General features: G+C 43.1%; 4 protein-coding genes across 8 annotated transcripts; 2 read left to right on the forward strand and 2 right to left on the reverse strand.

Annotated features, from left to right (window-relative positions):
* Window positions 1–4,367: 4,367 nt before the first annotated feature.
* On the reverse strand, window positions 4,368–70,034 carry LOC310986537 (calmodulin-binding transcription activator 1-like). 4 transcript variants are annotated; one of them, XM_083972478.1, is made up of 22 exons: window positions 69,759–70,034; window positions 67,069–67,164; window positions 61,735–61,838; window positions 36,994–37,061; window positions 32,881–33,016; window positions 29,672–29,743; window positions 27,198–27,351; window positions 22,046–24,105; window positions 19,772–19,898; window positions 17,999–18,133; window positions 13,546–13,697; window positions 12,390–12,574; window positions 12,215–12,293; window positions 11,827–12,094; window positions 10,012–10,568; window positions 8,227–8,375; window positions 7,867–8,113; window positions 7,617–7,685; window positions 6,263–6,408; window positions 6,099–6,167; window positions 5,140–5,170; window positions 4,415–4,580 (listed from the first exon to the last, which is right to left on the reverse strand). In XM_083972478.1, the coding sequence occupies exons 1-22, from the start codon at window positions 69,781–69,783 to the stop codon at window positions 4,548–4,550; spliced, it is 4,962 nt and encodes a 1,653-aa protein (XP_083828604.1). In that variant the 5' UTR covers window positions 69,784–70,034; the 3' UTR covers window positions 4,415–4,547. The 4 variants fall into 4 exon arrangements, with proteins under 4 accessions (XP_083828602.1, XP_083828601.1, XP_083828604.1 ...); XM_083972477.1 differs by having other exon boundaries at window positions 6,099–6,170; XM_083972476.1 differs by lacking the exon at window positions 5,140–5,170 and having other exon boundaries at window positions 4,368–4,580.
* A 3,893-nt stretch (window positions 70,035–73,927) lies between these two features.
* On the forward strand, window positions 73,928–81,880 carry LOC310986544 (dnaJ homolog subfamily C member 11-like; the record flags this gene model as incomplete). Its single annotated transcript, XM_083972491.1, has 16 exons — window positions 73,928–74,053; window positions 74,689–74,818; window positions 74,905–74,978; window positions 75,083–75,184; window positions 75,406–75,534; window positions 75,643–75,765; window positions 75,918–75,991; window positions 76,123–76,312; window positions 77,108–77,193; window positions 78,094–78,210; window positions 78,349–78,504; window positions 79,477–79,546; window positions 79,805–79,862; window positions 80,532–80,674; window positions 81,402–81,531; window positions 81,666–81,880. The coding sequence occupies 16 exons, from the start codon at window positions 73,928–73,930 to the stop codon at window positions 81,689–81,691; spliced, it is 1,734 nt and encodes a 577-aa protein (XP_083828617.1). The 3' UTR covers window positions 81,692–81,880.
* Window positions 81,881–93,076: 11,196 nt separating this feature from the next.
* On the reverse strand, window positions 93,077–102,732 carry phf13 (PHD finger protein 13). 2 transcript variants are annotated; one of them, XM_083972498.1, is made up of 5 exons: window positions 102,233–102,732; window positions 100,485–100,578; window positions 98,030–98,209; window positions 96,740–97,166; window positions 93,077–95,634 (listed from the first exon to the last, which is right to left on the reverse strand). In XM_083972498.1, the coding sequence occupies exons 1-5, from the start codon at window positions 102,247–102,249 to the stop codon at window positions 95,402–95,404; spliced, it is 951 nt and encodes a 316-aa protein (XP_083828624.1). In that variant the 5' UTR covers window positions 102,250–102,732; the 3' UTR covers window positions 93,077–95,401. The 2 variants fall into 2 exon arrangements, with proteins under 2 accessions (XP_083828624.1, XP_083828623.1); XM_083972497.1 differs by having other exon boundaries at window positions 100,485–100,586.
* A 5,655-nt stretch (window positions 102,733–108,387) lies between these two features.
* Window positions 108,388–116,730, forward strand: LOC310986552 (heme transporter hrg1-A-like). Its single transcript, XM_083972501.1, has 3 exons — window positions 108,388–108,879; window positions 112,427–112,594; window positions 115,426–116,730. Exons 1-3 carry the CDS (start codon window positions 108,750–108,752, stop codon window positions 115,560–115,562), a joined length of 435 nt encoding a protein of 144 aa, XP_083828627.1. The 5' UTR covers window positions 108,388–108,749; the 3' UTR covers window positions 115,563–116,730.
* The last annotated feature ends 10,699 nt before the right edge of the window (window positions 116,731–127,429 follow it).

Genomic DNA, 127,429 nt, shown 5'->3' on the forward strand with positions numbered 1-127,429 from the left:
GGGCGAAAGAAGAGGAAGGCAAGGAGAGGAGAGGTCTAGCCATAGATTATCTATAAGGATCTACCATTCTAGCATGCAATGTGGTGTTTGGCCACGCCCTCTCAAAACAAGGCCTGAAAGGTTATACCATTCATTTCTAGGCGGACTTATGAGAACAGAGGCCATCTCTGCGCATGTTTACCAGCTGTCTACTATGGCAATATTTCTTTATTATTATTATTGTTGTAATTATTTTGTTTTATTTTATTGTATTTTTTTTCTTTTTTACTTTTTTTTTTTTTAAACACTACATACTCTTTTTACAGTCACCATCCTCTCCAAAACATGAACATATTAATGGATTTTCTGCAATCTGTGTGTTCAGTTTCATGTGTATGTGTAAGTGTTTGTATTCTGTGTGTTGATAGGCGCAAGCATTTGGAATTGGTGTGCATGTATGTGTATGCGTGTATATGTATATATATGTGTGTGTGTGTGTGTGTGTGTGTGTGTGCAGTGTCTTGTAGTTGTGCTGATGTGAGAGGAGGGGCAGTTTAAGAGAAGGTCCGAGTGATACTGCAGCATGAATGCTCCTGACAGCGCTGTCCGAACCATGGCTGTCTCTCAGTGTGATGAAGAGTCAGAAAACATGTGAGACACACATAATAGAGATCTTCCAATTGTAAATCTTTCAATTTACTATCTCTTACAACTTCTTTTCTAAATTTAAATAAAATTTAAGAGCTGATAACGTGGCCATTACCTAGTATTTTTGCATTATTTGTTTGTATTAAGAATCTTGTGCGTTTATGACAAGTCGTTTAAGTGTAGAAATAGAAACATCACTTGTTACTTTTTCTTTGAATTTAGTTTATATCCAAGCAAAATCCTATAAAATGAGAGGAATCGGGAGATTTTCTTTCCTTTTTTTCCTTGTAGAAAAAGTGATGCAAGATACAGCAAGGATGAAGCAAACAGCTCACATTCGCCGCTTCAAAAATGGGACTGATATTATCTGTTGGAGTTTGTCAATCGAGAGCATGATTGGAAAAAATTGTGGATACTAAATAGTGAATGAACAACTGGAGTATCCCTAAAATACACAATGTTATACGCATACATATGCATACACAAATGCACACACTCACCAGTGGTACAACTCTGTGTCAGCAGTCATTTTACACTCCACATACCATCTCCCTGTTCTTCAACCCTGAGTAAAATCTAAGGGAGAGATTTAATTGTTCCCAAAGACATAAGCACAGAGAGAAAGCGTGTGGCTTTTTTTTTCTTCTTTTTTTTTGTGGGCCTGAATGTGTTCATTTGTGTTTGATTGTATGTGTGATTGAGTGTTTGTGTGTTTTTGCTTGTGAGACAGTGGGTGAAAGAGAAAGACAAAGAAAGAAAGTGTGTATGACAGTTGTTTTGTTCTGGAAAACTGCTGGGTTATGCTTTCACTTATTATAAATGCTGCAAGGACTTTTGTTTTTTTTTGTTTTTTTCCGAAGAAAGACAGACAAAAGTGAGTCCATGCAAGAAAACACAACTTCTTCCTCCCAACAGCGACACCGGGACGTTAAATCGACTTGTGACAAGTGCCTTTCATACACAGAGGCTGAATTCTATGGTTTTCTCCTTCTAATAATACTGCAAAAATGCACACATAAGTGGGGAGTAAAAGTGATACTGTAATTACCGGCTTGTTTCATAAAGCAACACATAGCATCAGTCAGGCCATGAGCATCCATTCATACCACTGACAGATTAGAGCGTCTAACTTAGACTCGGATCAAGGTTTTTTTTTTTCTTTAAACACACAATTTAGGAAAATAAATAAGGTGACTGGCAACCTTTTGGAGGACATACAATAGATATTTCCTGATATTAGCTTGCACTTTTCTGTTATTGAGCAGGCACTTTCTAAACAGAGCTTTCCAGAAGTCCAAAGTACATGTCGTATAGAGTAATGGCAGTGACGATGAGGAGAAAAGAAAAAGAGATTAAAATAAATAAATAATAATAATAATTTAAAAAAAGAAGATCAAATGATATGTAATAATAATAATTAAAAAAGTGGGGAGGAGACATTCTCTTTTTGAGGATGGAAAGCTTTTGACTGGAGGCCAGGCTGGATCCGCTGTAGGTGTGGTTAATGGTCTGAATAAAAGCTAGTGTGTTGCTGAAGCACAACCACATTGTCAAGAATGTAGCGCCCTCTTCCCTTTTTTGTTTTTTTTGTTTTTGGGTCATCAGTCATTGCATTCACATTAAAACGATCATCATCATCATCATCATTAGTATCATCTTCACACTTGCATCATCACCATCATCATCGTCATCTATACGTAAAGTCTGCCTCAGACAAACTTCAGAACTTGTAGGAGGTCTACCGTTGAGCTAGTACTAGATCTCTTCTACTGTTTGTTGTTGCTGTTGTTGTAGTTGCTGTTGTTGCTGTGTGTGTGTGTGTTTTGCCTCTGTGGGTCTTACTGATATCTTTTGGGTGTTGGGTTTTTCCCCAACGTAACATATTGTTAGGCAAAATAGCATTCATAATAATTGGCACTACTGGCAAAAAGGGTTTAATTTTTGCTAGCCAAGAAAAACAAAAGCACAAAGTGTAAATGTTTTTGTCTGAAAGATCATCGTTTCAGCTAACTTTGTTTTCCCACTTATAATTCTAACATTAGATTTTTCAGTTGCATGCTTTAACAAAATGTTCTTTTCGGTAACACTTATACTGGATACTCTTAAAGTGAAGCAGTTAAAATCCTCTCACAGTCCATAGCCACTAACGTGTTCTTTTTGCTGTTTCTTTGTCTTAAATCTCATGCACATTACTCCGTTTTTGTAATATCTACATTATATACAAGCAATACAGCCATCCTGTGTACCCAAGTCTCTGTCTTAAGTTCTCATTATGGGAGTAAAATAATTTATAATCTTAAATACAGTCCTCTTATGAAAAAGTTTTCAGGGTCCTCATATCCCCTTACCTCGTCAGTTTATATACAGGAATATGCAATAGTCCAAAATATGGATTTGATTGCCCATATGGGCTAATATGGGGACCAATGCCCTGTATAGGGGCAGGTATAGGACCCATGTCCTGTACAGAGCAAGCATAGAGACCTCTCAGAGTCAAGAAGAAGTCAAGGCAATGGTATGTGACTCTCTCCTCAAAACCACAGTTAGGATTTAGAGGTTCACGCAAAGAACAAACTAACAGAGACATTTAACCATTGGAACATGTCATATTTTACCACACAAGGGGAGAAAACCAGTCTCAAGCTAAACCACTCTTGAGCCAATTAAATTAATAATTAGACCCTTTAAATAAATAAAGTTTTAAAAAAAAAGAGCACCCAAAATAAGTCATTTGTCCTTACACAGTTCACATTACACAGGGCAAGGATAAGTTGATGAGGACGTAAGTGAGACACAACTACACATAGAAATACAAAAGAAACAACACTAAAGCAGTTTGGCAAGCATGCAGGAGCTTGTAGCTCAAACACATGCATTGAATTGAACAAACACGGACACACCACGTCAGGCGAGCAAAGTGCTGCCTCTGAGAACGACTCCATACAAAGTCCATGTAACAAATTAAGACATCGTTATTCTGACCCCAACCCTTTATCTAACAATGCCCCTCTTACATTCAAGTGCAGTTCCTCCCCTTTGGATCGGGTGACTGATTAATAGGTTTGTTGAGCCTGTGAGTCAGAGTGGTTGGTGATATTGTGATATACTGAATCAGCAGAATGATTTTTGCCACTACAGCTCTTTAGGATGATGGAGAGGAGGAATAAGCGAAAAAACCTTGCATGCAAATGCAACATAGAAATGAGTTTTTTGGTTTATGTTTTTCTTATTCTTTCATGGATCACTGTTTGGATAACAAAACCCAACAGGTTTTGTATATTTTCTGCATGTCAAAGTAGCCTCTTGAGCAAGCTGTTCGTCACCGGTGCCTTTCAAACGCATCCAGTCGCTGCCGTGAACGGCCAGATGTCGTCGTTAACGTCGTAGTCGTCGTCGTTGTCGTCAGATGCTCCCGCTTCCTCGTGTTCTCTTGTTTGACTTGTTGACTTTTTCTTGCAAAGAAACATACCCATGAAGAGTGCAAAGAATGCCATGAGGTTAATGTGATGGCCTCCCAGTGAAACTGTGGAGGAGGATCAGTGCTGTGGGCAGAGCCAGGTCTCTCTGGGCTCTACCCAGCAGTCTGTCTGTCTGAGCTGCCATGATGGACACCTATCCTGTCCTCAGTCTGTCTGGGAAGAGTTTTTTTTTTCTTTTGTTTCCCCACTCTTGAGAGAAGAGGGGAGAGAGAAGGTGAGAGTGAAGGAGGGAGAGAAGGGAAAGAAGAGGAGGAGAGGAGAAGATGGGAGGGGGAGGGGGTTAGAGGATTCTGTAGAGGGAGGAAGGAGGGAGAGAGAGAGAAAGAGAGTTCGGGAAGGATGGAGGAGAGAAGAAAGAAAAAGGACAAGATGGAGGGCAGGGAAGTTGTATAGATTGCTCACAGGCTGAGGGGGCTGTGTGTGGGGCCTGGTGGTGGGCTCTCAGGACCCCTGGCCTTTCTCTGCTCTCTGGCCCTGAGGAGAAACCAAACACTCATTAGTGTGTGTGTGTTTCTGTGCATGCAAGTGCAACATTTTCTTTGGTGAAATACAGTTTCCCCAGTTTTATTTTCTATTTTTTACATATACCCAAAAGCCATTTTCAACAAACTGCTTGCAACTCCTGCTCCAGTCACTCGCCGCACTCACTCAGTCCTTTTATCCTCTTCCACCCACCAAGGCACAAATAAAAGAGACCGGCAGGCCAAGCAAGACACTTAACGTCCCCCTAATGATGTCAGTCAGAACATGCCCCCAGGAAGACCATATGCAAGAACCGCTCCTCTATCTATCTATCTGTCAGTCATGCACAAGTACCGACATCATTCAGCAGTCCTCAGAGAGAGAGAGAGACAGAGAGAAAGACAGAGAAAGAGAGAGACAGGGAGATAGGGAGGGAAGAAGAGAGAGAGAGTGAGAGGGAAGGATGATAATCCAGGACCTCCTCTCCCCCTCCCTCCGCTGACATGCAAACAGGCATCAGCCACCGGGAGAGAGGGAGAGAGAGAAGAGAAGAGAGGGAGAGAGGACTCACCCGTTTGAGAGGCCTATGGTCCATCAAGGGGCTTCACAGGAACAGTAAAACAACACCAACTATTAGCACCAATGGAGGGAGCGTACGAACGTGTCGTGGCAGTGGGCTGCAAGTGTGTGTGTGTGTGTGTGTAATATGCAGTGGTGTAGTGGGGATTTTTTTACTGGGTGGACGGGACGCCATTAAAATACCAAATCTGTGACGTCATTGAAATACAATCCACTGCCACACAGTTTAGTGCCACTGAACTGTAATGTTTAATTGTTATCTGGCCTAATGCCACTGTCACAATCATTCACTCCAAAGTGTTGAAAGTCCGAACCAAAGTGTTATGATCTCTAGACAAACAACTTTGAGACCAGACATAAAACACGATGCATGAAACTGACACAGAATTGAAACGAATCCGCATCCAGTGGAAATTTCCCGTTACTCTGGGTGACCCGTCCGGCCGCTTTTCTGCTGTTTCTGCTGGCCATGTGCATTTGTTTACAACGAAGCCGGCAAAAAAATCAATACATGGAACAGTGGATAACATACACGATGTTACGACGACGTGTATATTTGTGTAGTCATAAACTAAAGAATGCCGGTTACGGAGAGCGTTTGTGTTGCGGTGCTGCAGAGACGAGAGCTGGGACACGGCGGCGGCGACCGAGTAGCTACTACACTGATGTTACAAGGTTGGTTTTCAGCCGTGAGACGCAGGTGGAAGGCAAAGAGCCTCCGTTCTCACTGGTAACAAGTTACAGGTCATGTAGTTAACCATCACAATTACTCCAGAGCTTTTTAATTAAAATGTAGCATAGCCACAGGGAAATCCTGCTTAGTTCCTCTTTGCATCCAACGACCACTACACCACTGGTAATATGTAGTATGAGTCCGTGGATATGTGTTGTTTTGAGAGTATGTGTGTGTGTGTGTGTGTGTGTGTGTGTGTGCAGAGCTTCGTGTCTCACCTGTGGCGGCATCGGAGCAGGAACCTCAGGATCTTGCGAGCAGCCTGGTTCTGTTTTTTAGTTAGGAGGCTGCTGCAGGCGAAGACGAGAAGACAAGGGGGCGTGAGAAATATTTTACAACTTAATTAACGAGTGTCTGCTGCGAGCGTGTTTGTGTGAAGTACCTGAGGGAGTGTCTGTAGGAGCGGTAGTATTGCTGGATGAGGACCGCTGCTCTACGACTCTGTTGGAACTTCCTCTGCTCATGGAAACTCCGGAAACGACTCTGGATCAGGATGGCTGCCAGGGTCATTCTCTTATAAAGTGCATACTGAGATTGAGGAGAGAGGAGAGAGCAAAGTAGCGTTAAGCCGCCTGTCAGCACTTTGTCATGTTGAATACTAATTCTGAAGTAAGTATTAATTGTAAATTACTGTTAAAGATAAAAGAAAATTCATTAAAATATATGAATATTTTAGGTTTGCTCCGAGGAATCTTACAGACGTACGCAACAGAAGTGAACGGCTTAACTTCTTGGCCAATCAAAACTGAATTGAATGATGCATAATGAATTGTTATATATTTATTTATGTATTTATTTTCAGCATTATGAATATTTTAACTATTAGGATTCGAAGAACAGAGGAATTACGTTGTTTTTTTGTTTTTGTTTTTCACTCTTTAATGTTTTCTTTGGACTTGTGCGTTTCCTTGTAGTCCTCATGAGCCCCAGGGACCAAGATGGTCCTCATGTTTGATAATGTTTTTCTTCTCATATTATCTTTTTCTTTTACATGTTCAAAATAAAAAAACTACTGACTAAAGAAGTAACTACTAAAAGCACAAGTGAGTAAGATAAACTCAAATATGGTTAATGCTAAACTACTCGGAGTCAATCCCCATAGACTTCAATGTCATAATGACAACATTTACAGCAGAAACCAAGAAAAACTATTGTGGGGTCTCTATAGCTTATTGCCTAATGTTTTTATGGTGGGTCAAATTTTTGTATAACTCTCTCATATTAAAAGTTAGAGTTCTGCATAACTGAGGATGGGGGCTGTGAGTGACGACTGACACCAAAGTCTAGGCTCCTTTTGCAATGTTTGTATTAACCAGGAGTTTAGTGGAGTCAGACACTGACCAGATGGAGACAGAACAGATGAGCTTCAAAACCACTCTTCAGAAACCTGTTTGACGCCACAGAGGCTGAGTCTTTATCTACAGTCTGCAGGTAAAATAAAGTTGACTAAAAACTCGCTGCTTGTGACAGTTTGGTAGAAATTCAGTCTGTGGTTTTGATTAATCGAGGCAGAGATGGTGAATGACATGATTAAATCAGGCCATATTGCTAATTCTCAAAATGCTTTTAGCTAAATTAAACTGAGAATTTTAATGGTACATTTCTGAATAGATTATATCCGTTCATAATACGATTATGTCTGCACATAATGATTCAGCACTGCAGATGTACTTGATACTGTTTGAAAGGAGCTGGCAGAATAATTAGGAATAATTATATAAAGTCACAAGTCTTACCTGCTTGTATCTCTTATAGCAGCGCTGAATCACTGCTGCAATCTCTTTGCGTTGTTCCTGAATGGGACCCTGAGGGGAGTGACATTAGTATAAACATCTTACATATTAAATGGTTTGCAACCTATCAAAGCAAGAAAGAAAGAAATGGAGGAAGCTTATTTCAACTCTGACAAAATGCATCAGATCTCTGGGGCAAAGTTTCTGGGACGAGCGTTTCTCTAAAATAAGCGGAGGACATGTGTAGGCCTACCTTGTGTTTTCTGAGGGAGTGCAGGGCGTGCCTGATGGATTCATACAGCTCTGCCTGCTCTGTTTCAGTCATGGCTAGACAGGAGGAGTCAGCTTTCAACCTCTCCTCTTTCATAGCTGCACAGAGGAAGGAGCTCCAGTCGAAGGGGGAGGACGGGGCTTGCTTAGCCTGAGGACTCTGCTGATCCTCAGGCCCTGAGAGAGAGTTTGGTTTGGGGCAAGGAGTCTGGGGCTTGGAGTTCAGAAACCTGAAGAGAAACAAAGCGAAGCGACAATTTTGTAGTTATAAAAAAGGGGGAATTACACCATTTCATGAGTTTAATTAACTAAATATGGTGAATTTTGTCATACTTTTACTCACCTCTCCACCTCACCGAGGTAACCAGACAGTAACCTGACGTCACTGCTGATCCCCACCTTCCCAGAGTCTGTGTGAGTCTCCATAGCCTCGTGTTTAAGCCTACCAGCTGAAGCCTCCATGATGTGATCAGCTAGCATTGTGATGTCCATCTGCAATGCAACACATGCAAGGACAGGTGTTATCTATAGATTCATAACACCTGCTTCTCTTAAAATGAAAAACAACCTTTAATTTTGTCCTTTATTTTAACGCCTACGCTGACGACACATGTCTCTTTGTGCTTTATGTAGCTATTCATAATTATATTCAAAGGTAGGAACTCATTCTCCTGCCTGATTGTCATCATTATGGAGGTTAGATTCTGTATGCTCACCTTAAATGTGCTTATCTTATAATATATACAACCTCAACCTTCATCCATTATCAGTTTATCCAAATCAGCAAAGTTTGCATACAACATCTATCTATCTTCCCTTCATGTTTCCTCCTACTCTGATGGACCTGCACTGCACTTTTATCAGACTTTATCAGATTTAATTGAATAAAAAAAACAGAGTTACATCTGTCCTAATGAAAAATACTGCAGTCACTTTATTTGAAACTTTCTCTTTCTAGCTGTGGGTAATTAGACTACACTGCTCCACACTGCTGCAAGTGGATATCTTGCTTTAATGTTAAGTATTACCAGTTAGTATTAGGTTTCTACCTGTAAGCTACCATTTAGTATTTGTTCCCCTTCTGCTTTTGCTTGCTAGCGTATGTCTGCTTGTGTAGGACTGAGTTAATCTAGTGAGGAAACCACTGATACTAACTATCATTAACATGTAGAAAAATCTTCACCCATTATCAGTTTATCCTGTTTATGCTCCAGTTATTGCTGTCACCTTTCAGTCTTACCACTCTTTTTAAAGGGAAAGTTCAACATTTTTGGCAAATAGTTTTAGGAGTAGGTTCGTTACCTTTAATTGTTGGTGCAAGCTATTTTTAGAGCAGCAGAACAGAGCCGCGAGCTGCTCAGAGCTACGCTACGGAGGCTAATGGGATTTCTTGGTTTCCCTCATCAAACTCATCAAATACACAATCCAACAACTCCAAAACGCTCTGGTGGACAAGTTGTGACCTGCACATTCACCACGCTATGAGATAATAACGTAACGTTACAAGACGGAGTTGTTTTAGAAGCAAATGCAGAGACTGCTTGCTGAAAAACTGCCCCCGACGGGAATGTGCATCAGCGGTTTTGCATGAATTTACCTCTAAAACAACTCTGTCTCGTAACGTTCTGTTATTATCTCATAGCGTGGTGAATGTGCAGGTCACAACTTGTCCAGCAGAGCGTTTTGGAGTTGTTGGATTGTGTATTTGATGAGTTTGATGAGGGAAACCAAGAAATCCTATCAGCCTCCGTAGCGTAGCTCTGAGCAGCTCACGGCTCTGCTCCGCCGTTCTAAAAATAGCTTGCACCGACAATTAAAGGTAACGAACCTACTGCTATGACTACAGGGATTATGGCAATGGACACATTTGCCAAAATGTTGAGCTATCCCTTTAACTTAGCGAGCTTTTCATAGACATTTTTCCTTTGTTCACATTGAGGGCCAAAGGTTGGAGAGAGAGAGCTTTTTAATTGTTTTTTTTGTTTTTTTTTCACGTATTTCATCACAAACATACATGTAAACGAAGATGTACACATTAACCATCACATACAGTATAAAGAGTTCAGTCTTGTTTAAGGAATGAGATCCAAACCACCCCCCCCCTCCCCTAACAGTCTGCTCCCCCTACCTGTAAGTCCTCAGTGTTATCCTGATAGGTCAGCAGCTCTGTCTCCTCTCCCCTGTCAGACAGCACTCTTTGGCGCAGGTGAATGGCCAGCCGCTCTTTTCCCAGAATCCTCCTGGCCAGGCTACATTGCCCCAGAGTCTGTCTCAGACTCCACCTGTTGCCCCCTCCGGACCCCCCTATCCTGGCCTGCAGGAGGGAGAATGGGGTGCTGGGGAGCTGAGGCTGGCTGGGGCTGGAGCTGGCAGCTGGAGGAGGAGGAGGTGGAGGTGCGTTCTGACAGCTGAGGTTGGAGGGTTGAGTTTGTGGGGCGTTTGTGGGGAGGGGGTTAGGGTTAGGGTTAGGACTAGGGGAGGTGTTGAGGAGGAGGTTGGGGGGGGTGCTGGGGGTTGAGTTAGCTAGCTGTTGCTGTTGCTGTGTGTCTGGGCTGGGTTTGAGTCTCTTGGCTGGGGGCGGGCCTCCCTGTTCTCCCTGGGTTCCCTGCGGAGCTCGGTGTCCTGTTTGGCTCCAGCTCTGGTTCTGGTTGTCTGGCTGGCTCTCGGTCCTGGCTCTCCTCAGCTCTAGAGGGAAGAATGGGAGGGAGGGAGGGGGGGACAAAGATGGTTAAAATTAATGACAACATGCATTTCTAATAAAGTGGACATGCCAACTTATTAAAGGCTCAGTTAAATGCCTGGAGGTTGGACTGGACGGCTCTGCCAAATTGCAGCAAATACAAGTCGCAAAAATCTTCCCTTCTGGGGCCTGAGCATTCAATAATGGCCAGATGTATTCATGGCATGCAAAGTATTATCTTCTTCTTCTTCAACCGTCAAATTCATCTTTTGTAAGAAGATGAATTTGTCATATTCACAGCATGAATTCTTCACTTTATGCCAAAAACACCAAATTTGAGAATTTCAGGACATTACTGAGATGTTGTAAGCAGTAGCAGTGCATGTACATATAACGGTTGCAAATGGATAGATAGATAAGCTTTATTTCGGTGTCACTCCACAACACACAATAAAAATCCAGAGACAATATAAAAATACAGTATTGATTACAAAATGACCCGTTCCCCCTTGACAAAATTAAAAGTGTTGGGGACCACTCAAAAAGAGAGTTGTGAGACACCAACTACTAAAAACATGAATAGAAATGCACATTATGGTACCATACAAACAAAAAAAAAAAAAAAAAAAATGGATGCCAACTGTCTTCGTAACAAAAAGACACACCAAAAAACATTCAAATACCTCCATGCTGCTCGTATGTAATGTCCGTCTTGTCTTGAAGCCCCGAAATGCGAAATTGTCCCCCCCCCCCCAAAAAAAAGTCTATATTTCAAGCTTGTTTGTAGCGGAAGCTCCTCTTCCCAGTTCGTCTAAATTTGACGAACCGGGAAGAGGAGCTTCGAGAAGCTTCCGCTACAAAACAAGCTTGAAATATAGACTTTTTATTTATTTTTTTTCGGGACAATTTCGCATTTCGGGGCTTCAATACAAGACGGAAATTACATACGAGCAGCATGGAGGTATTTGGATGTTTTTTGGTGTGTCTTTTTGTTACGAAGACAGTTGGTATCCATTTGCAACCTTTATATGGACATGCAGTGCTACGCCGAGCCCCCCTGTAACTCAGAGAAGCCACGGAGGACTCTGAAACTTCTCCCAGCCCTTAGTCGACATGAGGGAGAGTAGATAATGAGTGAAATTTCAATTTTGGGTGAACTATCCCTTTAAAAAAAAAAATCATATCTTCCACACATGTGCCCAGGAAAAGCTGACCAGTTCCTATTTTTCTGACCCTCCAACATGAGACATTTGTCTTTCCCACCTGAGTTGGTGTTTGAAGTGGGGTTGTTGCTTATTCCGCTGGTCTGTGACTCTCCTCTCCACCTTTCCATCCAGGTGTCAGCCGGCTGGCCCTGAGCTTGAGGAGTCTGTTGTAGGTGCTCTAGCAGCTCGGCCAGTCGAGTGTGGCCCCTGGATCGAGCGATGTTGAGCGGCAAGCGTCCCAGCGAATCGGGGATAGCCAGAGCTCTCGGGTCCCATTGGTAAAGCACCAGCGCTGCTTCGGTGTGGCCCAGAGCACACGCCCACATCTGGAGAGTCCCGAAGAAAGAAAAAAAACACAAGTCACACATCAACCGCATAGAGAGAGAGAGAGAGAGAGAGACACCTACACTTAATTAAAATGTCATTCAGATAAATCAATCACTCACCAGCGGAGTGCAGGAGAAGTGGTCTACGTTGAGAGGATCCACCTCCAGTTCGAGGTCAATACTGTCGGCATGCTTCGTGCTGCAGAGACAGGACAACGAAAAGTGACGTTAATTGGCACAGTCCCCTGCGTTCAACACGGTGTGTCATGTATTTGTGTGTGTGTGTGTTACTCACCGCCAGCGAATGAGTGTCTGGATGAGCCCCGCGTAGCCCTGAGCTGCAGCCAGATGCAGTAAGGTCATTCCTCTGGAGTTCTTACTGTGGACGAGCTGGTTAGAAGAAGCCCAGCATGGCTGAGACATCATCTTCTCACAGACCACCACCACGCGACCCTCGAACGAACCCTGGTCCGGAGAAATCTGGAGGATCACAGAGTAAAGAGGGGCCACAGTGAGAGGAGAATTTAAATCTTTGGTGACTTTTTAATTGCATCCTCTTGTTTTTTTTTCCAACATGCATTTATTTCTGAGGTGTTACAACACTGTTTTCCAAAATATAAATAAAAAGTTGGTTGTTTTTTGCCTATAAAAGGTCCAAACAAAGTGAAATGATCTAAATTTGAGTGCCAGCCATGATCAGAGCTGGTGAAATTCTATAAATGCTGAGAGAAGGAGCTTCAGACTGGACCTTCCTTCACAAAATCAAAGAAGATGCTTTCTTACAATTTCTTGTGGCAACATCCATGTAAAAGTTGAAACGACACAGCAACTATTTTCTGCTTGTAACACGATCCAAATCTTATTGAAAGTTGAAGCAGCATATTGACTGTACAGACTTCAACATTACTATTTTTACTGTTTATCTTTTTTCTTTTTTTTAAGTATATTTTTTGGCTTTTTTGCCTTTATTTGATAGTACATAGTGATATAGACAGGAAAGGGGGGGAGGCAGAGAGAGGGGGAATGACATGCTGGAAAGGTCTGCCCGACGCGGGATTTGAACTGGGGACGCCTGCGTTGAGGACTGTAGCCTCTACATGGGGCGGCCGATCTAACCACTGGGCCACGCACCACCCCAATTTTTACTGTTTATCTTGTCAGTTTTTTTAGACCTTTGTCACAAAATACGGCAAATTAGTTTGCGTGAATCTGACATTGGTTATGCTTTTTGCTTTTGCACTTGAATGCATTGACAGCAGCACTACAGTCTTATTATTTTGTTATAAAACTAATATTAACTACGGTAGCTGTAATTTTACATGTTTGAATTAGTAGGTTATTATAAAGATTTCAAATGTTATCCCAATGAATGAAACAAAGATTTACTTCTTATAGTAAAAACAATTCCTATTTAGTTTCATGCACTCCTCACTAAATCACTCCTTCCTTACTTGAGACTGCTGCTCGGTGGCTCCTCCTCCTCCCTCCACTCCTCCGCCCTTGGTTGCCATGGTTTCCGAGCCGGGGTTCTGATTGGTTATCTCAGCCATCCTCTGCTCCATCTGCTCCAGACGCTCCAAGATAGACATCCTGAACTGGGTATCTACAAAAAATGAAGGTGGGGGGGGGAAACGTACACACACACACACACAAACACACACACAGAGCAGTAAGCATCGGTTGTTTGCTGTTGTTGTTGTGGTTGTTGCGTTTAAGCAAATCAATATTATGTTTTAGTAAATCCTACTTAGAGAAGCTTAGAGGAGAGAAGCTCTTCTCTGAGGAGCTCAATACTGGAGAATAAATCAGGGCTGGAATCCAATAAATCCTCCTTACAAACAAGAGCGACTAGGGAACCAAGTAAATTGCATGTTTGTGAGTGTGTGTGTGAAGAAGTATATACATCTTACAACAAATGTGAGTTTTGCACGTGTGTGTCATGGTTGTATATGTGAATGTGACCCTTTGTTTCAGTGCTGCTGCAGTTTTGCTGCAGTGCACATTATGTCATCCCACCTGCTGCTCTCTCACTCTCTCAATCTCTCTATTTTTCCCTCCTCTCATTTCACTCCTATTTTTCTTTCTGTTGTCTGCAGCGGACAAAAAAATGAGCTAAAAAAAAGGGGGTGGAGCCACCGCTATGACACAAAAGCTCAGGCCCCTCCACCTTTCCCCCTGCTCCGCCAATCAGAAGGAGAGCGGAGTTGTTGCCGTTAATACAAAGCGCTCATCTGAATACAAAGCAAAACACTCCACTGTTTTAGCTGCCACATACATGAGAAAACATCTGTTTTCACTCGTTACAGCTGCAAACAAAGACACACACAAGTACATTAGATTTCTAGTCACATAAAACGGAACAATTACAGAAAAATGAAGATTGAGAGGACTGTGATTGATTACAATAACTTCATTAACTGACACAATATTAAGTTGACAAATACTAATTGAAATCCGGAATGACAAAGGGATGAAGAAGCAGTCGTTTAATTAGCCTCCCAAATTGAAAAGTTAATTGCTGAATATGAAATATTCCTTTAAAGTGTCTTTCAAATAGTTTTTTTTAATGATTTGTTCAATCATTAATTTATCTGTCTTACATGTGACTTCAGTGTAAATGCCGCTCGTGTTTTAAAGGATGTGGAGCACAAAGGAAACTCCTAAAAAGTCATTAAAACAAATTAATTAACCTATTAACATGTCAATAGAAGGCAATTCTATTTATCAATGACTTAATTTAAATGCCAATATAAATAAATTACCACTACATTATAAATTGTATTGATTAAGTAAATAGCTTTTGATTGACCAGTGAAAGCTGCATAATTATTGTGGTTAAAGGCAGAGCCATCACTTGTTGTCCTGCTCCAGAGTGCAGAATCAGCTGCTTTATAAAGTTTGCTTCATGATCACTCTCAGCTTGGACACGTGTGCAGTAGGTACTGACAACAAGTATTTGGAAACTTTTTTTTGTTGTATTGCAGGGTTATTTACTTTCAGTAATAGTCTGCCTGCATGGATTTTCTTCCAATAAATAAACCTTGGCACAGGCTCAGAACAGTTTTAAGTGATTAAGTTACACAACATTTACTTTAAGCCAGGATTTAGGTTCTTGATTGTTTTTGTAACAATAAAGTCTACAAAACTTTCAGCTGTTTTGTTACATGCACATGAAATCATAAAGATATTCAAATTCAAACCAACTTGTGCTTTTTAATCAAGATTAATTGTTAAAAAATGAAAATAAAACATCAGATAAACATACTTTTGGTGCACAGAAACTTTCAGTAAATGCTACTAAACATCTAATAGAAATATGTCAGCCTCTATAAGCAGAGAGTACATCTGCATCCAAGCTGTGGGTGATCATCAGCAACATGCCCACATGTGTGTGTCTGCAGGCCTGTTGTCATATGGGCCCCTACAGAGCCACATTAGCCTCCCTGCTGCTGCTGCTGCTGCTGCTGCTGCTGTTGTTGTTGTGGACTTGAGTGGCGCTTTCCACTCGTGCTGGTGCTGAAACTGCACAGGGTCAACCAGAGACGCACCACCACAACAACACCACCACCAGCACCATATCCACAGGTTTGCAACAAAAAAAGATCGAGCAGGCTATGGCGTCCCTCTTAGTCCAAACATGTAGCGTGCAAACCGCGTGAGGACTTGTGGCTTTTTTTTTTCCTTCTTCCCTATAACATCTCTTTGTCTGAGCTCGACAGCAGCATCAGCAACAGCTACATGTGCTACAAAAACAATTTGGACTGAATCCTGCAACAGGGAAAAAAAGAAAAAAAGAAAAGAAAAGCAGCGCAGCGCTTTGAACGCACCATTTAGACACAACAGGCACATTTATGTAAGTCTGCAGCAGCATGACAAAGAAAACTTCACTCCACAGACACAAACACAAGCACAGACCTGGACGCTGAAATAATAATAAAAAAAAAAGAAGAGCGTGTTTTGGAGTTATCATCAGTTTTTTTTCTATATAAAAGGAAACAAAACAATGGAGGAAAAAAAGAAAGAAAAGAAAATCAAACAAGCTACGAACCCAAACAGCGAGTCTCTATCTGCTGCTGCTCTTTGTTCCCGCTTCTGCTCACTCAACCCCGTTAGTTTGAAGAAGTGTGCGACTCACACATTGCAACCCCGAGCGAGCAAAACACAACTAAGTGCAGCGAAAGAGAGAGAGAGAGAGAGAGAGAGAGAGAGAGAGAACAGTCTCTCTCTCTCTCTCCACGTTGTGTCTGTCTGGGAGAGGAGGAGAGGAGGAGAGCAGCAGCAGCAGCAGCAGCCTGCGCTTCAAATCCGCCCGCCAGACTCGGAGCTGCAGGGGGCTCGGTCGTCATCGGCACAACAATAGACCTCACATCAACTAAAACTGGAGCAGAGCAAGCATGTGCATGTGTGTGTGTGCATGTGTGCTGACGCATATTTGCTCAGAATATTATGGATCTCTTCTTGTCTATTTTCTCCACGCACTGAGCCCATGGCTGCACTGTGCATTTGAGGCCAAACAAAGGAGGAGGAGGCGAGCGAAAATAGGCAGAGCGCCCGTCCGAGCCTCGCTATCCTCGGCTACAAAGTCAAAGCCACACAGTCCTCCTAACCTCCCTATATATAGAGTGTGTATATGTGTCTGTGTGAGGCTGCACGCACAACACAACACACACAAAAGCAGCAAGCACACACTGCCGGCGGTGGCCAGCAGCGGGGTTGACTCTCTCTCAAATGGACCCGGCCGGCGACTGTGATATGATGTCCTTGCCCTTCACTCCAGTAAACAGCCAGCCTGCTGTGACTGGAGAGCCGCATTGCCGCATTGCGCAACGCGGAGACGGGGGCGAACAGAGTAACCCAGGACATGCCTCGCCGAGGAGGAGAGAGACCCGCGTGTGTGTGTGTTTCCCTTTCCGAGCTGCAGCTGCATCAGGAGATAGTATATTATGTATATACATATTTGCACAGAGAAGCCAAAGAAACCAACCAAGCACCCGCCTGTATGAGCTTGTGCAGACATTTGCAAAAAAAAAAAAAAACTTCCCAAATCCTCCACACTGCTGACTCCAAGGACGTTTTTTTTTAAATGTATTTGCAAGTTATTATTTGATTCATTTAGTGTTATTGAACAATCATCATCAGCTGCTGCAGTTCAAACAAATTAATACCTGAGTTCTCTCTCCCACACATCCAATCCATCAACTACAGACTCTAATAAATGACTGTGCCCCTAAGACAAATCCGAAAGCCTTTATAAATCTTGGCTAAACCACCGGCACTTCAAGAACAGGTGTCAAAAACAGCACACACACATACACAACCGCTATGCTGGGATTCCTTATTGAAACAAACCTACACACACAGACAGACAGAGCAGCAGCAGCAGAAGAAGATGAACAAAACAAAATAGAAATTCTTCCAGGCACAGATTCAACACAGTTCAACCAAGCAGCAGCAGCAGCAGCAGCAGCAGCAATGTCACCATAGTGGTCAGCAGCAGCGCATCAGTGGCTGTAGACACAACATCTCACAGCATGACAGTCAGAGCACTCAATGAAAAAGAGCAACACAACCACACACACACCAACAGGTTTTATCATAGTTTTAGCTTTTAAAAAAAAACACCAGCGCTTTATGTAAAAGTCATACAAAACTAAAAACAAAACAAAACAGAATAGACAGAATAAAACACTGATACATGCAACACAAGCAGTTACACACACACACACACACAAGTCTCCCTCTGTTTATGGTTGATGCTCTTTATTGAATAAATAACACCAGGCGGTGAGAGTGGTAACTGTGCTGCTGCTTTACACCACCACCACCACCACCACCATCCCTCCTCCTCCTCCTCCTCCTCCTCCTCCTCCTCCTCCCTATAAATACACAAACAAATGCTCTCACCATCCAGGGACAGCCAGTCGTGTTGAGACGACGGCAGGGCAGGGAGGTCACGCGCCTTGTATTCGAACACCACGGAGGAGGAGATGACCTCACCGCCCATAGCTACCTGTAGCATCACCAGTCCTGTGTCATGGGCTGGAAACAGACATGAGGTAAGGCGTAAGTAAGTAAGTATGGATGGATGACTATATGAGGAGACAGAGCAGAGATAGAGATAGAGCTGCTCCTCTCAAATATAATTTTAGTGTGACAGTATGGTGACTGTTATTAGACCGTGACTGTCTAGTGTTACTTTTTGACCATGTGTGGCTGCTACAGGAGACAGGATGCTGCAGGATAAAACTTAACTATAAACCATCATCACCATGTTTCTTATTGTGTTGCTCCTGTCTTTTTATATCAATGGGAACACGTCTCCCAATAAGATTTAGCTGCCAGACATCATCAGACACTAGATCTTTGTGGGCTGAGATAAAAAAAACTTTAAAAACTTAGTAAGGTAAAGGTTTAGATTTAGAAATAAAGAGCAGTGTTTTCTGTGTATTAGACTGTAATAACAACAGTAACGGCAACAATAACAACTTATCTTGTAAACCCCGACTGTGTGAGATAAAGGTGAGCATTTTTTTGTAAAATGTTCTTTGTCTCTTGGCTGCAAAAATTAAAGTTTCTTACACTTGTTTTTTTTTTTTTTTAAATAGATATGTGAATAGAATAAATGAATGAATTTATATTTATATTTATTTAGGAGGAGGACACATTAATGACCATAATAAAATGTAAAGGTGCCAGTGTTAGCCAACGGCTAGTTTCAGACTGTAGTCCTCCTGGCAAGGTGTTACAAGAATGAATAAATGAGTTGTGTAATACAACTCAGTAAGGTAAAGGTTTAGATTTAGAAATAAAGAGCAGTGTTTTCTGTGTATTAGACAGTAATAACAACAGTAACAGCAACAATAACAACTTATTTTGTAAACCCTGACTATGTGAGAGTGTGGGTGCTTGATAAAGGTGAGCATTTTTGGGTTTGTCTTATTGTAAAATGTATTATTTGTCACATGTGTTATTTATTATTTGTGTCTTAGCAGCTCTCAAAAAACTGCAAGAATTAAAGTTTCTTACACTTGTTTTTTTCTTTTTAAATAGATATGTGAATAAAATACATGAATGAATGAATAAATGAGTTGTGTTACGATGAGTAATACAACTCAGTAAGGTAAAGGTTTAGATTTAGAAATAAAGAGCAGTGTTTTCTGTGTATTAGACTGTAATAACAACAGTAACAGCAACAATAACAACTTATTTTGTAAACCCCGACTGTGTGAGAGTGTGGGTGCTTGATGAAGCTGAGCATTTTTGGGTTTGTCTTACTGTAAAATGTATTATTTGTCACCTCACGTGTTATTTATTCTTTGTGTCTTGGCCCATCTCAAAAAACTGCAAGAATTAAAGTTTCTTACACTTTTTTTTTAAATAGATATGTGAATAAAATAAATGAATGAATTAATAAATGAGTTGTGTTATGATGAGTGACACAACTCAGTAATAAAGGTTTAGATTTAGAAATAAAGAGCAGTGTTTTGGGTTTGTCTTACTGTAAAATGTATTATTTGTCACATGTATGTTATTTATTCTTTGTGTCTTGGCCCCTCTCAAAAAAACTGCAAGAATGAATGTTTCTTACACTTGTTTTGTTTTTTTAATATGAATGAATGAATAAATGAGTTGTGTTACGATGAGTGTACAGTACAGTATAGACTGGTGTGTTGTTACCTGGGCAGTAGCATCGCAGCACCCCAGGTTGGATGAGAGCAGCCGGGACGCTGATGTGGTCGAAGAGGCAGCTGTACTCGCTGCTCGACTCCAACCACGGCCCCGTGATCAGCACCTTCACGCCACCCTGCGGCAAACAGGAAAACACGGGCCTCAGTGTCACATCACGACAGGAAAAACAAATGCAAATGAGGTGTTTTTACTTTAAAATATACAGCAGTTAGTTAACGAAAGAGATGGTGGAAGAGTCTGTATGAGAATGAGACACACACACACACACACACACATAGACACAAACACATTTGGTTCTCCTGATCTAAATTTACCTGCTGCTCCTGTTTACACAAAAGGTGTTTCTATGAAAATATCCTGACTCCATCTGTCAGTTAAACACACCTCAGAGACACAGTGGCCTAAATATGGAACCTTTTTGTTTTTCCCCGTCTATTATATAAATCTAAAAACCCAGAGATAGTATAACCTGCCTCGTTTACAGAGTAATTACTATTTTGTTAATGACGACGAGGCTGCGAGACTTAAAAAGGCCTGGCAGCAGCCCCCTTGAGGCCGCGCGGCTTCTTACATCCAAGTGGAACAAAGTTGTACGAGCCATCTGAACAGCACTGCCATCATGTGTAGCTAAAAATAAAACATAATAACAACAACACATAATGCTGAATGAGACGTGAAGTTAGATAACACACACACAACAATGAGGAAGACTCGGTTTATCAGCGTTCGTTTTCAAAATCAGAATCAGAATTTCATTGCACAACAGCACAATGAGATTAAAAGCTAAACCTTAAAGGGATAGTTAAACATTTTGGCAAATTGGCCCATTGCCATAATCCCTATAGTTTTAGGAGTAGGTTCGTTACCTTTAATTGTTGGTGCAAGATATTTTTAGAACGGCGGAGCAGAGCCGTGAGCTGCTCAGAGCTACGCTACGGAGGCTCATGGGATTTCTTGGTTTCCCTCATCAAACTCATCGAATACACAATCCAACAACTCCAAAACGCTCTGGTGGACAAGTTGTGACCTGCACATTCACCACGCTATGAGATAATAACAGAACGTTACGAGACAGAGATGTTTTAGAGGTAAATGCAGAGACTGCTTGCTGAGAAACTGCCCCCAGATGGGAATGCGCATCAGTGGTTTTGCATGAATTTACCTCTAAAACAACTCTGTCTCGTAACGTTCTGTTATTATCTCATAGCGTGGTGAAAAAAAAGAGCTCTAAATAGTACTAAAAATAGCTTGCACCGACAATTAAAGATAACAAACCTACCCCTAAGATTATAGGGATTATGGCTATGGGCCTATTTGCCAAAATGTTGAACTATCCCTTTAAAGTGCAACCACACATAGAAACAAGACAGACAAATAACAGTTGTTCAACAATCAACAATATGAGTATGCGTATGGATAAAGTGATAAGTGCCAAGTGCATTGTGCTAGCAGGGTAAAATATGAGAGTATATGTATAAAAATATAAAAAGTAAAGTAAATAAATAAGATATATTATATAGCCATAGGCTGTCAGTTCATGTTTGCATTCAGTATTGTGATTGCTTTGGGTTAGTCTGTTTGTCTTGGTCTTGATAACACCTTTTCAGCTCATTGTAAAAATGATAAGTTCAACCTTAGTTTGAACTGTGTTGTTTTCTTTTTTTTCTTTTTAAAGAAACCGTGGGATTACCAGGATGATGTAACACTGATGATCCTGGAAGAAAGCTGAGGAAAAACATATGAGTTGAATTTGTGAACACGTTGGAGACACGGTCAAGTTGTTCAAATTCTTTCAGACAATTTTTTTTTTTTTTTCCCCACTAATTGACCCAACTGTGTAACGTTATTGTTTTTTTTGTGTGTGTGTGTGTTAGAAACTAATGATGCTAAGATGTTATGTTTCCACGAGTTTCATCACATTTCAATGACAGAACTGGTGTGTGAGTTATTATAAGTGGTACATGGGTACATTAATGAAGCCACCCAGGGGAAGCAGTGTAATATTGAAATTTCATCAAAATCCAATCAGCTGAGTCTGAGATTTTCCGACTCCTTAATGACCACGGCCACAGCCCGGCTGGCGGTCTTCGCACAAATTGTGCTGAACATGATTTCGGTGTTTAACATCAGCGCGAGCCACCGTCAATCATGTGGCGGCAGCGTTGGCGGCGGTGGCAGTGGTGGTGGTGGAGGGACGGATTTTTACTGTTGGAGGAACCATGAATAAATAATGAATGATAATCATGTTGGGTTTTTACTAACCTCTGGATAAGACCACTCTGGGGAGTAGTCCGTCACGCCAAACAGCCTCCCGGTCTCCTGGAGGAGTCCTAGCGCTCCCTGCTCCACCTCCGAGCCCTGCAAGTGACCCGCCGCCACCGCCGCCGCCGCCGCCACGTGCTCGTCCCCCGCCGCCGCCTCCTGGGGCATCAGCACCCCGGTGACGGCGGCTCCCACGCCACCTGCGGACCCCTCGACCGAGATGAAATCGTTGATGAGATCAGAGAACTGGCTCCCGAACGAAGCCTCGAAACCTTCCAGGCTGATGGCGGCGGCCCCGACTGCTGCTGTCACGGCCGACACGCCGCCGACGCCGCCGACACCGCCGGGCTGAGGGAGCGGGGAGCTGTAGAGCGACCCCTCCATGGTGGCGCCGGCAGCTATCGACTGAGGGCTCGCCACCACGGAGCTGCTGGCGCCCGGCAAGGTCACACCGTTACACAGAATCTCAGTTTCCCCTCCTGCACCACCGCCGCCTCCTCCTTCCTCGCCGCCGCCGCCGTTGTCGTCAGTAGGTTGCAGGTAGTGATCGGCGTCCACGCTCCCGTACGCCTCGGGTTTTAGTAGTAACTCTCCTCCTCCGTTCTCCGAAGCCTTGTCGAGGCCCGACGCCTCTCGATGCCCCCGGCCGCCGCCGCCGCCGCCGCCCGACTGGTCGACGGTCGTGTCCTGCGTCGTCAGGGGAAACGAGCCCTGTCCGTTCCTCACGCACAGGGCCTGCTGCTGCTGCTGCTGCTGCTGGTCGGTGGCTTGGTGGAGGCGCGCTGCTGCTGCTGCTGCTGCTGCTGCGTGCTGCTGCTGCGGGTCTCCGTTGGCGACCGGAGAGTCTATTGTTGTTGTTGGCACCGTGGGCAGACCGATGTAGGCCTGAGCCTCGCCCGAGTCCTCGCTGCCGCCGCCGCCGCCGCCGTTGGTCTGCAGCTGGCTGGTCTGCGGGGAGGCCTGGAGGAAGAGGCTCGGGGACGGGTGGTGTGACGTCGCCTGACTCAGGCTCGGGGGGACGCAGGCTGACGACATCACGGCGCTGAAGTCCATCTGCTCCAGCGTGGTGCTGGGGCTGAGGCCGGTCCCCTCGCCGACGTAGCTGCTGCTCTGCGTGGCGGCGAGCGGCGGCGGCGGCTCCAGCGGGGTCGTCGTCTCCGTCTTGATGTTGTTGACGAGCGCCGGGTTGTAGACGAAGCCGTTGGAGGAACAGTGGAGCGCTCCGCCGCCGCCGCCGCCTCCGTCATCACCGCCGCCGTTGTTGTTGCTGCTGCACCCCTCCGTCTTCCCGCCGCCGTACGTCTGGCCCTGCTTGGGGTTGTTGAGGAAGCAGTCGGGGTCAAAGGTCATGGTGGTTTCGGGGAGGCTGACCCCTCCGCTGGCGTCCAGAGAGCTGGACAGCACCAGCTCGCCCGCCTCCCCTAAGCCCACTCCTCCGGGAAACGACGCAAACCGCTGGTTATCGGGGGCGACGGCCAGCAGGATCCCGGCGGTGGCGGCGGCGGCGCTCTCGTGGGCGGACGCGGACAGCAGGTGGGTGTGGCCGGCGGAGTAAACCGAGTCCCCCCCGGTCAGCGTGGTGACCTCGGACATGAACACGGCCGTGCTCTGCGACAGGCCGGCCCCGATGGCGAGGGCGGGGCTGTCGGCCATGTCGCTGGCGATGGACAGCGGCGAGCTCTGCGTGGTGTCGGGGACCTCGACCTGGTTGGTGGAGGTGGAGGACGACACCTCCATGCTGCTCTGAGGGAGCAACGAGGGTTTGGGCAACCGGCCGTTCCTCCTCTCCCCTGCTCTGCTCCTACCGCCGCCGCCGCCGCCGCCGCCGCCGCCGCCGCCGCCGCCGCCAGGACTGGGCGCCGTCTGGCCCTCCGACACGTCACTGTTCTGGACTTCGGTGCCATCTGCTTCCTCGGCTCTCTGGCCCGCCGCTACGCCGCTACCCACCGCGGCGCCTCCTCCGCCTCCTCCTCCTCCCGCCGCCGCCCCGGTCTCCTGCTTGGATGAGATGATGCGCTGCTTGACGCTGGAACATTTCTGATGCAGGCTGCTGCCGGCGCCTGAGTGAAGAGGAGGAGGAGACATCGAAGAAAAAATGAAAAACTATTCAATGACACTTTTCCTTTCTTTTAAAAGAAATTTAAAGGGATAGTTCAACATTTTGACAAATTGGCCCATTGCCATAATCGCTATAGTCTTAGCAGTAGGTTTGTTACCTTTTATTGTCGGTGCAAGCTGTTTTTAGAACGGCGGAGCAGAGCCGTGAGCTGCTCAGAGCTACACTACAGAGGCTAATGGGATTTCTTGGTTTCATTCATCAAACTCATCAAATACGCAATCCAAAAACTCCAAAATGCTCTCATGGACAAGTTGTGAGCTGCACATTCACCACGCTATGAGATAATAACAGAACGTTACCAGACTGAGTTGTTTTAGAGGTAAATGCAGAGACTGCTTGCTGAAAAACTGTCCCTGAAGGGTTAGCGCATCAGCGGTTTTGCATGAATTTACCTCTAAAACAACTCTGTCTCGTAACGTTCTGTTATTATCTCATAGCGTGGTGAATGTGCAGGTCACAGCTTGTCCACCAGAGCGTTTTGGAGTTGTTGGATTGTGTATTTGATGAGTTTGAATCCCATTAGCCTCCGTAGTGTAGCTCTGAGCAGCTCACGGTTCTGCTCCACCGTTCTAAAAATAGCTTGCACCGACAATTAAAGGTAACAAACCTACTGCTATGACTATAGGGATTATGGCAATGGGCCAATTTGCCAAAATGTTGAACTATCCCTTTAAAACTATGGTTGAGAGATGGTCAAATATGTGACCATCTGCTCTGAAACTGTGATGTATTTGTATTTTATTGTATGCACTGTAAGTAGGCATAGTACTGTTTTTTTTTTTCTTGTTTCTTTTTTAATGCATTTTAATTATTGTAGTGCTCAAGTCACCTGCCCCAGAGACTACGGTTGAAAATTTGCCAACTTGGCTAAACCGGCATTTTTACAGAAATGTTTATTAATGTGCATTGTCTCTGTATATTTAAACCAATAAACTAAACTAAACTCAACAATGGATGCTGTTGTCATTTTGTGTCTTTCAGATGCTCAGGTCAATGTTTTAACCCTCCTGTTGTTCTTCTGGGTCAAATTGACCCAATCTGTTCCCTTCCTCCATCTTTCCTTCTATCCACAATCCTTTTTCCCCTTTGTTCTTTCCTTTCTTCCTTCCCTCCCTCCCTTCCTTCCTTCCCTTCATCCTTACTTCTTCTTCCTTCCTCGTTTGATCCAATTAACCTGATCTGTTCCCTCCCTCTCTCCATCTTTCTTTCCTTCCTTTTTCCCGTCCTTCTTTCCACAGTCTTTTTTCCCTTCCTTCCTTCTTCTTCCTTGCTTGAACGAATCTGTTCCCTCCCTCAATCTTTCTTTCCTTCCCTTTTCCCTCCCTTCCTTCCTTCATCCTAACTTCTTCTACCTTCCTCTTTTGATCCAATTGACCTGATCTGTTTAGTCCTTCCATCTTTCTTTCCTTCCTTTTCCCTCCTTTTCCCCTTCCTTCTTTCCACAATCCTTTTCTCCTTCCTTCCTTCCTTCCTTACTTGAACTGTTCCCTCCCTCTATCTTTCTTTCCTTTCATCCTTACTTCTTCCTTCCTTTTTGACCCAATTGACCGAATCTGTTCCCTCTGTCCTTCTATCTTTCCTTCCTTTTTCCCTTCCTTCTTTCCTTCCTTCTTTCCCTTCGGCCTTCCTTCCTTGACCCAGGAGGACAACAGGAGGGTTAAGTAAAGTGTAGTGTGTAATGGCGCCCTCCAGTGGTCACAGTCAACACTGAAAACATAAACTACCACAGATGCACCAGTGTTAAAACATTTTGAATACATTTATGCATAAATGACGATTCGTTTCCCTCTACAAGACATGAAATTTCACACATTTGAAGTTTCAAAATGAGACGTCTTCAGTCAGTGATCAACAGAGAAAAGCAAGGAAAGGAAGAAAAAAAAACAGAAAGCTGTTTTGTGTGAGCAAATTAGGGCAGGTAGAAAGAGCAAGAACACAAACATGGTTCAGTCAGCATAGTGAGAACTGAGGATGTACTTAAATCAACGAGCTCCTCCGTTTTGGAGAGCTGTCCTTATTTGACCTTCGAAAAACCAGATCAAAAGACAGGTGAGATTAGATTAAGTGTGCATGTGTTATGTGTGTTAGTGTGTGTGGGTGTGTGTGTACTGGAGTTATCTTCTCCCTGATGCTCATTTATGAATAATACATGCTGGATATTTTGGGCACCTCTGTCTTCCTTCCCTCTATCCCTCCCCTCTTGGATGTGAAATGTGCCCACCTCTAGGTGGCAGCATGGCGCTGACTGCTGGAAACATCAAAGAGCCAAAAAAAAAAAAAAAAAAAAAAAAATCTCCAAATCTGTATGAAGCCTGGCTGACTGCTATGTATGAACTGGCTGTCTCTTCAAGAGGGAGGCTTTTGAAAGGACAATGTTCAATGTTATGTTAATATTTATCACTACTTTGTAAAGTGCTGTTATTAATTCATGTTGACAGCAAGGACATGGTGCTCCAAATACACTGCTTAATCAATATTTGAATAAGAATAAGGCAACTGTTAAAGTCTGAAAACAGCCATTGGAGAATCCATCTGTTGCTTTTTGCCCTGTTGACTAATCTTTACCTTGAGCTACAATAAAATGTATCGGAAAAAAATTATTAACACCGAGGAGATTAGATGTTTTTCTTTCATGCAAGAGAGAAATTTTCATATCATCTCCCCTGAATTGTTGTAAGCACCTGTTGTCTCATCTAATAAGTGATGGCACAGCTCCAGACTGTTCCTCATTCTGCTGCCAAGTTGTTTATAAAAGCCTAAAAAACATTATCAAATTATCTGTGTTTTAGATTTATGACGCCGGTCTCGTACAGATTAATTTTGAAGCCCGGGTAGAGTACGCCATCATCTTTCTCATCACTACTGTACCATGACAAGTGGCGGTGTTGTTATTGACCCAAGGTGACTCATATCCTCAGGTTCAGGACGAGTGTATATACGCCGGGGCTGAAACAAGAGAGCTTGAGAGAGCAGGGGAGGGAGGGAGGGAGGGAGAGAGGCTGAGTGCTGAAATGAAAGTGAAGCTAAACTCACACATGGGTTTGAGTTGTCCAATGAGCTCCTCCTTGCTCCACTTGGCCCACTCCTTCCTGTCTGTGTTGATGGAGCAGAGGACAGGACCACATGGCTTCCCGCTGTCGTCCACCGCCGGTACATTCAGGTAGTGCACCAGCACAATGTCCGGGTTCTGCAGCACAAACACAACCACACACACAGAGAGAGAGACATCATGTATCCTATCTATGTAGCTGGTGTTAGCTCAACACGCCCCCGCTGCCCTCCCCTGCTTTTATTCATTAATTCATCGTCATGTTCCCTTACATATATAACATATATACGGGGGGAGAGAATACACTGGTAGAGTCTATTTACAGAGGGGCTGGATGGAGGGGAAATGCAGAAGGAGAGCGGGAGAGCAAGTGGAGGTCAGGGGGAGGAGGTCTCGGACATAGCGTGTCAGATAAGATTCTCTCACCTGCCCATAAAAGATTTAACAGCTCAAGCCCACTCATCACTCTCTGTTACCCTGCAGAGGCTGCGCAGAGGTCTACATGTGTGTTTGTGTGTAGGTGAGCGAGTGAGTGTGTGCATTGTAATATATATATATATATATATATATATATATGTAGAGGGAGAGAAAGCATGATATAAACAAAGGAAGAGAGAAGTTACCACCATACAGTAAGCCTCCAGCAAACCTATGGAATTTCTCTCTTTCTACCCCCATGAATGATTCAACAGGTGCGTTCATATTCATGCGTGTGTGTGTGTGTGTGTGTCTGTGTGTGTGTGTGTGTGTGTGTGTGTGTGTGTGTGTGTGTGTGTGTGTGTGTGTGTGTGTGTGTGTGTGTGTGTGCGTGATAGAGAGAGAAGGAGGGAGAGAAAAGAGACGGAGAAGCTCCTCTTGATGAAAGATTCAGTAGACAGACTCAGGTGAGGGGGAGGACCTGCTGAGGTGGAACACTTTTCTCTCCAAAAGACGATGGCACAGTGGGCTGCTACAGCACCACACTGAGCGACGCAACAGAACTCACAGACTGATTTATGATCACAATCACTGATGTGTTTTGATATCTGTGCAAAGAGCAGAAAATGGCACATTATAGATAAAGCAATGACAATTTCCCTTTATAATTTCAGACTGCGGGGATCTAACTAGTTTGTGGAATGTGTTGGGGGAAAGAAAAATACATATACATAATATGCGTATATATTTCGATGTATGTATATTGAGTAAGGGCATATTCAATTTACAGCCAGTGGCTGGAATGTCCCTGTAAATTTCTTGTGACAAATTATGCAGAAAATTCTGGTGAAGAATACATAAATATACTTGTAAATTTCCATATCTTAAATGAACGTTGTTTGGTATTCAATATTTTCTTTGAAATGAACAGAGAGAGAGAAAGAGAGAGAGATGAAAAGAGAGAGAAAAAAAGACAGAGAGGCAGAATGTGAATGTATGCGGACATGTTTAAGATTCATCATGTAACCTGTCGCCTGCAGATGATGAGGTCCTGGTGACCACCACCGCTTGCATGACCAATAGAGGGAGAGAGAGAGAGAGATGTGCATGTGTGTGTGTGTGTGTGGGTGTGTGTGTGCATGCATGTGTGTGTGTGCATGTGCGTGTGTGTGCGTGTGCTGCTGCTCTGTGTTGTCTCTCACATGGGCGGTAGAGTGAGTCCAACATCTCTATGAAAAACAACATGCCTTTATACACAGGGGGACACCTCACCTGTGTGTGTGTGTGCACTCGTGTGTGTGTGTGCACTCGTGTGTTCATGTGTGTGTGTGTGTGAACATATTGTGTGTGTGCTCTTTGTAGCTCCGGGGGAGTGTTTTCTCGGAGAGGACCACATAGAGAGTCGGGCCTCGGTCCTTGATGCTCCACCATCAGTATTGAGAGTCAGAGTTGAGATAACATAACACACTGTGCACTACTCAGGCAGGAAGTTACAGTACAGTCAACTTCAGACACAGAAAAAAGCCTTTGTATTTGTATGTTAGCGGAGAACATGAGTGCATATTGTAGGTGTATTCTGGTCGTCTAGTCATCTGAGCGTAGGACACACACCACTCAGCCAAACAACATCAAGTTTTATTATGAGCCCAGCTTTGTGATAGTATTTTCAGTGTAGTCTGCCTCATTAATTCAGAGGAGGAGGATGTTTATTGCTGGTTTATGGTTTAGCTTAGTGTTGTTTTGAAAATATAATGGACAGTTTAACAGATGGAGGTTTGTGTAAAAAGTGTAATAATACACTATATATTTTCTGGTTGTCCAGTTTTGTGTTAAATGGTGAATAAAGATGGAATAAATGTTTAACAGTGGCCATAATGTCAGAGGAAAGGAAAAAAAAGAAAAGGCCTGCTATAAATGACAGCAACTAACAAATTATCACCACACAACAAAATCCCGCAAAAATAAAATAAAATCCTGTTTTGTATGTTTATAAAAGTGTGTGAGAAAAGGTCAGGTTGGGGGGTAAGGGGGGTGGGCTTACCTGCAGCAGCCAATAGCATCTACGATGGAAGGTGGGGATGATGGAGGAGTGGACGTAGCAGCCATACAGACACTAGAGAGAGGAGAGGAGAGGAGAGGAGGGGAGAGGAGAGGAGGATTGCAGGAGGGATAAAGCGAGGAGGAAGCAAGACAAAAAGTGAAAAAAGGAGAAGAGGAGGAGAGAACAGCGAAGGAGAGAACAGAAGAGGAGAACTCAGGTTATACCCACTTAGGTTGTATTGATTGCGGTGCTAAAACTAAATTGCAAAACATGCTGTATGTGGTTTATTTTTTCCTCTCCTCTCCTCCCCTCCCATCTGCTTCTAAAATACCATAAATCTGACGTTGACAATTACAACACAGGAGATATTTGTGAAATTTACTGCCTCAGCAAGACTTTAGACATAAAACCCACTTGGAATTCACAAAAAGAAAAAAAGGCACCACCAATGTTTTTAGCTCACAGACGCCGCGAGACAGAGAGAGAGAGATCAGTAACAAGTGAAGAAGAGGAGGAGGCGGAGGAGGAGTAGGAGAAAGTGAGGAGGAAAGCGTAGGGTGAGAGTGTGGAGAGTCACGGTAGAAGACGAGTTGGTGGAGAGGAACGACTCAGCATCAGCAGAGGATGATTACGTACTGTAAATATATAAAACAATGTATACAATGTGTGTAGGTGTGGAAAAACAATGTAATATGTGACTTGCAGAGGTTGAGACAAGGCGCAGTACAACTTGAGAGAGCGTCTGTGATGAAACGTTTCAATACTTGTGCCGGTATGTGTTTTTATTTTCTCAATACTAAAGCTTGAAGAATAATTTCAAAAAGTTATTCTAAAGAACCTCTTGTGTTTTAACAAATTAAAGGGATAGTTCAACATTTTGGCAAATTGGCCCATTGCCATAATCCCTATAGTCATAGTAGTAGGTTCGTTACCTTTATTTGTTGGTGCAAACTATTTTTAGAACGGCGGAGCAGAGCCGCAAGCTGCTCAGAGCTACGCTACGGAGGCTCATGGGATTTCTTGGTTTCCCACATAAAACTCATCAAATACACAATCCAACAACTTCAAAACGCTCTGGTGGACAAGTTGTGACCTGCACATTCACCACGCTATGAGATAATAATGTAACGTTACGAGACGGAGTTGTTTTCAAGGGAAATTCATGTAAAACCGCTGATGCGTGTTGCCTTCAGTGACAGTTTTTCAGGAAGCAGTCTCTGTATTCACCTTGAAAACAACTCTGTCTCATAACGTTCTGTTATTATCTCATAGCGTGGTGAATGTGGAGGTCACAACTTGTCCACGAGAGCGTTTTGGAGTTGTTGGATTGTGTATTTAATGAGGGAAACCAAGAAATCCCATGAGCCTCCGTAGCGTAGCTCTGAGCAGCTAGCGGCTCTGCTCTGCCGTTCTAAAAACAGCTTGCACCGACAAATAAAGGTAACGAACCTACTGCTATGACTATAGCGATTATGGCAATGATCCAATTTGCCAAAATGTTGAACTATCCCTTTAACAACTTTCTCAAATCAAGGGGTCTGATTATCTTAAATTAGCAAAAAAGAAACAGCGTGTAAATCGTTAAATATCTGACTGAGGAGTGAGTCGACTGTTTCTTAAAAAGTGTTTGATATTCTGCGCTTTGGAAACATCTTGATCAATAGTGTTAAAAAAAAAAAAAAAAAAAAGTGTTGTGGTTCGATACCCAGCGCTACGCTAATGAAGATTGTGTTGGAGGGATTAAAAGATTTTGTTTTTACATACAAGAACTGCACACACACACACATCTCCCACCGACACACACACACACACACATATACAAGATGTTTTTAAAGCAACAAACGCACACACACACACAAACACACAAACACCAGAAGCTCAGCAATCAGGTTTCTCTATAATCAACACTTAAAAACTTGTCCTGTTTTCTTTTTTCTCACACACACTCTTATATTTTCTCGCCATTTTGCCTCTTCTCAGAAGTAGCCCGCCCTCTATCTAAAGTGTGTTTTGCCAAAGGCAGAGTGCATTTCCATATATTTCCATTCGATATGAGGAGGCTCTCCATCCAGGGTTATGTTTTTCTCTCCAGCTTCCTGCCTCTCCCCATCCTCCTCCTCCTCTCCCTCTCCCTCTGCTCATCTCCTCACTGCTCTGCTCATTCCCTCTTTCCCATCTCCTGCTCTACACGCTGCTTGCTTGCTAGCTTGGGGGAGAGGGTAGTGGTGGTGGGGGTCCTGGGAAGAGGTGACACAAACAATTACTGAGCAACTACCAGGGAGAGAGAAAGAAACACTTGCCTTTGTATGTGTGTGTTGAGTGTTCATGCACGGTTGCAGAAAAATGCAAGTGCACTGAATGTCAATGTGAGCGCGGGGTCATAACTAATAGAGGTGCAGATGGGAATATTTGATCTCAATTATTCCCCTTACCTCTGTTGTTGCTGTTGTTGTGTGTCTTTGTGTCTTCACTGTCTCACCTTCAACACACATGCACACACACCCCCTCCTCCCCTCCTTCCCCCTCCCATGTGCCCCCTCCCCAACTATCTCTCCTTCACTCTCCTTTGCCTTCTACCTCATTCTTTCTGTTTCTGACACATGCATGCTCACTCCTCTCACCTCTTGGTATATTCCTGCTGAATAATCAATTTCTGAGCTGGCTGATGTGACTCACACACACACACACACACACATACATATATATACACACACACACGTTCACGTACACATATATACACACACACAGGCGCGCACACACTCACTCACACACAGACGCTGCCTTGAGACTGGATCGATACCCCTCTCTGTTCTGCTGAAGGAGGCATTGACATCATTCCTGGCCTCGGGCCAAACACACTCTTATCTTTCAGAAAGAGAGGGAGAGAGAGAGGAAGGGAGACAGAGTGAGAGTGAGAGAGAGAGAGAGAGGGAGAGAGGGAGAGAGAGAGAGAGGGACACCACTCGCTCTCAGGTAACATATCGGCCTGTGTGTGTTCGTGCGTACATTTGTGTTACAGTACATGTATGTGTCTCCGTGAAGGAGGAAGAGTGAGTAAGTTAAGGACAAAGATTGGCAGTGAAACCGAACTCAAGTCAGCGCCAAACAATCATCGACTTGTTTTTCCGCACGCCGCCGCCGCCTCCTTCTCCTCCACCACCGCCGCCGCCGTTAAAGCTGCTGCTGCTGCTGCTGCTGCAGTCTCTCACCTCGACTCCCTGCACTTTGAGCTTCATGTGATCCTCTCGGGTGGTCTTCCCGTCTTTCCTTTTCTTCCAGCAGTAGCCATCTTTCCTGTACTTCACCTTCTTACGGTTGTAGAGGATCATAGAGCCATTTTGAGGCCTGGTGGAAAGGAAGGAGGGGGGGGAGATGGAGGGAGGGAGGGAGGGGGGGTAAGAGGACACACACACACAGAGACACACACACACACACACACACACACACACACAGTGCTCCATTATGTTGATTAGACAGAATAAATGTGGTAATTTCATTGAAACTGACAGCAGTTTTCAGACTCCTCGTTTACATGGTGACGTCAATGTTGCTCTCCGACAGTCGAGTTCCCCCCCCCCCCTCCCCCTTCTCCCCCCTCACCCCCAACCCCTCCTCCTCTTCCTCCCTTCCTCCCCCCACCCCCCTCATACATGGACTCCCACTACTATGTGTTAATATTTTAGTAGGGTGATTTATCAGCACAGCAGGAACATTGGCCTCTAAGCTCTCATTCCATACACACACCTGGTGGGATGAACATGCACGCACACACACATGCACGTGCACACCACACACACACACATGCACGCACACACACAGAGGGAGCCATGCATGTAGCAACACACACACACAGATACAACATGTGAGATCAGAGATGGCAGGACCTGCAGCCGCTGTGTGTTCTTTAGGTTCAATGTCAAACCTGCCGCTCGGCGATCAATCATTACACTTCTAAAACGTTAAGGACAGGCGTGTGTGTGTGTGTGTGTGTGTGTCTGTGTGTTTCTGTGTGTGTGTGTGTGTGTGTGTGTGTGTGTGTGTGTGTGTGTGTGTGTGTGTGTGTGTGTGTGTATGTGTGTGTGTGTGTGTGTGCGTGCGTGTGTGTGTGTAGGTGGAGGAAAAATGCTTCTCTGCCTTATCTCATGACAACAGAAAGAGAACAGACCCGTTAACAATCAATAAACTAACACATACTCACAAGTGCCCTCTCCTTCTAACTCACACACACACACGCACACACACACACACACACACACACACACACACACACACACACACACACCGCACCTCCTCTTCTCCATCAACCTCCAGTCTTTATCCCCCTTATCACACTATCTCTTCATTTTCTCTCCTCTCTTCTTTCTCTCTCAGTCTCTCCTTTCTCCACTCCACTTTCTTTTCAACTTATTCTCATCTTCTCATTTCATCTGTTCCTTCGACTCCTCCTCTACTAACCTCTTGGTTTTGCTCTTTTTATTGTCTGTCTCCTCTCCTCTTCCTACATCCTCCTCTCCTCTCCACCTCTCCTCTGTCCTCTCCTCTTCCTGCATCCTCCTCTCCTCCTCTTCTTTTCGCCTCTCCTCTTCCTGCATCCTCCTCTCCTCTCCTCTTCCTGCATCCTCCTCTCCTCTCTCCTCTCCTCTTCCTGCATCCTCCTCTCCTCCTCTTCTTTTCTCCTCTCCTCTTCTTTCTTCTCATTTCCTTTCCTCTCCTCTTCTCCTCTCATTTCCTCTCCTCTTCTCTTCTCTCCTCTCCTCTTTCTGCATCCTCCTCTCCTCTTCTCTCTCCTCCTCTCCTCTTCTTTTCTTCTCTCCTCTCCTCTCTCCTCTCCTCCCTTCTCCTCTCCTCTTTCTGCATCCTCCCCTCCTCTCCCCTCTCCTCCCCTCTCTTCTCTCTCCTCCCCTCCTCTTCTCTTCTCCTCTTCCTGCATCCTCCTCTCCTCTCCTCTCCTCTCCTCTCCTCTCCTCTCCTCTCCTCTCCTCTCCTCTCCTCTCCTCTCTTCTCCTCTCCTCTCTCCTCCTCTGTCCTCTCCTCTCCTCTCTTCTCATCCGCCTCTCCTCTCATCTCCTCTTCTCCTCTCTCTTCTCTCCTCCTCTCCTCTCCTCCCCTCTCTTAAAATCTGATGTAGACACATCTATATGGACTGAGATGATTGCAATTTACCCAGAACAGTGTGTGTGTGTGTGTGTGAGTGTGTGTGTAGTGTGTGTGTAGTGAAATTGAATTTACTTTGAGCTGATTTTCTTTGACACCTTAAATCTGTTCTGTTTTGGGGTGAGCCTGCCAGTTTCTTAGCGGAGTGGAGACCCCCACCCTCCCATCAAAGCCGAGTTTATTCTCTGTCTCGAGCTGTGTGAGTCATCTCAGAGCTGCTGATTCTAATTATGTTATGGAGAAGATGGATGAGATCAGATGTGTGTGTGTGTGAGTGTGTGTGTGTGTGTGTGTGTGTGTGGGTGGGAAATACGTGCACATTGTGTGTCTGTGTGTGTGTGTGTGTGTGGAGGTACGTGCATGCGGACCGACGGTGCCCATGTTCGCAAACCCCTCCGATTCAAGCAGACATAAATGCTATTGATTGTAACTGGGCTGTGATGTGTGGGATATAAAAAGCTTTTCCACCGTTCCACAGTGTAGCAGAGCGAAAACAGAGAAGGAGAAGGGGAGGAGAGAGAGAAAGGGAAAGGGAAGGAGAGGAAGAGGAGGAAGAATAAAAAAAAAAGACGGCAAGGTAAAGAGACAGAGTGGGCGAGCGGGCGGGCAAGTGAGTGAGTGAGTGTGAGTGAGTGAGTGAGTGAAGGAGGAGTAGATGAGAAAAGTGTTAAGAGAGGAGGAGAGGAGGTAACAGTCATTTACTGTTGAACTGATGAGGTATTTCAGCGAGGAGGAGAAATGAAGGTCATTGATTGTTAGTTACCTTAATGTTGCCCCCTCCTCCCCCTCCCCCTTTACACACACACACATGTGCAAATGCATGCGCACATATGGCTACACACACACACACACACACACATCCACGCATGCACATAAAATGTCACTAGCTGCGTTCGCTGAGCTCCTTTCCATCTGATGGGATTAGGTGTAATCTGTTCTAATCGTGCCTCGTGTCATGTGTAAATGGGATTATATCTAACTGCTGCTCAATAACACCAATATGACGACTGCTGCTGCCGCCGCTGCTGCTGCTGCTGCTGCTGCTGCTGCCACCGCTGCTGCTGCTGCTGCTGCTGGGGGGGCCGAGGTCTATACGGCAGCCGAGGCAGCACAACCAATCAATGAGAAATCCATCCACAACATAAACTGTGCTGCTGGCCTCAGGCTGCTCCTGAGAAGAGTCCTTCAAGCTCGCACAATGGGAGCACGGAGGCTTCACCTCGGGCTTTCAGCGGTGTCAGTAATCAGAAATGGAGGTGGAGGGATGGTGGGTGGGGGGGGGTTGAGGTGACCGCTTCTCTTGCTTCACCTGACTTTACTTTTTATTTCCCTTTTTTTTCACCCCTTTTTCCTTCCTCTTTCTTCTTTTAAATCACACCTACATCTGTATTAACTAAAGCCAAAGTCAATGAGGTGATTTATCAATAATTCAAATTGCCTGTCTTTCATTCTTCTTCCTTCATTCTTCTTCCTGGCAATAACCTCTTTCCAATCTGGATCACAGCTACCTATGGTTCTTCTTTCGGATCGATGAATATTCAGTTCTGGCATGTGGATTCCTGTTCTCACCCCCATTATATATATAATATATAATATATATATATATATATATACATATACATGTGCTCCCCCTCCTTTTAAACCCCCCTTCACCCTCCTATGTCTGAATTATACATCACTTATCCTAATACATTTACATTCATTAACAGTCCATTTTCAGCTGACTAGGTGCTTTACAGTCCAGCCATGTTCTGGTGCGTTCTTTACATGTAGAGCGGCAGCGGCCGTCGTCACCACCACGAGCCTCTGGAGACGAGTTGAGTGACGTACACCTCACTGATGTTTTAATCAAACATGGGGCACTCGGTCTTTGGGATTAAACTAATCATGTCAGTCTTTTATTGCACGGCTATTATTTTACCCATGTTATATGCCTTTTAGATGATTTTATCTGTTTTTATATGTGTAATTTTATGTTTTATGTAAGATGTTGTGTCTTTTTTTCTGGTACTTTTATTTATTATCCTGTACACCACTTTGGTCCTCTGTGGATGTTTTAAAGTGCTCAACAAATAAAGTTCGATTGGATTGGATTGGTGATTGATGATTGAGCGACTCTTGTGTGTGTTTGCATATGTGTGTGTGTTGGCGTTGAGTCCTCTCCTCACCTGGTTTTCGGCGATGTCGTCAGCCACTCATCGTGTTTCTCAAAAGTGATGAGATATGCAGCAATCTCCTGGAGAGACAAAGACAAGACGGAAAGGTTATATCGGTGTGTGTATGTGTGTGTATATGTGTGTGTGTGTGTGTGTGTGTGTGTGTGTGTGTGTCACAGGGAGAGATAAAACATAACAGGTATTTCCAGATGACCTGCCGATGCCCACAGAGAGTATGTCACTATCTGATTGCCACGGTGCCGAGTCTGGGCGCCTGATTGGTCACAGAGCAGCCAGTCAGGAGACAGATATAGAGGACAGACCCTCAGGGCCAACAACCAATCACCACTCACCGACACACTGATGTCTCCCTCCACTGGGGAGGAAAAGCTATCTCCTAAATACACACACATGCCACATAAACACACACATACAAACACACACTCAGACCCGTACATTGGCTGAGAGAGAGAGAGAGAGAGAGAGAGAGAGTGCACTGATAGGAAAAAGTTTTCTTGTACTTTGCAGTTTCACAGTTTCCCGTCAGATAAAGCTTACTCCTAACTTGATTCTTAATTCCTCCGGCTCTCTTTTCATCTCCTCAGCTCAGCTCTCCTTCTCCTCTTCTCTTCTCTCCTCTCTCTATTTCTATTCTTCTTTCTTCCTTCTTTTTCTTCTTCCACACTCATACGAGTCCAAATCGTACAGGTGCACTCTAGCGAAAGTAAGCAAAAACAAAACGTCCGTACGACAGAGACACACAGAGAAGCAGCCAAAAGGAAACTGTTGTTTATGCCTCCCTTTTTTTATTTTTTCTCCAGTCACTCATGCAACGCTGCTTTCTCCCTTTGCTCGGTGAACTCTCTCACCCCTGGCTTCCTCCTTCAAACATCTTTTTCTCTCCCCAACCCCTCCCTCCCGTCCCGTATCTCTGACTCCCATCTCACCCACTTGTTGTGAAAGACTATGAAATGTAAATTGTCCTCTTAAGGCAATCAGTGTTTGAAATGTGGCACAAAGCAATAGTGAAGAAGACATCAACACTCAAGCACTCCTTCATCTACCCCCTCAGATCAACAGTCTCCTCTCCAGACCTCATCTCCCTCTCTTCCTCTCTCCATGTGTGTGTGTGTGTGTGTTTTTAGGTATTTGTCCCAGTTTGGCATGAGAGCACTCCAGCTCCACACCGATCAGAGGAGATGGAGGGACACAGAGAGAGAGAGGGAGAGGGAGAGGAGAAGAAAGGCAGGCAGAGACAAAAAAGAGCGAGCAGCTGGAGGGTGCTGGCACTTAACCGAATTGTTTTTTTTTTTTAGTATCCTCCGTTCAATCGTCACGTCCCAACCCCCCACTAACTCATCCAGCATTTATATGTGTTCATATATAATCACAGCTCTGGAAAAAATAAAGAGACCACTCCAAAATGATCAGTTCCTCTGGTTTTACTATTCATAGCTATGTGTTTGAGTAAAATTAACACTTTTGTTTCATTCTATAACCTATTGACAAAATTACTCCCAAATTGGAAATAAAAATATTGTCATTTAGAGTCATTTATTTGCAGAAAATGGTAACAGGTCAAAATAACAAAAGAATTCTGGTGTTTTCAGACCTTGTATAATGCAAAGACAACAAGTCCATATTCATTTTAAAACAACACAACACTACTTTTTAAATTTAGAAAGAGTTTAGAATTGGTGGAATAATTCCAATTTTTAATTGCAGCAGTGTTTTTTTAACGTTTATTTATAATCTTTCTTCCTCATTAAATATGATTTGGTTCAGGTGGTCAGCTAAGTAGACTGAGCTGTGCTTGTGTTGGAGTCCAACAGACACTGGAATCAATAGACACTTTTTTAGTATCCTCCATTCAATCGTCACGTCCCAACCCCCGACTAACTCATCCAGCATTTATATGTGTTCATATATCTATATGCATGTGGGTGGATGTGTGTGTATATTATATAGATACACACACACACACATATAAATATACACGCGCATGTGTCATCACACCTTTAATAATTATCACTATCAAGCTGGCCGCTGTTAATGTCTGTCTGGCTCATAAAACAGCTCAGAGCCGAGTTTAGCTTGGACACAGACACACACACACAGGCACATTTTTAGCCATGGCTAGGCACAACAACACACACACACACACTCTCTCACACACACACACACAGACACACACAGAGGAGTGCCTCATTCATTTATGCATCTATTCATTAGCTGTGACAGGCAGCCACCTCTCCTCCTCCCAAACCACTCCGCAGCGAGTCAATATCCTATACGGCCTCCACATGCAGGCTGCACTCGGGCTCCCCTAGTGACTGTCAGCCAGTGGGAGGGTGGGAGGAGGAGTGAGGAGGAGAAGAAGAGGAGAGGAAGAGAAGAGGAGAGGAGAGGAGGGGCTGGGAGAGGGAGAGAGAGAGAGACAGAAGGATGGGAGGATTAAGAAGGAGGGAGAGAGACTTGCAATTAAAGGCCTGCCCCATAAGAGCCATTAAAAAGCCAGAAACAGAAGAGTCAGCTGAAACGGCAGCCTGACACACACTACTAAAACACACCCACACTAGTGCAGACACACACACTGACACACACACACACAGCTTCTCACTCCCTCAACCAGCACTCACACACACTCACACACACACACACACACACACCCATGTGAAGAGTGACAGAAGTGAGATGCTGAAGGTCGATCCTCAGGAAGTCACAGTTATTGTCCCAGTGGAAACCAGTGATGGAGCGCTTTGAGCATGCCTGGCGACACACTGACCCTTCAGGAATACTCTGAGTGTGTGTGTGTGTGTACGTGTCCGTGTGTGTGTGTGCATGTGTCCGTGTGTGTGTGTGTGTGTTGGCTGTGCCAGACACAGGGACAGGGACAGGGACAAGCATCTTCCTCCAGAGATCTACTCTAGAAACCCAGACGTTCTGCATGTCTGTGTGAGTCTATGTAATAATACATTACGACAGGCCACGCTGCACGACTGCACACACAAGCACAGACACACACAGACACACACACACCTATTCCTGTCTGTGTGTGTGTCTGTGTGAGAGACAGAGTCAGAGACAGAGCGAGAGAGAGAGAGAGTTACTTAAGAAATATCTAACAAAGCAGAGAGCATGAGTGGGAAGTTAGATTGGAGCGAGCGATGCAGTTGGGGAAATCAGCCTCCCACTCACGCATCACTGAGACCATCTCCCTCCGAGAAACTGGTGGCATGTACAGAAAAGCACAGACAGACACACACACACGCACGCGCATGCACATTCACGTGCACACTCTCACTGGCCTCAGGGAGATTTCCAGAGGAGGTAGGGAAGAGAGGGAGAGGAGGGGAGGAGAGGAGGGGAGGAGAGGAGGGTCGCCTACACTGCAACAGACTTATCCAGGAGCTTTCCCCAGGGAGACTCCGTTATAGGGCCTGTGTGTGTGTGTCTGTGTGTGTCTGTGTGTGTCTGTGTGTGTGCACGTACATGCACGTTTGAAGTCTAATGATGAGCATCACCCCGACAGAGATCTGGAGAAAACAGAGTTGTCTGTAAACTGGAACTGTCACATCCATTCGAAGTGCCGGGGATGAAGGCTGCTGCTGCTGCTGCTGCTGCTGCTGCTGCTGCTGCTGCTGCTGCTTCTTCTCACCACAGTCAGTCAGACAGCGTTTTGGCATTCAACACTTTTATTTTGGCGGCACAAGGAGGTAGCAGGCAGACAGAAAGTGTCCTTCTCGACTTAACACAATCGGTTTCCTCCCCTTCATCTTCTTCCCCTTCTTCTTCTTCCTTGAGCGTCTTGTATACATATATGGGGGGGTAACTGCATTAGCATTACCAGGGGAGGTCTGCTGATGCTGTAATTTGTTCCAGAGCACCTCCACCGCTTCTCTCCTTCCCAGAACAACCCCGTCAGTCTCTGACATTGATAGACACTCGATCCAAAATTGCCTCCTGTTTCTTTTTTTTATTAATATTATTTCTTTTTATTATTATTTTATATTTTCTGCAGACTATAACCTTCTCTCTGTTTTTTTATTTTGGATCCGGAGCACACTCTCTGGCCGTATTGTATCGTATTGATCCAGCCCGTCACGGAAATTTAAGTATAACAATGACAATTTCATGCTAAACCTATATTTGTCATACAATTTCATTTCTTAAACTGCTAATAATCAATAATCCATTAAGGACTGAGAGAGAAAACGCCAGCGGGCATGTCATTATCCACAGCTGTTGACAGGAGTTGTGACACGGCCGATCTCCTTCAGCATCAGTGTATCTGTGTATGTGTGTATCCGTGTGCGTGTGTGTGTGTAATATTGAAACAATCCTGGGTGACCTCTAAAAAAAACCTCCAATGTCACCGGAGCAGTATAGCTGCTGCTGCTGCTGCTGCTGCTCGTTTTTGAAGCCTCCAAACTTAAGATAACGCCGCAGAGGGAGGGAGAGAGGGAGCGAGGGAGAGAGAAAGAGCGTTGAACACAGGCTCATTTGTGTTATACGCTTTACAGCTGACGCAAATGATGTGAAGTCTATTGTAAAACCAGACCAATAATGTCTTGTTTGCACCATGTTCCTCTAACCTGGCTAATTAAAACGTGTAGCTCTCAACAGTCAGACAGACAGAGAGAGAAAGAGAGAGAGAGGCACAGACGCTGAATTACGACGAGGATAATTTTGTTCTGTTCGAGAGCCACACAATAAAATTTCATAAAGTCGATTGTAAAAAAAAAAAAAAAGAAAAAGAAAAAGAAAAAAGAAAAAACGGAGCAATAATAATGTGTAGTTTGCATTATATTCCCGAACTGCCTCGCTCCCCACTGTGTGTTAGACTTTTCAACAGCCTTTATATTACCTCCACTGGCTAATACAACTGCTTAATGCTGTTTCCATAACAACTGTTGCAAAAGCCCCTGATCAGAATTCCTCTCAAGCTCGCCTTGTGTTTATCATATAAACACCTCATCACACACTCGGCAACAGACACATGCACACCCGTGGACATAAAAGACTTGTACACACACAAACACACACAAACACAAACACAAACACACATGCATACACACACGCATACAAATGGGCCGTCTATTAATACACAAAGTCGCTTGTGTGGAAAAATAAATAAATAAAAATAAAACTTGTGTCTCTCTCTCTCTCTGTTGGTCACACTCTGGTGCACGCACACACACGCACATAGACACACACACACACATATTTAGTACTGGTCTATCACTGGAGGACAAGGTCTGACCTTCAGCCCCCCCACCCCCGCCCCCACCCCCCCTTCTGTCACCTGGTTGGGGAGGGAGACATGCACGTCACATTCGTCTCTGTCACACTGCAACTCTCCAAACACACACACACACACACACACACACACACACACACACACACACACACACGCACACACACACACACACACTTGTTATGCACCCTCTCCCATGTCAAACTGACCATATGCTGGGATGCACAGACATGAACCAATGTGTGCACACACACAAATTCAAACCCCCAGAAGAGTCAATGTGGTGGCTGTTGCGCACGTGAGCGACAGCTTTATAATGACATCGCCCCTCTCTCTCTCTCTCTCACTCTCTTTTCTTTCTCTCTCGTTCTTTCTCCTTTTTGGTTTGACCTCTTTACTTTCTCCCCCCTTCTCCCTCCAGCTCTCCCCAACTTCTCTCCATCTCATTTCCCTCCCATCTCTCGTTCACCAAGATATAGATGTCCAAATGGTGAAGGTGGGTACACACACACTCTCTCACACACACACACACACACACACATACATACTTGCACTCACACACACACACACACACTCAGTATTGAAAGTAGCACAAACTTTTTTAGCCGAGACCTGAGAGCAGCAAAGAGTCAGCTCCAATCCACCGAGGGAACATCAATCATTTTTTTCTAAGCCCCCCCCCCCCCCCACCCCACTCCACCACCTTACCTGTCCTCATCTTCTTCTTGTCTCGTATTTTGCATTTGAGGAGACGCCCCCCCCCCTCTCCGTCTCAGCGGGATGGGGGGGTGGGGTGGTAATGGGGGAGGGGGTGAACACATCAAAGACACCAACAGGTGTGTGGTGTCAAACACAATGCCAGGACCCCCACAGTGCTGGGGCGTCTTGGATAAAAACCTTGTCAGAGTCCTCAAAAAAAAACTTCAACTAGGAAACATCACACACACACACACTCATACACACACACCAGTGTCTCTGCAGGTTTCAACAGCTCAAATTTAAGACCCATCATGACAAATAAAACATGTACAAAAGAAATGCGGAGTCACAAAATTAGAAATTGATTGCAATATATAAGTTGCATGTTAGGCTTGTTTGTAGTTGAAAATACATTCAATAAAGCACAATGAAGTGTCGCAGGACATTTTAATGAGCATGGCATCGCAGGTTGTGATCTTTACTTGCACACTGTGCGGTGCCTAAATCATTTCAACAGTTCACACATGTATTTTTTTAGGGTCAAATGCAAGTGAAATGCTCGCCCATGATGGGTATAAGAAAATTTAAGACCTTGAACACAATTATTTTAACAAATTTAAAGGTATAATGTGTAGGAATTCTCCCCATCTAGCGGTGCGGTTGCATATCGGAACTTATTCTTGATGTTGCATTCACGTGAAATCAGGCAGATGTCAGACAGACAACAGACTCTGCATGTAACAGGATAAACAAGCCTCTATGTAAACAAGTGGTCCGCCAGCACGAGGCAAAACAATACAGGCGTGACAATATGTTGTCATGGTGATGTCGTATTATTTACCTGAGTAAAATGACATCCGACGGCCGTCTGCCTGACTGCACCTGAATGCAACATCAGTGCCTCCGTCCTTCCTCACACTACACAGTGGTGACAGTTTTGCTAATAAAAAGCCAAATAAGCTACATACTGGGGCTTTAAGACTTTTTAAGGCCTAAAATTTAGGTTTTCAAATTTCACCCGTGGATACCCTGAGTCTGACACACACACTCATACATACAGATGTATAGTTGAAATCTCTAATGGCATATAATATGTGTTTGCTGGTGAAATAATAATAATAATAATAATAATAAATTTTATTTAGAAGCGCCTTTCATGCCACTCAAGGACACTTTACAGCAGTTAAAATCATCAAAAACACAGAATAAATCATCAATAAACAATACCAAAACAAAACACACAGCACGGAATAAACAACATTAAAAGCACAGAATAAACAACAATAAACACATCAGTAATAATGAAAAGAACAAATAAATAAAACTGTGCAGAATAAAAGGGAAGTGTTAGGGTGAGGGGTGGTGGGGTGGATAGGCAATTTGAAACAGGTGGGTTTTGATTTTTGTTTTGAAAAGAGGGAGAGAGTCAATGTTACGGATGTGAGATGGTAAAGAGTTCCAGAGTCGGGGAGCAGAGCGACTGAAAGCTCTGCTCCCCATGGTGCTGAGGAGAGCAGGGGGGACAGTGAGGTGGAGAGAGGAGGAAGATCTGAGGGATCGTGCTGGAGTGGCAATGTGGAGAAGATCAGACAAGTATGAAGGGGCGAGGTTGTGGATAGCTTTGAAAGTATACAGAAGGATTTTGAATTGGATTCGTAATGTGACCGGGAGCCAGTGAAGTTGCTGTAGGATGGGAGTGATATGGTGGGAAGAAGGGGTTTTGGTGATGATACGTGCAGCGGAGTTTTGAACCAGTTGAAGCTTATGGAGAGACTTGTGAGGGAGACCGAAGAGGAGAGAGTTGCAATAATCAAGACGGGAGGTGACGAGGCTGTGGACAAGGATGGAGGCGGTGTTGGGAGTGAGGGAGGGACGGAGTCGATTGATATTACGTAGATGAAAGTAGGCAGCCCGAGTGGTGTTATTGATGTGCGATTTGAATGATAGAGTGCTGTCAAGGATGACACCCAGACTCTTAACCTGAGGGGAGGGGGAAACTGAGGAACTGTCGATAAGAAGGGGGAAACGGTCAATTTTGGATAGTGTAGATTTGGTGCCAACAAGAAGGATTTCTGTTTTATCACTGTTTAATTTGAGGAAGTTGGAAGTGAACCAGGATTTGATTTCGGTTAAGCAGGTGATGAGGGAAGAGGGTGGGAGTGCGGAGTTTGGTTTACTGGAAAGGTAGAGCTGGGTGTCATCCGCGTAGCAGTGGTAATGGATGTTGTATTTACGGAAGATGGTGCCAAGGGGGAGGAGATAAGTGATGAAGAGAAGGGGCCCCAGGACAGAGCCCTGGGGCACACCTGTAGTGACTGGGGAGGGGTCAGACTTAAAGGATTTGAGCTGGATGAACTGAGTGCGGCCTGAGAGATAGGAGTGGAACCAGTGAAGGGGGGTGTGGGTGATGCCGATGGAGGAGAGTCTATGAAGGAGGATGGGGTGGGAAATGGTGTCAAAAGCTGCACTTAGGTCGAGGAGGATGAGGATGGAAAGTGAACCGGAATCAGCTGCAGTGAGAAGATCGTTGGTGATTTTTATGAGTGCAGTTTCGGTGCTGTGGCGGGGGCGGAAACCAGATTGAAAAGGGTCATAGAGGGAGTTTTGAGTTAAGTGGGTGTGTAATTGGGTGGCGACTATTTTTTCAAGGATTTTGGATATGAAAGGTAGGTTGGAGATGGGGCGGAGATTATTGTAGTTGTTGGGGTCTAAGCCAGGTTTTTTCAGAATAGGGGTGATAGCTGCAGTTTTGAGGGGTGAGGGAACAGTTCCAGTGGTGAGTGAAGAGTGAATGATGGCAGATATGAGGGGAAGCACAGAGGGGAGACAAGATTTGACAAGGGTGGTGGGAAGGGGGTCAAGCTGACAGGTAGAGGGTTTGGATTTACGGATGAGGTCATAGATTTGAAGGTCAGTGGGAGGTTGGAAACTAGAGAAGTGCTGACAGTGTGGCAGAGGTGCTGGTGGGAGGAGAGGAAGTGCAGGTGGGAGAGAGGGAAGTGAGTCTGAATCTAAGTGTTGGTGAATGATGGAGATTTTGTCATTGAAAAACTGCATTAGGGAGTTACAGGTGTCAGTTGAATACAGGTGGGGAGGTAAGGAGTCAGGTGGCTGGAGAGTTCTGTTGAGCAGTGTGAACAGTGATCTGGTGTTTCCTTCATTGGAGATTATCTGAGCGGAGTAGTGATTTGTTTTGGCTTGGATGATTGAGTCCTTGTAATGGCGTATGTGGGTTATGTACATTTCTTTGTGAATGGTGAGTCCAGTTTTCTTATAGAGTCGTTCCAGTTGGCGGCCTTTAGTTTTCATGGAGCGGAGATGAGGGGTATACCAGGGGGCAGTTGTGGAGAAGGAGACAGAGCGTGTTTTGAGTGGAGCGAGGGAGTTGAGGATGTTGTTTAGACTTGTGTTGTAGAGGGTTATCATTTCGTCAGAGGTGGTAGAACAGTCCGGGATCAGAATAGTGTCAATGTTGGAGCAGAGAGTGTCAGTGTTGATGTTCTTTAAGTTCCGGAATGAAATGAAGCGTGATGACTTGATTCTTGAGAGGCAGATTGCAGTGCTAAAAGAGATGAGGAAATGGTCACTCACATGGAGATCGTCAGCTGTGCAGTTGGAGGGGGTGAGGCCAGAGCAGCAGATTAGGTCCAGAGTGTGTCCTTTTGTGTGTGTTGGGAAGTTGATGAATTGATGGAGTCCAAAACTGTCCAGGCATGATGAAAAGTCTCTGGTGAGGGGTGAATTAATGTTGTCCATGTGTATATTGAAGTCCCCTAGTAATATGATGTTTGGTGATAGAGTGGATAGATGGGTGAGTAAGACGGCAAAATCATTTAAGAAGTCACTGTGGGGCTTGGGAGGGCGGTAGAAAGTGGCAATGATGGTGGGAGTGGGTCCAGGGAGTGTAAGTGCAAGATGTTCAAATGAAGAGAAGACAGGCAGTGACTGAGGTAGGACTTTCCATTTCTTATGGTGAATGACTGCAATACCTCCCCCACGGCCGTGGCTACGGGGGTGGGAGAGGTAAGTAAAGTCCGGTGGGGTGGAGTCGTTTAGTGAGGAGAAGTCATTGGGTTGTTGCCAGGTTTCAGTCAAACAGAGGAAGTCGAGCTTGCGGTCAGTGAGGAGATCATGGATGAGGTGTCCTTTGTTTGTAAGTGAGCGGATGTTGAGAAGTCCGAAGCTGACAGATGAGTTATCATATTTGGTGTGAGTGGAAGCCAGCATAGATGGGCTGGCTAGTACAGAGTGATTAACAGTCCGGGTGGTGTTTCTGCCAGAGTGGTGTCTGTTTGTAATATGGACAGGAATAGGGAGTGGTTGGGAGTTGCTGTGGTTATTGGACAGAGTAATGATGGAGAGGCCAGCAGCTGAGGGAGACGATGACAGGTGTGGCCAGCAGGGGGAGCTCTGGGGAGAAGCTGTCGGCAGTGAGTGCACCACAGAGGGAGAGGGGGGCGTGAGTGGGGGGGAAGTAAACAGTCAGTCATGTGGGAGGGAATGTACAGCGTGCTGCAGATTAGCCGCTAGCATGCGGCTACCTACGTGGCTAGGGTGTATTCCATCCGATTTAAAAAAGGATGAGCGGTTCCAGAAAAGATTAAAATTGTCCACAAAGGCAATGCTGTGAGCTTGGGGGTTATGGGGGTGATGGGGGAAATGGGGGTTGGGGGTGATGGGGGTCTGAATGAAGGAGACTCCAGTGGTTGCGTTAACCCCTGATTCCTCATCTGACTGTGTGAGTCACTCTGCCCTCGGAGGCTTCGTCTCTGCTCTGCCATTGTTGATGTTATTGTTACGGAGGAGGTTTGGTATGCTAAGGAGAGAGAGGGAAAGAAGAAATAGTGCGTGCCACCTCTCATTGGCATAAATACTTGTTTACAACGAGACATAAATTGGCACCCTGTCAGTCAGTCTCTCTGTTTCTCTCTCCTCTAACTCCCTTACTCTGTTTCCTTCCCTGTCTCTATCTGTATCTCTCTCTCTTCGTCTTCTCTCCCTCTGTGCTGCTAAGCGTATTACAACACTCCCTGGTTCAGCCCTCTCTCATTACCATATTCTAATTACATTCGTTAAGGGGAGCATTTGGGAGTTTAATGAATAAATTTGAAAGATGGGTCTCCGTGGCGATCTTTAGGTTCGTCTCTCTTCCTCCTCCTCTTCAACCGACTACGGATCGGAGCATGTGTGTGTGTGTGTGTCAGTATGTGTGGGGGTGTGTGTGCGTGAGTGATTGCGCACCTGTTTGGTACGCGTATGTGTGTGTGTGCACTCAGTAAATATCACTGTAGCTCCATTTCAGAAAAAAACAAACAAATCTAGTTAACTGCTGGAGCTCACGTGGAGTCTTCTCTCTGAAAAAATCAATTGTGAATTCTGTTTGTCTCCACCAAATAAAGATTTCATGTCATTTGTTTGTTGTTTTGTGGGGGGGTGGGGGGAAGGGAAGGAAGGGGAGTAAGGGGGGGGGCAAAAAAAAACCCAAAAAAAACTTGGAGCCATCCATGTTGAAGCCATGCATATTTAACTCTCCTCAAGCCTCAAAAACAAACTGCCAAAGACAAGCATCAAATTACAGATGTACAATTTGTCTGCAATCTCGGGGTTTATCTTTTTCCTACCGACAACACCAGGCCTGGAGGCTTCGCACTGGGAGACGGGCAGGTAGAGTCGAAATAAGCAAAAGTAAACATTAAAGGTTATCAACCCCACCACCCCCGACACCCCGACTGGCTTCCACTGTGATGCAGTCTGATCTGTCTGCGCCTAGGACGAGGCCCCGAGGCTGCAGAGACCTGAACAGACTATAGCGTTGTTGTTAGCTACTCTTACTACTATGGGGCCCTGCTGCACTCACTCTTACAGGGTATTGCAAAATGTGATATATGGTTTTGACAGAGGAGTCCCAAAAGCATTCCCAGTTCTGATGATTGCCAACTTGCTGCTTCAATGAGTCCGAGAGCAAACGAGCAAGAGAGAGAAAAATTAAAAAATTCACCACTTTGCTCAGAAATGGCAAAAAGCTTAAATGATGCACTTTTTTTTTTTACTTGGCGCGCTGCCATTGATTACAGACAATTAAACAATACCACAAGCAACAGAGTGAAAACGATGAAGAATCTAATTTAACTCCTTCCCAACAGAATTCACTTTTTCTCTCAAATGCAACTTGCACTTGATTAAAATTATGCTACTTTGTTCTTCGGCTTAAATGATTTATTTTTTAAAAATCCCAGATCGGGTTTTACTCATTTTACCCGTTTACTTGAACAGGCATAAGCACGGATTAGTGACAGTCAGCAGAATTTGGCGACAGTCTGATACCTCCTTATTGCATCTAAAAGTAAGGATTGTTTCATCTTAAAGGTAGAGTAAAAAAACAAAATAATATATAGACATATACAAAAGAAATGCTGCGTAATCATCACCTATGGGCTTCTGCTCATGTGTGCTGGTGTCTGTGTCTGCAAAACTTCCGCCCCTGAATTTTGATGTTTTGGTGTAGTCGGGATGTTTCTGGACGTGAAGTCGGTGTGTTTTCTCCAGCCAATGGCAGAGGTCAGGGGAAGATGGGCATGTGGTGCTGTGGGCTGGGCTCATATAAAAACTACCACCGAGATAGAGACAGGACGCCGCCAGGCCGGGAGAAATGGTGGATACACACTAGGGATGTCATGAGAGCCGATACTTCGGTACCAAGTCGATGCCAGGACACAAAAAATAAATATGTTATAATATATATAAAAAATATATGTTGTTCTGCTCCAACTGCCCCGTGTGTGGCACAAGTTTGAACATGAAAACAACAACTACAAGAAAGTTTGATGTGAAAGAGTTATAAAAAATAAAGTAGGCCTAGTGATTTTAGAAGCACATGGGTTCTTTTTTGTTTTTGTTTTTTACATAAGTATCGAGAATCATGGAAAATCACTAGTATTATTGACCATATTCACAGCGTTGCCATCTTTCCTTATGTCATCACTCGGGGCGGGTAAACAAACCATATAACTGCTGCATCCTTTCATCGCTTCCCGGTTAATACAGATTTAAGGAAGGCATGGGCTGTTAACGTCCAAAAGGGACATCGGGCCATATTTCAAAGTAAAACGACATTTGGGTTAAACTGATTTGAATTAAGTTAGCCGGCATTAGCTGCACCTGCTAACGTTAACAGTAACGTTATGCGATGGCGTTGAATCTTCCCACCCCGACTGACTATGTAAGCAAAGATGGCGACGCCGTGAATATGGCTAATTGGTATCAACCAATTGAAATTCTGGTATCGTGACAAGCCTAACACACACTAACCAGTGCAGAAAAGGAAATAGAGTCTGAATGAGGCACTGGAGCATCGGGCCCACACCTGGCTGAGGAATATACAGCGATGAGTAGGAGAGCCACCAGCTGGTTCGGCTCCAGGGCTCCACACTGCCCCCTAAATGGGGGCATTTTGCCCCTAAAATTTGAGTCAGTGCAAGTGAATTTTTCATCTACTTGCACATGTGCACCCAGTAAATTTGCTGTGGTTTTTTTGTTTGTTTGGTTGGTTGGTTTTTTGTAACACTGGTAAAACATGGAATCTGTCATTACAGTGTCAGGCCAACGTGTGTGAGGATCATAAATGAAAAGGAATTGTCAATATTTGCCTTGCAAGTCAATTTACGGTGTGTGTGCCCCTGTGCACAGTTGAGCCCGGAGAGGAGGGGCCCCAATGTGAATGTTGTGTTTCCAAACTGCAACGAAATAACCTACAGACTCTACTCTTTAAATTCAGCTTGAAATACACAACTCCATCTTGAAATCCTCCTTGTGGCTTCCACTTGCAAGACAAGGAGTGAGTGCAGACGGTTGCCGAGCCACAGCTGAGTGAAGAGAGAGGAATCCACAAACAGGGAGTTGTTGCGAGTGGTTATATCTGATGAACATATGCTGTGCCATTAATAGCTCCCAAGTCAAGTGTACATGTGGTTTAGTGTATCAGTGGATCCAAGAGGAGGCTCTTCACAGTATATTTACAGTGATGATGCTCAGTACAAGGTAGAGCCCAGTACCCAGTGCCATCACCTTCTCTACAAGCACTGTGACTCACGCAGTGGGCGCCAAGCATGTTATCTATCTTTAAAACGTCCACGTAAAGTTAGATTTTTTTTTAAACAGTAAAGACGAAAGCAGCCGTGTCTATTTATTTCCTATATATAGAACGACATTATGATATTGCGACCTTTGGGAGACGTTTGTTTTTGCCTAATTCTGATCTATTTCTATTCATTTAAATATTCTGGCAAAGAAAAACAACCCCGTTTCATAATTTGCTCTAATTTAATGCACTTTTAGAGATTGCGGGGGAGACAGACATCAGTCATCGCCTGGCGGGCTTCTCCTGGTAACTTTCCACCTCATGTAAACTGTAATGGACTGTGACTTTCTAGTTCAACATGCAGTGACACCTTAGAGGAGACAGAGACTGGAGCTGGGTGTTGGACACTGTTAAGACTTGCTGGCTGGGACGCAATGTAAACGCACTGCCAGTAACATATATGCTGCCAACAAGAGGTAATTATACAGTTAGGCTTAACACTAGCTAATACCTGTTTTTATTTTTTTTTGCTTTTTTGGAGCTGTAGGAGTCTCGCTGTTTGCTGGAGTAGAAAGCAAACACCTCCACCAGATACTAATCTAATTATTTGGGTCGACTGGTTTTGCTGCAACTATTAAAAAGAAGATTTTCAAAAGAATTTAGTAAGCAGTAAAAATAAAAAAAAGTTTGACTTTCTCGCACCCAGAGGAATGATTGAACACTGTTCTCAATCTCTGTCACTCGGCCAAGACGCTAGTGAGGCGAGGGAGATGCTCGCCCATCCATATTAGGTGTTTATCATCCCTCCCACCCACCGGCTTATACTTTACATTCAAACAATTAAATATGTGCACTGTCAGTATGCAAATGCAGCATCAGTATCCCTCAGATAGCTGCCTCCTTAGAGTACAAGATGATGGATGATACATTACAGCTGAGCTGGTCTTAGACTAATGGCACAGCTGCATTACAATACACAACCCAGTACAGAGCTAATATTGTATATGCAAAGAGACAGAACGTACTCACACACACACGCATACACAAATGCCACCTTGTTTAATCCCCCGGGAATCAGTGGAATTTGATTATTGTGACTTTTACAAACACTTTCCATATGAGACTAGACGTTCCATACATCAGCAGGAGAGAGGGAGAGGAGGAGGAGAGCGACGGAGAAATAAAACTGCAGTTTGAGAGGAGAAAACACCGGACACATACTGTGGTCTCCTGAGTGGAACTGTTCAGATATGATTACCCAGACTGAATGTGCAGCACACACACACACACACACACACACTGCATGGCGTATACCTCACCTCATGTCTATTAGGGTAAAATGTGGGAAACGGTAATATTTACCCGTAAATGTAAACATCTCCCAGGGTAAATCTTGTGTACATTTCCAGGATAATGTTAGTGGACGCCGTGCCATGAGATTCACTGTTCACTCGCTACAGTATATGTTTTGTTGCGGATATGATGCAGTTGGCTGCAGGTTTCACCCTCTTTGGCTCGGCTCCTGTAATAAACTGAAACCTGAGATGCCGGAGACCCAATTGAGAAACATTTAAAAAGCCAAAGGTAAAACTTTAGCTTGGTAGGTTTTCATCATTTGACCTGCATCATTTTATTTTGCAAATGTGCCTCTTAATATTCGAAAAGTCATTAGTGTATGTCCTACAACCAAGAAATTCTTATTATTTTTAATTTTTGAGGAATATTAAATGCTCTTAAATGTGTGTATAAAAGCGGTGAAACACACACTTTTGCTTCGAAATTAAAGCCTTTAATTGTGTTTTACTAAAACAAAACACCATGGGGCCAAAAACGTGTTGATAAACACAGCGAGCAGTAAAAACGGCAGGAGAGCTCCAGCTCCGTCGTAATATGACTTTTCAACTGATTAACGGGGGAACACAGACATTAAGAGATTTACCTTGAGAAAAGCTGCCGGTGAATGTTAAACATTAACCAAACTCTGTGGCCGATAACTCACATTTACTACTAAATATTCATATTTAATATTCCCAACGTACGCACCTCTGCTATGGCAAAAACAAACGAGCAATGAGCAAAATGATAATGAGTGAAAAGAAAACCACCGCTGCAAGTTCATATTTTTCTTTTATTACTATGTTGTATTTTAGTGCATTGATTTTTGCACCGACAATGCAATTTAATAACCGCACAATCTTAGCAGATTTAATTAAAAAAGGAAAAAAGAAGAGAGGATGGAGATTATGAGCTGCAAGTGGTCATTAGTGGATCGAAGCTTTGTGCAGCATCACATCAACAAAACTGACAATTTGACCTCAAGGCAACTTTACAGAGCGCAGGTAAAAGAAGATATACGTGTCAAGTTTGACTGAATTATTATTGTACATTTAGGTCTGTACACTTTCACAGACAAATAGTATGTCCCCTAAAAATGTTTACATCCCAAACTCCACGTAAAAATTGACTTGTTTGTGGTTTTGTGGGCTCCTGTCTCTCACAGTCAGACATATAAAATAATAATAGCTTGTTATTTCTGTTTGTCTTAAGGAAGTCACTTATCATATGTATCTTCTCCCCCCTCCTCAAAGCTTTGCTATAATGGGATGTCCATAGTAAAGAGATTTTGATTTGAATGTTTGAAAACACAAATTATTTATTCGCTGTTGCATTGTTTTGTATTGTTTTTTGTATGCATACTGTACTTTTAAATGAATAATGTTGACATGCCTTAGTTGTCTGGATTAGCTCTTAGACAGGCGGATAATAATACTGTGAAATAATAATAATGGCTTGGAATTACATAGCGCTTTTTTAGGCACCCAAAGCGCTTTACAGAAACCATTATGCATTCATACACACTCACACCGGTGGTGGTAGGTTACATCTGTAGCCACAGCTGTCCTGCAGCAGACTGACAGAAGCGACCACCACCTCCATCCACCACCAAACATTCATACAAATTCAAACGGTGGAGCCGACAGAGCTGGATTCGAACCACTAACCCTCCAGTCATTGGACAACCCACTCTACCTCCTGTGCCACTGTCGCCCCAAAAATGTGCAAAAAATGACTTGTACAACAATGGTTAATCACTGGAAAAAGTGAAAAGTTCAAGCTAAATATTACGAATATGAATTACTTTATTCATCCCCAAAGGGAAATTCACTTGTCTGTCAGCTCATCTACCATTTATGTTATATTACATTCATAATTACAAATGTACATTACATTAGCTACATTATGTTAAACCATTATTATATGTCGAGTGCAGAAATTCTGTAGGGATTGAATCAACGTTCAACAACATCTAACAAAAAAGGAGCATAAAACGTTAAATAGATCAGTATTATCAATCATCATAGTGTGTTGGAAGTATCTGTATCAGTATGTTAGTTTTTTGGTATAGTGCAATTGTCTGGCTGGTATATTTTCAGAAAGACTTGGCAGAGTGGTTGGAGAGAAAAGTTAAATATATCCACAAAAGCATGTGACATAAAGGAGAGGCTGTTGAACAGTTGGAACAGAAGGTAGGTTACACTTCTCACATCTAGTATCTGTCCTTTGCAGCCCACCACCGCTACCACCGCCACCACCGCCACTACTGCTGCTGCTGCTGCTGGCGGACAACTCCGTAATCATTACGCAACGGTGAGGCAGCGGCAGCAGCAGCAGCATCAATCGTCTGTAAAAACCTCTCTCATGACTCACGTCCTATAACGCATGCGGTCCCAGGTGTCCACAGATACAGTCAGCGCACCTATCAGATGGATTTACAGTAAAATACTGCTACATAAGAGCGAGCATCAGCAGATGAGCATGAGTACAGAGGTTGCAGGCCGTCAGGGATCAAAGAACAGGTGAGTCAGACTTGTGGATCGTACAAAAACACAACCAGACATGAAACTAACAATATTGTGAGGAATATTTTTATGGATTTATGTGCCATTATCTGCATTGTGTACAACTCTGTGTTTGCAGTTCGACAAAAAAAAAGTAGATGTTTGTTTCCTGAAACATGAGGAAGAGAGTATAAAATATGCATCAGCTTCAGTAATCCAGAACAATTTTACAAGTCTCTGAGGTCCAGATATTATAAAGTCGGAAAATGAATGCGCTAAGAAGGAAAACCTCATCAAAATCAATAGGGTTCCTGCAACCTGTGGTGCTTGATTTACAGTGAGATGGTTTGTTGACATCTCCCCGTTACCGGGGGGACGTAAACATGAAAAATTGCCCCATGCTGCTGTGAAATACATTCGACTCCTAAAGGTCTTTGAAAGTCTAAGAAGCAGAAAGTTATCAAAGTTAAATAAAATTACGGAGGCTTGCTATAGACAAAGCTCCACACAGACTGCACAAGTCCTCAAAATAGGAGCGCAAAGACCAGCTGTGTGTGCGTGCACGTGTGTGTGCGTGCACATGCTCACACATACACATTTTAATGCTTTATCTGTCTCCAATGAATTAAATCTAATTTACAGAGGACTCAGATATTACAGAGGTTCTATGTGGGGACAATTAAGGACACAAAAAGTATTGTCTCCACTGCACAGCCTGGCTGCCTTATTACAGCAGACACTGCTGGTCATTCACTTCTTTTCGGTCGGGCTTGGAAACGTAACAGGAAGTTAAAACGCAAAAAGACACACTCGAGGGGACACACACACACACACATGCACAACACCCCCGCGCTCGCAGTCACACATTCCCACTGTTTAATATATTTCTGTGTCTCCAGTTAACAATATTTTGTGTCAAATTATAGTGGGCAAGATAAATAGTGGGTCTGTGCGACGTGGAGAAAATAGAACAAGAGGAAGATGAGGGGCTTCCTTTGGTTAGAGGAGGAGGAGAGGAGGAGAGGAGAGGAGGAGGAGGAGGAGGAGGAGAGGAGAGGCAGCACTAACTCCTACCTCAGACACCTGGCTTTCCCTGACTAGACTCGTAAAACCTGGTTAATCCCCGCCCCTTGTGAACTTGTATGTGCCGAAATATCTGCATGACTGAAACGCACTGAAACACCGGTTCCCATGCATGCAGCCATCGACGTTTACGCGGCATCTGCAGCTCTTCCATCCATTTTGCTGGATAATTACATGTATCAATAAGGAAATTACATTTATGAATAGAATGAATCTCATTAATTCTTTGCATTGCAGCACGCGCTCGCCTCGCTCTAAATTGCCGGTTTCGGTCAGCACCAAGCTGGACAGTTAATATGTATGTATGGATGGATGGATGGATGGATGGATGGATGGGAAATGGAAGTCACAACAGACATGAGATGACGTTGGGTGTTAATTGGGCTATGCTTGGCTCAGAGAGAGATGGAGAGATAGACAAAGGAGGAGGAGAAAAGGAGAGAGGGAGGGAGAAAGAGAGCCTGGAGGACTAATTAGTGATTATAACTTGGCGCTCTCCAAACATAAAATATTTCTCAACCCAAAAGACAGAGGAATGATTAAAAATAAAAGAATAGGAATCAAACACAAGGAGCTGCGCAACACCCCTCTGGTATAATGTGTGTGTGTGTGTGCGAATCGGTGTGTGTGTATATACATATGTGCATGTATGCGTGCACACGGGCGAGTGTGTGCGGCGGCTTCTTTGCCCCCTCATTAAACTCATGCTTTACTCTGGTAAACGGCAACAGCACAGAGCTCAATGTCAAATGGAGAGGTTACAGCCATAGGCAGGCTCTGGGACACACACACAAACACACACACTCCAGAGCATGTTATGTTAACAAATGCATGAACGAACGACACACCCATTTCATTTTTTAGGAAAAAAAAAAAGAAACTTTCAGTAAGTTTTTCCAAAGGCATACGTTACTTTTGTCTTTGTTCTGACACGGACCAAAAAAAAAAGAAAAAAATGGGGGGTGTCAGCCTGAGCTAGCGTGAGCTGGACATTAGCAATTCACACATCAAAGTCATAAATCAAGGACACCCTTCACCACAGAATAAATGGAACATAGAGGCCTGCGACCGACCGACCGACCGGCTGTGAGCCGTGCTGACTGTATCGCTGCTCAGTTTCCATAATGGATCTATAGTATTTTGTCACGTCGACATCTGGGAACTTGACTGTGTAACGTCATCGCTCCTGTGTGACTCTTCTGTTCACACATTTTTTTATTTTTTTTTCACCTACAGGGAAGCAAAGAAATGTAGGAATACAAGTAACGCATGCATATTTAATTCAATGTATCTATTTAATGGCTCACAAACAACAATGACATGAATAATAAATTAAACATTCACATTCACACACATACACATTCACACACACACAGAGAGCTTTGTTTGGGTTAGCTCACAAACGCAGACGACGCAGGTGAGCAGGAGGAGAGAGTTTCTGACATTTTTTTCACCACAGATTTTATAAGCCTTTGCCCTTCAACGTCTGTTTCTTTCTTTCTTTCTTTCTTTCTTTCTTTCTTTTTTTTTAATCATTATTCATCAGTTGTACGTTTGTTATCGCACACAGACGATGTCACTCTGTCTCTCTTATTACCTTTAATGTACTGCACACATCATAAACGCTGCTGGTGGTGTCACATATGCAACATTGATCATACCATTACATGCACATGCACACACACACACACACACACACACACACACACACAATCTGTTACCATGGCAACACCTCCCATTGATGCACACACATACTTATAGGAGGCAGATGGGGCAGTGGTCTATACCATGTATATGCTTTTTTCTTTTTTTTTTGGATCTGTTTCTCATTCAAGCAATCACGTTAGTGTCACGCAGCAGCAACAGCCAGACACGAGCGTGTGTGAACTGTCAATGAGCTAAAGTTCACAACATCCATACGTCGTCGCTATGTACGTCACCAGCTAAACCGGAGCTTTATTCCGACAAAACGCTGCCTGTGTGTGTTTCATATCGTTTCATTTTGTATCATTTATACCAAAACAATGCCTTTTTTTTCCTCTTTTCTTCGCGCTCGGCTTTTTTTTTTGGCATCCCACACAGTTGAGCGACATGTGGAGCAGACTCACATACAGAGGCACTGAGGCACAGACAGGCTGTCGTCTGTGTGATGTACTGAGGTCTGTACCAACCCGTTTGACAGTTGCATCATTTGAATCATAGTAGGAGGCTGCTCTGAAGTCGAAGCCTTTAAAATGCACATTAGATCACGCAACGACGTGCGTGTTCACACGGTGGCGCGCCGCGTGCACGTTTCGTTTTCGTAGTCTGGATTTGCCTTTTCTGAAAAGATTCTTTATTTGTTATTCAACTCAGACTCTCTGGCCTCTTGAAATGAGACTCAGGATCCCCACAAGAGTAATCAAATCTTTTCATCAACTAAAGTTTGTTTTCGTCTAGATCTAAAAAAGAAAAAAAAAAAAGTTTAATAGCCTCCTTCTTTAAGTGCTCTAAAAGAATTTGCTGAAACCAAACAAGTCATTCCCGATGGATGAATAAAAACGACTCCACCGTCAGTCTGTCCACCTGAGTGTGGTTTGTTATCTAAAACTAGTCTATAGTCTATTACCATGGACAGATACACATACACCCCCAATCTATTATTGAACAAAAGGCTCACGCCTCTGCTCAGCCCTTCAGGGAGGAATCCATCCCTCCATCACAGAATAATTTCACACATCAGTAGGTACACAAAAGAGAGAGAGAGAGAGGGGAAGGAAGAGAGGGATGGAAGAGGAGGAGGAGAGGAAAGGACAGAGAAGAGGAGGAGGAGGAGGAGAAGTGGACGGGGGTAAAAAATGTATGGGGTCACAGCTCAGTGGTTGTTGGAGGCCAAGGTGTCGGGGGAAGCCATGCGTGACAAAACAGAGATCAGAGGATCATATGCAGTCACGCACATGTGCGAGAAAACAAATGCACACGCATGCACGCACACACGCACACACACACACACACACACTTGCACAGACATACGGATGCCAAGAGAAAAGGTGAGAATAAGGACATATCAGATGAAGACTTGTAAAGATTGGGTCTGACTTAATCAGAGGCATCCAAACACACAACGGTAATCTCTTTATCTATCACACTCTCTCTTTTTTTTATTCACACATACACACTCACACAGACACACACACTCGCGCACACACACACACACCCACACACACACACACACACACACACAGAGGATAATCCTAATTCTAAATGCAGACATGTATAAACAGCATGCAGAAGCCCAACACCCAAACAGTGAGGATGAGGAACATAAAACCCGTTGTGGATTTCCTTCTGCGTAAGCATATGGAAATGAAGAATGCTATGGAAACACAAACACACAAACACACACATATACACACACACACAAGTCTGTCTACACGCCAAATAATTACTCGGCATTTCAGCACACACAATGGTCGATAACACATCACCACACTTCATGAGCAATATCTGGACCAGAACAGCATTATATTTTAAGCCAACACACATACACATACATACATAGAGGGGATGTGTCTTAATAAATTAAGTGATTCAAGTTTGACAGCTGACATCTGATTGGTCCAACAATCCCAAATCAAATTGTGTTACACTAGACGCTCCATGTGTGTAAAATTTGATGACCAATGATTTCAAATCTCCAATATACAGCTGATGAAAACTGTTTTACCTCCATGTCTGCATCACAGACAGGTATCATATCAAGAAAACAAAACAAAATCTATATTTTTCTTGCAAGCGGCGACAAAATAATAGCCCACGACGATAATCTGGGGTTGTTGCAAATCCACTCTACAACAGAGGCATCCATAAACCGAAATACATACGTACATGCACAAGATGCACACAGTGAGAACCCCCCACTCCCCACTCCCCCCCCCACCCCCTTCGATGAAAGCACCAAGCAAGAGGAGCAGCAGACACAATGGAGTGTTTAAGTATGCAGGAAACTTTATGCCTGGGTGGAAGAGGAGCTTTGAAGGAATCCGCTGAGGGACACCCAACCTCCCCCTGAACTGAGCCTGTACCTCCTCATCAGAGAGAGAGGGAGAGGGAGGAAGAGGTGGGGGAGGTGGGGGTGGGGGTGGGGGGGCTAGGAGGAAATGAAAGATAGAGATGGAGAGGACTAGATGGTGAGCTGAAAGGGAGACTTATGGAGGAAAGCAGGGGGGAGAGAGCGGGGCAGCAACAAGGTGCTCTGGTCTCGTCGCTGCGCCTTGTGCACAATTGCTCTTGGTTAGACTGATGAAAGGAAAAGTCCCAAACCAACTGTGGTCACGTTGCTCTGATACACACGCACACAGACACACACACACACACACACACACACACACACACACACACACACACACACACACACACACACACACACACACACACACACACACACACACAGCCTATTCATGTGAGCACACTGTTGGGTAGGCGCCGTGCTTAACTCCCAGTATGACCTTCATTGAGATGGATTGCATGAAAAATGTAATGACTTTCCTGAGAGAAAAACCACAGGCCAAATCAGCTTTGCATTGCATAATAATGCCGGACTTGGTAATCAATAACACAAACACACAAACACACATCCATAATGGAGTGCACAGCCTGCACATGGAGAAAATGTCCTCGCAGAGGCCAACCGCATCACAATGAACGGAGCAAACCACCAGTGGAGAGCTGTGCGATGCATAAACAAGGGGCTATTGACGATAAATGCCTGCATCCATTTCCACCCATCAAACACTTCCCTAAGCTAGCAGCTTAAATCTGGACGAGAACATGCAACTCTGGAAAGCTTTTCACACCCCAAAATGTTTTGCTCAGGGTCATCTGTGGCCATGAGTAAAGAGTTGTCCAAACTTAATTTGGCCCCCTTCTTTTTTTCTTTTTTCCTTTACACTGTACCACTTAGCCAGCAGCAGAATTTAACTTATCCATTGTTCATGCTGCAAATATGATGCTAATTTTGGCCCAGAGCGGGACAAACTCAGCCCTATATTGTCCTATATACTGTTAGGTGTGTGTTTGTGTGAAAGCCTCAACAGACAGAGCATACTAAAACGTCTAAAATACGGTTAAGGGTGCGGAAATTGAAGTGCAAAAGCCCCTTAAGTTACTTAAACCTAACTCACTTTTATGATCAAATCCTCTGGGTGCATGGTCACTGCTTTTGTTGTTTATAACTCAGGCGGCTCGTCGACAACATTACACGCCGTAAGTGGAGCATCGTTCACACATAACACAAGACAGGAAAGGCAACTATGAGCAGAAATGTGTCACACATTTATAAGGCATAGCAACAATGTAAGGTTCAGATAACAATCTTTATCCTATCTGACCATTTTTGGGGGGGAGGGACTCTGAGTAACACCCAGCAGTGGACACATACTCGCTCTATGGCCTCATTTGCTGTTTCTCAGCCTCCAAGTCCTAAACTGTTAGACTCAGGAGTCCCTGATCCCTCCGCCTGAACCCAGAGCTGTTTGGATTACAAAGTGAAATAGACAGCAACACGCCAAATCGAATGTACAGTCTCCGAGCCTGGGCTGTTTTTGTGTTTTTTTTCCTCTTTTATTTCCCTGTGTCACAGTTTTAGGGGTCCCATAATGAAAAGCTGCCATTGTGTTTGTTTACCTCCTCTTCATCTCTCAATGTGACATTAGCTGGAGATGCATCACCGGTAAAAAAAAAAAAAAAACAGAAAAATACAACACCATTTCATCTCACTGTCACAGATATTTCCCCTTTTGAGTGCGTTTCATTCTCACCTCGTTGGTGTTCCAGCGGTGGCGCTCCTTGGGCAGAGAGGAACATTTGGGTAGACACTCCAGCAGCTTCTTGGGAAGGTATATCTTCAATTGGCCGGGCTCATCTGGATCAGATGGGTGGTGGGGGAGGGAGGGAGGACAGGGGGGTGAAGATAAAGGAAGATAAATGAGGGATGAGTAGGAAGAGGAGAGAAATTTCTCATCAGACACAGACACATTGTGAGAGGAGAATACCAAAACGGCAGCATCATCTCTGTGGGAAGTGGCTGAATAAAAAAGCCCCGACAAACTTTTATTGTGTAACATTTTAACAACACAATGTGACCTTAGGTAAATTAAATCGTGAACAGATTGTTTCTCAGGCCTATGATGAAGGACAGACTCTTCAGTTTAAATTTTTTATTAAGGTAAAATGTGGTCAATCCAGTTAAAGATCATCCTTGATCATCTGTAAACACTTCCTGAGCAGCTGAGGCTCTTTGGCATCTTAGACGTCAGGCACTATTCCTAATCAATGAGCGTGTCTATATTATATCTTATTCACTTATGAGCGATTCCCATCCCATTGACGAGTACGGTTGATAACTCTGTCAATCAAAAGGTGCAGGCAGGGTGCAGAGGAGAGGTGGCAGTCAGTAGTGCACTTATTGTTTGGACAGCAGGTGGAGGGTTAAGATAAGATAAGATAAGAAGACTTTATTGTCCAATGGTTTAAAAACACAGTGGAAATTTGCCTTTGGCATCTTGGACACGACACCTGGGTCCCAACCCCCCCATCCATCCAGGATCAGATTTGGATTACGATTATAGACGAAATCCATTATCGTACACATTATCGGTTCATTTGGGGTTGGTTACAAATCATGGCCAATCACATGGGCATCTCTTATCCCCTTTAAAAGCAGTGCACTCCCCAAAGTGTTAAACAAACAGTTCAGTAATGGAGTAGAGACTTCAGACTGGCGCCCTCCTGAGACCAAACTAATATTCTTCTGCTGGAGCTGGAGAGCTGCACGTACACACACACACACACAACAGCCCAGATGCTGCTCTGGGCAGGTGATGTTAAATGTTTCTGGACATACCTAAAAAGTCCTCAGAGGAGCACATACTTCTACTTTATTTAGACCCACAGTGATCCCATGCTAACCACAGGAAGGTAGTTTTAAAAAGAAGTTCACTTTTTACCGACTTGGCCTCGGTGATATTACTTTTTTATTTTTATTTTTTTTAATAATCAACAAGCATTGGCTATGAAACCTAATATAAGCATGTTTCTCTCTGTGCCATAAAGCTCCAGTGTCGTTGTCCAAAAAAACTATTAAAAACACATCAGCGAGCAGCACTGTTGCATTAAGTGACAGGTTCCTTCATTACGACCAAACATCAGCGCTGCTGTCGTTTATTTTCAGTAAATCCCACGTACACCGTTCTGCTGCTGGTTATACTCACACACACACCTAATCCACAGCTGAAAATAGCCCCCCCCCCTCTCACCACCGCCACCACCACATATATATGTAGGCTACTCTTTTCTCCTGTTTGAGTAATATTTGCCAGAAGCTGCAGCACCCTGCTGGTTTTAAAAAATGTAACTCCAAAGTTGTGACCTGTTTTTGAAGTTTTAAGTCGTGAGTATACAGGCACCATGAGAGGCATAAACAATTCATTATTGGATTTTTGTTGACAATAACAAAACTATAGCTGCTTTTTATCCTTTAATTGATTTTTTTTATTTTTTTTATCCAGTGTAATATGACGTGACCTCTGGTAGAGGAACAGACAAGCAGCAACACATGAATAATGGAGAATTTTGCTGAGTTTTTTTTCAGAAGGAGGGAGCTATAAGAGTGCACCACCACCCGCCACCAAAAACTACGCCGCCGTCGTCGACAGACATCGTGCTGCTGGATTACCTGTGACACGGCTACTGACTGACTGACTGAGCCTCTCCTCCCCCACCACTGCGGCACGCAACAGAATCACCAAAACACTGAATAGGTGCAGGTGAGGGAAAAAAAAAGAGAAATAAAAATCCCACTGCGCCACAGGAAAATACCACTTCACCAGCGCAAAGCGTCCGCACAAAGGTAGAGCCCCTTGTGTGTGTGTGTGCGTGTGTGCTTGTGCATGTGTGTGTGCTTGTGTGTGTGTGTGTGTGTTTGTGAGTGCGTGCCCAACGGGTGTGCTGCTAAGAAGTCAAAGAGAGAGCACTCAAAGGTTATTGATAAGCATTTGAGTAGAGGGCGTCCATTCATGACTCCCCTGGGAAGATAGGAATTATACTCTACCTGAGGGCAGACGACAGAGGGAGAGTAAAAGAGAGATAGGTGCATGGTGGGGAGGGGGGGTGGAGGGGGTCAGAGCGGGGAGACAGAGAGAGGCAGGGAGACAATGAGCCAGAGAGAGACAGTTAATGAAGAAAAAAAAAAAGAAAGAAACTTAGAGAGAGAGAAGAATCAGAAAGTGAGAATTTTACAAGGACAAGAGATGGAAACAAGGTAAGAGCGAGACAAAGAGAGGTGTGTACTATAGGAGTGGGGTCTAAATGTGTGTGTGCTTATGTGAGTATATAGGTGTCTGAGCAAGTGTGTGTGTGTGTGTTTGTGTCAGTAGGAAGTGTGTTCAGGCACGTATGCTCCCCCTAATCAATTATGCATTTATTAATAGAAGGCCTGAGAAGACAGAATTTCAAACAGCTGAACGGTGCAGCAGCTTAGTTAAACAGCTGAATGGTGCAGCTTAGTTAAAGCCTAATTTCTTTTTTAGCAGCACTCCAGCCTCTCTGCTATGAATGCCAATCAGCGTTTAAACCCCACCCCTCCTGGCTATAACCCCCTTCCCTCCCCCTGCTGTTCTGAAGAATTCTCATCAGAGCCTCGCCTTTGAAATGTACCAGAACCACCACATCAAACAAGACCGTAGCACATGCGTAGGCACACACACACAGTCACGCACACACACACACTCACGCTCATGCACAAATGCATGCACGCTCATACATGCAAACACACACGCATTCGCATACACACACGCAGCGCCTGCCGATCAAAGAACACACATCACAGTATTTGTCCCAGAGTGGCGTCTTTTTCTTTTCTTTTTTTTTTCCACCACCGGTGACCTTGGTACCAAAAATCCCTTTCAAAGCACACACACATACACACCTTCATGGACACACACTGCCATTATCTTAACCTATTCTTACGTTTACACCCCCCGCTTCCTCGCTGACAAGGACTGGAAAAACCAACTTTGCTGATTTGTTGAATGCTGATGAGCGTTTACGCCCCAAAGAGGCTGTACGTACATAGATCACGCACTCACTTGCTAATCTAGTATAAAAAAAAAAAATTTTAAAAAAAGAGAGAGAGAGTGAGAGTCCAAAAGAGTGACAAAGCCTGAATGCTAATGTGAAACTGATGGCTCATTAAGTCATATAGAGGAGGTATGCGTGCTAAAAGTGAAAAATGTTCAACCAAAGTGAAACATTGCTTTGGTAGCCTATCAAATGCCATAATTTAGACGGGAATCACAGCCTCCGACTGATGAATATTTTACCTCATAAAACTGTCATCTCCATATTTAACACAGAAACAAGCCAATGCCCTTGTGAGATGGCTGTCAGTTAATTATAAAACTCTCCTCAGTAAAGAGAGAGAAAAACGTTCCAAATGCAACTCTTAACTCTCCCCCTACCGATATTAGGAGGCATCAGGGGAAATTTTCACATTTTCCCTCTTTTTTCGGGATGAAATTAATGTGACAGAAAGAAAGGCTCATTGCACAGCAGCTAGATAGAGGGATGGAAGGGAGGGAGAGAGGAGAAAGGGAGGGAGGGAGGGAGGAGGGCAGGAGGGAGCGCCAGGGCAGGGAAGGGAAGAAGAAAGAGGGGGAGCATAGCATGGGATGAGCGAGAGTGCAGGAAGAGGGAGGGAGGGAGGGAGACGAGAGAAAAAGGGAGAGCAAAAAGGGGGGAGGGAGGGGAGAAGGGGAGGGGGGGTAGAGAGATGGGCGTGCATGCTAATTTTATCATTCTGCTGATAAACTTTTCCTCCAGTAATCCTCCAGCTGGGACGCGAGAACAGATAGGAGACAGGGATAGGCTCGGGAAGTCTCAGCTCATATTAAACAGCCATCCCAAACAGAACTCTCTGTTCTGCTACATTCTATTCTATTCTGTTCTGTTCTATTCCATTATATTATATTATATTCCATTCCATTCTATTCGGTTCTGTTCTATTCCATTCCATTCCATTCCATTCCATTCTATTCTGTTCTATTTGAGATTTTGTGACAGTCACATTTTCTCCCTCTTGACAGAATAAGAAGGTCTGGTCTAAGTATGACGACATCAGCTTATAGTGAAATGAAAAAGGGGATGGGGAGCAGTGTGTGTGTGTGTGTGTGTGTGTGTGTGTGTGTGTGTGTGTGTGTGTGTGTGTGTGTGTGTGTGTTGGGAAGGAGGGGGTGGGAGGTGTTGGGGGTTGGGGGGGCATACCTTTTCCCTCCCTCCCTCCCTGTACCCATAACCCCCCACACACAAAAAACCTCACTCACTATAAGCAGCATGTCTGTCTGCTCCTCCTCACATCTGTTTATTTTCCTCCAATTTGTCCAACCTAACACACACACGCATGCGCACACACACACTGAGGCAGAGACATGCATCTGTGTCATGTCCTCTGGAATCAATAACCAATCAAAGCAATCATTGCCTTTATAGTCCCTCTAACACACCGCGGCAATCACACACGCTCAGACTCGTACACGACCATGCGGCGACCCCAGATTACACACTCCATCTCACTTCTAGTTTAACCAGGCCCATTGAGGATTATAGATACATAATGCCATGTGTACAGATTAGGTATGACAATAAACTACTGATAGCCAAAGTAAACCCGGCCTTATGTGTGTGTGTGTGTGTGTGTGTGCGTGTGTGTGCGTGTGTGTGCCCACTAATACTGTACTGGCATGCATGAATAAACATGATGTGTAACAGAGCTGAATTGGAATGACGTCTCAGCAGAGACACACAGAGATAGAGTGTGTGCTCGCCTCGCTCTGTCTATGCATGTGTGAGTGTGTGTGTGTGTGTATGCATGTGTAAGTGTGATCTGTTACAGAGCAGATGAGAAGGAGACCTCAGTTCCCGCATCACATCATTCTGCCAGAAGGCTTTTATACTTGCTCCCAGAGTCACCCTGTGCTACAGACAAATGTGTGAGCGGCACTTAAACACCCTCTCTCACAGACACACACATGCACAGACACACACAGACACACAAACATTGTGAGGAGGAGGAGGAGGAGTGTTTGCATGTCTCTTACTGTTGGCGTCAGTGTCGTCACTCTTGGGAGGGGTGTGTCCTGTGTAGCCAACAGCAATCCTGACCATCCGCTCTGGATTTCTTATCTTCTTCAGTCCTACAAAAAATAAAAAGACACATTTAGGGAAACGCTCCAGACTTTGGTTTCCTTGGCAGTCAGTCGCGTACCTCACCTCGCTCTCAAAGCCCCCAGAAACAAAACTCCGAGTGATATGCATGTGGGCTGATCCATTTTCTGATCCACTAACTTGCATCCATTGTGTGTGTGTGTGTTAGTGTGTGTGAGTGTGTGTGTGTCCCCCTGATCGATTGGCCACAGTAGAGATACACTGCCTCCGTGTGTGTGACTAACTTGTACCCAGCTTTAGTTTCTCTTCTCTCTCATCATTTCTCTCTGTTTCCCTGACCACTGTTGCTATGATACAAAGTAGACCAACCAACCAGCGCAGAGGGAGATGGTCTTCCAAGCTATATGGTGGATATTGTTCTCGTGCATTCATTGCCCACTGGTGTAAAGCTATACTCTCTATACTGATAGGGGCGCCGCGCCGTGTTGCCGCCGTGCAGCACATCTGCCAAAAGGAGGAGATGGAAAATAGTGGACTGTCGGGATGCGATTCATTTGGCTTTCATTCAGCGTTGGGAATTACTGCATCTTCCTACTACACATTACACCAAAAAAACTCACACCTCACACTGTGGATGCTATATGTTTGTCAGCATGTGTGTGTGTCTGTGTGTGTGTGTGTGTGTGTGTGTGTGTGTGTGTGTGTGTGTGTGTGTGTGTGTGTGTGTGTGTGTGTGTGTGTGTGTGTGTGTGTGTGTGTGTGTGTGTGTAGGTAGAGTACAGTACAGTACGGGCCGGAGAGGAGTGGTTTTATAGTCGTGTGGTTGAGTGCCTGCTGATCTGCCCATGGGCCTTCTGTCTCATCTACAGCTCTAGTCTTTACACGCAATGGGACTCTCAACCCACGGTCTTCAGTTTGCCTCTGGCTGGCCACACACACACACACACACACACACACAGAAACACACACATGCATGCATGCTTGCCTGCACACATGTACGTGTCTGTGTGTGTCTGACTTTACGCTTGAAAAGGTGCCTCACAAATGTCTGATGCTACTGGAGTTATCCCAAAAAAAGAAGAAAAAAGAAAAAAAAGAGAAGAAATTGCCCCTTGGAGAAATCTTACTCAGCATTGCTCCCTAGTGGAGAGAAGGTCAAAGGCTGCAACTGTCATCTCCAGCATCGCTCAGCTGGGATGGGATGGGATGGGAAGGAAATAAAAAACATAACAAGAACAACTAAATAATACAATAAAACAATAATAAGTGCTGTGTTGTTATTATAGTTTTTAAGTTGTGTTTATTTGCTTAACCCCCGTGTGACATCATCAGCGATACTTAAAAAAGCAGCAGTGAGAATATGAAAGTGATACTGATAAGAAACGGACGAACAACCTGGAGGCTGTTTATAAACACACGTCAAACACACGGAGCATTAAAAAAGCTTTCATTAACCCGTGAGTTGAGCTGCTATATAGAGAGAGATGATATCGCCATGGAGATTCTGGTCATCCCTTAAATAATTCATGAATGAATGAATGAATGAATAACAATCTGAATGAAATGGTAGCTATGTGTATGTGTGTGTGTGTGTAACGATAATGACCCAAAGAGTTTATAGTGAAGGCTGTTTAAAAAAATAAAATAAAATGAAAAAATTAAACTAGATTCATACATGATATGACCTAAAACTGACACACATACACTCCTCCTCCTCCTCCTCCTCTTCCTCCCCCCCTTCCCCTCCTCCCCATCCTAAATGCAGCCAGATTCTCACCTTCACTGCCTTAGCAACCATAAGCTCAACACCAAATGAACACAAACATAAACACACACACATTTTGCACACACTGGATTGTGACTTAAATGAACACACAGCTGGAACTGAAACTGGGAGGTTTTGTGGGGATGGAAACCTTTACGATTCAGTGGTGGTGTAGCAGCTATTATTTTATGCTTACAGAGAAATACAGAGACAGATGATGAACACACACTCGCGCACGCACACACAAGCGCGCGCGGAACACACACGCACAGAAAGCATCTGAATTCCTTCAGCGTGAACCACTCTCATCCTCTCTCTCTCTCATCCCCTTTTATGCTAAACGCTTAAAAAGCAACTCATAAACCAGATACTCAGGAGGGAGAGAAGGAGAGATGCATGGGGGGGCGGGGAGGAGGAGGAAGAGGGGGAATAGATAGATAGATAGAAAGAGAGAGAGAGAGACGCTGGCAAACATCGGACGGTGACGATATTAAAAAATAAAATACATTTAAAAAAAAAACTACCCCACTATCCCGACAGGACAACTCTCCCTCCGTTATTTATCTGCTGTCGGTTAACCGTGCTCTCTCTCTCTCTCTCCACACACACACACAACACAGTCGCTGGTTCAGCACCACCAGCGTCCGTGTTTTCAGGACGGGGCTGGCTGGATGGAAGAAGAGGAAGAAGAAGAAAAGGGAAAGCCCTGCCGCCGCCGTTATCTCCCTCTCTCCTCCCTCTATGCCTCCATCCCTCCTTCATCGCCTCGTCTGAACCCCCCCGAATAGCAGCGGCGGCGGCAGGAAAGGACAGAGGACTCCTCACTCAAATAAAAAACCCCGTTATTTCTTCTCTTACCTTCCGGCTTGTTTTCGGCAGCCATTTCCCCTCCACCGTGCGCCTCATCCCTCCTCCTCCTCCTCCTCTTCCTCCTCCTCCTCCTCCTCGACTCGACCTAGTGGTGGTGGTGGTGGAGGTGGTGGTGGTGGGTGACGGTGGTGGTGGTGGTGGTGGTGGTGGTGGAGGAGAGGAGAGGAGAAGAGGAGGAGGGGTGCCACGCGCGTGCACAGAGAGGACAGCTCAAGGAGGAGGGAGGGAGGGAGAGAGGGAGAGAAGGGGGAGGGAAGGAGGGGAGGGGCTGAGAAAGACAAGAAGGGGTGGGGGGGGTCGAGCCTGCCAGCATCCGGGAGGCGATTGGTCCAAGAGGCGATGATTGACAGCGGGGATCCGTGATGGTGACTCGCGGAATTCTCCATCCCTCCGTTTTTTTATTCGTGGTTGGCCACGCCCCCCAACTCCCCTCCTCCTCTCCTCCCCCCTCCTCCTCTCTCTCTCCTCTCCTCCGACGTTCACGCGCATTCTTCCTCTCTCTCTCTCTCTCTCTCTCTCTCTCTTTCTCTCTCTCACGTCACTGAACGACGTCTGTATTCGAGGACACCTTGACAGCCTCCCACAGCATCATCATCATCATGCTCATCATCATCTTCTCTCTCTCTCTCTCTGTCTCTCTCTCACACACACAAACACACAAACACACACACACACACAGATAAATATACATACACATTTACACATTACTAACATAACACACATACATAAAGACATGTTTTAATGCAGCTATAGGTTTCTCTCTATCGCACACACTGCAGGTTCCCTCTGTTACTATAACACCGAAGTTTCTCTATACTGTGCACCTACACTCTGCAAAATCATTTGAAACTTACCTCACTTTTATCAATAGGACAATTTAAAACCATATAACTACATCTTATTTTACCTCTAACTGCTCCTGCTTTTCTTTTCTTTTTAACTATGTTTCAATTTATCCTTTAACTTCCGGTATTCTGTTTTGCTTTTGTATAGCTATGTTGACAAATGTCTTGTTGTATTCTGTCCTTATATGTTTTGTGTTTCATGATCTCGGGCTATATTGTAAAATGAGGTTACTCCTCCTCAATATATCTCCGAGTTTAAATAAAGGTTATGAAATGAAATGAATTTCCACACACGCAAACCCAGTGTAAACCTGCGATGTAAGGTCGCGTCTCGCCATAAATTATGAACCCACCCCCTCCTCCTCTAACACCAACCAACCAACCAACCAACCAACCCCCCCTCCTGAATTTAAATGAAAAGAAGTGCCTGAAAGAGACTTTTTAGATGCGCGTGGGCTGGCGGCGGGTGCTGTCATTCGCTCGCGCGGTGCTGAAGCTCGCGGTGCTGAAAGGACAGCTCCACGCGCGCCTACACACAGACACACAGACACACAGCCCCGCCGCGAGCACTCACTAGTCACTACCTGCTTTCTTTGAGCCGTGTTATTATTGAACTGAAGTGATGATGATAGGTCAGGTGAAAACTCGTGGGATAAAATGAAAAACATGCTCCCCCCACCCCCCCTCGTTCTCCCCCTCTTCCTCCTCCTCCTCCGGTCTCCCCTTGTTGTTGTGGTTGTGGTTGTTGGCAGGAAATCGTTTTCACCATTGCTGAGGTTAAGTTAATAACGAGCCTGTATTCTCCCTGATATACCAGCTATTTATAATTCCGCCGTTTTACACACATATACGCTGCTATCCCTTCTAAACAGTGTCGGGGCTTAACCGGGACCATTATGTTCTTGTTTGAAGCCCACACTGTCACTCTGCGCCTCGGGGCAGAATATCTCCTTTTTGCACCAAAGAAGCCTTATTTATGTTTGACAGAAAGAATCCACCACTCCGTATAGACACGCTTCACGGAAAACAGAGGTTTTGAATGGCTCGATCGTCCTCCTCGGCTACGTACGTATGCTTTGCGTAGCCCCTGCGTGCAGAGAGAGCACACAAGGTTCTTGGCATAGACTGAGTTCAAGCGGGATGAATGACAATGAGGAACATATACAAGACGTGAAGCCAAAAAAACAAGCTCTGTTCCATTTAAACCTTCAAAACCCTCTGTACAGGAACAAAACAACACATATATAACAAATATATAAACTGCAGCATAATGGTTTAGCCAGACACACATTTAAATTACTTAAAACTATGACATGCAGTAGGTGAACAAAAATATACAACTCTTATTTTGGAGCAGTAGTGTTTTCGTACCATTTAGGTCACTAAAAGGGCTTCAATCACTACATTTAGTTTAGTTAACTATATACATTTTAGGATAAGATGACATACGACTGCTCATCTTTCAATGGAGAAATTTCTATGTTAAACAAGCATACAGGTATAGGAAAAAAAATGCAATGCAAGTAGAAATCACACAGTCTATATTATATACATAAATATTATAAGAAGGGGACTTAAATATTTAAAGTACTTAAATATTAAAAGTATATAGGTAAATAATATATCATATATATTAAAGTGCTATATTGTGATGGGGTGGGGCAGGAATTAGTTTTTTTTTCACCACTGCAAGCAATATTACAATTAAATTTTAATTATCTGGCAGAAGACCATCACAGATCGAAGACAGGAAACAACTATCAAGGCGACAAACTGGGCAACAGCCCCAGACAACAAACACTAACAGCTGCAAAAAAAAAAGGCCATAGATTCACAGTTTGGCGATTAGCCTAATTTGTAGTGATTTTTTTTTTTTTTTTTTGCTACTCTCTGACTCTGTCTTCTTAAAACTGGGCCATAAGTCAAAAAATCAAGTGTTAAGAATCATTATTTATATTACTGGGACTGACAGGCTCCATATTCATGAATCAATTCATTGGTTATCAATTAAAATACTCTGACAGCAAATCTGGGGCCATATAAAGTAGATTTAGGAGTAAAATATATGTGGAGGAGACTTACCCCAACTGCACTGACACTTTATGCACACTTTCTAAATAGTGCATCATTTTTTATATCACCTATTGTCATTTTCTTCTCTGCTGTCTTGTTGTTGTTAGTGTTTTATACAGTCTATGGTTTTTACTTTCTGAATGTCTCCTCTTTTTCATAACATCAACCCGCTAATGGACAACAGATGGAAATCAGCCTGGCATTATTTACATTCAAATGTCCATAAATATGAATTGTCCTTTCCTTTCAAAATAAATAAATTGAAATTGAGACATGGAATGTAGCTCAGTGAATAGTTTGCAGGTATGCTAGCTATTAAGACACCAGGCAAGACAGGTATGAGGTCAGAAAACTGTATGTTATTTATAATCACAGTTTCTCTCTCTCTCTTTTTTGGTAATTTATTAGTCTCTGTCGTTTTGTGTTTGTCCACATTTGCCTGGAGACTTCTGCCTGATTATGGCTTTTTAAAAATATGTTCAACTTTACAAATATTTATTCAAATTAAAATTATTGTTGTAATATCTTAATGTTAATGTTTTGATAATGTGATGGATTGCTAAAAATGTTTTTCCCTGTTATGCTGCCTGCATGTTCAACAGTTATTGAAGCTATTTAACCTAATTGCCACCTCCTGTTTACAAGCAACGTGCTGTCAAAATGCCTAAAGGAAGATCTTTCGGATCGAAACGTTTAAACGTTGCCTGCTAAATAATTAAAAATCACAGGGAGCCCCTGCAGTGTGCAGATTTCTTGCCCAATTTTTTTTTTATTTTTTTGTAAATTTGCACCTGCACACAGCTCTATTTGGATGTGTGCGTACTCTTTGCCCTTTTTATGAACCAAAGACAAGACGTCAACGTAACTTTGGCGTTAATACAGCTAAATGTTGTTTATACTTGATTCATGGTAATTAAAAAAAAGTCTTGTGTGTTTTCAACCAACAGTGGCGTCAATGTGAGCCGTTTTAGCCGTTAGCTTAGCAACAACAAACTGGTTTAACTCGGAAAGAAAGTAAAAGTAAAGGTTTGTTTTGTTTTTACACGTTGACAGATACAGTACCTTTTAAAGGAAGAAACTTTCCTCACAGTGGTCTCTCTCTCTCCCTCTCTCTGCTCTTTGCCTGGAGGCGACAAATCTCTTTAGCACCGGGGCTGAAAACTAAAAAAAAAAAAAAAAAAAAGAAAACCGGCAGAGGGCGATAGGACTACTTCCGCTTTCCTCTTCGCGAACCGACCAATGAGGTTCGAGAACACTGGAGCGGTGGGCGGGACTAGACGGAACGCGAACATGGCGGCGTCCTTAGATGATGATTTCGAGCTAAATAACCAGGACTATTACTCTCTACTCAACGTCAGGAAAGAGGTACGATGGTTTCTGTGTTTTGCACAAAGGGCCTTTTGGTCGTGATTGTCGGGTGGACCTTTTTTTGTGTTATTTGGTAATAATCTGCAATCGGTGCATGCATCACCGTAGACTTGACTAGCGGTGTTCTCCATCAGCACCATCATCCCGTGGATTTTGCTGTGACCGGCCGGCTGGTGCTGCAGAGAAGAGACGTGGGCATGAAGGCTATTTTCAAGTGTTTTAAGTAATGCATTCAATGTACTTCAGATTGCACGCAGCATAGATGCCACATCTGCACACTGAGAGACTAATCTGTAGGCCTGACTAGGACATGCACTGCTGTATGGTCGTCTGGATGTGTTGTGTGTTAGCTCTCAGGAATAGGGGATGAAATTGTTAATTAACCAAGCGAGAAATTAATCTTCAACACTTTTGATCATCAAAAAATAAAACAGAAATAGCTCTAGCCTCTAATGTGGAGACTTCCTGCATTAATTATATGGTAATGAACTGGTTTTGTCTGTTGTTTGGACATTACTAATAAATACAAAGTCCTCACCTTTTATGACACTTTATAAACCAAGCAATTATGACAGTAATTGCTAGTTGCAGCCTAGCTCAGGAGAGAAATCTGTCCTTTTCTGTAATTACAGGCTACATTGGATGAGCTGAAGGCGTCATATCGGAGGCTATGTATGCTCTACCATCCTGACAAACACAGAGACCCAGATCTGAAAAGACAAGCTGAGCAGCTCTTCAATCAGGTGCATCAGGCGTATGAAGGTAAAGGGAATTTAAACTATTTTTATATCACTTTTCAACTAACACCGATACATAAACTTAACAGCGTCTTCTCTCTCCCCTCTCAGTGCTGAGTGATGCTCACTCTAGAGCCATCTATGACATCTTTGGGAAGAAAGGCCTGGAGGTGGAAGGCTGGGAGGTGTGTATACTGTCTGATGTATCCTCCCTCCTGCGGTTTTTTGCAGCCTTGTTATACATACAATATTAATTTTACCACTCTGTTATGTGGATGACGGTGTCTAGGTGGTGGAGAGGAAGAGAACTCCAGCAGAAATACGAGAGGAGTACGAAAGGCTGCAAAAGGAAAGAGAGGAGAGGAGACTGCAGCAAAGAACTAACCCCAAGGTTTTGTCAATCACAGCTTCATCACATTTATTTGTCAGCCTCACCACTTATCACTGTATTTCTAAAGTGGGCCATTACTTTTCTGCAGATGTTATTAAATACCCACAACTTAATTCTGACTGTGGACGGTTTCCACATTCATTTCATTACGTTCGCTCACCTTCATCCTTCTTTGTTAATTAATTCTGTCAGTCTCGCTCCTTCACACCCTCATTATTCAGGGCACCATCAGTGTTGGTGTAGATGCAACAGACCTGTTTGATCGCTATGATGAGGACTTTGAAGAGATGCCAGGAGGAGGCTTTCCTCATATTGAAATCAACAAGATGCACATTTCCCAGTCCATTGAGGTATAACAACACACACACACACACACACACACACAGTCACTCAGCATTTACCTTCCACTCAGCTGCCTACCTGAACCGGGATCACACTCATTTTCTGTGTTTTTTCAGGCTCCTCTGACAAACACTGACACAGCAGTGCTGTCTGGTTCGCTCTCCACTCACAACGGGAACGGAGGGGGAAACATTAACATGACTGTACGAAGGGTTACGTCGGCCAAGGGCTGGGGAGAGGTACGCACATAGTATATGCAAGATATAAAGCACAAATGTAAACTACAACTTGTAGAAGCATTTATGAAGAGGCTTTATTTCCTTTTATAGATGTTAGGATGGAAAATAATACAGATTTGTAGTGACATGTTTCTGTACATTTGTCTCTGCAGGTGGAGTTGGGTGCAGGAGATATACTGGGGCCGCTCATCGGGTTAAAGGTGTTTCGCAATGTCACTCCTCGGTGGTAAGGCCCAACTGTTTGACATGAGGAACAGCGTCACACACTGAATAAATAAGAACGACACACTCTTCCTTCTTTTTTGTAAATTGAGTCTTTTTTTCTAAAAATCTCCTCCCTGTCTTCTCTCTGTCCAGTTTCTTGACAGCTCAGTGCGGTTTGCAGTTCTCTCCGCGAGGTTTGCGACCCAGCTGCTCCCTGATGACAGCGCGCCACCTGGACCAGAACACCATGGGCTATCTGCAGTGGCGCTGGGGGCCCAACAGCGCCATGACGACCAGCTTGGTCCGAGACACAAAGAGCAGCCACTTCACTCTGGCTCTGCAGGTACAGACACATACAGACACATTCACTACCAGATTCTGGCAGGAATCTATTTGCCCTGGCACTTGTCGTTGTTATTATGATGAATAAGCATTGGAATTTGCTTAAAGGGATAGTTCAACATTTTGGGAAATTGGCCCATTGCCATAATCCCTATAGTCTTAAGAGTAGGTTCGTTACCTTTAATTGTCAGTGCAAGCTATTTTTAGAATGGCGGAGCAGAGCCGCGAACTGCTCAGAGCTACGCTACGGAGGCTCATGGGATTTCTTGGTTTAATTCATCAAATTCATCAAATACACAATCCAACAACTCCAAAATGCTCTGGTGGACAAGTTGTGACCTGCACATTCACCACGCTATGAGATAATAACATAACGTTACGAGACAGAGTCGTTTTCGAGGTAAATTCATGCAAAACCACTGATGCGCGTTCCCTTCAGGGGCAGTTTTTCAGCAAGCAGTCTCTGCATTTACCTCTAAAACAACTCTGTCTCGTAACATTCTGTTATTATCTCATAGTGTGGTGAATGTGCAGGTCACAACTTGTCCACCAGAGCGTTTTGGAGTTGTTGGATTGTGTATTTGATGAGTTTGATGAGGGAAACCAAGATATCCCATGAGCCTCCGTAGTGTAGCTCTGAGCAGCTCACGGCTCTGCTCCGCCGTTCTAAAAATAGCTTGCAACGACAAATAAAGGTAACGAACCTTATGGCAATGGGCCACTTTGCCAAAATGTTGAACTATCCCTTTAACTGACATTTTTCTTCTTCTGGCCTCTCCACCCCACCCTCCTCCAGCTGGGCGTGCCTCACTCTTACCTGATGATGAGCTACCAGTACAAGTTCCAGGACGAAGACCAGACTAAAGTTAAAGGCTCTGTCAAGTACGTCTGTTGAACTAAGGACTTAAGTATTTAAATCAAACCAACTAGTCTAACGAGAAACTGCAAAGAATAATTAACAAAACCATACAAATCCACAAAAAACACATCCTGCCAATCAGCTGATTAGCAACTTCCACATCAGTGCATTTTAAAGGGAACTTGAACACAAGCTGGAAAATCTTGTTTTTGTAGACCCCCAGTAGAAGTGTGCTTCACAGTGTGTCAGGACACTGTTGTCAGGTCACATTACTACTGAATGCACCTCTTGGTTTTTCTGCCTGGTGTTCAAGTGTCCTTGCTTTTGCAAAAAAAAAAAAAAAAAAAGTAAATATTTTGCTAATTCATGATTTCCAGGAATCAGTTTGTCTTTTCAAATCAAATCCAAGTTGTTGTGTGATCATTAACACATTAATAAAACACAAGAATGTAGTCTTTACATTTAAAAAAGAAAGAAAGAAAACCTATATAAATCATTTAATCACCCCCTAAAAAAATCCTTATTTCAGATTCAGATTAACTTATTAAGGACTGCGCATTTCTTTCACTTGGAGCTTTTCAGGCTAAAATACACAGCAAATTTTACAGAGGCATGAAAATAAAAGACAATGACAAAACAAAAGCAGCATTGAAGGAGCTGCAGGGGGTGAAAATCACTAAGCATGAAAAGAACATCATCATAAAATGAAACGCAAGTAAACCCACCCAATATATAAATACAAAGATTTATTTAAAAAGCAGTTTAACTACTGTATAAAAGAAAGAAAATATATAAGATGTAAAAATGACAGTTAAACACACAATTGCAATCCAGTTTAATGTATTTTTTTCTGCCCATGTTATTGTGTCGAGCTCCAGCCCTGTTAACAGTCTCTCTTCCTTTCTGTGTCCCTGCCCCTCCAGGACAGGCTGGTTTGGCACCGTGGTGGAATATGGAGCAGAGAGGAAGATCAGCCGACACAGTGTCCTGTCAGCCACTGTCAGCATCGGCGTCCCACAGGGAGTCACACTCAAGATCAAGTACTGGCCGACCGAGAATATGACCTCATTCTTCTTGTGGGTCCCTTAATCCCTCTGCATGATGATCTAATGTATGCGCCCGCCTGTTTGTTTGTTTTTTGTGTGTGTGTGTGTCCGTCCGTTCGTGCGTGCGTGCAGGTTGGCCCGGGCCAGTCAGACGTACCTGTTCCCGGTCCACCTGACGGATCAGCTGCTGCCCAGCGCCGTGTTCTACGCCACTGTGGGACCCCTGCTGTTCTATTTGGCCGTGCACAGACTGGTCATCATCCCGTATACACATGCACAGAAGCAGCAGTCAGTAACACTTCCTCAGTCTTACAGTATACCTCCTTCTTAGCGCTGCGCTTGGTTGTCATTTATAATAAAAATCCACCACTCTTAAAGGGATAGTAGCATTTTTTTAAAGTGGGGTTGTATGATCTACAAATAGCCCCTAAGTACTTTAATTGCAGTAGAAGACTCTCTGCACTCCTCCCGTTAGCAACGCCAGCCCATAGCCCTGCCCAGAGATTTACAACATACATTGTTGTGAATGGACCCAAAGAAATGGCCTATTTTCGCGGCCTAAAAGAGGTTTTACATGAAAAAAAAATACACAGTTCCATTGTTCGCTATAATATCATTTTTTCCAGCCCTTCAAAGTGCAAGAAAAACAGTTTTTATTTGGACCTAACCAACTCACGTATCCCTCCGCCCAGGGTTAGCGCCCGCCGATCAGCAGTTGGTTAGGTCCAAATAAAAACGGTGTTTTTCCTGCACTTTGAAGGGCTGGAAAAAATTATATTATAGCGAACAATGGAACTGTGTTTTTTTTTTTCAGGTAAAACCTCTTTTAGGCCGTGAAAATAGGCCGTTTCTTTGGGTCCATTCACAACAATGTATGTTGTAAATCTCTGGGCAGGGCTATGGGCTGGCGTTGCTAACGGGAGGAGTGCAGAGAGTCTTCTACTGCAATTAAAGTACTTAGGGGCTATTTGTAGATCATATAACCCCACTTTAAAAAAAAATGCTACTATCCCTTTAAGGGTGATTTTCGTCTTCTAACATAATTTGTGCATACGTAATGATAAATAGTAAAAGCGTGAAAGTGTCCCTCATCTGAAGGCAGCTCCACACACACACACACACCCCTGCTGTAGGCAAGAAGTGCAGCTCTTCAGTTGCGGCTTGTCATTAATACTGGAGGGGAGTCTTTCATGCCTCCACAGTGAATCCCAGCGGGCGATTGTTTGTTGATGTCTGCTTTTGTCTGTCTGTGCCTCTCAGAGAGCTGGAGCTGCAGAGGAAGAGCTCCGCCACAGACATCGCCAAGAAGAAGCAGGAGGCAGAGTCTGCTGTGAGCGGCTCGCACACACACTCACACAATAATAACACATGCAAACACACCGTTATTCATTGTGTTATATGTGTGTGGATGTGTGTGTGTGTGGATCATTGATCATTGTTTCTAGGTTCAGCTCTCTTCATCTCGCCTGAAAACCTCTCTCCTCCTCCTCTATCTATCTATCCTGCTCTGTTTCGCTCTCCTCCTCCTCCTCCTCCTCCTCCTCCTCCTCCTCCTCCTCCTCCTCTTTCTCCCTCGGCTCCTCTGCAGGTTCTGCTGATGCAGGAGTCTGTGAGGAGAATCATAGAAGCAGAAGAATCCAAGATGGGTAAGGGAAGACACACACACACACACACACACACACACACACATACACAGTCTCTCTCCTGCATACACATACACTCCCAGACATTACACCAGGGTGAGAAACTGAGAACATTTTTTTTTTTTTTTTTTTTTTGTAATTTGCAGCCAGTCAGAACTTGGTAAAAATCCAAATGTGTAATTCAAACGCATTTCTCATGGTCGCTGTCGACGGCGTAATATACCGCTGCTCCAGGAGCCTGTTTAGCTAAAAGTCTGACTTCCATCATCTCTCCGCTACGAGGCGGGAGATGATGATGTAGCCCATCTCCATGCTGCAGTGTTTACATAGGTGGAGCTTGTAAATCTGTGCACAGAGCGGCAGAGTGCACACTCAAATAAATCCAAACTGTGATGTCATGTCAGTGTGCTAATGGATTTTCTGTTATATTTATGTAGAGAGAGCGTGTGATTATTTGAAGAGCCACTCTGTGGGATGTGTTCATAGCACCTTCTAGATGCTCTGTGTAATGAGTATGGCCACACTTTGCTGCATATTACTGATATCAAAGCCAACACATGAAGCAGGGACCGACTGTCATTTGCATTCTGTAGGAGGCTTTCACACTTGTAAAATATTCAGTATTCTGTACGTTATCGCTGCATAACTTCACGTTTAAACTGTTGTTTAAAGGCCTGATCATCCTGAACGCCTGGTACGGGAAGTTTGTGTCCGACACCAGCCAGAAGCAGGAGAAAGCAAAGGTCATCGACGTCACTGTGCCTCTGCAGTGCCTGGTCAAAGACTCCAAACTCATCCTCACAGAGGCCTCCAAGGTGTGTGTGTGTGTGTTTACAAGAGATAAGCTTTTTTAAAGGGATAGTTCAACATTTTGGCAAATTGTCCCATTGCCATAATCCCTATAGTCTTAGCAGTAGGTTCGTTAACTTTATTTGTTGGTGCAAGCTATTTTTAGAACGGTGGAGCAGAGCCGCGAGCTGCTCAGAGCTACGCTACGGAGGCTAATGGGATTTCTTGGGTTTCCCTCATCAAACTCATCAAATACACAATCCAACAACTCCAAAACGCTCTGGTGGACAAGTTGTGACCTGCACATTCACCATGCTATGAGATAATAACGAGGCAAATGCAGAGACTGCTTGCTGAAAAACTGCCCCCGACGGGAACGCGCATCAGTGGTTTTGCAAGAATTTACCTCTAAAACAACTCTGTCTGGTAACGTTCTGTTATTATCTCATAGCGTGGTGAATGTCCAGGTCACAACTTGTCCACCAGAGCGTTTTGGAGTTGTTGGATTGTGTATTTGATGAGTTTGATGAGGGAAACCAAGAAATCCCATTAGCCTCCGTAGCATAGCTCTGAGCAGCTCGCGGCTCTGCTCCGCCGTTCTAAAAAATAGCTTGCACCGACAATTAAAGGTAACAAACCTACTGCTAAAACTATAGGGGTTATAGCAATGGGTCAATTTGCCAAAAATGTTGAACCATCCCTTTAAATGTGGATGTATTGTGTATGCTCATGAATGTGTCCCTCTGTGTGCAGGCGGGGTTGCCGGGCTTCTATGACCCTTGCGTAGGAGAGGAGAAGAGTCTTAAATTACTGTACCAGTTCAGAGGAGTGATGCACCAAGTCATCTCCGCAGACGCCGAGGCTCTACGGATACCCAAGCAATGTCAGTACGACTACGCCACGCACACGCAGCCACGCAGCCACCCAAGTGTTATTGTCCCCGTCGCTGGACTCTCATTACACCTTCGCTAAAGCCTACATTCATGCATGTAATGAAATAATTTTCCGTCTTTTCAGCTCACAGAATCGAGGCCGAGTCCTAGGAGCTCGCCGCTGTCGGAGCGCCAGAGGGCAGATGCAGATAAAAACAGACTTTGTGTACACAGAAGAAGAAGAAGAAAAAGAAGAAGAACCCATGAATGGAGAGAGGACGCGTCAAAAAATAAGTCAGTTTCTCTTCCCTCCAGTCCTCTTCTGTCATGGTATTAGTGAATCCGTTTATCGACTTCCTCCACTCCTCCCTTCCTTTTTTCTTTTTTTTTTTCCTTTCCCGTGGGCCGTCTCCCAGGTACAGCAAAATACAGGAGTCAGCTCAGAGTTTCTTTGAGTGTCTGGTCGACTCTATCTGACAGGCCTTGCTCAAATATCTGCCTGCTGCAGGACACCAGAACATAGTTTTATATATATATAAATATATATATATATATATATGCACTACACAAGAGGGACGTAGTCAGTCACTGCGGACGTGGTGATCGCCGTTCCCTTCGGTGATGAGCTAAAAACATGCACAGATGGAAAAAAGAAAAAAGAAAAAAGAAAAAAAAATCTTGACATTTGCTTTGTCAAGTGTGTACAAACAAGCTGTGCTGTAACTACTTTACCCCTGATGATCATTGTTAGTCTTAAGTCTTTCTATGTGTTTCACACCCTGGTACTGTAGTCTTGATGATGAATCCAATAATGTATTAACTTACCACAGGTTTCATTAACTTTAATTCATTAATGAACATGTTTATTTAGAGCAACACTATGCAGGATCATGTCTCTCACGTCGCCTGTGACCCCTGAGGCGTCGGGCCATCGGTCAGCCCAAAGGACTGAGGAATGGTTTGTGTGACTGTGTGTTTTACGTCCTAATAATAATAATAATGTGTCATGCCTTTCGGAGGCGTGTCTGCTCGCTGCTCGTTGAGGTGTCAGTCAGCAAGCAGGTGCAAACTGGTGCTCAAAATTCATCTCATATCATTGACGGTTGAGATATGAAAGGATGAAAGAGGGAGGGGGGGGGATCCTAACGAAAAGAGACAGGCTTCAGTTTCCAGCACAGATTTTTTTTTTTTTTTTTTAACATCTCGGGTTAGACTGCGATTTTAAAAAGGCAGAAAGTCCACATGGATTTGCAATGCGTCAGAGTGTATCGATTATCTCTGTGCAGTTGCAGCCAAAACTTTATTTTTTAACCATGTGATTTTATTCTATTTTTTTTTAACACAGTGAAGGCTACAGTCCATACTGTACATCGCTGCTGGTGTACATCTACATCTGGCAGCGATCGCAAAATTGACCCTATGAATGAAGTCTGAGTCTTTTTTTTTTTCTTCCTGGTTTTCTGGGATCTGATCAGTCGAGGGGCCGGGATGGATCGATACCGTTCCTCCTGTAGGTCGTGTTTGTTTGCTGCTCAGTCTGTCGTTAATGATGACAGACAATCACCTGCTACTGGAGTCGACTGACCCTGAGCCAAAAATTTGACTGATTCTGGCACATTTACACGGTTGAACGTGTCCACCACCACGCCCGTGCCATAACTTTTAATTTGATTTTGTTCTCCGTCCATTTGTTTTTTTTGTTTTTATTTATTTATTTAAAATTCCTCAATTTAATTTAATCAATCTTCAATGCAATATCACTTCTTCTACGAAATATTATATAATACTGTAACTACATCCAGTAACTTGACCATTGGCAGGTGTTTTCTGATCAATGTGTTGAGGTCGACATGTGAAAATCTGATAATCCTGTGATGCACTTTTCTGTTGAGATGAGGATGTTGTAGCACAAAAGTCCCAGAGTTTAATCCTTAAAGGGATAGTTCACCCAAAATTCAAATTTCACTCATTATCTACTCACCCTCATGTCGACTAAGGGCTGGGAGAAGTTTCAGAGTCCTCCGTGCCTTCTCGGAGTTACGGGGGGGGGGGGGGGTCCGCGCAGCAGTATTTGTCCATATAATGGTTGTGAATGGTGCTCACTTTTCTTTGTCCAAAAAGACACACCAAAAAACATCCAAATACCTCCATGCTGCTCGTCTGTAATGTCCCTCTTGTATTGAAGCCACGACATGAGAAATTGTTCCGCCGGTTATTTGCACTGACACAGGAAGAGCAGTGAACTGAGACACTGGGAGCTTCCGCTACAAACAAACTTAAAATATAGACTTATTTAATTTTTTTCGGAACAATTTCTCATGTCGGGGCTTCAATACAAGAGGGGCATTACAGACGAGCAGTATGGAGGTATTTGGATGTTTTTTGGTGTGTCTTTTTGGACGAAGAAAAGTGAGCACCATTCACAACCATTATATGGACAAATACTGCTGCGCGGACCCCCCCGTAACTCAGAGAAGGCACGGAGGACTCTGAAAATTCTCACAGCTCTTAGTCGACATGAGGGTGAGTAGATAATGAGTGAAATTTGAATTTTGGGTGAACTATCCCTTTAAACTGAGTCAGTCATCTTTGATCACACTACTGTAGGATACAAAACTGTATTTTACTGGAAACAAAGTAATATTTTGCACAAGTCGTACAGTGTTTAAAGCTCAATTAAAGCTCAAACTAGTCGATATAATATGAAGCTGGTGCTGAGGCCTCAATAGTAGCTGCTCTACACTTGACAGCATAGAGTGCATCGAAGAAATAGTGATTGATTCTGATTTTGGCATCCGTGATGAGTTCGAGGGACGTCTGTCGCTGCACATCTCTACGGTGACATGATGGTTTTGGCTTGAAGGAGGAAGGAGGGGGAGGAAAAGGGAGGGGGGGTCACAATTACAGCAGCCATTTTGCACTGACTCTTGTTTGTAGTATTTGTCTCCTGTCTTTAGTTGGACGTGTGCTGTAAAGTCTTTCTGACAGGTCAGCTGGTGGTCATCTCTGCTCGAGTGCCACCGCGAGGCCGGCGGAAAGACTGCTCCCTGCTGTTCCACTCGACCCATCGTCCACACTGACCCACATTATGTATACATGTACTCGGTGGTTGAGGAGCGTGTGTTTTATGTCCTGTAAAGACTACAATAAATATGAACAACAAAAAAGCAGATGTGGCGTCTGATTTTAAGAGGGTTTTACAGTCCTGGCAAAAAAATATTGGCCCCCTGGCACTTTTTTTTTTTCAAATAATGCCCCATTTCCCCCTGAAAATCATTGCAAATACAAATGTTTTGGTGTTAGGAGTATTTCTTTGGTTTGCATTGGAACAACACACCAGGAAATAAGTAAAATATCAGAACCAGAACTGTTTTATTGCCAAGAGCAGTAAAGGTCAGTTTACAGCACGAGGAACTTGTCTTGGTGTCAAGTGCAAACATAAAAGTACAAAAAATAGAATAAAATAAGAAAATTAAGAATTTAAATAATATAAAATAAAAAAGAATGAATTAAAATATACTAGTGCAAAAGATATGCATATACTATATACAAAAAGGAAATATGCATATACTCTAAATACACATATACTATATAAAAGAATAGTATTAAAGGAGCTCAGTCTGATACTAGAGCTACTGAGGTTTCTAACTCCGGAATAACCTGGTTGACACGCCTCACCTTGGCCTCCGTCCTCATACCGCATTGAATGAATGTCCACGCTGTTCCTTGAGTTGCAAACACAGGTTTATTGCTGTGCATTGTCCATAAACAAAGAAAATAGGCAAAACAAACAAATCGGCGGCATGAAGCGCCTCCGCGCCACAGCGGTCAAAAACCATTTGCCCTTCCGGGTCAAAACCTGACAAAGAGAGTGAACAATGCCACCTATATGCACCTGAGCTCCCCAGGTGACAGCACAGCGACCCCACACACACACGGAGTGAATTACACCAGAAACCTTAGAACACAACCAAACACATTCAGCTCCTATACACCGGCCCCTAATTGTTAATGGCAGACCGACATAACAATTTAAATACAACAAGACAGGAGCAAATAATGTGTTGATACAGTTACATTAAAGTACAGTACAGATAAATCTATATTCCATGTACCAAACAAAGTTTTGTCACTGGCCTTTCAATAATGCTGGCCCTTGTCTGCAACCTCACAGAACGCACAAGCCCTTGCTTATCAGGGAAACCCTCCAAAACCCTGCCAAGCGGCCATGAACCACGTGGAGCTGAAGAATCCATGATCACCACAATATCTCCAGCTTTCAAACTCCTCTTCTTTTCGTTCCACTTCTGCCTCTCTTGGAACGGCAAATACTCCCGTATCCATCTCTTCCAGAAAAGGTCTGAGAGATACTGTACTTGCCTCCAGCGCCTTCTCACATACAGATCATGGGGTTCAAATGCTCCAGGTGGCAAAGCTGGTTTTCCCTTTAAGAGAAGAAGATGGTTAGGCGTGAGAGGTTCCAGGTCGTTAGCATCCTCTGAGAGCTTGGTGATAGGACGGTCGTTTAAAATGGCCTCCGCTTCACAGATCACTGTATGGAGTCCATCATCATCCAACTTCTGCTGATGCAGAACAGAACTGAGCACTCTTCTCACGAGGCGGATCATCCGCTCCCACACACCACCATGGTGTGAGCCTGCTGGCGGATTAAAGTTCCACTGAATGCCAACCTGTGCCAGCGCTCCTTGAATCCTGTCCTGATTCACAGCAGCAAGCGCCTCCTTCAGCTCTCTGTCTGCTCCAATGAAGTTAGTGCCATTGTCTGATGTTAGACTCGTCACCTGCCCTCTTCTGCTGATAAAACGCCGCAGAGCATTGATGCATGCATCGGTGTCCAATGAAACAGCCACCTCCAGATGGACAGCCCTGCTCGCCATACAGGTAAATATAACACCATATCGCTTACAGGTTGATCTTCCTCTCCTCACCTCAACTGGACCAAAATAATCCACCCCTGTGTTGGTAAATGGCGGAAGATCAGGAAGGATTCTCATCTTTGGCAGGTCAGCCATTTTTTGTTCCAGTGCTCTTCCATTATATCGCCTACAAAAGCTGCAATCACCAATTACTTTCCTGACGGCTGCATTGGCGTTTGTAATCCAAAATCTCCTCCTCACCTTGGACAGTGTGTGAGTCCGCCCACCATGGCCGAGATTCTGGTGTACATGTCTGAGGATGAGTGTGGAAACGTGCTGCTCCTTGGAGAGAATGAGTGGATGCTTGGCTTCCTCGGGCATTGCTCCTCTGCTCAGTCTTCCTCCAACTCTCAGAAATCCATTCTCCAAAACTGGGTCCAGCCGGTATATGGGACTCTGTCGACTCACTGACGCTTTCCCAGATGACAAAGCAGACATTTCTTCACCAAACCTCTGTCGCTGACAATAGCGAATTATGGCACCCTCTGCTCCCAGCAAATCATCCATCGTCAGAGTGCCACTCATGTATGTTGATGTGACTCTTTTTCTTTCAGTCCTCCTTGAGCTGCCACGACCTCCTTTCTCCTGACAATTAGCCACAGAAGCCTCCAACTGTTTCTTCCTGCGACTCTGTGCCAACAACATGACCTTCAACCTTAGGATCCAGGCAACAGCTGTCTTAAGCCTCTTCCAGTCAGAAAAGAAGGAAATGAGCTGGTCCGTAGGACTGCAGATGTCACACACACTGATGTTATTCACTATTACCTCCTTTCTGACCTCCTGGTCATCAGAGTCCACTGAGACGTCCAACACAGTTCTAGGCCAGTCCTCCTCAGGTTTCCAAAGAAATGCAGGACCTTCCAGCCACCTGTTTTTGTTCAGAAACTCAGCGACCTTCATTCCCCTTGAAGCATCGTCAGCTGGATTATCTTTGGTACCTACATGTCTCCATTGTGAGGGTTCAGATGTTTCTCTGATGGTCGAGATTCTGTTGGCCACGAATGTGTGAAAGCGCCTGTCTTCATTGTTAAGGTACTTCAAAACTGACGTACTGTCAGTCCAAAAGACTGAATCCTCCACCTGGACGTCCAGCTCTGCCTTTAACAATGAATCCACTCTGACTGCGAGGACCGCTGCTGTCAACTCCAGTCGGGGAATAGTCACAGCCTTCAGGGGTGTCACCCTGGCTTTGCCGAGCAGGAAGGTGACCTGGATGTTGTTTTCCTGATTTAACATACGGATGTATGTTACAGTCCCGTATCCACCTTCACTGGCATCGGCAAAGTGATGTAACTGGGCATGCTTGATCCCTCCAAACTCCACCGGCTTGATGCACCTTCCCACTTTGAAAGCAGACAGCTGGCCCAGGTCCTCCAACCACCTTTTCCAACGAGGTAAGATGTCCTTGGGCAGATCATCATCCCATCCACAGCCTCTCCTGCAGAGCTCCTGTTGCATCATTTTGGCAGGCAAGGTGACTGGGGCCAGAAAACCCAACGGATCATACACCGAGCTGGTGACTGACAGCATACCACGTCTGGTGAGAGCCTGTTTTTTCATCTCCATCTTAAACCTGAAAGAGTCAGTCTCCACACACCACAGTAGACCCAAAGCCCTTTCCACTGGCAGGTTGTCTCGGTCCAAATCTAACTCCTTCAGGTCCTTGGTCCTTTGCTCCTCGGCGATGGCTTGCAACACCACACGACTGTTGCTTATCCATTTCTCCAAGATGAAGCTCCCCTTCTGACACAGAGCAGTTAAATCATTTATCATTTGGATCGCTTCTTCTTCGGTGGCTGAGCTCTTTAAACAGTCGTCAACGTAGAAATTCTGCTTCACAGACTGCACCACCTCATCCACAAACTCAGGCCGGTTGTCATCCGCAGTTTTCCTCAGCGCATAGCTCGCACAGCTAGGAGATGACACGGCGCCAAACAGGTGTACAGTCATCCGATACTCCCTGAGGTCCTGAGTGATGTCACCATCTGGCCACCAAAGAAAGCGAAGAAAATCTCTGTCCTCCTCAGCAACTTTCACTTGGTGAAACATGGCTTGAATGTCGCCCATGAATGCCACCACTTCATTCCTGAAACGAAGAAGAACTCCAAGCAATGAGCTGGTGAGGTTGGGACCTGGTAACAATTCACCGTTCAAAGATGCTCCTTGAAATGTGGCTCCACAATCAAACACTACACGGAGAGATCCTTTCTTCGGATGGTGAACACCATGGTGAGGGATATACCACACCTTACCCCTTTCACCATGCAGCTGTTGCTGCGGCACTTGCTCGGCATAGTTTTTACTGATGAGCGTGTTCATGTACCCAGCATATTCCTGATGCAAGTGTTTGTTGTTCAGGAATCTTCTCCTCAAACCCTGTATCCTTTGCTTAGCCACTGCAAAGTTATTAGGTAGACAGACCTCTTTGTTCTTATATGGAAGCTTCAGACAATACCTTCCCTCCTTAAGTACTGCTGAGTGCTCCATGATTTCCAGAAACCTATGGTCTTCTCTGGACATTTCCTTCTCCTTTGTGGTCTTCTCATTGAACTCATGGCTGTACTGCTTGACCAGCATTTCTTCAAGCTTACATACAGAGATCCTGTTCACCATCGCCAAGGGCAGCTCCACCTCTGAAGCCCCACTGTTTCCATTCAGTGGTCCGTTAACAACCCACCCAAGCACTGTCTTTATAGCATATGGGCCATTCCCGCTACTGTTAATGACCTCCCAAGGTTCCAATATCTTGGGAGCGTTGGTTCCAATTAACAGGTCGACATTTGCTTTTATGTTTGGGATGTTCACCTTGGACAAATATGGCCACTTTGCCAGTTCTTCAGATGTTACCATGTTATTAACATTAACTGGCATTTTTTCTTGTGTGAGAACCTCTGGGAGAATATGAAAGTCATTGCTGTCCAGATTAGATACCTCCAAACCACTTAAAGAGTATGCTGGAACCACTGTTTTCTGTCCCATCGTGCTCAACAGGAAGTTGGTTTTTCTCCCTGTGACGTTCAACTTCCGCATTAGATGTTCTGAGCAGAATGTAGCCGAACTTCCTGGGTCCAAAAAGGCATAGGTTTTTATTATGTGGTTTCCCTTTGCACTTTTGACCTTCACAGGCAGGATGGATAACACACACCGGTCCTTACCGGCCCCTGTATGTCCACATGTTTTAAGTGAAGTTGCCTGGTGAGATGTTTCAAACTGTTCCGGGGCTCGTTGCCTTTTAATATGAAGCACAGTGGGATGGGTTTGACTACATATTTTACATGTCAAGCGGCTTTCACACTCACGGCTCATGTGTCCCACACATAAACATGCAAAACAAACCCCCTTTCTCCTCAGAATCTCAATCTTTTCCTTGTGCTTCTTTCCCTTGAACTGTTTGCAGTCCTCCAAAGAGTGGCCACGAGCACAACAAAGGCATTCAGCTTTTTCTGGACCAGAGGTAGGCTCTTTAATTTTCTCAGGCACTTCCATAGATGTTACCGTGGTGGCCACAACATTTCCTTTCATTTTGTTTCTAGGTTGTGCTTTAAACCCAGTGACAGTCTTTATCCCAGCAACACCAGATGACTCCTGTATCTCCCCAAACAAAGGGTCAGACAGAATCCTGACACGACGCTCAATAAACATGACCATATTAATGAAGCAAGCTGGTTGGTTGGTTGTCTCCATTATGTCATGAGCTTTAGTCCTCCATTGTTCCCTCATTTTGAATGGCAGTTTGGACACAATGGCTCTTATATTTACTGGCATATCCAGTTCCTGCATGTAATGAAGCTCTTCCATTACATTGCAGCATCCACGTAGAAATAAGGCATAGGCTTGCAATGATTTCACGTCCTCAGATTTGATTGTTTGCCAGCCCAAAGCCTTTTCCATATAAGCACTTGCGATTTTGTACTGATTTCCAAAATGTTTCTGGAGAAGTTCCTTTGCCACTGCGTAGCCACGCTCTGGAGCCATATGTTGACAGCTGCGCACCAATTTACGTGGCTGTCCTCTTGTGAACTGTTCCAGATAGTACAAACAATCCGCTTTTCCTGCCTTTTCCTCGACTCCTTGCTCAAAGGCTTTGATGAATGCCCTGTAATGGAGAGGGTCCCCTTCAAATGTGGGAATATCTCGTGGTGGCAGTGACATCATATGCTGTTGCTGTACCAGAGCTGCTGTTATTTCATTTTGCCTTTGCATGATGGTAAGTATGTCAGGTGGCCTTTGGTTGCTGTGGTGATGGTATGTAGGTGGAGTAGTTGATGACTGATGTTGAAAATGCAGTGAAGTTCCAGATATATTTACATGTTGCTGTTCATTTTGGCTGTGCTGATGTATTGAAGCAGCTTGAACCCATTGTTCAGTTTCCTTGGGTCGCACATCCTTTAATAGGGTTTTGTTGGGTGGTAGTGACCATTTGACTCATTTTGTTGTGTTGATTTCCATGCAACAGGATGGTACTCTTTTGCCATAGGGTTTAATGCGTTGGCAGACCTTTCCAGTCGTTTGTTTTTCTCCTTCTCCAAATAGGAATTCATCCCATTGCTGTGTGCTTGAGAACAACTTCTCCGCTCTGAAGCCTGTAAAACGGCCAGCTTAGCAGCAGACGCAGCTATTTCAGCTTCCAGATCAAGCTGCTCTCTTTTCCTCTTCAGCTGCTGTTCCTGTTCCTCCAAGGCGTGCTTTTCCTTTAAAGCTGCAGCTAGAGCAACAAGTGCTGCCCTTTCTGCCTCTGCCTTTATTGCTGCAGAGGATGCAGTACTTGACCTTGCACTGTTACGGCTCCTATGGCTTGAGCGTTTACTAATATTTGAAACACTGTCATTTGGATTGATGTCATCCACAACATTACCATTTTGGTTTGCATTACCTTCATCACATGATACCCACATTTTTGTGTTTGCAATACACTCATTAATAGGCAACATTTTTGCCTTAAACCATATTTCATGTTTTTTCTTTTCCTCATGTGGCAACAAACCCAACAAATTGTTATGCATATTTTTTACTTCATAACAGACTTCAAACAATTCATCAAGAGCATCCTGTACGTTTGTTTTATCATTCTTTAACATCAAACTTTGTATTGAATTTCTTATGGTGGCTGCTTTATTTAATTTAGATTTTCTGATAGATTGTAACTTGTCTAATTCATTGGCAAGCGCCTTTGCAGTGAGTTTAACCACTCGTTTTTGAGTTTGTATTTCAACACCGCCAGCCACACTACTGGATTTATTAACTGTTTGCACATTAGACCCGGCAACATTAATTATGTCCGACGTAGCGTCGCGCTTCTCCATCATGAATAGTCAGTTGATTAACAGTCCGCAGCAAAACAAAAGAACCGACGCAAAGTTTATTGTTCGTTCCCCCCGCTTCGGCGACCAATGCATTGGGTTTATGCCCGGCTATGTGTGCACACAATTTGAATGGCCATTTACCGGTGTAGCGCTACACATACCTCTGCTCCGTGCGTTGGGCGCCGTGCGGTGATCCCGTGCTCCGGTGGTCCGGTGATCCCGTGCTCCGGTGGTCCGGTGATCCCGTGCTCCGGTGCTCCGGTGGTCCGATGCTCCACAACAGCCAGCTCCGCCTCAGCACCGCGGCTCCAGCGGCTCCAGCGTCTCCACGTCCACGGTAGACGCTCTCCAAACCCCCTCGATGTCCAAACCGCTTCCAGAAGCTCCACTCGTCTTGCGCTCTGGCTCCGGTTCGTACCAAACGTGCCGGACTGTCCCACAAAGTTCCAACTGGTGCAGGTTTTTGACTAATATTAAAGGAGCTCAGTCTGATACTAGAGCTACTGAGGTTTCTAACTCCGGAATAACCTGGTTGACACGCCTCACCTTGGCCTCCGTCCTCATACCGCATTGAATGAATGTCCACGCTGTTCCTTGAGTTGCAAACACAGGTTTATTGCTGTGCATTGTCCATAAACAAAGAAAATAGGCAAAACAAACAAATCGGCGGCATGAAGCGCCTCCGCGCCACAGCGGTCAAAAACCATTTGCCCTTCCGGGTCAAAACCTGACAAAGAGAGTGAACAATGCCACCTATATGCACCTGAGCTCCCCAGGTGACAGCACAGCGACCCCACACACACACGGAGTGAATTACACCAGAAACCTTAGAACACAACCAAACACATTCAGCTCCTATAAATAGAATAAAGATGTATACAAAGTACAAACTAAATAAGTTATTGTGCAAAATGTTGCAGTGCAGAGTGACTGTCCATAGGTATCACGTTTTATACACTAAACTCTAAAAATGGACTGGAGAAAATGACTGGCACCTTTTCAAAACTGAAGAAAATCATTAGATTTCAAGCATGTGATGCTCCTTTAATTTGTGTTTTAACAATAACAATATAGGAATCACACTTACAGCCAATAATTTAGCTTTTTCTAAGTTAGTTTTGTGTTGTTCCACTGCAAAACAAAGAAATACACTACTACAATACTGAAACATTTGTATATGCAACAATTTTCAGGAAGAAATATTGAGGTGTGAATACTTTTGGCCGTGACTATAAATGCACTGTGATATAATGAAAAGGCAGGAAGCAACACGTTAAAATGGTAACTCTTTATTTACAATAGTTTACAATAGTTTCACAGAAACAGTTTGCACCACAGTACAGACAACGCTTTCTCAATAAGGGGGGGTGGGACAACCCTGGATCAGAATACACGAGCTGTATCACAATGAGCATTGTTAACAAACATTAATTACACTGATGTCTTTTAAGACGCAGACTCAACGTTGGTGAATTTTGTGCCTGAAGGCGGCTTCAGGTTCTCTTCAAGACAAGAACGTCCTGAGAAACAGCAAAAAAAAAAATTTTTAGGTCTTAAAACGTCTTAAAAACATCACGACCTTGGGGTGGGGAAGGGGGGGATTGCCGAGTACGAACCAGTTAGCCAAACATTGGTAAATAGCAAAACACAGAGTGCAGATATGAGCTTAACCATTTCACACTCTTGTAAAAATCTTGTGTTCTTTTTGAAACCCAAACATTCATTGTGTGTGTGTGTGTGTTTGTTAGTCATTGATTCTGCATTGTAAAACCCTTTTCATCCTGGACTAATATCCAAGGTCCTAAAAATCTGTCACTCTACACTACAGTATGGCTTTTTGTAATAATCAGAAACAACATGTAGCCTACACAGACAGGCCCAACAGCAGATGGCACATGAACAAAGCTTAAAATCTTTTTTTTTATTATTATTTTTAAATCCAAATTGCAGCAAGGTTTAAGGAAGGAAAGAAGAAGTGAAAAAACAAAACTTTTCTTCTTTTTTTTCCATTAAACCTCCTGCACATGGAAGTAACTGAATACTGCTGTGAAAACGTTAGCAAGAGGAGATAAGAGACTGAGATCTGTTCTTCTGATTTGACCCTTCAGAGACAAACAAAACAAACCGACCCTGCACACAGTACGATGCAGATATCCATTTCTCCATCTTACACAACCCCATCCCCTGTAAAAAGTAAAAAAAAAAAAAAAATCATGGGAGCATGGTTGAGACAACTCATAGCAGCTCATGCAACACCCTCACGCAGTGTTAACCATTCAAACAAACACACTCACATGCATAATTTCAACTGGACTCTCGAGTGGATCTCTCCAATGCTTCCAGTTGAGATAGCGTTTTTATTTTTATCTGTCGATACCTAAACAGGACGGCCACAGGATTTCCCTTCTATAAATATATTTGTCTCTGAAAACTTTCGTCTTGAGCATGAAACGGCTGAAAACTAAAGGAAACTTTAAATAACGGTTTGTATAATAAAAAAGCACTGTGAACAATACAACTCTTCCAACTTTGTAATGAAATGAGGCAAAAAGCGAAATCCTGCTCAGCACAGGCAACTGAAAACAAAGGAAATAGTCGTGTTTCCTGAATCTTGTCAATTATCTGTTTTGTTTTTTCTTCTTCAGAACGGTTAAGTTACCTCTGGTGAAATAATAATATTAAAAACCCTTTTTGAACACTTTTTTTTGGAAAAAACAGCATATGAACGCTCCATGTGTGGCAGCGTAACATCTTGATTCAGATGAGTAGCCGAGGCTGGAAGACAGCTTGTGAAGTGGAGGGGAAGGGGGGGTGGTGGTGGGGGGCAAGCGCTTGGTTTCGGCTGTACAGGCTGTAAAGCCTCAGTGATATTCTCTCACAGTGTCTCTTGGATAACAAATCAGACCAACAAGCAGATGAAGCAGATGCAGACTTCTAGTCTCTTATCCTACATCTTTGTTCTATTGGATTATACCTCAGCTTAATACTATAGCACCATCTGAAGCAATTAACACAAGGCTTAACTTATTTTTTTTTTTTTTTTTTCTTTAAACGGTTAATTGTGTAACATTAATAGAGGCATCTTCGAGAGATCAAATCCAGTTTAATCAGAAAGACACACCTGTCTCTAGAACAGAAAAGGTCAGATGGTTGTTTTTTTTTTAAACTAAGAAAAAAGTGAAAAAGTGCAAACAGTCTTTCCCACAAATCCCAGCATGCACCATAGTGGGTGGCAGTTGTGAGGGTTTTCTCTCTCTATATATATGGCAGTTCAAATGTTTCCAGTGTTCACGAGACACCAAGTCCCAACAGTAGCGGTTTGCTGCTATGCTAATGTCATCTACAGACACACATCCATTCAGTGATTGCCTTACGCACAGAGTCTGTAGGGAAGCAGAAACAAACCTCGGTAAATCTAAAATAGCACTCAAACTGTTCTCAAATGGAATAAGGGCTTGGGATAGGTCCATCAAAGTGTTCATAGAAAATGTGGGTCATGGCAGAACCAGTAGGGGACAGAGACTGGAGGGTCTAAAAGACCTGAATTTGAGGAGGGGTCAGTCCAGCAGGTGGGGGGAGAGAGGGGAGGAGGCAGAAAGGGAGAGGGGGAAAGGGGTCAGAGTTCACGGTTCAGCTCGGGGTCAGTCCAGCAGGTGTTTGCGCGGGCCTACGCGCGAGCGGTGGGAGCGGCGGGCATCGGCGGTGCCGTCCATCTCTCGGCAGCTCTGGCAGACGTATGACTCTGGCACGTGGCTCTTGCGGATCTTAGCGCACGACAGGTGGATCCAGGTGTTACACTTGTTGCACTCGATCATGGCCCGTCCCGCAAAAGGCTTCATGCAGAAACACGTGACCAGGTCCCACGAGTCGTCATCTGAGGAGACGAGAGAGAGACAGAGACAGAGAGAGGATCCACTGAGTCAGATATGGACGTTTTGTTAAACTTGTAACACAGAAACTCTATGGTGGAAGGTCCAATGCTACACTGCACATGGCAATGCATTAAAGTTACTACATTTTATAATACAATACATGCGACACACTGACTAAAATCATGGATACACCGATTCCATTAGATCCAGGACTGTCTTTTAGGAAATGTAACAAACTTGAAACAAAGTCAGAGTTCCAGTAAATTTATTGACATAGCTTTTACTGTTAGATTCCTAATGGTGACCTGTTTACCCTGAGAGAAGATCATCTGTGTCATGAGAAATAGATATGACACCTCATCTGGCAACCTTTTATTGAATATATAGAAACATTACCCCTAACAGCTGTGGACTGTAAGCCTTGAACTGGTTCAATCACGTCACAATGTTTCATTTTTCGTCATTTTTTATTTTATTGTATTTATTTTTTTAATTATTTTATTTTATCATTATTATTATTTATTCCACTTTGTCTGTGGGAATGAGTTGTACTGTTTTTGCATAACTGAAAACCTCAAAATGAAGTATTCCAAAAGAAACTCTATGGTGTATGTAGATTAGATCCTTACTATGGGGTGTAGGAATCGTTCTCAGACACTGGGAATCAAAAAATATTATCCCATTTAATGAGTGGTTTGGAGAAATTACCAAAATAACCAGCTATGAACAATTGATGTTCAGGCTGAACAATAGGGAGGAGGAATTTATGAAATTATGGGATGGGGTCCCTACATAAATCATGTAATCATGTAAACAATAAGTCACGTCTTGACTGTGAGAAAAGTCTGATAAGTTGTGAGGTGGTGACTGTGAGTAGAGAGAGATTCTGGAAATTATATTAACCTTGTGCATGTAGATACATGTGTAATTATTTTTGTGTTCGGATTCGTTTAGTTTACACAAGTCTTTGTGAGTGTGGGAAGGAATTATCTTGTCATTGTTCACATTCATATACACATATATGTTGGTCCTTTTGTTGCGCTGTTAAAAAGCAACAAAAAGTGAATTACAAACTTGTAACAAAGTGTTAATCACACGAAACCTCACCTGAATCGACCATGATGTCCTCGTCCTCTCCCGATCCGTCCTCGTCTCTGAACACCACCTGCTTCCCCTGGCGAAACACCGTCCTGCTTCCTGCGAGGCCCTCCACCTTCTGCACCTTCACCACTCCTTCCTCAAGATCTCGTCCGTCCCAGTATCGACGCTCCTCCTTGGGCTCCTCCTTGCAGGGGGAGGGGCTCGGCAGCCGCTCGGGGTGGAGGGGAATGCTGATTTCATCCTCGGGCTCCTCTTTGATCATCCGGCCACCGAAGGAGTCGGGGTACTGCAGCTCCTCTGAGACGGACGAGTGGGGTTGCTGCTGAGCCTCGCTCTCCTCGCCCTCCTGATGCTCCCTCTCCTTTCTCCTCTTCTTCTTCTTCAGCTTGTCAGCTTTCCTGCGGTCGTCCGGGTGCAGGGAGGCGATTGTGTGCTGCAGAAGAGGAAAAAATAGGAAGAAAAAAAAAAAAAGCACACATATGTCAGAAGGGATGAAGACGAACATATGTTAAAGGGATAGTTCACTCAAAATTGAAATTTCACTCATTATCTACTCACCCTCATGTCGACTAAGGGTTGGGAGAAGTTTCAGAGTCCTCCGTGCCTTCTCTGAGTTACAGCGGGGCTCGGCGCAGCACTGAATGTCCATATGACGGTAGCGAACAGGGCTCACTTTTCTTCGCGCAAAAAGACACACCAAAAAACATCCAAATACCTCCATAGTGCTCGTCTGTAATGTCCCTCTTGTATTGAAGCCCCAACATGAGAAATTGTTCCGAAAAAAAATTAAATAAGTCTATATTTTAAGCTTGTTTGTATCGGAAGCTCCCAGTGTCTCAGTTCACTGCTCTGCCGGAATCTCGTGCGATTTGCGGAGCTGTGAACTGGGTGTCGCGTGATTTGCACAGACACAGGAAGAGCAGTGAACCGAGACACTGGGAGCTTCCGCTACAAACAAGCTTAAAATATAGACTTATTTAATTTTTTTCGGAACAATTTCTCATGTTGGGGCTTCAATACAAGACGGACATTACAGAGAGACACAGTGTGGAGGTATTTGGATGTTTTTTGGTGTGTCTTTTTGGACGAAGTTCGCAACCGTCATATGGACATGCAGTGCTGCGCCGAGCCCCCCTGTAACTCAGAGAAGCCACGGAGGACTCTGAAACTTCTCCCAGCCCTTAGTCGACATGAGGGTGAGTAGATAATGAGTGAAATTTGAATTTTGAGTGAACTATCCCTTTAAAAAAAATAAAGGTGTGAAAGTGCCGGTGAGACATCATCAGTTCAACTCACTTCTTTCTTGGGGTGGCTGGACAGCGTGGCTCCTGGCTGTGGACGTTTGCGGCTCCTGTCCTGCTGGACCTTGGGTGGGCGCTGGGGGCAGGGGCCCGGGGGTCCCGGGGTCCAGCCATCACTGTCAGCTGTGCTGCCTGTACTGTTGGGTGGGCTGGAACTACTTCGCAGTGGAGAGTCCTGTGGCAATAAAGTAGAGTTCAGTCAGTGAGATTAAAAAGAGTCAAAAACACAGAACAGACCCAAACAGAGTCTATAGGAATTAAAACAATGTCCAAACATAAAACAGTTTAAAGTAAAGTATAAAGAGCACGTCTTTATAAAGGTACAGGGAAGAAATGGGGGTACTGCTATTGTTATTTATGTCTTAATCTATTATGGCTTCTCATTTTTTGTTGTACACGTGTGTATGTGTGTGTGAAAAAAGGTTTCGGACACCCTTAAAATTTTACACAATTCCTTGCACATGCGGATCAGGAAGCGTTCATTTGGTTTGTCTTCCAAGCTGTTGGTTCGTCTGTATTTCTGCAGAGTGTATCCAGCTGCTGAAGGACTGCATCTGCACTTCCTGGCTATCTGGCAGCAGCTGGACTCTTCCTGGCTGAGAATCTGTATCTTCAGGCCTGTTTCCAGCGGTAGGTTCCTTGTGTTTTAGCCATTTTTTGTCTCTGAGGAACTTTCAAATATGCTGGCTTTATATAGACACAAAGCACGGCAACAAAGATTGTGTCTTTTAATAAAAAAGTACAATCTTCATTAGTGGATCACTGGTACCAAAATGACCCAATACACAATTTCTTATGTATTTTTATGGGACCAATCTATTTCACAGCCAAAATACTAAACAAATTCTAAAAAAGCTATTAAAAACTTAAAATTGATTGGTTCCATAAAAAATACATAGGAAATTTTGAGTATTGGGTCATTTTGGTACCAGTGATCCACTGATGAAGGTCAAAGATCTGGGTGTCTGAGGAAATGTGAACAATTTTAAGGGTGTCCGAAAAACTTTTTTCCACCAATGTATATATATTATCATACTGTTGTTACTATTTTATAACTTATTATAGTATATATTGGAATTAACATAGGGAGAAGGGGTGGGATTTAATAAGCTTTGGCTTCTTCCCACTCCTTTTGAACATAAATAATTAAGTTTCATTGTTGTTTTATTTTTGTTGCTCTTTTATTATGTGTTCAAATAAACTTTCATTCATTAGTTCATATTATATATTACATTACCAAGACCTTTATATAGTTCAGAGGGCTATATCTGGGCACGGAGCAGCTTCAGACTACTGAGATCTCTTCTACCTTTAATGACAAGTTTTAAGTGCCAGAAATTCAGCTGTATAACAATATAACACAGTTGGGTGTCAAACAGCCACCGTTAATGAGAGTGTGGGCACTGTTAAAGTACTGTCATGACAGCTTGAATGTCCCACTATTGTTGCTATTACATTTTCAGTTTAAACCTTAATCTTACATGACTATACTTGCTGTATTTGCATTATCAAGTTGGCACAGAGCCCATCAGCAGCAGCACGCATCAACAAATGATAAGACAGCCCTTACAACATGTGACACAATATGCACACAGGACGGGGGCGGAAATGAAAACAAAGATAGCACGTGTTAGAGAAAAACAGAAGAGCGACATGGTGAGAAAAAAACCTTCGAAGGAACAACCACAACTCGAGTGAAATGAGTCATAACTTAGAAACCACTGTGGCTGACGGGGAGGAAAAGGAAGTAAATTTGTCAATCACAGGTCGTGTGAAGAGGAATTGTGCTCATACACAGTCACATTATTGCATATTTTTGGTTTCAAGTGAAATTATTTACTTGAGACATGCACTTCTCATGAAATGTTAAGCCATAGTATAGAAACTACTCATTTCACTGACGCTATCAAGGGTGTGACGACCTAACTAGAATTAACTGCTGTGGTTAAGGTTTGTTTCAGGGTGTGTTAACACTGACACAGACCCTTGAAGCCTGGGAGACGACCGAGACAAAAGAATCTGTTTAAGATAATGTCACTGTTTGCATATTCCCTCCCGTTCCCCAAACAGAAGCTGCAGCTCAGTGAGCCCCAGAAACCGCAACGTCTTGTATACAATGTGCTGAGTCAACACAGTTTAAGATTTAACAGATAACATTCAAATCAAAAAAACTATTTTTTATTTTGATCCTTGTAATCATATTAATCAATGCATTTATATCTTTATCTGACATTTCTTTTATTCTAGTTGTTTTTCCACTTTAACAACTATATATTTGACTTTAGCTCATTCACATAAGTTAATGTGATGCAACATAAAGAAACAGTCTTCAGGCTTGGTGGTAGCAAAGCTGACGAATGCATCCACATCAAAAGAAAAAACACCAGTTGAGCCTAAAATTACAGATGCTTGAGTGAAGATGAGTGTACATGCGTCGTTGTTTAACTCACCTCTTGGGGATATGGGATATAACCGGCATAGGCCAAGACGAAAGTGCAAAACTTGTTAAAATCCTCCACCGTCCTCCTCCTCCTGTATGGCGGACTGAAACCCTGAAACACAGGCACACCACTGAAACATTTGCTTTACAGCATCACTGAACATTTACTTGATTAGTTCATTGTTAATCACTTCAAACACAGGTTCTCCGGTGGTGACCACAGAAATGTCACTTGTTGCTGCTTTTCAGTCTGAACCCTCAGAGTTAGGTCAACTTTCTAACTTCACCATCTTAAATTTGCATCAGATAAGAAACCACAAATAAAAGTCTGACTGAGACAAAAGACTATGTTAAATTTGACATCAAATAACAAGCATCTTTGCTAAGTAATGTATGTAAACGTGCAGCAAAACCTCATAACACAACAGGAGTGTTGTTGTAGTGGTGATTAAAAATAAGGCTTGTTTGGTCATCAATATTGCACAATAATTTGGATAAAGGTACATCAAGCCTGCCTACACATCCCGACATGGTGTTGACGTTTAACAAGTACTGATCGTCATACAGACAGCCAGCCATACTAGTCTGCAGATTGTGACACTCGACGTAAACAAATGGAAAAGAAAAAGTAACGCAACAATAACATGTTGACTAACACGAGCTAAAGTTAGATTAACTGCATGGACATTTAACCCCCCTGCTCATCCCCTCCAGCGACCCCAGAAATGTCACTTGTTTGCTTCTTTTCCCTTTTCTCTTTAGCATTTCTAAGACCCTTTAATGTTAGCCCTTAACGCAAGTCGAACAAAAGCCTAACGTTAACTGAAAATAAAGACAATGTAAACGTGCAGCAAAACCTAATAACACAACATAAGACTTGCTGTTCTAGTGGTGATTAAAAAATAACACGATTTTGTTTGGTTTATTACATATTACAACATAAAAACGTGCATCGAGGCTGCCTAGTTACACATCCCGACATGGCGTTGACGTTTAACAAGTACTGATCGCCATACACACACACACACACACAGCCATACTAGTCTGCAGGCTGTGACACTCGACGTAAACAAACGGAAAATGAAATGAAACAATAACATGTTGACTAACACGAGCTAAAGTTGAATTAACTCCATTCGACCACCCCCCAACCGAGTAACTAGCACCAACTAAAAAAAAACGACAGCTAATGTTAGCTCGGTCGGCTAGCAACAGCTGAGGCTAGCTGCTTCTGGCTCGTGATAGTGGATAGTAGAGTTAAGCTGTCAAACAAAACTATGAAAGCATACAAGCATTTTGTATCAAAGAGTCACTATAAGCCATAAATTAACTAACAATAAGGACAAGATGTCGTTAAAAATGATGATCGATTTAGCCGGTGTTGATGTTAGCATGCTCAGCACTAAAGGAATGTTTTCTTTTCGATGAGGCTAATGCTAATGCTAACTCAAACCGACAGACAACATCGCTCACTCTCACTCTCACAAAAGTGACATCGATGACTCGTTTACAATTTTTAAATGTCAGATTTTTAGCAGTAGAGTGGTGAAAGTTGGCAGTGTAGTGTAAAAAGCTTGTCCGAGTGTGTGTCAGTGTGTGTGTGTAACTTATCTGTAAGCTACTACTAGCACTAGTGAGCTAACGCTACCTAATCAGCAGCTGCTTCATCGTGTGGTGGTGACAAGTTGACATCTGCTAACGCGCTATTCGTCGTTAAATAAAGCTAAATGAATAAATAAATTTAAAAAACACACTTACCTCCGACTGAAATGCATGAGATGTCGATGGGTCCAAGTCACCCATCTTTCCTCCGACCACCTGGCGTTTTGTCGATAACGTTGACAGTACAGCAACGGGTTATCTACCTACCTACCTACCAAGCTAACACCACCTAACGTTATATTTATTACACCGCTACAACGTCAGCGTTAGCGATGCTCAACTCGAAGCAGCAGTCACTCAGTTCTCCATAAACGATGATAAAATAATATTAATAACATGACTTATTGGGACCAGCGCCCAGAAGAACAATCAAACAAACAGACAAGAAGCTAACAGCGTTAACAACCAGTCAGATTCAAAGTTGTGAAAACAAAAAAAAAGAAAAAAAAGAAACGTAACTCTCGTGAACTGAACGTTACTTCGGTGTTTCTTCCACCGACCGACCGACCGACCTGTCCGGTAACGTCTCCGTTTTAATCCAGTTTACTGACTGACTGACTGACTGCTGCTATTGGGGGAGCGGTTCACTTCTTGGCTGTCACCCGTTGCCTGCTGTCCCCCCCTCCTCTCCTCCTCTCTCCCTCCTCCTCCTCCCCCTCTTCTTCTTTTTTTTGTGCTCATGGCAGCTCGTGGACCCAACGATGCATTAGCGCCCTCCTTTTTTTGGTTTATCCAAGAAGGATATGTTTAATAAACATAAAATGTGACAGATTACACTTTGGTTAACACTTTTGTGTTTACAACATAACTAAAAGAATAAAGAATAGATTCAAACATAGATAGATAGAAAGCTATAAACAGGATTGAATAATTGGGTGTTGATTGCAACTGTAATGCTGTTAAATTATTTATTTATGTTACTTTTTTGGCTACACTTGTTAATTATTGACTCTGATTGCAACTGTATACTGCTTACTGTAATAAAAAGCCTCATGTGTTCAGCAACCTGCTGTCTGAAATGGATATACCATATTCTTTTTTTACAGTCTATGGGGTATGGACTAAATTCATGTGTGACCTTTGAGATTCAGCACTGGATGCATGGTGTGTGCATGTGATTGGTGTGTGGAGCCTGCTGAACGTCATGGTTTATCACACATGTTATAATTATCTATTTTTTTTATTTTGGGCTACATTTGTTACTTATTGGATACTTGAACTTTCTATGACTCTGAAATCATGAAGAGCTATAATGGAAAATTGAATTAAAGGGTAGGCATCTATAAGCTAGATAGCTTCAGCCTACACCTTTTTGATCTATTTATGAACTAGTAGTTGAACTCTATAGGCCTATGTGTTCCTTCAAAGTTTTAATGTCTCCAGTATGAATTTTAATTGTAGAGAGTGATTAAAAAAAAGAAAAGAAAAAAAGAATTGAATGAGAATGTTTGTCCAAACTTTTGACATGGTAGTGTGTGTGTGTGTGTGTGTGTGTGTGTGTGTGTGTGTGTGTGTGTGTGTGTGTGTGTGTGTGTGTGTGTGTGTGTGTGTGTGTGTATACCAGCTCTGGAAAAAAAATAAGAGACCACTCCCAAAATGATCAGTTTCATGGTTTTACTATTTATAGTTAGGCTATGTGTTTGAGTAAAATTAAATTTTAAAAAATGTGTTTTATTCTATCAACTACCAACAACATTTATCCCAAAATTGAAATTAAAATATTGTCATTTAGAGCTTTTATTGGCTGAAAATGACAACTAGTCAAAATAACAAAAAATATCAAATCTTTTCAGACCTTGAATAATAATAATACAAAAATAAAAACCCCAAAAACCAAAACATGTTTTATTCCTTCCTAAACAAAACAGCAAGAATATATCAGTTTTTGTGGGATAATGTCAGTGTTTAATCCCAGCTGTGGTTTTTATATAAAATCAGATGTGGTTCAGGTGATGACCTCATCAGTGTCTCATTAAGTAGACTGAGTTGTGTTTGTGTTGGTGTTTAAAAAGGAAAATGAAAGAAAGACTGTCATACATGTAGAGATGCTTTTAAGAAACATTTGTGAAAGTGGTCTCTTTTTTCTTTTTTTGCAGAAAAACTCTTCTTGAAATCTCAATAATCATAAATTCATGTTTTAAACATCTGTGTTTCCCTGTTGAAAATCTATTGGCTCCTGTGAAAACAAGCATCACTCCTCCTATCCCCCTGCTTCTTTTCATGATGTTTTACTTTATGGAGTTATTGATGAAAGCTGGATTCACTACTGGGCAAAGCAGGCAGTTGCACCTCTCAGTGGCCTCTGAACTTAGACTTAGAGATACTTTATTGATCCCAAAGGAAATTCAAGTATCAAGTATCCAGTAGCACAGACATATACTGAAAATATAAGGGCATAGAAAAGCAATATAACACAGAAAAGTAAGAAGAAGAAAAAAATACACTATACACATCCTTATGAAACTATATGTTATGAATAAAAGACTCAAATAGAATAACTCTAAATGCCTCACAGTCACTGTATTTATTTCTGCATCACTACAACACAAGATCATCTGAAGTGATAAGGCCAGTCGGAGGCTTATCTTGTTGAGAAGCAGTGTGTTGAAATTACACAGAAACAGTTTTGGTTTCTATGAGGGGGGAAACTGGCATGCATGGGCAAAAAGAAGCCTATAATTCATTTATCTGGCCAAGGCATCAAGCCAATCTTTTCTTAGATCATTGATTATACATCCATGCCAACACAATATCTAAAGCTTCCTCTGCTTTAATTATCTAATAGTGCTGATTTGGTGGTAACAACACAACAGTCAAAGCAAAATTGGGAAATTCTATAGTGTGGATGGATGTCCAAATTCAGATATGGCCAACACTTGGAATGACTGCTTCAGATAATAATCACTCAACGTACAGCCAACTCTTCTCTTCAATCCACTTACGTAATTAAACATAAAATATGTGGTCTGCTAATCCTTTTTGTTAAAATAAAACTGCAGAGAAGTGCAGTTACAACATGCCTGTAAGAAATCTGTATAAAATTAAGAAAAAGAAAAGAAGAAGAAATCAATTTAAAAACATAGATTTATCAGAGAATATTATTTAAAAAAAAAGATAACTTTAATTTGTTTTTTTCTCAGCCTGTATATATCATACTATAAAATGTGAACACGTGGATGATTTAGTTTGTATTTATCTATCTCTACCCTACACTTGTTTTTATTTTAATTTATATTTATCTGCATGCTAGTATGTTAGATAAATACATAATTGGTTGTTATGATATGGTACTGAAGATCGTTGAAATCACTGAATGGCTAATTATCTATGATTTGTGCAGCTACAGTATGTGTGTGTGTGAATATTTTTTTCCCCTCTTTATTTAAGTGTTCAAAGTGTACAAAAAGTGTCAAACACTAACACATAACACAACACGAGAGCTGTTTCACATTCAGAAAGACAATGAATGAAATAAATAAATACAGCAAGAATCTCATTCAAATAAGTAGAAAATGAAGAACAAAAACAAAACAGAAATAAATAAATACTGTCATGTCAATACATAGGTGTGTAATAATCACTGTTAACATAAATTCCATTAAATGCCAGCAAGTACATCAAATATCTTTTCATAGTTTTCTTTAAAAAAAGTTGTGTGTGTGAATTTCTTAGCGTCCTGCAGGGGGCGATGATGTAATGAGCAACGACTAAATTTCCCACCGGAAGTGTCCGTTCTCTTCTTCCGGTTTCTGTTTTGTTTTGAAGGCTGTTCGCGGGGTTTCTTGGTTTCTTGCTTCTTTTTGAATGAGAGTCAAACTCAAACATTTGATTTAAACCTTATTGGTGTTTAACATGTCGAAAACCACAACTTGTCAGAGCTTTATAACCGCGACCATTAAGATATTTGGAGAAGCTGAAGCTATGATTGTTGAGGCTTCAGTTGGGTTGCTGCAGAAAGGTTTCCCCTCTGGTGCTGTTCAGTTTGGTGTCCAAGTTAAACATGTTATGAAGAGAGCTGCGGCACTTAAAGAGGACTAAGATTAAATAAATACATTTAATTCTTATTCCTCTTTGAGAAATAATATGGAGGCTTACTGTAAGGAAAACAAATGTCAGGGAAACATTTGTCATATGGAAACTTGCTTAAAGAACACCCAGAGTAGGAAAAAAAATGAAGAGCAAACTGACAGTAGGACTATCTTCTGTGCCACCGACCAGAGCCAGAAGTGAAGAAAGCACAAGCAAAAGGTAGGAAGCACAAAAACACAAGACTTCACTGTCAAAGGTAAGTTGACAAATCAGACTTGGTGCGTTCCAGTTGTAACAGAACATAGTTTACTGCAAACAAAGTTTCTTTAGTGACCTCAGGATTGTCAGTTATTTGCAGTTTTCCTTTTCTCTTGAGCATTGAAAAACATAGTTACACATGGGTGAATAAATATAGTCTACTAATTGACAGTAAAGTAATGATACAGCAACTAATGTGTAATTTAAACTCATGATGGTGCAATTATTGGCGTCCTGCACAAATGGATACAGGTTTATGTCACTGTTCATCTCTGTCTTTGGGAAAACATGGACATTGTAAGTCTCAGCAATGACTTCCAAAGGTCAGTCTGAACCTACAGTCTATGGTCTGAACCCTCACCGTTAAGTGAGTATTCTTACGGTTACCCTAACATCTTAAATTTGCCTGACTGAACAAAATATAAGGAGATGTTTCTGCTCTTTTTAGTCTATCATTAAAACAAGTGCATGTTAAAGAATTGCTAAATTAGACATCAAATATCAAGCATCATTTCCAAGTTTTTTTTACAATGTAAACGTGCTGCAAAGCCTATTAACACAACAAGCGATGAACCATTGAACACACTTTTTAGGAAGGAACTAGGAATTATCTCTTCTAATGCATCCATGTTTCTTGACCAAACAAACCTTATTCTTTTGGTCTTCATATTTTCTAGTTTTGTTCATCAGGCTACAACATAGACATATTCTAATAATAATAGTCTAATTGACTGTAAACTAACAGTACAGCAACTAATGCTTAATTTTATTAAGCTCACATTGAAGTAGTGCTGTGTTGTGCAATTATTCCAAATTTGTGAAGAGTTTCTCTGATTTTGTAGAGTGGTTGTGTTTTTCAGTGTGTTTTCTTTAATTGCAGTGTTGAGCCCTTTAGGACCAACATTAATGTTCACCATGGATCTATTATAAAAAATATAAAAATTTAATATAATACATCCATCATGTAAAAACACCAGTAAGGCAAAGTGATAGCCTAGACAGAATAAAGTTGAAAGTCAATGCAGTCCCTTTTGGCTATAACTTATAACGGAACTAGTATTCTGCTCCTTTTCATGTGTGTAATGGGGTCCGGCAAAGAGGCATTTTATCTCCTTTTCTTTTTAATATACAGTATGACAGTGACATCCGTCGTCAGTGCTGTAAAAATATATGCACAGGCCAATATGCTGTTAAGAAAATGTTCTGTATGTTCTATTGATGTTAAATGTGCACTGTTCAGGGCCTATGTCACCCCCTTATATACAGCTCATCTCTGGTCTTCTTAGAGAATGAAAAGTATGCAGGGGCTAAAAGTGGCTTATAATGAAGGCATGAGGTCGTTGTTACGTGTTCCTAGATGAGACAGTGCCAGCCAGTTATTTGTATCTTCTAATGTACCAACATGTCCGGCATTGTTGCGCAAGCTGATGTTCAATTTTATGTGTTGTTTGGACTTACCTGATAACTGCATTATTAAGGCCTTAACCTGACCCATGATGGGACATCCAGGCTTCGTAAGCACTGGCACAATAGTTTGCACCGTTTCTTTTAAACTAACGGTGACAAATTACTGTATTTCATTTTATTTTATTTTTTGTTTGTTTGCTTTGTCTTGTATGTTAAGTGTGTATGTGTATGAGAGTGGACCACTTTTTCGAGTCCATAATAATGATTATTATTAATTATTAATTAATCTTTTCTTTTTAGAATAATAATGTATGTGTGTTTTTTTTAACAGAATTAACAATTTGGTACAAAGTTCAGTTTTTATTACAGTCAGAACTCAGGGGTAATGAAAAATGTTGATTGCTTTGCCAGTTGTGGAGGTAGAGGAGCCTCCTGCCGGGGGCGCTGTGTGATGTCAATGCGCCGCAGCACCGAGCAGCAGCTCCTCTCGTTGGTTCATGTCCTTCATGTCACATGACGTGGAGAGTGGTTGTGTTTTTCACAGCTGGATCAAAAAAAAAAAAAAAACAGAGAGAGAGAGAGAGAAGAGAGAAACGCTTTGTCATGTTTCACACTCTTTACCCGTCTGTGTATGCGCGCGCGCACGTGTGTGTATGACAGCTAACATTAGTCAGCAGGCCAGAGGACACATTTATTAAGTCACACTTTGTCCCGTGGAGTTTGCAGATTAACCGGATGCAGTTGTTTTGAAATTATCAGCTCCGTTTGCTCTTGTCTCGCTGTCTCGCGCTCGGTTCTCTGCTCTGCGCGTGGCTTCACAGCTCCGCTTTTATTTGTTTTCCTCCTCCACACATCGCCGCCTCTGATTTAGTTTTTGTTTCTTTTGATTTTGATTTTTTTTCTCATCCATTTGGTGACAATGGGTGTAAATAAAACCTACATCAGTATCGGCTACGCGTCGTTCGGTGTGCTCATGGGCTTCTCTGCTTTCCTGGTGTGGAACATCGTGTACAGTCAGCCGTGGACTGCAGCCATGGGAGGACTGTCAGGTAAACACACACAGAGACACACACACAACACAAACACACTCACACTGCCTCTGTCTGTGCTGCAACTATAAATCTGATGTGTTTTTCTGTCCATGTGTGTGTGCGTGTCTATTTCAGTCTGTGACCCCCCTCCTGGTGTCCTGTTTAGGGTCACAGCAGGTTTCACTTGTTGAAGGGCAGAAGTGTCAACTGTCAAATCAGATTATTTTATAAATCTTAACAGCTGAACATATTTGAAATAATGTTTTCTTTTTTTACACTTAAAATTAAAGAATACTTGTTGGGAAAAATTGAAACATACAGGTACATTGTAGTTCAAAAGGATGTCAAAATAGCTAAAAATGTGCAATAAAGGTGCCGAAATATTTAAAAGAATGGTGGCCCTGAAGGCTCAACACACTGCAACTGAAGAAAACACATTCAACAACACAACATTCATTAACTAACGTGATGCAATTTCAGAAATTTACATCAATTTCACAACACAAACACTGCAAAAACTCATACAACAAGTTGCAGTGTGTTGACCCCCCCAGGGCCACCGTAGAAATTTAGGCCCCTAACTATATAATAAAGTGGTTTAATAAGGTTAATAAGGCAGTGTCCCTGAGTTATAAAGTGTTAAGCTTGTAAGCGCTGTAAAGTACAGTGTCAATGTTTTTGCTTGTTCATAGTCAAAACCACTTTTATTTTCTTTTAAATCATGTTTGTTATACTGAAACATAAATCTCCACTATTTTGAGTTTCCACGTAGATAAGAAGAAATCGTTGTTTTCTTGGATGGCATGTAAACACTATGAAACAGTATTGCACGAAAATGACAAAAGTTAGACCCACTGACTATGTGTTTAACCTGATTTGCATTGGACACAGATTTGCAAATTCTCGAAAATGATTAAATAGCTGGCCTCATGCACGGACAGTTATGCAAAGTTGCTGTATCCATGGTTACAACCTTTGAGCAGCTGCTCAGGTCTGCAAGTTCATATCGATAAACTCTGCTCTCATCCGCTCACAGGATGTACCATTATCAGTTTAGAGCTTGTTAAACACACCAGTTCAGCTCAGACTGTCTCGTCTGGACTCTCTCCTGATCTCAATCAAAAGTGAAAAAAAAGACCTAATCATACAATATTAGGTTCAGAATGTTTGTAGCCTATTCTTTCTCAAATAGGCTACTAAAATTACTCACATACATGAAGTAAACACAGCTCTCTGACAACTTTACAGACAATATGAAACATTACAGAAACTTTTATTCATTTTATCATTCAGTCTTTATTCTTATTCAAGAATACACTGAGTTGGAGGTATCTTTTTATAATGAGGCCGAGCAAAGGATAAATTAAAAGGTCAGACACACACAAGATACATCAATGTTGAGCAGTGCTAAGAAATAAAACAACAATAAAAGCCACAAAAACATCAATAATAATGTAACAGAACTAAAATATTAAAATAAAGGTATACAGATCAGCTAAGAGAGGTGCATCTAGAAGTAAAGTGTGATGTAATTAAGTGCACTAAGGATGAAAAAGAAGAAAGTCTTAGATTATTCTGCATGTTGCAGCTGCACAGTAAGAAAAACTGGATCCTCCGAAAGTTAAGAGCAGATATTAAATGAAAGCAGAGAAGTAACGTCAGGTTGTAAAAGACCAATTAGAGCCGTATAAATGAATAAAACCCAGTGTCTTTCAGGACCTTTCAGAGAGAGAGAGAGAGGGGGCCACTATACCCTGACACACTACAGGCCTCAGTGTGCTGCTGTGTGTTTTATAACTGTCTCCACTAATTAATCTTTAATGACAGAAGAGTGAGGCCGGGGGCTTCGGGGTCACAGCTGAGGTTTGCAGGTATAAAAATCTCGCCATAGTCCAACAACACACTGACTTTACAAGTGATGGTTAGAGAGGTTTAGATTGCATCACTCGTTACTGTACAACCACGATGCACCAGGCGCTCACTGAAGCAGAAGCTGCTGTCAGGCCGCTGCAGTTCAACTCTCCCTCTGTCACAATATAAGTTTGTTGGAAAAACCGAGTCTGAGCCTGAGTTGTGGCACAGCTTCGTAATCTTCCTGCTGCTGCTGCTGCTCCGGTGAATTCACACAAAAAAGGGGAACATGAATAAAGAAGTGCGACGTATTGAGTCAGCAGTTGGCAACATGCTGTGTCATGATGTGTCTGCTGCTGCTGAAAAATGCACACTCACGTCTCAGACCTGAAGTTTATGATCATACAAAATGCAGGTCGACGTCAGCAGTTTTTATTTTTGCCATTTTTAAATGTAATGGTCGCACCAAACTTCCAGTCAGCTGCTGCTGGCAGTGGTTTCCATCACTTCAGTTTTGCACGATGAAAGCATGATGCAGCATTTATGGTGATCTCCAGAAACTGTAACATCAATTATCTGACCTGAGAGAAACTCCACCTTCTCCTGCAACAAGGTGATACGAATGCTAAGAATGTGCCACTGATCCATAATAATGGATTAGTATCAGAGTCCATGCTGAGTATCAACCAGACACAACCCATCCCCATGAAATGCAGACCATGCTTCAATGTCACAGAGTTTCACAAACTCATTTTGAATCTGGGGAAAAAAACTTGTTTGCAATTTGCAATCAGAGTCTCCAAGATGTACCCGGGGGTCAGATGTGACCCAAATGTTAATTTTTATTTCCCAAAAAGCAAACAAATGTTGCTGTTAATAATGTGTACTGTTATTTTTGTGCACAATGGAGATGTGCCAAGGTCAGATACAAGCTAAGTGTTTGTTTATTTTATTTCTTCAAAAGTGGGAAAAGGTATTAATGCTATAGATTCTGTTCAGTTTTAGCTCCTTTATTGTGTTTTATGCATTGGGAGACCATGTATAAACTAGGGCTGCAACTAACGATTAGGCTATTTTCATTATTGATTAATCGATTAGTTGTTTGGTCAATAAAATGTTAAAATTTTTTGAAAAATGTTGAAAAATGTCAATCAGTGTTTCCCAAACCATAAGATGACGTCCTAGATGTCTTGTTTTGTCCACAAAGAGATACTCAGTTTATTGTCATAAAGGAACAAAGAAACCAGAAATATTCACATTTAAGAAGCTGAAATCAGAGAATTTGGACATTTTTTCTTAAAAAAACAATTATTCGATGATCAAAATAGTTGACGATTCATTTAATAATCGATTATAGTGCGATTAATTGTTGCAGCTCTAGTATAAACATTCGTTTTTCAACACATTCAAGTTGTGTTGGTTGAAATTAGTTATACTACTGAGCTCCAAAACATACTGTATTTAGCCCAGCAAAATATATTGGTTTGAAAACTGAATTTGTTCCCAAGTGACCCTGCTGTGGGGTTTATTGTTGTTATGAGAGGATACAATAGCTTTTGAATGCTTTGAGTCCCGTATTTCAACTGCGTTACAATGCAACAATAACATGGTAAAAAAAAAAATTCAGGATGTGGCTTTTGAGAATGTTGAATACTGATTAACAAACGTATAAAATCATCCTCATGTCGTCTGTGTGTGTGTGTTCGTCCCTCAGGTGTGCTGGCGCTTTGGGCCCTGATCACTCACGTCATGTACCTGCAGGACTACTGGAGGACCTGGCTGAAGGGCCTCAAGTTCTTCCTCTTCGTCGGCGTCTTCTTCTCCGTGCTGGCGGTCGTAGCCTTCATCACCTTCCTGACCGTCGCCATCAGGAACAAAGAGAGTAAGTTCCTCCTCTCCATCGCTTTCCTGTTTTCAAACAATGATGAATTTAGTTTTGCAGCAAAGTAATGAATGAAACGCTGAGCAGAAACACTAATGGTTAAAGGTCAAGTGGATGATGTGATGAAACAGAAAACAAACAGTGATGAACAGAGTGAGTTTCCCTCGTTGAGAGAGAGAGAGAGGGGAATATCACATTTTCAAGGCCACAATCGACGTGGAAACATTTTTTGCTACAAAGATATTTTTTGCCCTTTTGTAAATGTTGTAAATCAGATCAAGGCCACCTCTGAGCCGAGCGCTTCGGTTACAATGAAGGGAACAAACAAAAGACACAGTGTGCTTCAAACTTTGTGGGCTATAATTTTAAAGGAAGGCCGTTTCCTGTCTCCTTCCTCACAAAGGACAGAAACCGTTTTACCGCCTGAGGTGTGGATCTTTGGGATCGAACAGCAGCAAATCAGTGCTTATATTATCAGACTGCTGGAACTAAAGGAAAGATAGAAAACATTCACTTTTATCTGTTATTTTATTTAAGAGATGAGTGGCTGCACCTGCAAAGACAAATATATTCTGTTTTGAAATGCCATATTGAATAAAAATAAGTCGGCTGAACCAAAGAATGAAGCATAATAAACCTGTCATAATGTTCCCCTTCTGTCTTTTTCATGCTCTCGTTGGTTTTTCTTTTTGAGCCCCATTCCTTTTTATTCAATTTAATTTTCCATCCACAGTTCATACATTATACATTTAAAACTGTTAATTTTACATGCTAATTGTTAGTGTAGAGACATTAGTATTACAAATAAAAGAAAAATGCAAATCACACTCAGTGATATCTGAAAAATGTAAGGATTTTTTTATACGATGTTTTTCTAATACGATGTTGAAGTTGTAAATCTTTATCTCTGATTGACATTTCCTTCTTCGTGCACACACGTTATCAGTCGCTGGAGAGTTGCTGTCAAAGGTTACTCACTTCTGCTGTCAAGTCAGTCAGTCGCTCTATAAACCTAATTCTCCTTTTCCGTCGCTCTCGGCAAACAACTCCGTCACTCCTCCTCGGTTGAACCTTTTAGAGCGATCTTCTTCTTCAGCCAGGATTGTTAGAGGTTTGTGTCCAACCTCAACAATTTTCCTGTGGCTGAGTGCAAGAAAATCTCTGGAGACTTTGTCACAACACTTTGAGGAAAGCCTCAAGAAAAGTTGTGGAAGTTGCAGATGAGCAGTTTATACTGTTCAATTTTTATCCAGTGTTTTTGATCAGGTTAGTGCATGAACACAGAGAAATACACCACTCTGGTACCGCTGAGCTCAAAATGCTGCAGTCAGGTCCAAGTCCAACCCAACAGGTGGTCACATATTTTAACCACTTTATCCTCGTTGCACTCGCTTTATAATGACAAAGCTTTCAGTTTGCTCAGAATTGAGCTGCACGACTTGCACGTCGATGCTCAATGAGAAGCGATGTCAATTTAATGCATGAAAAGCTGTCATGGCTAAAGTTGGACCAAAGACTAAAATGTAACCTTGATTTATATAGAACATCTGGACTTTACACAGACCAAAAAGCCAGTATTCACAGCTACAAATGGCCATTGACAGACATCATCATAACACTAGACAGGCCTTCAAAGGTCATTTCACTTTACCTCAGCTAAAATCCAATGCACTTTAAAATACAATTTTAGAGCTATATCATATTTGAACAGACTCCCTGTTTATCTTATTGGTATTGATAATAAATCAAAATTCAAAAAGACACTCAAGAAACGTGTCATGCATAAAGAAATCATATTTTGAGCAACTTATTACCCGCTTTTAATAAGATTGTATTTAATAGATTTTAAAGGTTTTTATCCTACTTGTTGTACTAATTATAAGTGATAAGTTGTTGATATGTGCAATTTTGTGTTGTAGTTTGACCTAATTGTTTAACTATTTTGACTGTCTTGTGATTTAAAGTTCGGCACCAAGGTGACGACTAATGGGGATACATGTACAAATAAATAAATAAATAAAAGCCAGATGCCACAACACTTAAGTGACCTTCTCCACCACCTATAGCAGAGGCTGAACCCTGAGCTCTTCCACGCAGGTTCTTCTCAGTTTTCTTCAGACTCATTTCAAGACTTAGGGAGGTCACTCGTTCCAGTGCACAACCACTAAACTCTAAAACAGTGTCTGAACAAGTCTAAAGATCCCTGGACTCTGAAAACCTTCCTGGTGTTTACTGTGATTTAATCCTGTTTCCCTTTTGTATATTTATCTGGTGTTTTATTTTATTTGGATTATAAAACACTTGATAAAACACTTGGTGAAATTAAGGCCCAGTCCCATTTCTTCTCCTTTAACACTAGCAATTGGTTTTCAAGTGGCCTCCAAAGGGAGATACCCCTTGATGATAAAGTGAGAAGTGTTAGAAGTAGAGATCTAACCCTATGAAATGGGAAGCCACTTAGCCAAGCCGACGTGTTCACCTACGTTAACGCGTAGGGACGGCGTTGGCGCCACAACCTGTTGTGGGTTTCATTCAGGTTTGTGAATGCTGGCTCCAGCGGTTGTGTTACCTGTTGCGTGGGCTTTGATGATCTTTCTTCATTTGAGAAGAAATGCAGAAAACAGAAGACGCCTTTGCTGCTTTTCATCTTGCACTACGTTCAAAGTCTGCACCTTTCCTCCCTCTGATTTAAGGGCTGGTTTTAAGGGTTTTATTTTTTTGGGAATTGGGACACCCTACCTTTACATGAGAACGTGCAAAACCGAGTGGAAGTGGTTAACTTAAAATGGGACAGGGCCGAAACTTAACTCGTGTGTCTTTGTCTCCCACAGCCCTGACCAACCCGGCCAGCCTCTACCTGTCCTGTGTGTGGAGCTTCATGAGCCTGAAGTGGTCCTTCGTGCTCGCGCTGTCCGCCCACCGCTACCGCAAAGAGTTCGCAGACATCAGCATCCTCAGTGACTTCTAAGGGCTTCGTTCGGACCTGCAGCAGTCGGACGAGTCGGACTCTAAACAGTACAATACACTCACTGTGCAGAGAGGAGGAGGAGGAGGAGGAGGAGGACATCTCCACCGTTGTGTTGTGGATGATCCTCTCCGCTTCCTCCACCTGTATTTACCCGTGCAGGATTTGTTGTTGACTCAGCAGCTTTAAAAGACAATAATCGTGCTCTCTTTTATATGATAGATTTTATACTCTCTTACATTTTCTCCTCCTCAGCATCTCTCTCTCAGTCTTTCTGGTCTTTCTGGTTTTTATTATTATTTTTTTTAGCCGTGACACAGTGAAGGGAACTGTTATTTCTTATCAGTTGCAGTTTCATGCTGCAGCCACTAGAGGGAGTCACTCTTCCAACAATTTAAACACATGTACAGTTTGTGTGTTTCTGTGTGTTTCTGTGTGTGTGTGTGTGTGTGTGTGTGTGTGTGTGTGTGTCACATCCCAGCTCTATGATATTATACAAATGTGTCTTTTCTTTATCTTTTCTTTTTTTTCTGTAGCAGTGGATGATGAAACAACCTCACACACACAGTCGCACGTTGCACATCCAGATGTAAATGTGATAATGATGATGATGAATATCTATATTATAAGTGATGATGCTTTAATGTTGATGCACTTTATAACAGAGTGCGTCAGGGTCTTGCAAACAGGGCAGGTCCCCACAAAATCCTGCAACATCAAAGTGAAAGAATTCATGTGCGATTCTAAATAGGCACCACATGTCCTGATTCAACACATTAATGAACAATGAAGGGGCTTTTTTTTTAATGTAAAGAATGATTTTTGTATTTTCTTTTTATCATTGTGACTAAAAACACTCAGCGACATCAGATCTCGTCAATGTGACAACGACTTCCCTAACAACAACAACAACAACGATGCCACTGATGTGCACACTCATGTTTTCATGTTGTTTCATGACACGGCATCTTTTACAGTATCTGTTCTTTCCTAAATGAGATTATTTTTTGACTGTATTTCTGTATAGCCACCTGTATCACTTTGGCTGAATGTGGGAGAGTGTGTGTGTGTGTGTGTGTTTGTGTGTGTGTCTGTTTGTACAGGAGTGTGTGTCTGAGAGTCAAGTTAATAAAATGTGTGTTTTTTTTTGACATCCTCTCCTCTGTGAACTGGTGTGTTTTTGCAGCAAAGTCTTAAAATAGCAGTGAAATCCGTTCCTCTTTTATAAGAAACAGCGTGTCGACATCTTTCTTTTTCTTTTTTTTCACAGTTTCTGTTCCCTTAAATCTTTTAAATTCCTCAAAGGAAAATGCAGCATCAAAAAAAAAAGAGAAAGAAAAATATATGAGTTGTCATTTTTCTTCATAAAGCTTGTGACTTCTTCCACGTCATTGGAGGGGGGGGAAAGTGGAAGTGTCATGGAAGCAGAGTGAAGGTGCTGCACCCTCCTCCTCCTCTTCCTCCTTCTCCTCCTCCTCCTCTTTTCCCTCAGCCTGGGTCACGAGGGTCAGTGTTTTGGGGGCATTAAAGTGGGATTTGCGCCATGAGAGGAATGAACCACGTTTCCCACCCACTCCGAGCCACGTTTATGATGAAAAAACACCCCACAGCATCGCAATCGCAACCAGCAAATGCAGACCAATAACCTGCACTTTGAAGTCTGGCAATTATTCCATCCATCCACATTTTTATTTTATCCCCTCAAAGGGAAGGTGGTGGGGTGGGGGGAAGGGGAGTTTTTTTTTTTTTTTTTTTTCGGGGTATGATTTTGTTGAAGTAGCCGCCGCCGCCGCCGCCTGATAGAGAGACTTTGAAGTTGATGTGGAAAAATGTGTGACTGCATTATTAGTGAGCTATCAGTGTTTGGTGCGTTATTATAACTTATTAAGTGGTTAATTTCTCTGGTGAAAAGAAGAAGTCTCTTAAGTTCATCATCCTTAAGGAGATGTTAAGGAGAAACTCTACTGCTATGCAAAGAAGAAGCAGAGTGAGGAAAAGCGAATCTGGCAACAGAGCTTCATTATTTACTAGAAAGATCAGTAACTTTGATCCTTTAAGGAGCCACTATCATTATTTCACTTTTTTTTTGTAGCTTTCCTGCATCCTTCCTCTTGCGTTTTAAGGACATTTTTTTGGTGGTACTTATATGTTAATTGCGTTACACTGGTTTGTTTGTAAGCCCCCAGAGTCTCATTGCATCAAGGTAATTGCAATGTTGTGGTTAAATCGCCATGGCAACATTTTTTATCTGGCCGTTATAAACTTCGACATTAAGAAACTGAAAAACAATCCGGCTCACTTTCCACTGAGCAAGCTGGGGGCTTTGGAAACCAAATGCGTCCTATTAAGTTTATACACCATCCTGTAAAACGTGTGTGTGTGTGTGTGCGTGTTAGTGTGTTAGTGTGTGTGTGAATGAGTGTGTGTGTGTGTGTGTGTGGTATGTAAAGAGAGGGAGGGCTCTTGTTTTATTCAATTATGGGACTCCTTTCTACTCAAATCAAGGGAGGAAGTTGTCTCAAGTGTTGACTGGCAGTCTGGCAGAGTGCGGCGAGACTGGAAACAATAGTTCAAACATCCAAACAACACAAATATCCTAAACATCCTGTACAGTTTGGACGCTAAAGAGCAGCTGAATCTAAACTCGTTACAAACAAAACTATACAACAAGGTGGGGGGGGGGGGTCTGCAACACATGACCTCAGACTCCAAGTATCTGAAAATGTTCACGGACACAAACACACCGCAAAACATCCACCTGTGCACGTTCATTAAAACGAGCAGTTACAGTACAGCAGGTTGTTAACCGTTTATCATATATATATATATATATTCATATTACACACAGGTGGAGGAGGAAGTAGTGATGTAATGCACTTAACATTCATAGATATATACACATGTATATATCTATGCTTAACATTTACAGTTTACATGATGACGCTGCCTTTCATTCATAATTTTCCTCAAACACATGTACAAAATGTCCAGTGGTTCAGTAAATGCAACTCCAAAACATTTCAATTAAAACTTAAAATGCTATAGTTACCAGATGCTTTTCATATTATAATATTTTATATATTCATTTTTAATCTATGTTGTCGTATTGTTATACATTATACAACCTGAATTGAATATGAAGTATAGTTATAGCCTCATTTTCTCCACCTCGACCACCTGCAGCACTGACTCACTCACTTCCAACATGCATGAATAATAATGATCCACTAATATCATTAGTTTTAGATGCAGCATTTATAAATTATAATTTATTAATTTCATAATCACTCAACAGATTTGAACGGTTCCTTTACAACAGCTGTAAACGCTCTGTCTGCTATTTGCAGTTTTATCATCAGCTTATAAATAGACAGTGGTGGATAAACAGTCAAACTATGTTTTATTTCTGTCAAAATAGCAACGCTGTACTTATAAAATTATGAACTACATATAAAACCACAAAAAGTAAAATAACTCGTTGTGCAGCAGAGTGTATTATCTTGCACTACATTATTATTGTCATGAATGGTGCTTTATTCTAAAAGCACTTGTGGTTCATTTAACAGCTTTATAAAAGGTTAAGTAGTTAAATATAATGTATTGTCACATGTTTTATATGTAAAATCTAAATCTCCAATGAAACTGAAGGTGGATGAAGTGGATTTAAAAAGTAAAAATCAACCTCTAATGCATCACAAAATGGAAAAACGCATTTTGGTTCTTTTGACTGTTGATAAAAAACTGAGCGTGGATTCACAGCAGCTCTGTGTCTGCGGTGCGTGCTGGCCGACGTATGCGATTGCGAAATGTGAACATTGGTATTAATAAGACAAAAATGAAACATTTGATCTAAAAAAAGAAGCGTCAGGAGGAGTGGAGTGAAAGAAGAAAAAAAAAAAGCTAAATGAAAAGCAAACATCTTGAATTGGTCGAGAACCAGATGGTCTCTTTGACGTTAAGAAGCCGCTTTGGCATTTTAAGAAGGCAGTCCCAGAATGATTTCCGAGGAACTTCCGCAAAGCGTGGTACAAAGCCCACAGATATTTAAGCAATATCCATAGCAATTTACTGTTTTATTTACAAACTGAAACATATGTTTCTAGACCTTTGCAGCCCCCCCCCTCCTCCTTCCCATCCATCTCTCCTATTACCACACTGATTTACTGCTGCAGCTTTCCTCCCACACTATTTGCTCTTTTCTTCTCCCCTGTTTCTCTGCATCTCTGTATCATCATCATCTCCCATCAGTCATCAGTCAGTCAGACGCTGCTGCCTGTTGACAGCGCACACAGTAGACGCTCTACCTTTGCACTCAGCCGTTTGGTTTCCCCCCCTCCCTTTCTCTCTCTCTTTCTGTGATTGTTGCCATTTCTCTCTTTGTGTGTGTATATGTGTGTGTGTGTGTTGCGATGCTGTCTGAGCCTCTGGGACCACTGCGAGCTCGCATCTGAAACATTTTAGAGAGACACATATTTGCTGTTTTAGAGCACAAAGGGATATGCCACGGCACAGGCTGTTTGAAGTGGCTTCACAGGGGGAACCAGAACCAGAGCGAGGGATTTGAGAAACCATAAAGAAACGTTAGCGCAATGTAACTTTGGTAAGGTCATCTAATCTAATGGAAGTGGGGATTGATTCAATGTGAAGGCGTAGCCCTTTGAAGACGGCTGTGCTGATGTTTCTAATGCAGCAGCTCTGTTGTAGAAATGCAGCTCTGCTCTCTGCTCTGCTCTCTGCTGCACTGAGCTGCTGCCGCTCTGTCCGTTTGACAGGACCGCGCTGCGTGACAGCGTCCAATCCTGCAGATCTCAGGTTTGACACCGCTGCAGTAGCCGGCAGCACTTTAAAGTGTGATGTTGTTGTGTGGAGACAGGGGAGTTTGACTGTCTGCCAGTGCTTCTTATGTACAGAAAGTGATTTTTTTTCTCATGCAACAAGCCAAAAAGTCTCATTTAAGTGTTTTTTTTTTACTGTACAGATATTCAGATTAATAACAGAGGAGAGTGTGCAGAGGTCAACCACACACTGATGTTTGGTTTCCCTTGTTAAAAACATATATATGTGTGTTTAACCTCTTGCGACCTCTTGCTGAGGACAAGTTCAATTGCATGTGGCTTCAGAGTACAGAGCCTGGATTAAATCAGCTTCATAAGGACACACAGGTGCCTCAGTTGTTTAAGACGACTTTTTGATGTAGGACATGTTTTGTCGTCCTATCTCAAGAATCAGTGATATCATCTTCACCATCATCGTCAACGTTGTCGTCGTCGTCATCGTTTCAGGTGCGTTGTTGGTCTTTCTGAAAGCTCAGCAGTCGTCTGAGCTTTCAGGACTTTTCCACGTGGTCGTCTTCTGATGTGCTGACTCACCGGGTCTTATTAGTGTTTACAAAGACAAGTAAACTCAACACGTCGACTCAGAGCCGCTGACTCAGCCAGTTCTCAGCCTTTATGACTTTCATGTGATGATTTTGCTATAAATAGAGCTGGATAACATCACTGTCTTTGTGCCGTGGCTGATTGGACCCATGCAAGCAGGATGAACTTTCACTATTTTATAGAGAAGATTCAGATAAACATGCAAAGGTCGAAGCTTTTATCTGACATTCCTGCTTTGAATTTAAAATATATGTTTACTTCTTAAATCTGAAAATAGGGAAACCACTTTTATAAAGAGTTCATACGTTGTGGGCAGACTAATGGCTGTATTAAAGGTTAATAAATAATTTACTGCCACTTTATGAACACATGATTTTCAATAAAAAGAACATTTTGTCAGGTTGTGAGGGATATTAATTTGACATGTTTACTTTTATAATGACGTTATCACCCAAATTAAAGAGTAAACATCAGACATTTTGATTAATAACATTTAAAGATGTAGTTTTAAGCTGCAATAAATGTTTATTAACGTATCTATTTGCGACTATGACCTCAACTGTGGCTGGTGAACTAAACATCATATATCACAATGATTCAAAATATGAGATCTAGGCCTAATGGTCATTAATGATACTTTTATGTGTTTACAGCAACATTACAGACCATTTTATGTACAGCTTTTAAATGCTACGCAGGGGGGACTTTAAAGCAAGATGTAATGTTTAGGAGGTAGTAATTATTCTTATTAATGATTTAAAATCAGTGAAATAGCGAAACACAGCAGCCATAAGAGTCTTCATCCAGTCCAACCTGCTGCTCAGAGTACGCCAGCCCAGCACGCCATCCCTCCAGCTCAGCTGTGAGCACCACTGGGACTGGTTTGTAATGTGCCATGGACGGACCTCAGCACTTAAACACTGTAATCAGAGCCAGAGCAGGATATTGGCTAAATTACACATGAAAGCAGGGACATTCGAAGGAAGCTCGAGCGCTAAATATTATGATAAATTACGGCCTAATACGAGAAGATAAATCACAGCTAAACAAGAATAAAACAGGCGTGCATGCAGCGGGGGGAAGGAAGTGTTTTATAATACAAGGATTACGTGTGTTGAAGGCATTTCTAAGTCTATGTGAAAAGACTGATGCTGATAAGGCTTTCGATTATATCACATGATCTTCATCAGCATCACTTCATCAGATCAGAGCAGAGGAGTAGATGTTCAGATTTTCTTTTTGTATAGCCAGTTAAAACCCATCAAAACAAAACAAAAAAAACTTGCAACCTGTTGAATTACATTTTTACAAACATGTTGATGAAGAAGCTGTTAATCACTGGTTTCCATTCCAAACCAGTCAGAGCAACAGAGACAAAAAGAGCGCAGACAGACGTCATCACAACTGCGCTGATACTCCTCAGAGCCTTTAAGGTAATCTCGATCATTTATGGTATCAGTCAAATAATATAAACTAAAGTATCTTATAAATTATATTTTCCTCTGTACACTCTTTGTATTTAAATGGGAAATGTCTTATTCTGAAAAATCTAAATATTCATTTTGTTTAGAGCTGGATGAGAAGATTTTTGCGGCTTTCGCATTTGTACCGTAGCCTAAATGTAAATGCTAGCAGTTGGCTAATTAGCATTAGAGGAGCACAGAGCCACTCTGGAGGAGCAGACAGGTGAGTGAGTGAGTGAGTGAGTGATGTAAAAGTGTAAAATGGTCATTTTCACACTTTTATTAAGAAATTGTATCATGTTTTAGTAGTTAAACTAAAATATTGTGCAGGTAAGTGGACTTTGTTACCGTATTAGCCAGGCTAACTCCCATATGTTTCCAGTCTTTATGCTAATCTAAGCTAACCAGCTGTTAGCTGTAGCTTAGCAAACAAGCTCCAAAGTGACGTAAATCTTCTCATATATAACGTGGACAATTCAAATTGTTCAACAATTCAAATCTTTAACTTTTCCTTTAATCAGTGTTGTGCGTGAACATATTCATTGAATTTGTTAATATCTTTTATGAACATAGTTAACGAGTGATGAATGTCTCACCAGTTACTCCAAGTTGCATGACGTCTACACACAGACCATAGGCCCGGCAGCAACAGTAGCCTAGATGCGGTTTTATGTATAAACAAGTGACAAACAAACAAATGTGGCCTAAAAACACATTTTTATGCAAAATGTGCCACCATAGCTAACCACTGCCTTGTGCGCGATTTTATTTGCTCTGCAAGCCAGCCTGTAAACCTTGGACCCAATTTTTCCCTCAACAAGCGAGCAAATCACAGATCCGGGGAGGGGGAAGCGAGACGATAACGACACATCGATAGTTTGTCGATCCAACATGGCGGCAGACGCTTTACCTTTCAATGCAGCGTTAGAAAGTGTTTTAAGTAGTTTAGACCGCAAGTTTATTTGGAAAAAAGAGCAACATTTAGCGTTAAACTATTTCATCATCTAACCCTCGCTCTACATACGTCATCGGCGGGTATGATTGATACGATTGGCTATAAGCTACGTGCAGACGCATTTGATAGACATTCGTAGTGCCAAATGAACAGCTCTGGGCTTTCAGGTGGTTCCCAGACCGAATCTCAATCTACATTGAGATGAGATATTGGATATCGCGTCGCCACACCGTATTCTCCCGAAGTAGAAAATAATTTATTAGAGGGTTGCATGACAAAAGGACTTGTTTTGAGCGTTTTGCTCTTCCTGTCAGTTTTTTTCCCCTGTTGCCTTCCTGGACTCAGCGCCTGGCTACATTTTGGATGTGCGTGAGTAAAACCTTAACTACATCTTGTTTTTCCTCTCAGAATAGCCTACGACACACTGTTCAGGTGAAAAAAACAGCAACAAAAAACATTTTCAATCTCAATATGGTTCTTGTTTTGAGTGTTAGATCTAACTCATGTCTGTGTGGTTCAATAATTGACTTAGTTTGGGAGTGTCAGTGATTTGGTGCTGGTAGATCATCAAGAACGACAGCGATTTAAAATACATTTTTTTTACTTTTTTTTTTTTTTTAATCTATGAACTTCTTTAAAAAATCTGAAGTGGCTCAAACGCTGCCTTTAATCCTAACTGCTCATCAACCAGGTGAAGATTTGATCCTGTTCTTTAGTTTGCATGAAGCAGCCCCTCCTCCCCCTCCTCCCTCCCCATCCCCAGTCCTCCCTCTCAGTCTCACCCCACTCAGTCCCATCCCCACTCACTCACTCCCTCACCCCCACCTAGCCTGCACCTTCACCCCTCAGCTACCCCCCTCCCTACTCTCCCACCTCCCCACTCCCCCCCCATCCCACTCCTCCCGAGCCCCTCTAAGTGGATACCCCACAGGAAGGGCTTCTCCAGGGGGGAAATGGGTCCCAGATGTCGGCCTTTGTGCCACTACAGGCTCCTCGGGAGGGATGGAGCGGCGGTAGGATGGGTACGACAGAGGAGGAGGAGGAGGAGGAGGTAGAGGAGGGAGGTGGAGGTGGGTGTAGTGTGCTGTGTGCAAACATTAATAACGGCAGCAGCCAGAGGAGGGGTGAAGAAAAACTCCCAGGGTGAAGGTGAGGAGGAATTTAATGATTGGCTCCTTTTTGGGTCGAGGCCGGTGTGGATTTCCCAAAACACATCAGTTGCGATTGGTCGTCCCGCTGCGCTCCTATACACCAGCTGAGTACGTCACCGCGGCGCTCCGACCTTTTGGTGCGTGACGGTAATTGAAGTGACTGCATTACGAACTTAGAGAAACTTCAAAAACTTTCAACATGGCCGCCCCCTTTCAGTGCTGCATTTCAAGCACAAGTCAGGACCAAACCATATGGCGCAGAGACAGAAATAGACAATACAATCGCTCGTCTTTGATATCCAACCTCCAACCCCCCCCCCCATATGTGTGTGTGTATATATGTGTGTGTGTGCAAGCCTATATATATATATTGATATATATTGATATGTGTATGATCTGTTTTCAGCTCCACAGAGGGTAAATTATGACCCCCGTGGAAATAAAACGAAGACGAGAGCAGGACCTGAGTGTTTAGTGAAACATTATGTCAAGACTCTGACAAGGAAATGAAATGTGCAACATCAATCAGCTTATGAGGACAGAGATCAAACGAGCCTCCACACTCCTGCATCTGGTTCTGTTTGGACAGCCTCACTTTTTCCCCCCCTTTTCACCCTCTCCTTTCTTCTCCTTTTCTTTTCCCCTTTTCCCATTCTTCTCCCATTCTCTCTCTCTCTCTCTTTCTCTTTCTTTCTCTTTCTCTTTCTTCTCCCCTTCTGTTCTCCTATGTGCCACGACATTCCTGTTGGCCAACTCGCTTCGTTAGCTCATTTTTTCCATGATGGTGGCACGCGGCCACGCTCTCTCTAAAAAGGTAAGCGGCAGCTCCCGAGATTAGCCGCACGGCAACAATGACTTTCCTGTCCCTCCACCAGAGCTCCCAGTAAGCCCTGCCTGCTTCTAATACCAGTTAATCCTGGAGTTGACTTGGCTTGTTATGTAAATACAACCTCGTATAATTCATTGTCTCTGTCCACGGGCTCGCTTTGATGGCCAGATGAATTTTTTTTTTTCTTCCTCTTCTCCTTCTTCTGACTTGATTGAACCCAACTGGGATCAAGCTACTTTCCGTTCAACGTCGCTCTCTGAATGAAATGTAAACCAGTGCAATCACGAGGCTCATCAAAAATCTTCTGAACCGCTCTCCGCACATACGGGCCCCCCCCCACCCCCTCCTCCTTCAAATGCCGCCGCAATCACACCCAAATTGTCGGCTAGAAGCTGTCAAAGCGGCCAGCGTGGAGTATATATGTAGGGAACGAGATGAGATTTGGTTTCACTTCATGAAGGCTTTGTTGGTAAATAACACCGGTTTTCTTCGTCTTCATGTAATGACTTGGATTTTGGAAAACACGAAAGATGTGACGACTCTTCCACCCCAAGATGTGTTTGGAAGATATTGAAACTAACCACGCTGTCATCACACAAAAAAAAAAAAGTACAAGATTTCTGTAGCCATGAGCATGAGCAGCGGAAAACTCCCCACAAGATTTCTCTGCAGTGATCCACACATGAGTCACGCATGTGTTGTGACGCATGAAGATATAAATGGACCCAATTTTGGGAAACCGATTGGGATCCAAGGGGAGATTTATGCAACTCCTCAATTTGCTCAATTGGTGGATTCTTCCACCTTTGTTGTCCGAGCTCCGATTAAGCAAAACATGACGATGAGGTCGACCCCCTCACCACCCCCCCAATGGTTGTTGTCGTTGTGTTTTTCCCATGAGGAACCTGCTGCTGTGTCACGACTGCAAACGTGTAGAAAATGTGTTTTAAGTGGCTGCAGACCCAGATGTGTTCACCGTGCGAAGGTGGAACATGTGTCGGCTCTGCCTCCGGGCCATGGATGGCACAATTAGGTGCTCCCTCACCTCTGCAGACCGAGGTCACTGGGCCACTGGGGTCAGGGGTGATTCAGGGTCTGTCCTGTCTGTCCCGATCCAGAGGAGAGAGGACAGGACAGGAGAGGGACCGCCGCTGACGTCAGCACTGATGCACGAACCTGTTTGTTCATTCCTTAAAAGAGCGGGTTTTTTTTTTATTTTACAGAAGAAACTCTTGGTCTTTTTGGTAATTCGTCGTATCAGGGTGATGTGTCAGGATCTTGTGAAATTCTTTCCAGGATTCATGCTTTCACAATCTCACATTTTCTCTCAGATCTAAAGCGACTGCAGCCAAACAGATTTATGAACCATCCACCATCCTTTTTCTTCTTCTTCTTCGTCTTCTTTTTTTTTTTTTTTTTTTTACATTTTATTTCCAGGACTTCACCATCTGTCATGGCAAAATGTATAATTTATACCATTGCTAAACATAAATTCCACACCAGTAGGTGCAAAATACCACCCATAAATCCTCCCCCAGGGTTTTTAATCTGCAGTGTTTTCAACGACTTGGTCAGATTAGTTTTCATAATGTCTGGTTATCAGCTTGGTGAAGATCTAATGTTAATGTGAACTCATGTTAAAGGAGAAAATGAAAATGGTTTAGCACCACATCAGCTCCTGTGATTTATGTTGTGCATTTGCTGTGAGAAGAAAAAAGAGAAGGTTGTCTTTTTTTTTTTAGAAACTGTGGTCATGAAAATCTCACAAAAGAAGAAGCTAATACTCGTAGCTGTTGGAAATAAAAAGGCTCTGACTGGTTTCTGTCCTGATAACGAATTGATGAACGAGAATGCAGACACGAGGCTGCATGCGGACTGACGCTCCAGCCCCAAATCTGGAACCCATAAAGCCTCAGACATCTCTGCAACATTAGACACGGCCCTTCCCATTGGCTGAGAGCGCCACTTACCCCCTTACTCCATCGCCCGCCCTTATAACATTCACTTCCTGCTTTTCCTGCCTGTCCCGGGCCGGACCACGCCCTCTGGACGTCCGCGGAGCCAATGAGGAGCGGTCGCAGGCCCCGGGTGAGT

Source organism: Trachurus trachurus, assembly GCF_905171665.1.
Source record: "Trachurus trachurus genome assembly, chromosome: 5".
Taxonomy (NCBI): Eukaryota; Metazoa; Chordata; class Actinopteri; order Carangiformes; family Carangidae; genus Trachurus; species Trachurus trachurus.

Coding starts and splice junctions, on each gene's coding strand:
- LOC310986537 (XM_083972475.1), bottom strand. CDS start 69,783: ATGGCTGCCGAAAACAAGCCGGAAG. Junction 37,062..61,734: donor ACCGCTGGAACACCAACGAG/GTGAGAATGAAA, acceptor TTGTCTCTCCAG/GAGATTGCTGCATATCTCAT. Junction 18,134..19,771: donor GCTGCGATGCTACTGCCCAG/GTAACAACACAC, acceptor GTCTGTTTCCAG/CCCATGACACAGGACTGGTG.
- phf13 (XM_083972497.1), bottom strand. CDS start 102,277: ATGGGTGACTTGGACCCATCGACATCTCATGCATTTCAGTCGGAG. Junction 100,587..102,232: donor CTCATGCATTTCAGTCGGAG/GTAAGTGTGTTT, acceptor CCTGTGTTTCAG/GGTTTCAGTCCGCCATACAG. Junction 98,210..100,484: donor ATATCCCATATCCCCAAGAG/GTGAGTTAAACA, acceptor TTATTGCCACAG/GACTCTCCACTGCGAAGTAG.
- LOC310986552 (XM_083972501.1), top strand. CDS start 108,750: ATGGGTGTAAATAAAACCTACATCAGTATCGGCTACGCGTCGTTCGGT. Junction 108,880..112,426: donor AGCCATGGGAGGACTGTCAG/GTAAACACACAC, acceptor TTCGTCCCTCAG/GTGTGCTGGCGCTTTGGGCC. Junction 112,595..115,425: donor CGCCATCAGGAACAAAGAGA/GTAAGTTCCTCC, acceptor TGTCTCCCACAG/CCCTGACCAACCCGGCCAGC.